Raw genomic sequence first — 138896 nt, 5'->3', positions numbered from 1 at the left:
TTTAAAAATACCTGAGATAACAAAAACTGTAAAAGAGCAACCAGGAACAATAATAGCAGACTACACTACGGAATAGAAAAAGTGGAAACTCCGAAGGTCGCTCAACACGACAAAAACGAAAATGTTGCAGGCTCGGTCTGATTGAGCCTGTTCATGGACGGTAGTGGAAATGCATGCTACCGTCCACGCCCTCTAGCCCCGGGTTAAGCAGAACTCAACATTTACACATGCTACAAGTACAAAAATAATTTAGAGACATCCGCAGACGTGTTCATACGGCGGTGCACATGGAACCTTCAATGATACACCATGCTGATCCAAACACCTCTTGGGACAGCCTGAAAGCCGAAATAAACAGGTTATCATCTATCCATATACCCAGTAGGTTATGCAAGTTACGTGCTGACCTTCCTTGGATATCACAGGACATTGTCAGGAACATTAGGAAAAGGGATAAACTTTATTCCAAACTCAAAAGGTCACCCTCCAAAGACCCCACTAAAGTCCAAAAGTTTAAAGTCCTCAGGTCTAGCATCCAAAAACAAATCAGAAGTGCTTACTGGTCATACCTCGAATCCGTAATTTTTACAGACAACTCTGGTGAAGGTCAAAAGAAAAAATTCTACTCTTTTATTAAGCACAACAAAACTGAAAACTTTGGTATAGCTCCACTTAGTAGCAATGGTCAGATACATCCAGACCCAGTCACCAAGGCCAACATACTCAACAGTCAGTTTGAATCTGTTTTTTCCCGTCCACAACCACTCAGCCTTAAGCAACTATCGAAAAGTGCAGCCTCCACTCCTACCCACCCGCCTATGTCTCCAATAAGTATAAGTGTCGAAGGTGTAGACAAACTACTTCTAGGTTTAAACCCGCATAAGGCATCAGGGCCAGATGAAATCTCACCCAGGTTACTTAAAGAACTACATAATGAAATTGCCCCTCTTCTAACAGTCATCTTCCAGCGGTCACTTGAAACTGGCATTATTCCGAACGACTGGAAACATGCGGTCATAGCACCAGTTTTCAAAAAAGGTCAGAAATCTAAACCCAGTAATTATAGGCCCATCTCCCTGACTTGTATAGTATCCAAATTATTAGAGCATATACTAGTCTCCAACATAATGTCATACTTCGACAAGAACAACGTCCTTAGCCCACAACAACATGGTTTCAGGTCAAAACATAGTTGTGAGACCCAACTCATAGGTTTTACCCAAGAAATAGCAGATAATCTTGAAAAAGGTCAACAAACTGATGTAATTATTATGGATTTTAGTAAAGCCTTCGACAAAGTAGATCATCATAAACTGATTCACAAAATCAAATACCTAGGTATTAATAATAAGGTCACCGCATGGGTTAAGTCATTTCTCAGTAACAGATCTCAGCAAGTCCTTGTTGAGGGTAAAGTCTCTGAAAGGTTACCTGTCCTATCAGGGGTCCCCCAAGGCTCAGTCCTTGGCCCCTGCCTATTTCTCGCCTACATAAATGACTTGCCCAATAGTATCAAAAGTCGAGCCCGTCTCTTTGCTGATGACACCATTGTCTACCTTACCATCAAATCTAAATCCTCTGCAGAAAGCTTACAGCAAGACCTCTACTGTTTAGAAAAATGGGAAAAAGAATGGTCAATGGAATTTAATCCCGATAAATGTGAAGTTCTTAGAATATATCGTAAAAGAAAGCCTGTTATATATCCTTACACCCTACATAATGTCCAACTTCAGTCCACTGACCATGCAAAATATCTTGGTGTTACCCTAAATAATAACTTGACCTGGTCAAATCACATAAATAACATAACATCCAAGGCCAGTAATACCCTTCGCTTCATCAAAAGGAATGTAAAGACTACCAACAGACAGGTTAAAGAAATGGCCTACAAAACCTATGTCCGCCCCCAGGTCGAGTACTGTTCCACGGTCTGGCACCCCTGGCAAAAATATCTAACTCATAAAGTAGAAAGGGTACAAAGATCTGCAGCCCGCTATGTTTTTAATGACTACCAGTATACCAGTAGCGTCTCAGATATGTTATCTGAACTTAATTGGAAGACCCTAGAACAAAGAAGAAATCATTCCTCCTTGGTTATTTTCTATAAGATAAGAAATGAATTAGTGGCTGTGGACCATCATCATCTCACACAGACACAAAATTTAAATTACTTAATTCCACAGTCCAAAACGTCGTACCATGCAAATTCCTTTTTCCCCAGGACTATCAGACTATGGAACAGTTTACCAATATATATCCAGTCCAGTCCCAATTTGCAGACATTTGTCAGCGGGCTGGACTCGCAGTCTCTCTAAATACTATAATCCGCTAATTTTAAACTGTATACTTTGGGTCTTTTATCTTTTTAATTTTGCACATAACATTTTTACTAAAACACTGTTTCCTGACAGCGCCTGCCAGTCATAATCGCTAGACGATTGTTCGGCAGTAGATAGTTGAAGTTGAAGTTGAAGTTGCATGTAGCCCAATAGTAAACATTTTGCAGGAACCTCGTATTACATTAATACTTTATTTATCAGTATGTGTAATATGCCATTTAAGTTGTATTAATACCAGAGATAGATGCTAAAATAGAATTTATGATAGTATTCAGTGTTTTCGTCAGGCTATTATCGTAAATCGGGCTTTGCGTTATACATTCGACATCCCTTACTATTTGTTGTTCGGTGTATAATATTATAAGAGGGTGATTAATACCTTTGATGTGCTGGACACTGTGGGCGAAGTCGTTTGTTGTAATCATTTCCTCCATTGCTTTTCCGCCTTTTATCATTATTTTTTATTCTTGTTAAAATAATCCCCAGCATGCATAATTTTATTTCTTTCTTCAGAAAAAAAGTCAATTCACGTGCACGGGTATGAAATTTGAAAGACATTTTTTCATTTCTATCTTCAGAAAAATTTGATACGTCAATTAAAAAAATAAATTATGTGACGAGTATGATATTGCATTGTGTCTTACGTGAGGATTATAAACCAATTAAAAATGTGTATATCATCTCGCCTCAGGACGGCTGTTTCTCAGGAATGTGAACGACACGAATATTTCATAACAAATGTGAAGAAATGCTTAGGGACAGACCAAGGTAAATACACATAAAACAATAGTTTATGCACGAAGCGGGACCTTTATCTTATCAATAACAGTATACACTACATTATTTTCACGTTCAAATGGTTGATATTCTTTTTATAACAGCCAATTAAACAACGTCATGTTGCGACTTCACTTCCAGTTTAAGCTAACAAAACCACAAATAGGTAACATTTGTGTAAGTAACATTGGTAACTATAAATTAGAAAAACCAATCTATAGCATATATACATGTATTGTCAATTAATTTCTGTATTTTCTTAGTCAATGGACAATACACTTTCAAATGATACCAAACTTACACCGAACCGCAAAATAAACGCAACGGTTTGGAAAACACATATAATTCGAAAATAAACAATTCAAATGATGAATAACAAGTTTATTTCATTTCATTGGTACCTTACCTGCATATTGTGTAAATTTCATTAAAATATATCAACAAATAACCCCGATTTCATTATGTCAAAGTTCATTACCCACAAGTTCAATTTTCACACATTGTCAATATCTCGTGTATCCTCCATTGGCCTGAATTCAAGCAATGCATCTACCTCTCATGGAGCCAATTACATTCGCCATATCATTCTGTGGAATATTGTTCCACTCTTTGATAAGAGCCTGACTTAACTGTTGAAGGTTGTTCGGTGGTGGTTGACGTGCATACACGTGTGTTTTGAGCTCTGCCCAGATGTTCTCTATCGGTGCCAGGTCTGGCAACAAGGATGGCCAGTCCAGGACATTAACATTATTGTTTCCTAGAAAGTTAGTTGTTAGGTTCGCCGAGTGAGGCCTTGCATTATCATGCTGGTATATGCCACCGCGTAGGTTCTGTCGCATATACGGGATCACTTCCGGTTGGAGAACGTCATTTACGTACCTATGGGCGTTGACGTTGCCACTGAGAATTACTAGATTAGTACGTCCAAATTGGGACATACCAGCCCAGATGTGCACGCTTCCACCACCCCACCGGTCATACCTCTGTACACACTGATCTGCTACTCGCTCACCATGTGCGCGCCATATACGTACACGTCCATCCAGCCGGTTGACGTTGACCTTGGATTCGTCCGAAAATAGCACTTGAACCCATTGCCTGCGGGTAAATCGTAGATGTCTCGTAGCCTAGTTTAAATGCCCCTGCCGATGTCTAGCAGAGAGAATCAATCCTTTCTTCGGGCGTCTAGCCTTGAAACCAATAGCATATAGCTGATGGCGTATCATATCATAGCTGACGTTACGTCTACAATGAACAAATATGCAATTAGTACAAGTACATGCACATTATGTTATTTGTATCATTGTATGAAGTAGTGCACCAAATCGCATATGAAATATTATTAATATGACTTCATTGCGTTATTTGTTTAATTGATACCAACAAGGTTGATACATATAACTGGTTATTTATTTAAAATAAAGAATGATTGCAATGTTAATGTTTTGTACATGTATATGAGAATCACCCATTAATCCCAATAGTATTCCTGGCGGTAGTTGTGGCTTTGAGGAATCTGTCCTGACGGTGGGCAGCTTGCACCTGTGCGTCTTGTGCCGGTGTTGTCACTTTGGGATGTCCTGTCCTTGTTCGATCCTGAACATTACCAGTTTGTAACAGACATTGATGGAGTCGTACAATCGTCGAAGCATGACAACCTAATGCTGCAGCTATACGTCTCGTGGACATTCCAGCATGTAGCATTCCGACAGCCTGATTTCGCAAATTATCCGGAAGTCGTGGCATTGCAAAAGACTATTTATGTCAGCTAAAAATCTTTTGAGATGTTTTTTTTTAATTATAAAATCGTAACAGGTCACCAAATTAGCGATTTTTTAAAAATAATTTACTTACTTTCAGCGTGCACAAAACATGCTTTTCGTATTGTTGTGCCAGTCAGTGTCACGGTACGATGATTTCAATAAATTTTAGTGGCAAGTAATATTTTACATGTATAAATAATATTGAAATACGTTTGGGTTAGTAAAATATATTTACGGTGGAAATATTCAAAGAAGAAATGTGTTGCGTTTATTGTGCGGTTCGGTGTATATGAGCTCACCAGGCACCGATCTTTGATATATTTTAACAGAACTGTTATAAAGAACTTGCTTATTTGTGGATTTTGAAACCTAACATGTAATAAATAGTAAGAATTGCAAGAACTACGGCCATTATTTAATGTCATAGTAATATTTAAATTACTTCATATCATTATTAAAGTTTTTGGTGGTGGTTTTTGATAACTGCTGTTCTGTTTGAAGCCGTGAAAAAAATGAATTTTCCGGTACACATTATTAAGAAAAAAACCACTTACTCTAGCTTATACATTAAGTTCATAATTAAATCAATAAACATGTGCGCTCTTCTTTCATGATGCCACCAATTAAAAGGGCGTGAAGTACTTACCAGAGGCGGGATTTAATCAGTTGGCATAGGTGTGATAATTCTGAGTATCCAGATATACACCTTAATCAGTTGGCAGCTTATATGAATTGGTCAATAAAAGGGTTATTAAAATTCGTTATAATGGGCGATATCGGTCAGTTAATTCCCCTGATAAAACAGGTGCGCGTATAGGTGGCGCTACATGCGAATAGGTCCCAGACTAAAGTTTGTAAACTTACATCGTTATACAGTCGTTGTCACTTCAAAATATTAGTAGAATTGGAAAGTATCCGAAAATGTCATCAAAGTTCAGCTTTTTATCACTTGAGCAGAATTTTGAGTGTTCAAAGAGCTTTATTCATATCTATTGATATTCTATGCTTTGAAAAATAACAGACAAGCTGTAAGGACTGTTTTAAAGTGCATTTTCTGTGTGTCAGTTTATTCATGGACTGTATGATTGTCATATTTGTTAATTGTGGCAATAAATGATTTATTTAGCTTTTAAGTAGTTTTCAATGCCCTCCTTGGAAAATCCTTTTATCATTTTGCAAGTATTCAGACTATATTCTTTAAATAAAGGATCAGTGTAGACGGTATATATTCCTATAGTTACAGTTTAATTGGAAAGATCTGCATACACAGGTGAGGTCTTGAAAAATATAGAAATTATAAGAATGTTTACTGTAAAACGTTAAATATATGCCCTTGTGATAAGATGTCCCTACAAATTTCCATCAGCCCAGTTAATTATTACATCTGTGTTTTTTCATATATTTTATGAAAATATCATCCTGAGGCATAAATGATCTCTATTGACAAATTAACACATCTTGTGTTAATTTTAATTTTATGGTGCTGCCTCTTTAATTTTCAGTCAATTCAAATTCACAGCAGCTTGCCCACATAAAGTGAAATACAAACTTCCAATAAAATGGCCATTGGTTCAATCTCAATTTTTTGTTGGGCCTAAAGCATCGCCTCTTGAGACCAACAATTAGTTAAAATGTTTTTAATCAACAACAAAAAAAAACCTGACACGTTTGTTTCTTAACTATAGATAACAAAGTAGAAATATCACAAGAATGTCAAAATATGAATTTTTACATATTATAAAACACCCGGAGGATTTTTAATATACAGACCACAAATTTGTAGAGCTTTGGAAATAAAAAATAACAACAAATGTGAGACCTATTAGACATTATGTCAAATCAGTGTTAAAGTATTAAGAAAACTTATTATAAACATTAACATCAGACTGTCAAATATGTAACACCCACGTGGGAGCAGGAAGTGTTAAGTCTGCTTCAATGACATTATTCTTTAACCCCCTAAGAGTTAACAGGACACATGGTATGCACATTTTTTATGATAACAATCAGTATGCAGCCAGTGGATAGGAAATTTTATGCAAACTTAATATATCCAGAGAAATCATTGTCTATGTGAAACAAAGTATCCATACAAGGGTAAATGTAGCAATATTTTTCAACTAGCTAAATTAGCTAACCCCGCTTTGCTCACAAATTAAATAGAAATGTGACTCGCTTAAAATAAATGCTAGGATATATATAACTGGCCAGTATTTTGAAGTGAGGCTATAAATTTCTTGTTAAAAACAGAAGAAACATGTAGCTATCTAAATAGATGATATTGATAAATTACATGATTGTATCTTTTTAAATAACTGAATCACTTTTTTAACACTATGATAAAAGCCGAGAGTACACCGCATGATAGGACCTATTCGCCCGTAGCGACACCTGTTAAATCATTTGGGAAGATAACTCGCCGAATGCTGCTATTACTGATATAATTATGATGTAGCTATCATTTTATTGCAATAGCATTTACCGAGAGTAAATAAGGTCAAACTATTTTAAACAATAGCTGGGAGTATCATTTTAAAAATTTACCAAATTATCGCTCCTGAAAAATAACTTTACTTATTTAGCTTATCGGGATGACTTATTTTATTATCTGATATTTTATAGTTGTCATCCCTCTAAACCTTAACCTTCAATACACAGCAGACTGCCGATTACACTAAATTGCAGAAACAAAACACAAAATATACATTCATAAAATGGCAGCAAGCCAAGTTTATGCTTTAAATAATGTTAACATAAATTCATTATTAGAGATGTAATTATTACAAATACTTTATACATGTACCAGAAAATGTTCCCAACGGATTTCATTGGGGATTTTCTAACAGAAATATGCAGAATAAGTTTGGACGTGACGAGACAGCGACAGTCAAAAGTTATCACGCTGTCTGGAAACGTCCTAGTTAGCAGGGTACAGCAGGGAAGATCGAAAATTTTGGGCACGGCAGGCTTACATGTACTGTAGCGAGTCGTAATATTGTACTTCCCTAATGAGCAGAATCAGGGTGGCCAATTTATAAATTGTGTGCATGTTTTGTGCTTTTAATTAATGACAAGATCAGGACTCTCATACAAGAATATAGAAAGTTATCAAAACGAAAGTTCTACACCATCCGTTAAAAATAACATACGAAAGTCCTCATTTTTGCACTTTTTTAACACGGGAAAATTCGAAGTGTACCATGCTACCTATTATTTGGACTACTAAAAAATTGAGTTCATTACGCAATTGACCTCCATTGCACGCCATTGACTTGGCACAAATACTGTCTGCTGTTTGTGCTTTACCCAATAATCGTTCCTAAAAAAATGAGTCCATTGCGCACTTTACCTCCATTGCGCACTTTTGGCCCAACGAAATTAATGCCATTCATACGGCACAGGGTAAAACGCAGACCACATACAGATAGAGTGACTGCAGACCACATACACAAAGAAGGGTTTTCCCTTATGCAGACCATATAGGTAAAGAAGGATATTGGAAAACGCAGACGACATAAAATATGAATAAAATAAAAATGAATGGGTTCGATTGCTAATTATGTTGCATTAATTATGCAAACAGTTAAAAGTTATAGCTTTTATCCTTAAATTTAATTAACTGGGTACCTTTGAAATTAATAAGTTTAATTGGTTCAATTAATTATAGAGATGAACTGTTTGAGTTTAATATGTTTTAAGGTAAGAATTGTTCGATCTTTTTATAATAATTAAAATGATCTTATGATAATAGTAAAAAAAAAATGTATACACAACTGTTAATTGATGAGCTAATTGGAGTATTTTAATATGTCTGAAGAGGCAAGATGTGTTTGATCTGTTTATGACATAAAACATAAAATAAATAGTAAAAAATAAATAAATGAACTCCATAATTAATTTGTTGTTGTTATTCACAGTAAATTTAATTTTTAAATAAAAAAAATGAAGTAGAGCAAGAAGATATCTTCTTAGTATTTTTAGGTAGTTCAAAATCTGTTATGACATTTGATCTATTATTTACATTGATATTTTCATTGCTTTTCGATTACGTGAATATTGCCTGCTGCAGTAAATGGGCCAATTTTTTAAAACAGCATGTAATGCCCTGTTTTTTTTTTAGATAAAATGTTTCTAGAACCATTTGTTTATTTTTACTTTTTTGACTTCATTACAAAGTAAATGTATCTGAAAGTGTTTTTTTTTTTTTTCAATTGGATCACCAGAAAAAAAATACAGCCAAATTAGTACATGAAAACACTCAGGTTTAGCTTAATGCGTTAGCATCTGTTTTTTTTTACTCCTTTTTCAAATTGAAAGTTCTATTTTCCAAGTGAACAAAAACATTTAATTTTTTACTGTTAAAAAGAGAATTTTATTACCTTTACATTGATATATATAATAATTTAAGACATATAGTGCAGTATTTTTTATTACTATAACTTTTTAAATAAAAAATGCTCTGCGTAATTCCCGCAATTTTTTAAAAATCATTAAGTATTAAATTTTTATCACATGAAAGAAATCTAAACATGAACTGAAAACTTTTCTGTCTCAATCAATCATACTATATGTAAACACCAAGTAATAACTGCTTTCTAAACATTTCTAATAAAATTTTGGTGAAAAATCTATTTGTAAAAGTTGTCTGTAACATCCACCCCGCTAAGCATGGCAGCCAATAAATTGTATCTCTACTTTATTTCAAAGGCTAAAAGAACTTTGTTTAACTTATATTTACAAAAACCAGGAGAAAATACATCAAAATGATAACTCTTTTTGTGGTCATAATGTCTCATTAAAAAAAAAATAGCAATTTAAAAACAAATTTAAAAAAAACTACATTTTTAGGGGGTGGGGGAGTTTTTTTTTTACTTAAATGATGAAAAAGGTGTAAAAAGATAGTATGATTTTGAATGGTATGTTCATGCAAATAATCAAGAAACAAAAAAGAAATTTAAACTACAATAAAATGTCTTCATTATATGCCTATGAAATAAGTGAACGGATGTTACAAAAAAACGGACAGATGTTACATTATTTTTATGTCGAAGTATTTTTCAATTAAATTTTTTATACTTAAATAGGTTAAAGCCATGCAAGTATTTCCTATGAATTTTAACATTTTAGTCAATAAATAAGGCAAAAAAAATTCAAATTTCTCGGGGCAGAAAATGTTTCAGATTAATAGGTGTTAAAAACACCTTATCAATTAGTTATAAAAACACTGAACTTCTGGGGCTTGAACTAATAAACAAGTTAATCCCCTCTCATAAAATTGAGGTCAAAGGACCTTTTTTATTACCTAATTGGAATCAAAATTAGTATCTTATCAATTAAAATAATTTTGTGTACATGCTGAAAAAAAGACTAAAAAAAAAAACAACAGCATTTCAATTAATAAAATGCAAAACACAGGAAATAACCAATTTACCTGTAGGCAATAAAATTTATGATTTTGTGACAGTAATTAGGCTACATGTCAAGTCTACAGGGGTTTTATGGACCCTTATCAGACTGGACCAGACAGGATCTTGTATATTGGGGATTAAAAAGTCTGGTATTGGGGGGGGGGGGGGGGGGGGGGGGGGGGGGCGGTCACTTATATAGGAGATTTTCTTTGCCTTTAAATGGACCTTGACCATGCTCCTGTAAAAACATTACAATATTAAAATCTTAACGAGCTTTGATTAGACAAATGGGTCATATCTCACCAAAGGAGGGGGGGGGGGAGCTACCTGTAAGAATATGCTAATTAGAAAAGTGACAAGTGCTTAATTAAATTCATATGTTTGAAAAAAAAAAACAGTATTGCTAAAAATCTCAAACATTGACCAACAAGCTAAAATCGAAAAAGAGAAAAAAGAGACGCCAGAAAGAAAAACTGAAATTAAATAAGATATTATATTGAAATTTGAAAATTAACTTAATTTAGTAATATTTGTAATTGAATATAATATCAGAAATATTTCTGTTTTATTTGTTAAGGAGAACCCATATAACAACAAAAATAAGAAATTGACGTCTTAACAGCAGAAAACCTCTTCAGAATATAACATTTAATATGTGTATGTAACATCTGTTCCCTTGCTCGACTGCCCGAGGAAAAACTAAAAAAAGAAAAGAAATAATAACTAAAAAGTTATCTTTTCTTTACTTGAATGGCAATATAGACATACTACGGCCTTAAAATATATCATCCCGCCGCTTTTCTATGCAGTCTTTAACTCTATTTCTTTTTTTTTTACGGCAATATGCCTTCTTCAAGGAAACCGATGTAACTAAAACAAATTTTGTGCAAATCATTTTTTTTTTCTCTGAATATCGCATATTGCTGAAAATTGTACGAAACAGAGTTAAAAATATATATCAAGTGATTTAATTTCCTCCGCGCAGGAGTCAAAAATATTTTTAAAGGTAGTCAATTCTGACATTTTCGAAATATTTACTTATTTAATTCATGAAAATAATTGAATACAATGAATCTGAATTAAAACCACAGTATTGAAATAAATGCGAATTGATCAAGTTATAGTGATGGATAGATTTTTTTAATATTGAAAAATTATACTTTTACAACTTCAAATGCATAAAAATAACGTATTAAAATTATTTAAATCAAAATAATTGGGAATATTATTTCTAATTCAAATGTTTTAATTAAGTGTCCTTTTTAAAAGAATGACATAGTGTCAGTTTTTCACACCTTAACACATTCTATGTTGTCTGCGTTTTCCAATACCCTTCTTTACCTATCTGGTCTGCATAAGAGAAAACCCTTCTTTGTGTATGTGGTCTGCAGTCACTCTATCTGTATGTGGTCTGCGTTTTACTCTGTCCCCATTCGGCTAGAACTTCGTGTAAGACCACACCAAATTTAAGCTTGCCCTATATACGTTTCATCCCCATCCCCAACTTAGTTTTGATGTTCATATATTTCAATGTATGTAAATATCTATAGTTAGTATATGAGATATTTTACAGTAGATATACTAATCACTGTTATAAATAGATCCACTTATGGAGTATTTCTGTATACCTTGCAATATAGGGTCCCCATGTCCCCAGGTCCCCAGATCTTATCATCTAAGTTAACTTTTAATTTCTTTTATTTAGTATCTAAAGTTAGTATATAATTTACTTTTTGATATATTAGGTACCTTTTAATTCACTCTATTACAAATACTTCAAGAATAAATTTTCTGTATACCTTGCAAATCAGGGTCCCCAGGTCCCCAGGTCCCCAGAAGCATGCTATTTATAACTCTCTCTGACTCTTTCTGACAGGTTTTCCTGTATTTCATGTAAATGGGGTCCCCATGTCCCCAGGTCCCCAGCAGCAGAAAACTATGAAGAACTGCAAGACTTTTAATTTTTCTTTAGTTCTCTGTGAAATAGCATACAATTATATTTCCTGATTTTTACAGTTTAGAATTTGTCAGATATATATATTCAATAAAGTGTATTAAATTTCATTGAAAGCATAATATAAGTTCAATAGTAAACTATACTGACTTGCAAATAATGTCCTGTCATTATTTTATCAACAATTATTTAATTTAGAATCTTTGAAAGTTTTGTCTATATATGCAATACTACAAATATATATGCACCAATGTATTCTCTGCAAGTATTGACCTAGCACTCATGAATACTCTGTATGTTTCGGTAAGTTAATTTTCGGTGCCTGAACCTATTAAATAAGATATATCTATCGAAAAACAATGCAAGATATACGTTTGTTAATTATGCTGTGTCCTAAATGTAAATTAATAAATAAATCATCACCCAGTCGCATGTGCATAGGCAAAAACGTTCATCTACCTATGTCTGGGTTGTGGGTTCGAGACCTTTATCTGACAGTGTACTCAAACTCATCTTATATGTTCTGAATAATTGTATACTTCTTTTATCTCTAGAATACAGTCTCAGTATTTAATATGACAATTAAGGGGATTTAATGTAAGTATGCATTCATAGAGTTTGATTCGTCTAGAAACCATCATATTTCTTTCTCTCCAGTACAACTCTGACAAAACACGGAAAAAATAGAAACAGTGGTGAGTGTTTAACAGGTCAAAAATGTGTTATATAAAAAATAATGACAGAACAGAACAACGTACATTTTTTTAAGCTTTCAAGTTCCTGGTTTGTAACAAATAAAATTGCCACAGATACAATTTCAAAGCAGCAAATAACTGAAAATTTTACTCTGATCAAAATGATAAAATTATGGTAAATAAGATTGTGTAATACATGTACCTATGTAAAATGTTTATAACATTCATTGCAACACGACTCCTTATATAAATCACTGGTCAATATTTTTTTATATTACAGTTTGACCGTCACAAATAAAACAAACTGTATGCATCAGATTAGTTTGACTGCTAACATGTTGATGGTGGCAACAGTTTAATTACTATCTATGAGTGATCAGGGTAATAACTCAGGGGTAATGTGTCAAAAACGGGGGAAATTAAACTACATAGGATATATTCCACTCCCGTCTCAATGGATCACCTGCCTGCTTAGCTCAATAGGGAAAACACGAGTTGCAGGGACATGAGTTCAATCTCAGGCGCGACGTATGTTCTCCGTGATGAAAAAAAAACATTGTGTCTCATTCATCCTTCACCTCTAATTCATGTGGGGAAGTTGACAGTTTAATACTTCCGGAGAAAGGTTTGTACTGGTACATAATCTAAAAACACTGGTTAGATTAACTGTCCGCCGTTACAAATCTGAAATACTGTTAAAAAAAACAGTGTTAAATCCAAACAACAACAAGAATGTCTCAACGGGACAGCATTAGAATAAACATTCTGTATTGAAAATTGCATATCTGGTCAGGCATCTGGCTTTCCAGCTTCTTTTCGAAACACGGGCCGCTCAAGTTTTTTTCATAAATATTGTCAATCTTTTACACGAAAAACACTAAACGTTTGTTTTTCTTGAAGATATTGTCAGACTTATTTCACAAAACGGAACCGTTCTGTTTTCTAGTTAATGCATATATATTCTTTTTTGTTTTAGTGATAATAAAGTTTTTTGTTTTTTGTTTTTATTTGTTAAACTAATTAATCAATGAGTGATATGATATGAATATCATTAGAAGTTACACTATGGTCCATTAATTATTAGTTAAAGTTTATTAAAATAAGACAAGATGAGTCTCATTTTTACTCTTGCATTATTTTCTTATAGAACTGATACTAGACCAGTCACTACAGACTGATAATAAACATATTTTTTGTCGAATTCAATTTCAACAGAGACAAAAGCCAGTCTATTTTAGATATTTTCACAGAGAACTGATTGTAATTATCAGACAATGATATTGGACATTGGATCTAGACTGGCTCAGTTCACTACATTCAATCATATAAAAGGATATATCATAGCTAGGAGCTAGTCTATAGTGATACTTGCATGCCAAACGCATTTTTTTGTATAATTATAATTATTGACATATAAACAGTTGTTCTTTTATTGAGTTACGTATTCTAGATTTATTTGTAACAAAAGTAACCTTGAACATACATTTTGTATTGTTTTAGAGTGCATACGCAGCATGGATGTTAGCATGCATTTTCTCTACCTGAACACTCAATCAAACCTACAAAGCCTGCAACATTTTCATTTTTGTTGTGTTGAGGGACCTGTGGAGTTTCCACTTTTAATATGCAAAGCTTGTTGTTTATTTTTATTTAGTTCCGGCTATAGTGGAAGTTGATTCCTGTTGGGAAATATCTGTTTACCACAGCTTTAGAAAAATATAACTTAATATATCTTCCATAAAATTTCTATAAATCATCAAAATAAATTAATGATCAAAGATCAACTTACGAAAAAAATATTTTGCCTACACTATCATGATTATAGATATTTTTTAACTGAAAAATACAAAACATCTCAACATTTATCTTCTTTCTGCATGTGACCTAGGTTAATTCAGTATACATTTTCCGTTACTATTGATGAATAATGATTATTGATTACAGTCTTACAGATCTGATACAAATATTGTAAATATTTAGTCATCTCCTATTTTACGTCTGGCTCTGACCCCTATTTCCAGAGTTATGGCCCCTAAAATAGTAAAAAATGCACATTTTCACCTCGTGACGTGCCTAGCTCAAAAACTATTTGAGACAGATTCATGAAACCTTGCACGAGTCTTTATCGTGATATGAACTTGCGCACCTCCTATTTTTCGTCTGGATCCCCCCTATTTCTAGAGTTTTGGCTCCTGAAATAATCAAAAATGCACATTTTCACCTTGTGATGCACCTAGCTCAAAAAGTGTTTGATATAAATTGATATAAAACTTGCATGAGTCTTTATCGTGATATAAACTTGTGCACCTTTTATGTTTTTGCTGGTTCCACCTACTATTTTTAAAGTTATGGCCCCTGAAATAGTCAAAAATGCACATTTTCACCTAATGACATGCTTAGCTCAAAAAGTATTTGATGTAAATTCATGAAACCTTGCATGAGTCTTTATCATGATGTGACCTTGCACACTTGGCATTCTTCTTATAAATCTTAGCGCTTATTACAGAGTGATGACCTTGAAATAGCCAAAATAGTGTTTTTTTTTGCCTGTGTTGCTCATGGCTCAAAATGTATATGGCCTAGAATAATGAATTCTTTTTATAAATGTTTGTTTAGGCTATAACCCCTTAAGACTACAAACATTTGAATTATTGCCCCTTATTTGTGCCAATTGTACCAGTTGGGGCACACCCTGTGTCCTACAGACACATTCTAGCTGTCAATTTTATTCATGTTTGATGGTTTAACATGTTCATAAAACATGATTAGCTAACATGATGTGGATCAATAAACATGTCTCAACATGTTTTAACATATTTAATCATTAATTCATGATCCATATTTCTCTATGGAAAGTGTCCACAGTCTGCCACAATGCATAACCTATAACACAAAATATCCATGGTTATTAATGCACTTAGACCAAACGTCATTTAATATGTATCGATAAAAACCCGCATATTGTCAGAAACATGCCAGTTTTGAAATATAATGAAGATGTAAATTAATAGTTTCAATGATTTCTTGCCATTTTGTTTCCAGTTCATTTTCATTCCATAAACAGTTGCTGGTAATACACTGACAATAGTGCACATGTTATATCAGTATTTCCAGTGTAGTCCATTCTGTAGCCAGTTGCTGGCAACACACTGACATTAGTGTCAGTGTATTTCCAGATCTCTAAATTCATGCCATTTTGTTTCCAGAGAATATCCATTCTATAAGCATTTGCTGACATCACACTGGAAATAGCACCAGTGTATTACGAGAATCCAATTTTTTGTAGTCAGCGTTTTTCCATATTGTTGCAGCTTATTGTCAGTATTGTATGTCATTCAAAATTAGTGTGTGTAATCAGTTTTTTGTCAGTGGGTTCCAGCATAATGTCAGAAAGGGCAGTGGCTGAGAAAAATAATTATGTAGATTTCAGGAAAATACATCACTTTTTAAGACAAGAGGGCCATGAAGGCCCTGTATTGCTCACCTGACCTATTGACCTAAAGATCATCAAGATAGTTTCATTAAGATATGGTCATAAATGTGGCCTCTAAAGTGTTAACTAACTTTTCCTTTGATTTGACCTGGTGACCTAGTTTCTGACCCTATATGACCCAGATTCAAACTTGACCTAAAGATCATCAAGATTAACATTCTGACTTAGTTTTCATGAAGATAGTCATAAATGTGGCCTCTAGAGTGTTAACAAGCTTTTCCTTTGATTGACTTGGTGACCTAGTTTTTGACCCCACATGACCCAGATTCGAACTTGACCTAAAGATCATCAAGATTAACATTCTAACTAAGTTTCATAAAGATACAGTCATAATGTGGCCTCTAGAATGTTAAACAAGCTTTTCCTTTGATTTGACCCGGTGGCCTCGTTTTTTGACCCACACCTGACCCATATTTGAACATGACCTATAGATCATCAAGGTTAACATTCTGACCAAGTTTCATTAAGATATGGTCATAAATGTGGCCTCTAGAGTGTTAATAGCTTTTCCTTGATTTGACCTGGTGACCTAGTTTTTTATCCTACATGACCCAGATTCAAACTGGACTTTGAAATTATCATGAGTAACATTCTGACCAAGTTTCATGAAGATACAGTCATAAATGTGGCCTTAAAGTGTTAACAAGCTTTTCCTTTGATTTGACCTGGTGACCTAGTTTTGACCCACATGACCAGATTCAAACTTGACCTAAAGATTATCAAGATTAACATTCTGGCTAAGATTCATAAAGATACAGTCATACATGTGGCTTCTAGAGTGTTAACAAGCTTTCCTTTGATTTGACCCAGTGACCTAGTTTTTAAACCCACCTAACACAGATTTAATCTTGACCTATAAATCATCAAGATCAACATTCTGACCAAGTTCATTAAGATATGGACATAAATTTGGCCTCTAGGGTGTTAACTAGCTTTTCCTTTGATTTGACCTGGTGACCTAGTTTCTAACTCTACATGACCCAGATTCAAACTGGACTTTGAGATCATCATGAGTAACATTCTGACCAAGTTTCATGAAGATACAGTTATAAATGTGGCCTCTATAATGTTAACAAGCTTTTCCTTTGATTTGACCTGGGACCTAGTTTTTGACCCTAGATAAACAATATCAACTTATCCAAGATTTATAAAGGGTAACTTTTGACCAAATTTCATTAAGATTGGGCCAAAATTGTGACTCTAGAGTGTTAACAAGCTTTCCTTTGATTTGAACCGGGTGACCTAGTTTTTGATCCCAGATGACCCAATATCAAACTCATCCAAGATTTTATTAAGGGTAACATTCCGACAAGTTTCATTAAGATTGGGCCAAAATTGTGACTCTAGAGGTTAACAGTCAAATTGTTGACACGGACGGACGACTGACGACGGACGACGATGGACGCCAGACACAGGGCGATCACAAAAGCTCCTTGAGCACTTCGTGCTCAGGTGAGCTAAAAAAAAAGAATTAAAAACAGAAAAAGCAAAAACAGATGACAGAGCAATTAATGAAAAGAAAAGCAAGAACGAATACATGCTTTAATTTGTTTGACTGTCATCATCTACAACACCATAATGTACGGTCGACCATGGTCATGGGACCTTGGTCAACCATGGTTGTCTTTAGTCCATAACCATGGTCTGATACCATGTGCTATAACCGTGGCACCAATTACCACAGCCATGGTCAACCATGGTCCCATGACCATGAACATATATTAAGTTTGAAATTAATTATGCTATAATATAAATGGCATACATGACTGAAGACCAAATAACGTATTTTTGAAATACATATTTTTTTTGCAATTTCTGTTTTTTGGTTTTAATATAGATCGTCTCTAGTGGTATCATGTATTTGTGCTTTCATATTTATCCTGGTAACTGAAAATGACCTGAATTTGATTTTATTATATACCTATATCAATTCTGTCAAAAATTACAATTTGCACGCCTCGTGAGATCTGATATGGTAAAATCAATCCAAGCCGAAAAACAGCATCCAAGATCATTAGCTACTATTATAATAACCTTATTATTAAATACCTATTTCTGCCTGTTTTTCATTCAAATTGCTAATTAGAAAATTATAAAACACAATTTAAAGTTCATAAAAACATATATTCAGAGAAATGAGAATTGAGCTGAAATTTTTAGTACTGTTCTTGTTTTTTTATCTTTACAAGTTTTGCAATGCTTATAATTATATTGTAACGGAATAGAAAAAAGGAAATTGTAGAAAAAAAATCAAGAGAAAGAATTACAATAAAAATAGCGGCTAAAGAAATCGTAGGGAAATTAATATATAAAAATTACATAAAATCATGCAAAAACAAGCAAATTCAGTGCATATATATCCTCCACCAAAAAGGATGTTTTGTGAATGAGAGGACTATATCTTGAAAGATGTTTAAAGCCATATTGTTTAAAATGTGGTTGACACTTTTTTTCCATTACGAACATAAAATTATCATTTTGTGTAAAATCCAATTTTTACCATAATTATTTTCTCTAAATTTGTCAAAGGTCTGAATACTGATGAGCAAACTAGAATGTTTTATTGAAATCTATTGGTTTTTATTACCTCCCTTTATGACACTAGCTGTGAAAGTTCATGTCCAGTATTGAAAGTAGTGCTTCTGATCATGTAATTATGCATAACATCTGTTGTACAGCTGTGTCATCTGTTTTCAACACAACTTTTTAAGTCTTATGGAACTTTAACTTCAAATATCATAACTGTTGTCTAGTCTTTCAAATATGTAAAAAAAGCTCTCTATTGCGTTAATCAAACAGTAGAAAGTATTTCATAAGATAGAAGTAAATACCAGTATTATATACTTCATATTATTATGAAGTATCAACATACATAATATTGATTGAAATGTTTCAATAGCTTACAGGGATTATTTTGAAAATATTTTGTCCTTGTGTTGTACATTATAAGGTATACCCTATTAATTCAAAGTGTCTTTGTATTTTTAAGGTCATTATAAAATATTAACAAACATTTAATTTATACTCCTATCTGTATTTTTATTGCTCAATACTTGGTAAATCAATCATGCTCCTACATCAGGCGCCCATTTACTTGAATACATCAATAGCACTGTTCATATCATCAATGTCATTATTAACCATTGTTATTATTATCATCAAATTCATCATCAACAGCAACATGTGTAGAGAGATATCCTCATGTGAGAAAAATGATGTGTACTGGATGATTAAGTTACATATATAATGTGGATATTTTTGGTTGAGTATATACCAGGTTTGCAGAAACACACTACAGTCATATTAATTTGACTGATAACTAATCATTAATTTTCTAAAATGTTTTTTTTTATTTATGTAAATTGTTAATGCAAATATAAACTATTTCTATCCAGTAACTAATATTTCAGAGGCAGAATAAATTTATTTCAGGTTTGATCAATGTAAAATACGGTATTAGAGAAAATGCTATTTAGTATAATGGCTATTGCTGTTTGTAATTTGTAAAACAACTAAATTATGCAGCTAAAAGGCACAGATAGTAATAAATGTACCTAGGATACAGTATGGGTCCATGAGCCATATACACTTAAATTTATTACAGTTATAATGTTTTCTGCGAAAAAAAATGACAAAAACAATTTGATTTTTGGTCTTGTGTTAGTTTGCATTTAGCCTGTTCTGAAGAGTTATAACGTTATTTTAAACTAGAAGGTGTTCTGGTGTGTTTTAGGGAGAAGACTTTGGTACTAAAAATGTGTGGGATTTATTCGGATAGAGAAAACACTACCGTTTTTACGCCGTTGCTCGCTCGCTGTGCGTAAACAGTTTGCAACTTGGCTTTGAAGTAAGATTTTTCTGAACGAGTATTCACTTGCCCAAAAGACGGCCAACATTTTTTAAAAATAAGTCTTTTGAAAAAAAAAACAGACCTGGAAGCAATGCACATGTCAAAATGTTCATATCTACCTTTCTCATTGCTCATTGTCATAGGGGCAAAATTTCAAAATGACTTTTTGGCATTTCTTTCCTTAGAAAAACATAACAATTGGTAAATATGTAAGTGTATATGGCTCATGGACCCATACTGTATCCTAGGTACGCTACTGCCACCTGTGCTAAAAGGTACTAAACCAAAATTTCACGTTTACCTACAGAGATGCATTTGAAGTGTTGCGTAATATAAAAAAATGGATGAAAAGTACTGGAGGATAATGCTCACAGTGTCCTGACCCAACCCTCTCCAGGCTCTACCTGGCTAACTGTCAGCATTTTAAAACGAAATAAGAATAATTTCTTTGTCACAACTTCAGCATATTTTAAAAATTGTACTTTCTACTATAAGACTATCCAATTCACAATGGGCAGGGGCGAATTTTAGTTTATACATTTTAGGTTGATTGTGAAGGAAGTTCTATACTATATATTAATCACTCTCGACACCTCATCCTGATGGAATCCATCGCCGCAAGGGTATGAGAGAAGAGGCCATTTCCCTTAAAGCTGAGCGCCTGAAGGAAAGAGAGCTACTGGCACATTTTTTCATGTCTATGGTATTATGCAGCCGGGGATCGAACCTACAACCTCCCGCACTCAAAGTGGACGCTCTACCAATTAAGGCTGTCGAGGCGAATTTTGATATGATCTGATTTGGGTTTTACTGCACACCAACACATTACAAGTTATATTGCGCCATAAAGGACTGGCTGAAAAATTTTGCTTCACATCTATTTACATCAAAATAAAATCAAGAGATATGGAATCAAAACTTTTATACCAATTTGAATCACAGAGTTATAGCAAAATCAAGTGTTCTGAACCTATTAGTCGCCTCTCATGATCAAGGTAATTCTTTTCATACACAGATCGTCCAAGAATGGCATGGGGCCCGCAAGGGTGTAGGTGAAGGTACAGAGCTTAGTAACTAAAAGTGTCTGTGTTTTATACCTGAATTTGTACATTTAAGTTTTATCTGATGGCTATCTATCACACTTTTTTGGTTATACATACACTTCAGTTTAAAATCATCTTTCAGTTGTTGCAATAATATTATTAGAACCATGCAGTTCTGTTCAATTAGTGTTTTTCTACACTATTCCCTAAACATATTGCAAGATGAATTTTCAGATTTGATAAATTTTCTTTTTCTGTTACTTTCTATAAAGAAGATGGATAGATAATAATCATGTATTCTGCTTTTTGAAAAATATAGAATAGCCAGAATATAAAAACATTTCTGTATATAACAGTACCACAAATGTGTGCTTACTGTATCTGTCAAGTTAAAACAGACCGTAAAGACACGTTGAAAGAAGGTTGGCAGTTCTTAAATTTTTCTATGAAATAACAAAAGCGTATAAGAAATGACTGCTATACATGACATTAAATGTAAATGTAGCTCTACCAAACACTCTTAGTTTATATATTTAGCATTTAATGAAGATTTTCTGCATTTTAAGGTGAACTATTACAGTGAGTAAAGTCAACTATTTCATAAGTAAAGGATATTTTTAAAACTAGCTCTAAAATATGGTAGAAACCCTTCATACGTAACACAAATGTATATTAAATCAAGTACAAGTAGGGTAGAGAGCAGAGCTATGATTCAAGGGGATGCATGTTTGGTTTGACTTCATTCTACACTGTTGATTGATTTTTGGAAGTTGTCAGTTACTTGTGGGGAGCAAAATTTAATAAGCAGTCGTACACATTCCAGGAACTGATAAAATGATAATTATAAGATAACAAAAGCTTAGTCATCAAACACACAAAACAAATTGTACACTAAAATTATGTTAAGAAAAAGGTGAATTATACTTTTCTACACACAATGTACATATTTACTGAAATGAATATGTTTTTACTTCTTTTGAATGTTTTCTTTAAATTTTCGTTTTTTAAGTGGACTAGAACTGATGACCATTTACAAAACCCCTACATATGAAAGAAAGATATCCTGCAAACTTATCCATGAGTCCTCCATCTTGAAAAGAAATTAGCAAATAATTGTAATGTACAACCCTATAGAGACTATTGGCTTAGTAATAAATCAGAATGTCAAAACAATTCTAGTTAAATGGACACTGCTGGCTGTTCTATAATTATTGTATAGTTTTAGGGCACCATTTTATTTATATCTTTATAGTTCAATCAACCTTACCACAATCTTCTGTATCTCATACATCTACCTATACAATAAAAAATAACTTTAAGAAAATAGTTTAGGTCATGTCAGAATGTGTTATATATATGTGTTTAAAACATTACTATTGAAATTATATCATTTTTAATGTGAAAGTTTTTACAAACAAAACTATTCTGTTTATTTTTCTATCTATCTATTTTTTCTATCTATTTTTTTTGTGTGTTGCTTTTAATATGTTTCAGTAAAATCTAGAACAGTTATTACTATTCTATTTCTAGAACAATTTGATCAAAAGATATAAAAACTGGTAATAATGCATGTTTTTTCTTTGCAGTGAAGTAAAACAAATATAATTATGTAATATGTTACATATACTTTATTATGATTTATAAATTTTCATTATATTAATATTTTTGTTGATATAAATTTTGATTTTGCTTATCTAACTACCGGTATCATTTTCCTTATAATAACCTTTGTAGTAAATGTTGAAGATATTCAAGTACATGACTATATATATATATATTCTTAAATAATACATTAATTTACATACAACAACATGTAATAACAAAGACAAGTCATAATGTCAAAGTATCAGTACTGGGGATCATACTATTGAATACAAATACCTGAGAGTGGTATATAGTGCAGCTGAGAAAACAGACAGAAACATTTTACTTTGATGGGGACATGGGGACCTGGGGACCTCAAATACAGAAACACAAGAACTGTTACTAAAAATAGAATTAAATATAAAGTTCACTCATGTTTAGCCTAAATTGAAGATCTGGGGACGTGGGGACCTGGGGACCTCAATCCAGGAGATACAAAGATATTCATGTAAAATACATATGTATAATACACCATATAAAAGGAATATATAAATATATTATTTAAGTCCAGATAATTTAAAGTATCTACATAGTGAAGTGGAGATGGGGATGAAACATATATAGGGTAAGCTTAAATTTGGTGTAGTCTTACACGAAGTTCTTGCCCCCCATTCATACTCCTTTGGGTTCATTTCCAGAAAAAAATACTCTTCAATGTTGTTTGCGAGGGACAGAGAATATCAATAAGTAAAAGGTTTTTGAATGGTTTGTTATGTTCCTGTTATATCTCTTTTTTTCTCTTATTCACTGATATAGACTAAAGTCATATGCTTCTTTCTTGTTAATTGCCATAGTAAATTGCTTGCCTGTGCTGATAGCAACTGTTTGGAATTATTTTTGGACATCCATCCATCGGACCAAAGTCAAAGAGCTGATAATTGTATTGTATTGGAACTTGTATTGGTCTTGTAGAATCTTCTTGTATTCTGGTACTTGTCTTCTAAGTCTATTAATGTAATTACCTAATTACTAGTGTAACAGTCTCAGGAAAAATGTGCAGCCTCGACCAGGACTCGAACCTCAGACCTTTGGCTTACCGTGCCAATGCTCTACCAAATTATTATTGAGCTACCGAGGCCACCCAATACGAGAACCGCTACACACCTTCCCTCTTACTGCTAGACAGTGGCAGTCCTGGCCAATGTCTGCCGCAGACTGTTAACCGAATTCAGATGCACGCCCCAGCCAAACTGCTTCGCCCTGCATGGGCTCCAATGGTGAGCATCCCGGACGAGCCCCCAAATGTAACAGTCTTTGGCTTACCGTGCCAACGCTGTACCAGTTGAGCTACCGAGGCCACCCGATACGAGAACCGCTACACTAGTATACTTCCGGTGTAAAATGGTTGCAAATCAGTAGAATGATGTTTGATTAATAAATGTTACTAATCTAGTATCACCATGATGTCTATCCAACAGTGTTTTGAATTGTAATACATTGGTAGCACTGATAATGTTGTCGGGCAAACTGTTCCACATATCAATTGTTCGAACACAGAATGAGCTTAGACAAAAAGCTTTTAAACATCTGGGTTTTATCAACTTTTTATTATGACCTCGGGTTTGGTTGTCCACAAATTCAAACATATATACCGTCCATCTGTATTGTCGCGGCACTTGACATTTGACGTAATGACATTAAACAAGAAACAACAAAACAGAGTATTTCTTGTCTTTACCACAATATTTCATGCCATATGCACTGTGTGAAAATGAATCAGATATCATTCAAGAAACATCCTTGTGTACTTCGAACAACAATAGTCGGCCATTGTCATCATGTGATGTCACATCACCAATTTCGCGGTATAGCAGGGGTGTAAAAAATTTTTTCACACCACTCGCCCTGCAGGACTAGTAGCCAGTAATATCTACTCGCCCTTAGTGAACAGCCACTCGCCCTAATAATTGACACTTTTAATACTGTCACTTTTATGAAAGGAGTATTATGTACAATAGTATTATTTCCCGAAAAATATTTATTTTGAAAAGTGTCTAAAAAATTTGGACACAATAATCATCGTCCACCCACCCGTGTTGAAAGAGATGAAAAAAAACGTTAAAGATTATCGGTAATTATTCAGTTGATAAACTAAGTAATTGACCTTGTTTTCATGATCAATTTACACCCCCTCAAAGAGCTAAAAGAAGTGTGTCAGTATCTTGACATCTGAAGTGGAGATCAAAGCGGTATTTTTGCTCGAGATTGTCATGGCATTACGTCATGTTTTCGCGCCATGTGACACATCACTGTCTGATCTTACCGCATCGGTTCTTAAAATTGCTGAGAAATAGAAACCAATAAAAAGTTTCTTCTTAATTTGTTATCAAAAGCGAATGTGCTATATCCCGTATAAAAGGTAAATGTCTCAAACGATAGTGACCTATTTGCCTTCAAGGAATTTACATTATTGTTTGACAAAAAAAAACTTTTAAATTGTTGGTCAAAAAATACATGTACAAAGATTCATTTAAAACTTATTAAAAACCGCAATGACATCACATTGCTTTATTTTAAAATCGCATTTGTATTTACGTTCACGAGGTCACGTAACCTATTCTGCCGCACTAACAGAAAATCTGTTTGCCAAAAATCGTTTTACTCCATGTATTGTAATTGCTGCCGCTTTTTCATTATTTAAGATATTTTTATTCTGTTTTTTGTTCTTTCTGGTCAAAAGTCTGAATTTTTTGCCCAGAGTATTCATCATTTATTTACTTTTAGAAAGAAATAAGTAACTAAGATCGCGCTGTTTGAATTTTTACAAATGATTATATGAAAATTCGACCGTTTTTATAGAATTTTGCCTATATTCCTGTCGATATCTTATTAAGATCATTATAGAATTCAAATAGTATTATTTCTCAAGAGGTGTTGAAAACTTGAAGTGAAAATGTTAAAAAAAAAATGCACTACGCACAGTTTTTGTGTACGTGTCGATGTAAATTAGATATTTAATACAATAGGTCGCACGTGATTGTGGAATGGAAAATTACCGGCATGACGTTTTGATATCTTTACGATTTGCGGGTAAATTCCAGTCAATCCAGGTAGTGACTGAACCATCTCAAAGTTTGTTGACGTTTTGGAGTGGTAATTTCTGAATTTTGGTAAAGTAAGGACGTAAAAAACCACTCGCCCGATCGGTCGAGTATACAGCGAGGTCCACTCGTCCTACTCAGACTTTAACTCGCCAATGCGAGCGGGCGAGTGGAATTTTACACCCCTGTATAGGTCAACAATTGTGGCAATCAAACTGTCATAGGTTAAAAAAAACACTAAATATATTATTCAGAACATTGAAAAGCTACTTAAGTCAAACTAACAGGACACTCAAAAGTCATTAAGCGCCAATTTAAATGTTTTATATTATCAGTTTACATTGGCACTATCGAAAATATTCTCCTCTGAGTAGTGGACACACCAGATATTTTGCAAGTAAACCACAAGGTCGACGAGGGCGTGGTCATTATGTATCCGAGCCTAAGACTGGTACTATTACTGAATATTTTCTATCTGATACAAATCTAACATGTTTCAATTCACTGCTTTGTATCATGGGTGTATTTTGAGGAGATGGTCACGGGGCCCCAATCCCCTCCTCCCCCTTAAAATCGGTCGAGTTAAGACGTTTTGATGTTTCGCCTGATACTGATATTTCATTCATTTTTGTGTAACTGGGGAATGTTACGAAAAATTTGGTGTCCTCTAACCTATAGACGGGGCTTAATTTGCATAAGTAATGAGGACAAATGCCGATCAGCTGGTAGACGAACTTGTAAACATTGCAAATGTTTGCTTAATTCATGGATTTTTTTTTTATTTTTGCAATAGATATGTAAAAAAATACGATTTTAATAAATATTGACAGATATTTAGCAATGTAACTGCAGATAAGAACATTTTTCGCTAGCATGCGTAAAATAGGTCACAAACTAAAACATGTAAACACCACGTATGCGGCGCAACTCAAATACCGCGAAATTAGTGATGACGCAAGATCATAGTGATGTCGAGTATACCATCCATAGGAATGTCATCAATATTTTCAATGATTTTAAAAACTGTAAAATCCATTAAATTTTAAATTTAAATCCATGCAGTTTCTTCTATGCAGCAATGTGGACAATTTCAATTCTTTTAACCTCTCAAATATTGTACAACTTGGGTAATATCTTGGTGATTCTTCACTGAACATTTTCAATCATCCTAATGTCCTTTTTCAGTGTCGAGTACCATATAATAATTTATCCAGAATAGGTATTACAAGTGCTTTGTACAGAATTGATAGAGTTTCCCTATTCAGATAAGAAAGTGGTCGTTTAATGAGACCTACAAGTCTGTTTGCATGATTAACTGTAAAGTAAATCCTGGGGGAGAAAATACCAAGGTCCCTACTGGGGCTTGAGACCCGGACCTCGAGATACTCAACCATGTCGCTAAAGGATTAACCTAACAGCAAGGCTGTTGGAAGTGGCCTATGGCCAATAAATTACTATCACTAAACTTCTCCCCCTTTACTTTTTAGAGCTTACCAGCTCTCCAGAATGACACTCCATGCCCACTGCATGAGTCTGTCAAACACTTCTGACACCATTAAAGTAAATCCTGGGGGAGAAAATACCAAGGTCCCTACTGGGGCTGCACGAACCCCGGACCCCGAGATTTGCAGGCGGACACTCGACCACGTTGCTAAAGGGTTAACCCAACAGCAAGGCTGTTGGAAGTGGCCTATAAACCTACTTCAGCTGTAAGGCTTATGTGCTTCTTAAACTTCAAATCATGTTCTATATGAATTCCCAGATTCTTTTCACTGTCAACAACTGTTAAATTTCTTATATGACCATTCTTGTCTGACATTTCTTAATCAAAACGGGTTTTCCTTCCCAATGTGCACGCTTTACATTTATCTATATTGAAGCCATTTAGATGTCCATTCACAAAGTTTATCGAGATCTTCTTGAATTGTCTCAAAATCCTGGAGATTGTGTAAATCCTTGTAGAGCTTGGCATCATCAGCAAGTAATTTACAGTAAGAGTTTACTTGATCTGGTTAGATGAAAATAAGGGAAATACTAGTTTTCTATGCCTCACCGGAATAAATAGATATGCAACTTGAAAGGCATGTAGAGCAAATCTTGCCAACATTACATGGGAACTGAATGAGATTTCCTTTTACAGTATATGAAACAGACAGCAGAAGGATAAAAATGAAAAACTTTCTATCAGATCATTTGTATAATGAGAATAGTGTTTTTTTAATGTTATTAGTATTTTCCACACGGGAATGAATGAATTTATGATTGTAAGTCTGAGAAATCAACAGTTGTTGTTTGATTCAGGCTGTAGCCAGTGTAATACTTTTATAAGTGTCTGTTGATTTGGTCACGATTGATCAAGTCGGCAAACGCTTGAATAAGATAACGAGTTTACGCCAGATTATCTCCTGTCACCATTTTGTGTATTTATAGAACTTTACCTCTTTGATCAGACATAGCTGGCAGTAGCTAAAATATTTCAGCTCAGAGTTGTTTATTAGTCCAACAAATTTGACGCGATCCTAGGAAATATTGAGATAATTTTCTCATATGGGCAATATCCCCACTCGCGTCAAACACTCGAAAGATCAAAATAACTTGGAAGCAATTTCCGATGAAATTTTCATCGCTGCTGACGCTTTAGTATTATGTGCTGTAGGTTTAAATGCCGATAATGTCACAAATTGGCCATAAATTCAAATAAAACTTGCATGTATCGAAAGTGGATTCGATTCCTCATTGATTTATGTAAAGATTATCAAATAATATCCAAAATTACGAATTTTCTGGTGATTTAAACCTATGTATGTACTGTACACGATTAATGTTTAGCGTGTCTACACGCCAATATACGCAAGCGATAATAGCTTAACATGTCTTTGTAGTATGTACTGTGATTTATCCTCCATTGTTTTGGTCCAACAAAGTTTTGACATTTAGAGTGCCTCGTCACAAATATAAAACAATCTGAAAGTCGAATTATTTTGACTAAGATGCTTAAATGCTGTTAGGGATCTCTGAGCTGAAATGAATCCTGTTCTGAAACCTACATGTAATAAGAAATCATGCCAGAAGTCTGTCATGCTATAATTTCATCAAATGAAGAGCAATGGACTCGCCTTTTACTTTAAAATATTTTTAATCCATTTTTCTTTTGATTTGGCATAAAATAATTCATGCAACATAATTCTAACACAAGTTTACACACAAGTTTCAAATTAGTACTGCTGTCCGCAATATTTTGTCCGCCACTGCAGTTGTCACCAGATCAGCGTTCTCTTCTTTTTGAAAACCAGTAGGCGGTATAGAATCATTTGTTGACCTTTTCTGAGAACTTAAACCTGCTAAGTTATGTTTTTTTATGAATTGTATCGAAAATGGTTATGTTTATGATTAAATCAAATTCATAAATAGGTAAAATTTTGATATTGATTTTCAAAAGTAACCACATGCTCTGAACTGTTGCATATCGTCATCAGTCTCTCGTGAGAGTCTACGCTAGATGTTGCAGTTTGATACTGCCACAACTAATACTGGTTTGTTAATCAAAATTAGGACTGGGACGATTACTCTGTTAATCAGATTCGATTACCAGGTGAAACCGGTTTCAATTTTGCAGAACTGCAGCCCTTTTTTTGTAAATTTGAGGAAGGGTACCAGGTCCCTTTTGGAGGGGAAATTTACGCCGCGAAATCATTGTTTGGAGGAATATATTTGCTGAAAAGTTGTTAAAATCAGGACTGAAAATCAAAACTAATTTCATTTTTTTTGCATGGGGAATTTTTGGCCAAGGTGGGGAAAAAAGTATACTTTTTAGATTGGGGAATGGGGCCGAATTTCGGCCCTAAAATCAGCATAAAAAAAGGCCTGAACTGCTAATCGCTCTCAAACAATAAACAACACAATTTGTACTTTATCTTTATACATTTCTTTGACCAGCACATAGCCCTGCGGTATATTTCCGCTAAAACACATTGAACATATTCAGTAATCGCGGATTTGCCTGTCGTGATAGGTGTAAAATAAAATACACCAAAATATGACATATTAATTAACACATTGTTTGCAAAGGATAAAGTTTATAAGTTCCAAATGTAATCAGCTGCTGTGAGTACCTTGATACCGTCATCAGGGAAGAAAACAGCATTTTCAATATGGTGGCCGATTGACCGGTTCGATTCGATTTCATACAAAAGATTAACCGGTTTCAAAATTTTGAAATTATCCCAGCCCTAATCAAAATTAATGGGGTTTCACAATAACTTAATGGATACGAAGAAAAAAAAAACAGCATCAGTAAAGATATGGTAGCCAGAACTAAGGTGGCAGTAACGAACTAGGTCTAGAGGATACAGTATGGGTCCTTGAGCCATATAAACTTACAGTTATAATATTTTTTGAGACAGTAATTTTGATTTTTTTCATCTGTGACAGTGAGCCATTAGAAAGGTTATCATGAGCATTTAGACATGTACATAGATTCCAGGTTCATAAATTCATAATTAAAAAAAAAAATATATTTCCATGTCAATGATTGGTCATCTTTTGGGCAAGTGAATAATCTTTCAGTTTCAGAAAAATTTTACTCCAAAGCCCAGTTCCAAACAGTTTATGCACACCGTACGAAATGGTAGTGTTTTCTCTTCCGGAATAAATATCACATATTTTTCACACCAAAGTCTCCCCCTAAAACACATGCCACTTAAAAATATCACTACATGTGGTCAAAACAAGCTAAATGCAACCTTGCAAGACTAAAAGTTTTGTTTACTCCTACTTACTGTCTTACAAGTGTGCAGATTAACCTTTTTGCTTTTGCAGTATCTTCAGTGCCATGATTTTTTATGACAAAACGGCAGATGTAAAGAACGTTTTCAATGGTGGAGACAATTGACGTATTTCATACATAGCGATTAAATCTGAATCGTACCTGAATATGAACAAACAGCTGTCACTGTGGCAGGCGATATTTACAAAAGCAAAATTTAATAGCAAACCTGTAAGTAACTAAGTAGAATTGAACTTGTAAGTTTGCATTTAGCCTGTTTTGACTGCTTGCAGGTTGTTTTTTTTTACCAGGAAGGTAAGGGGCTCGGGCCTGTGATTTGGTGATAACAAAAATCTCGGTTTTCGGCAAAGGAGTATAAAAAACTTATGTAAAGTCAATTTTTGGGGAAAACTTCATGATTTAAAAGAAATTTTCTGAGGGGAAGGGGCCTATAAATGGCCCAAGTTATAGAAGGAAAAAAAGTTGGGTTGTAGCATTATTTTTAATTGGCATGGTGTATTAAATATCTTTTAGGGGGGAGACTTTGGTAAGAAAAGTGTGTGAGATTAATTCGGGTAGAGAAAACACTACTGTTTCTTCCACCATTGCTCGCTCATTGTATTAAACAGTTTGGAACTGGGCTTTGAACGGTCAGGGTTGTTGTTTCAAGTTATCGCAGTTTATAACCCATTTGAGTTACTGCTTATACTTTCATAACTTGTTTCAGAAATCATAAAATATTACAAAGCCCTCCTGTGCCAATTCCTTATTTTGTTGTAACTCTGTGATTCCAGCAGGTACTGTGAAATCATTTTTATTCGCGAGGGACGAATTTTCGCGTATTTCACGCTAGGACCGATGCGAGAATTTAAGACCACACTATAATTATTATGCCCCCACTTTGGGGGAGGGTGCATATTGTTTTGCCCTTGTCCATCCTCCGTCCGTCTTCCATCCGTCCGTCCTTCCGAGAATGTTGTGTCGCGCGTAGCTCCAAAAGTATTTGACGTAGAGTCACAAAACTTTACAGGAATGTTGGTCAGCATGTGTAGTTGTGCACCTGGGGTTTCTCGTCCGGATTCATTCAGTCATGTAGGAGTTATGGCTTCTGACTTTGTAAAAATTTGTCATTTTAATATTGTGTCGCACCTAGCTCCAAAAGTATTTGACCTAGAGTCACAAAACTTTACAGGAATGTTGGTCAGCATGTGTAGTTGTGCACCTGGGGTTTTGCATCCGGATTCATTCAGTTTTGTAGTAGTTATGGCCCCTGACTTAGTAAAAAATTGGTCATTTTAATGTTTTGGCGCACGTAGCTCCAAAAGTATTTGACCTAGAGTCACCAAAGTTTACAGGAATGTTGGTCAGCATGTGCAGTTGTGCACCTTAGGTTTTGCGTCCGGATTCACTCAGACGTGTAGGAGTTATGGCCCCTTACTTAGTTAAAAATTGATCATTTTAATGTTGTGTCGCGTGTAGCTCCAAAAGTATTTGACCTAGAGTCACCAGAGTTTACAGGAAAGCTGGTCAGCATGTGCAGTTGTGCACCTGGGGTTTTGCGTCCGGATTCATTCAGTCATGTAGGAGTTATGGCCCCTGACTTAGTTAAAAATTGGTCATTTTAATGTTGTGTCGTGCGTAGCACCAAAAGTATTTGACCTAGAGTCACCAAAGTTTAAAGGAATGTTGGTCAGCATTTGCGGTTATGCACCTGGGGTTTCATGTCTGGATTAATTCAGTATTGTAGGAGTCTGTCCTTGGCCACTGACCTAGGAAAAAATTTGTGTCCTTTGTCATGTAGTGGGGGCATCTGTGTCCCATGGACACATTTCTAGTTTTTTAATTTAATTTTTCATTTCTAAAATTGAAAATGCGCAAAAATAAAGCCTGCGTGAAACAGTACTTTTTCATGTTTGTGTGAAATTTCATGCCAGCGAATTTAAATGATTTCACAGTATGCATATTTTGATTCCATACCTCATGTTTTCATTTTGATGTAAATGGGATGTGAAACCAAAATTTGTACTCCTATTTGGCGCCGTGTAACCTATATTGTGTTGGTGCGCTGTAAAACCCAAGTAAATAAATAAATAAATCATTTGAATGAGACTAATGCAATTATTTCCTGAATCCTTGAACTTTTATCTTTCCAGCTATGCAGTAAAATTTTATACGCAAGGCTGATAAAGTTTTACGCAAAAGTTTTAAAACTATAAAACTCTTAACATCCCATTATGCTGATCAGACTAAAAGAGAATTTGATTAATCTCAGTTTGCTACTAATTACACTTTAAAGGTCACTTTTTGAGAACAGCAAAAAGACTTCTTTTGAATAACTTACCTGAGTTAACTATATTTTTATAACTTATACACGTTATAAAATGCTTGAAAAAGTAACTGAAATAGGTTACATAACTTAAAACAGTTACACCCGTGACTGTTGAAGTAAGATTTTTCTGAAAGAACATACACTTGCCCAAAAGAGGAACAGTCATTGATATAGAAATATTGTACCATCAAACACTGTAGCCTTACTCATAATTCTCATTTTGGCTTATTGAGATGACTTACTTTATGATCTGTTATTTTACAGTTGTCATGCCTCTGAGCCTTACCTGTATCTGCATTTTACTGTTAGGAAAACGAAAACCTTAAGAAATTTGCTCCCATAAATTAAATTTTAGAGTCTACTATTCATATGACATACAGAAACTTTAAATGGGTTTTTTTAAATAAGAGACATCAGTCTTCGGCAATATGACATGAACAGGTTCGAGGAGATATTCACCCAGACAACGGTTTTAGTACACGGTGGATTGCCGGTTACATTCTAAATTGCAGAAACAAAACACAAAATATACATTAAAAAAATGCCAGCGAGGAGATTTTATGGTTTAATGTTCACATAAATTCATTATAGGATATTTAATCACTACAGATAATGAGATACATTGTACATGTACAGAAAACGTTCCCAACAGATTTCCTAACAGAAATATGCAGAATAAGTTTGGACATGACAGGACAGAGACAGTCAAAAGTTATCATGCTGTCCCAAACTGCAATGGTCCGAGTTGGATACCTGGGCGCGGCTAGTGTTCAGTGCTGGATGATTTACTTAAATTAATATTGTTTCCAACAGTATCAGCCTAGACTAGATGCTGGGGAGGTAAATATGGAGATTGCCGTGGGCTCGGCTGGAAATAAGTTGTTCTATTCATTCCAGGTGGGGTCTTGCATCGACTACCCAAGTTAAACAAGAAAATTTACAAAAAAAGACCTAATGAGCCTCATCATTGCCACCAAAGTGTCTGATGGATGGATGTCATCATGAGGCATAGTTACCACAGGCAGGACTCTTATTGGCTACTCCTTTCTCCCCCACCTTTTAAGATGTAACTCCACAAACTGGCAAAAATCTGCATGGGAGACTAATACGGATCAACTGTCTCACTCTGCATTCTTTCATTCTAGGGTTACAACAGAAATTGGGAGACGGATGGTAGATAGTTAGCCAGACTCGGGAAAGGCAGCATTCTGGCTTGAACTTTTCAATGAATCTGCTTTAGATTAATGCTTTACTTGGAAATTGGTAATTTAATTACATATTAATGTTAATCAACACTAACACTTAGATTTGATATTCTAATATAATGCTTTTCTCTGTTAAAACACTCTAACGCTAGAATGACGTCACGTTAACATGCAGTGACGTCAATTTGTTGCGACCAAGAAAAAGTGCTACTTTATTTTATCTACGTTTTAGAAAAAGGGCATATTAGAATCGAAAAAATTTATACTAAAGCCTTGTTTTAACACTATTTATATACTCAGCGGTAATACGTCTTACAAAAAATTTCACTCAAGCTGCGCCCTCGTGAAATTATTGCACCGGACGTATAACCGCCCATTGTGCATAAATAGTGTTAAAACACTCTTTTGCTATAAATTATTTCTTAAATGTATGCTAGCTGACACTAAGCTAGTGATTAATAATGTACACTTGTATTCAAGTGACGGTATTTCACACCTGTACACCATCACTTTAATAGGTAGCAGTACAGTATCTTTAGAAAACTTATTTTCACAACAATTACAATGACTTGTGTTTCGATGTTTTCAGGTTACCAATTTATCTATGAATTACATATTTTTCTGTGAAAATATTGTACTTTAGTTTAAAGAATAAGTTGCTAACCTTCATTTATAAAAAACACTTAAGTATAAAAAAGTACAACAGGTACATCTTGCTATGTTTATATGATAAAATAAATCAATTTATTGCACGGTCTCTAAATACTATATAGTTTTTAATCGAAATAATGTTTAGGATCTGAAAACAAGAATGTAGTTATGACAGGTTGAGCTTTTGTGATCGCCCATCGTCCGTCCGTTCATCCACAATTTCTTGTGAACACGAGAGAGACCACATTTTGGAAGCAATTTTAATCAAATTTGCACACAACTTGTATGGGCATAGTATCTCAGATCCCTTTGAAAACTGGCCAGTTCCCATCATTGGTTCCAGAGTTATGGTCCCTTAAAGGGCCAAAATTTGCCATTTTTGGCTTGTAATCACGATAGAGACCACATTTTGCAATCAGCTTTAATAAAATCTGTACAAAACCTGTATTGGCATAATACCTTGGATCCTTTTGAAAACTGGCCAGATCCCTTTATGGGTTTCATAGTTAAGGCCTTAAGGGTCAAAATTTGCCATTTTTGGCTTGTGAACACAATAGAGACCATAATTTTGCGTTCAGCTTCAACCAAACTTGCACACAACTTTTATTGGCATAATATTTCAATTCTTTTTCAAAACTAGCCAGATTCCATCATGGTTTCTAGAGTTATGGCCCCTTAAAGGGCCAAAATTTGCCATTTTTGGCTTGTGAACATATTAGAGACCACATTCTGCATTCAGTTTCATTCAAACTTGCACACAACTTGTCTTGTATTGGCATAATATCTCTATTCCTTTCAAAAACAGGCCAGTTCCCATCATGGGTTCTAGTGTTAAGAGTTATGTCCCCTTAAAAGGCCAGAATTTGCTACTTTGGTTGTGCAGTCATTTAGAGACTTCTTTTAGGGTTTGATTTGATACAGACTTGCACAGTATCTTCAGCAACAATTAATCTTGGATTTGTTGATAAATCTATCATATCAAATTATAGGTTCCGGAGTTATAGCCCCTGATTAACTCCTGAAAGAGCCAAAATTTGGTAATTGTTACCATGTGAACACAATGAAAGTGACATTTTATATTTGATTTTAACCACACTTACACACAACTTAAGTCACAATAAGGTCTTGGTTCCTTTTGAAAACTGACTAGATTCTATCATGAGTTCTAGAGTTACTGCTCCTGAAAGCATCAGAATTTTCTATATTGGCCCTTCCAGCCATAGAGAGGTTTTATTCAAGCTTTGATTTGATACAAACTCTCAAAAATGATTATCTTGATGATCTGTAGGCCTTGATCGAAACTGGGTCATGTCGGGTCAAAACTAGGTCATCAGGTCAAATCAAAGGAAAAGCTTGTTGAGACTTTTTGGAAATTATTTTGTGTCAAAAATGAATACAAATAAGGGGGTTTTGCCTTTAGAACATCAGTAAGTTGATTACTAACATCACTTACCATGTTTAAAACATAAAAAGTGCAGTTTTGCAACTTCCTGTTTAAAAGATGAAAAGATATTCTTCAAGGCAATAAAAACATTTGGGGTTGGGCCAAAAATTTAGGGTATGTCAGGATACCGGAAACAAACAATTTATTTTTATGCCTAATTCATGTCATACTGCTACATATTACTAGTTTGGGCCAATGGCTATCCGTGCGCATTGGCATGCTGGTCACATGAAGAATCGCTTCGAGTCAACAATGTTTTGCTGCAGTTTAGCAAAGACACAAAGTCAGATGTATTCTGAGTCATAGTTAGTAACCGAGCCATCAATGGTGGGTGCACAAAGTAATCCATTTAGGAGCAGTTGTCTTTCTGTAAGGACTATTTGAAACTGTTTGACCAAAAATATCACAATTTAGGGTACTACAGCCAAGACAGAGACAAATATTTAATATTTGACCAATATTACTTTCTGATAGGTAATGGGGCGGGGATTTGCTATTTAAAGCTTAAGAGTTTCTTAAATATTGCTAAGGAAGGACTTGCTTTGTTATCTTAGGACAACCAAGGACAACCATTGTTCCATTCACAAATGATAGATGGAATAAAAGGAATCTTTGTATAGTTGCGTACAACAACATAAGGGTCGCTGGACATATAATATTAACAATCTCATAATTTCCTGTTAAACTAATAAATCTGCATGTGCGAAAAATATTAAGCAATGATCCCAGTATGTTTTCGAATTGGTAAGTACTTTAAGTTCTACATGTGACCTCATTCCATCACTTGATTGAGATAAAAAAAAAAGAAAGTTAATCGATAGATTAATATCGGCATACCATTTCATACTTTCAATTTAATCTAGAAAACTGGTATTATGATGAAACCCTCATTTAATCACTGAGAAGCAGTGGAAAAGTATTCGGCCAGTTTCAATGTAATTGGTCATATATATGTCATTCTTTTTGAAAAACCTATACCATGCTGTTAAAAACAGTTACCTAATTTATATGACCCGCTTACTGAATGAAGTTCTAAGAATGTTTAATGCATTCTTTGATATGTAATTATATACATGCTAATTTGCAGACATTTTTGGCAATCATTTTATTTCTTATGATAAAAATCATCATGACGATAATGTAAACCTATAATTAGAAAACATAGTGCTAACTTTTTTCTTTTCTTTTTTCAGTGTTATAGTAACAGCCATTGTAGTAACAGCCATTCAAGAGGATATCACTTTATACAAGGTAGAATTGACATTTGGAAACAGCTGCAAAATGGGATGAATGATCTGTTCAACTGACAGTGAAGTTAGGAAAAATAGCAAATGTATAGATAGTGTGAAATATTTATAAGTTTCATATAGCCATATGATTTTGTAGAAGTTTTTAGTTATTATCTGTTTGAAGAGGCATATACTAGATGATGGACTTCTTCTGGATGAGTGACACAATTGGTGTCAAGCTTCAGTAGTCTACTCCTGTAAATAAAGTAAAATGGATGATTTTCACTCCTCATGATGTTGACCAAAAAGGTTATAACATTTGTCGCTCATGGTTTAAACAGAAATGCGGTAATGTTGGCATTTTAGCTGGGGACTAGAACTGTGTACATAAACATATAAGAAAAGTGTGTTTCTTAAACTGACTAGCACAGGGCAGGGCGACAGTTTGGAATTTACACAATTAGCTTGAAATAAAAATGGCAGAAGATTATCATTTGGAAAAATTTCCTCCAATTCGTCCAAAACCAGAAACCATCTCATCGGTTCAGATAGTAGCAAGTTTACCTGGTTCGTCTTTGGTCACTTCAGCTTCATTATGCGTAGCACCAACAACGGTCACTAGCAACACCATGTCTGTGGCATCCAGTGTATCCAGTGTTGTTACGGTCACTAGGGGTTCAGCAGCATTACCTTTATCCATGGTGCAATCGCAAGTTCCGATCATGGTGGTTAATCCAATGCAGCATAAGAAATCAAACGCTGTACCAATCACTATGACAACACAATATGTACAGGCATGTTCCTCATTGAATACAACAACAACCAGTATAACAAGTACAAACACAAACGCACCAGAAAATACTCCTGTACAAGACATTTCTCAGAATGCTAGTCTGGTGTTAGGAAATCCATTTCCTGTGCATTCATCATCTACAAATGTGATGCCTGTAAGCCTCTTACCAAACCAAGTTTTTCAAACAAACCAGTTTCCAAGTAATATGGTAATAGCTCCATTTGTGCAGAATGGTGTTTTACAAGGAAATATAATTCAAGGAAACTTTGCTCAGCAGAGTTTAGGAGTACCTGGTGGTATACTGCAGATTAGTCCTCACCAGTTTGGTTTTCAGAATTCACCACAGTATTCGTTAACATTACCAACCCAAAATCCTCAGGTTCCAATATCCAACACCAGTAACAGTTCAGGAAAATTGGGAAACGAAACACCAACATTTAGTGAAAAATCTGTTCGAGAGAAATCAGTGCCAAAAACAGCAACCTCATCTCCACCTTTCCAATTTGTTATTGAACCTGATCCTGAGTTTAATGAGAAAGTGAAGTGTGCAAGAATAGAGAAAAAGGGTCACATTGAAGACAAAAACGTCCCATCTACTAGTGACACTACTGTGAAAAGTAAATCAGAAGCCAGAAAGTCGAGTACTGAGAGTGGCGAGCAGGAGGAGATTACAGAAATAGAATTTCTTCCTAAAATTGAGTACTGCTACAGCATGAAAAAGCTCAGCCTTAGACAAATGATGGAGTTACTGGATAAAGGTCAAAATGTAATGTTGTTTGTTAAACCAGGAAGTAAAGATTACTATCGTGCAAAAGTATTGTGTGAAGCAGTAGTGAAATATAATGTTACTGGCATAAATACAAATATAAAAGATGACTTCTACACAAGTCTTATTTCACCATATATCTCACTGACCGAAGCAATGCTTCTGAAAAAGGATATAAAGACTTCTCTTAATACAATTGAGGAGGATTTAAAAACAAACACTGCAGAAAGCTCATGTGAAACCGAAGAAGTTGGTCAGAAGATGCAACTAAAAAATCCTACCGAACAAAATTCAGAAACTGGCAATGAAGCTGCATTAAGCATTTTGAAATGGAAAACTGAGAAACTGGAGTCTATCAATCCTAAAATGTATCAAAAGTACTGTGTTACAAACAAGGATGAAAGTCCAAGTCTAGTTTCCCCAGAAACCGACGGGAACAAAACGAGTGAAGATGTAGAGTTCATAAGAGAAGAACAAGCTAATAAAACAAAATCTGTTGCCATTAAGAGTAAGACAAAAGTTGATGATACTGTTGATAAATTAACTAAACTTGAAGAAAAAGAGAAGAAATTAGAATATGTTAAAGAAGCTTTAAAATCTCACCCAGAGATATTGAAAGAAACTTTGAGCAAGCAGGCTGTTGTTTTTCCTGAAAATTTGGATGAGTTGTTTAACAAGGTGATAAACAAGGTACATACCAGTATGGAAAAGAAAATTGAGGCAGGTAAAGCAGATATGATCAACAAAAAATCTTATGAACGCATTGAAAGTGAAGCTGAGATTGGGACTAGTGAACGAAAGCAAATAGATGTGGAAATTGCAGCCATTCCAAATAGGAATAGGAAAGGAACTTGTGAAGCTCAGCAGAGAGAAAGTGAAGCTGAATCAATAAGGAGAGAATACAATACTAAAGTAGCTAAACAGAATGAAAGTGAAACCAGATTATTAAGGGAAGACTACAGGAGGAAAGTAGCCAAACAAAGTGGAAGTGAAGCTGAATTATTAAGAAAAGAATACAGAAAGAAAACAGTTGAACAAAGAGCAAGTGAAGCTGAATTAATTAGAAATATGTATACAGCTCAAAACAACAACCCCAAACAAAGTAAAGACTTGGTATTGAAAAATTTAGTGAAAATAGCACCAAAACCCACAGAACCAGTGAATGAGGCCGAGTTAATCAGAAAAGCTTTTACACTTTCTAAATTTAATATTACTGAAAATGACATTTCATGCTCCAGTCCGAAAGACCAAGACAAAACTGTTATAAACATTGGAGCTGATGAAGATGTTATTGAAATTCTTGATGATGCAGTGGAAACAGATGAGCAGACTTTAGAAATTCGACTGCCTGATCGGTTTCACCTGAGTAAATGGAGATGGACCACTTTAGCTGGTACTCAAAAATTTTCAGTTGAAGAGTCGGATGAGATTCTCAAAATTTGCTACCTGTGTGGATTAGAATTTCTAGATGCCTCAACTACATGGAAGCATATTTTAAATGAGCATGCAAAAATCAGTGCAGGTACATTATTTCCTACTAGTTTCTTTTGTTCTCACTGCTATAAAACGAATACTAGCATGAAGATTAGCAGACAACATGAACTTGATATCCATCTCTGTGACTTTCCGTGCTACTTCTGTGGACTGTCCATTGACGATCGATGGGATATGCTGAGTCATATTGCATGTGTACACAGTCTTCTCTACACATGCACATGCTGTCAAGGCCAATTTCTAGGGAAATCAGAATTCCAGAAACACTGTAGCACTGAAAAGCATATGCAGGCAACAATAACTGATGAAAGTCAAATACATTTTGTAGTAAATTTCATGTGTCTATTTTGTAATGTAAAATTCTGCACGAAACAAAATCTGATCAGTCATTTAAATAGTTTACATATAGACACACCCATCCCGAATTCAGGTGAAAGTGTTTGCTCGTCTTGTAGACATTCCTTTCTAGATGCCCAGGCTTTGTTTTTCCACAGAAATCCAGATGCTAGAAAGCCTGAGAAACTGAGACAATTGAGTAGCTCCAGTCTCAATGCCTTAGCAGTACAAGGGACTATGCATAAAGAAAAGGCAGAGGCTTATAGAGATAAAAAGAAAAGAATGAAATGTTTTCAAAAGGGTGCACATAACACAAATAGTAATCGATTTTCAAAAGTTGAGGAGTGCATGAGAACAAACATGGATGTTGATGAATTTGGCTACAGGGAAATAAAAATTGGATCAAAACAGTACAAATATCCTCTTGAAGAACTCCTAGAGTATTGTGAGTTTGGCAAGAACTTTCCTAAAGAGTTTTCTACAGTTGTAATGGACGATCTGATAAAACTCCTGATAAAAGTATTTCCTACTTTGCAAGTAAATAGGGCAACATTGGACCTACAGGACTTACTAGTGGCATTAAGTCGATCTCAAAAGTTTACTGAAATTCTGCAGAAGTACCACTTAAAACCTTTACCTTGGAATGGAAAAATTCAAGCATGTGTTAAGATGTTTATTAATAAAGTCAGGGCGGGTTGTTACAGGTATCCTGATGTTGTTCCCATGAATGCATTATTGGTTTCCTTACAAAAAAGTCTGAATTACCTCGATCACAGACGAGATTCAGTTGTACAAAAGCTGCGCGCTAAAATACTTGGGACTGCAGGAAGCTCCAAACCTCAAATTGTTCAAGGTGGTCAGAGTATAAGAAATGTTACTACTGCTGTGAATCCAGTTGATACCTTTGTTCAAAGTACAATCAGCTTTCTCTCTACTGTGAATTCAAATGTACAAACTGTTCCAAAAACAACTGACAGTTTTCATGCTGTGAGTTCAAATGTACAAGTTGTTCCTATAACAATAAGCGATCTCCCAACTACGAATCCAAATGTACAAGTTGATCCAAAATCACTCAGTAATGTCCCTGATCCAAAAGCAGTCCCCAGTCTCCCTGCTGTTATTCCTAGTATAAAAGCAGGTCAGAGTTCTGTCAGCAATCTTCCTTCTGTAGATCCAAATGCAGAAGATGGCACAAGTGCAATCGGCAATCTTCCATCTATAGATCCAGATGCACAAGTTGTACACAATATGAAATTCAAATCCATATGGCAGGAATTTGATGCACAGGAGTCTGTTAAGGATCCCAAAAGCACATCTTCAAAGAAAACAAAAAGGTCCGAGCCAGTTCCAATTGCTCCAAAGGGATGTTTCAGTTTTGTACTGATCCAAAAGAAGGAAGAGGTTAAAGATAATAATAGATCAGCAAGAGCTTTAAGAGCAGTTAAGCTCAAGATTAAAAAGAAGGTAGAATTAATGAATCAAATGAAGAAGCAGTCCAATGTTGAAATTGCTGGCAAATGTAAACAACAAGCAATTAAAACTGTGAGAGAAATAATTGCTAAAAAGAGGGGTGAGGCATTTTGTGACGAAAAAGAAGCACTTACAGAATTACACCCCAAGAAGACACCAGAGGCTCAGAGTGAAAAGATAGAAATTACAAGGAAAAGGTCAAGAAAAAATGTTAAGCATGAAAATGCTTTCAATAAAAACTTAAGGAAAAGAACAGCTTCTGTGAAGTACACATTTGAAGATATTTTGGATGAGTCCGATGAAGAAACCACACCATTCCCATCTGACAATTCTGATACTGAAGATGAGTGGAAGCCTTCAAAAGTTGAATCTGAAGAGGAGTCTTCCGAGAGTGAATCCGATGGTAATGATAACTGTGCTGATGAAGACCTTGACAGTCAGTCTGATGATGAATTTGAAAATGAGTCTGTGACTGATAAAATAAAATTTACTGAAAATGAGAATGAAAAGACATGTTTTAGAAAAGTAGATAAAAGCTTATATATTAGTAACACAAATTCAGGCAGCCAGAAAAGCAGTCCAGTAATAGTCTTAGACAAAAACAACCTCAGTCAGAAAAGTGATAATCCTGGTGTGTCTTTAAGTAAAACAGAAAATTCTGACAAGTCCGTGGTCTCTAGGAAGCTTTCCGAAGATACTGAAGAAAATCTTGTAAATGTAGATATGAATACTGGTTCCAAAGAACAGCTTAAGGTATCAGATCCACCTAACATTACACAAAATTTACAGAAACGAAATGCCTCTGATCTAGTTAAAGAGTTTGTTCCAGCAAAAGTTGTGAGAATAGCACATTCTGCAGATAGTCTGCCTAGTTGTTTAAGAAGAATGCCATGGTTGAATAAACATGTGAAATGCTCTGTCGTGAAAATTGAAAGAAGTCACAAAGCAGATTGTCTTGGTTTGGAATTAATTGCTGCAAGGGAAGATTACACAAATAGAAAACTTACTAGAACTTTCGTGAAGCAGATATGCCAGGAAGAATCTATTGAAATTAAACATGTAGTCCATGACAGTGATAAAGATTTATTTAGCAATAAAGAGGAAATGATTGTAAAAAATGCTGAAAATACTTTTGGCAATGTGAATGCTGCATTACCACCAAAAAGAGGAAGAGGAAGACCAAAGAAGAATACTCATAAAGATCAGTTAGAAAGCATCGGAGAGGAAAAGGGAGATTCTTTACCTAAGAAAAGAGGAAGACCTAAGAAAAATGTAGATGAGACGAAAACAAATTTTCATAGTGGTATTGCTTTAAATGACAGTGACACAGGTGAGGAGATACCACCAAGAAAAAGAGGAAGACCTAGAAAAAATATAGGTGATAGTGTGACAGATTCTGATTGTTCGAATATTCTTGATGATGTTGATACTGTTGAAGATATAAGTGTTAATAATATTCCTGCACTTGAAAATCATTTACAAGGGGAAATAGGACAGCAAAGAACAAATGAAAAAGTAATGAGAGAAAGGCAGCCTGTGGCTGACATATACCAAAAAGAGGAGTGTAGTAAATCCCAGCTGAATGAAAAGAAAATCTGTGTTGGAGACTTTGTTATGAAAGAAGATACCCTTAATGAAACAACAAAGAAAGAAGATACTTCAGATAAAGCAGTTAATGGTTCCATAAATAGTAACAATATCTCTACCTTTATTGTAAGTGATCATAGTGAATCCAAAGTAGAAAATATAACACAGAGAAAACGAGGAAGGCCAAAAAAGGATGAAATATTGATGAAACAGAGACATAAAGTAGAATGTAGTTATTCACAGTTCAGAACTAAGGAACATGAAAACAATGGAGATCCAGCAGAAATTAAGAATGGTATGCAGGAGTTGAGAAATAGTCCCACTTATGAGAAAATAGATGAAGTTAATGTAGATACTAGTAATTCAGAATTAGTTGAAAGAAAAATGCTTAGACCAAGAAAGAATTGTAACTACATTGAACATGACTCCTCAAATGATAGTAGCAGTGAAGGTGAAGACAGCTCAGATCCTTTGAATTTTTGTGGTTTAGTAGACTCGAATGTTACACCGAAACCAGATCTCATAAATGTTACAAATAGCAAAGACATTTATCTACCTGTAGAATGTAATGACAACTCTGGTGAAATCAACAAAGCAGACTTTGTTTCTACAGAAACTAAGAGAATGCTGAGCAAAATGTTTATGGAATCTGGAAGCAGAGTGAAAGAAGAGAAAGTAGATGAAGAGCATCTTTACTCAGAAATCCAGGAAAAAGCAGGAGATGATGGAGTAGATATAAGTGCTGACAAAACTGATAGAGAAAATGAAATACCGATGGAAGTGATCAAACCATCAGTCAGAATCAAAGAAGAGAAGGAGGACCCAGAGTATTCTAAAGCTGAAGCTTGTGTAAATCAGACTGGACATATTTCTGAGGGAAACAGTATTTCAGAAGTCGTTAATTCTGCAAGTCAGTTGTTACAGACACCAAATCAGTCAAATCAGATATTGCGTCAGTTAGCTGATTTGGCAAAGAAAAATCAGAATGTAGACACTGCATCTGCCTCTGATCGGCTACCTACATTAATCCATATGTGGTCCCAGTTATCAACAGGCTTTCAACAGTCTGAAGCATTAGCTACCTCAGCCACATCAAGCTCTGTAACTTCTACATCAGCATCAACAGCAACACAGCTAATGAATCCGATTCCTGCAACTTTTGGCACTGAAAAGAAAGCAAAGAACACAGGTATATCAAATCCTGTTTCAGTTAAAGGAAGTATTAAGAAAGAGGTAACCCCACCCCCTTCAAAGCAGCAACAAAATGCACAAGTTATTAGACATCCAGTTTATTTTTATCCAGGATCAAATTCTGCTACACCATGTACCAGTCAAGGTCTTCAGTTGCCAGTAAGCCAGCAGAATTCTTCGTCATCATGTCTTACACTAGTTCCTGTCAGTGGTACAAATAAATTCATTCTAGTGAATGTACCAACACAGCAGTCATGTGGTATAATTCCAAATAGTCAGGCACAACAAACACAAGTAAGAAACCAGACCCAACAGATGCAACAGACACAGATGATGCAGCAACCTCAGATGATACAACGAACACAGGTGATACAACAAACACAAATGATACCACAACCACAAATGATACAACAAACACAGATGATACAACCACACATGATACAACAACCACAAATGGTACAACAAACACATATGATGCAACCACAAATGATACAACAGCCACAAATGGTACAACAAACACAAATGATACAACAGCCACAAATGATGCAACAACCACAAATGATTCAACATATACCACAGTTTGGACAGTTACAACTAACAAACACCCCGACCACAAAAGGTGGGCAGGAGCAAATTTCTAGAGCACTACAAAGTAACCAGCAACAAACAATGGTCTCTAATGCCAAAAGTGACCCACAAGGAGGAAAATCGCAATCAGATCAGATTGAAAATGTGACAATAAAGAAAGAAGTAAACACAGATGAACAGTCCACTTCAGAGGTTCAGAGTTCAGGTGATCTTAACCAAATTAAAGTCTCTGGCACACAGGCTGGTGTTCCTGTACAACAAAATCTAACTCAGAATTCCGTGATACAACAGGGTCCAGTGCCACTGATGCAACCTATGGGTCAGATGCAAGGATTGCTATCCAATCAGTTACAAGTTGTGCAGCCAGGCCAGGTTCAGTTCCCTGGAATTCAAACTGTGCCTGGATTACTCCCAAATCAATTTCAAGGTGCAAACCAGTCTAGCCAAATAATCCAGGGACTCCAGTTCTGTCAAACAGGGGTTCAGCAGTTGGGGCAGCTGCCGGTTGGAAATGTTGATCAGAATCAGACGCAGCAAACAGTTCCAGTGATTGGTTCTCAAGGTTCAACCCAGACTTTGATGGTAAATCAGCAGACTCCGTTAGCTCCTGGCCAGTTGATATATGTTCCAAGTTCTTCACAGACCGGGGCCAGTAGTGGTCAGACTGGACAATTTGTGAACGTAGGGCAAGCAGTTAATACATCATCACACACGGGGCAGTCTGGAAATAATTCGGAACGAACAGGAGTTAATATTGCCCCAAATGTTCTTAATGCAGAACAAGCCAGCATGGTGCTTCAAACTAGACATATTCTGAATGCAACAGGTAAGCATAGTACTAGATGATAGGAATAACAATTTAACTAGTCCATCCTGTGGTTTATTTTAACACTGTTCATAATCATGGCATTCTGCTCCAAGCCAAATTACTTTTCTCTGCAAAATATTAACTGATGCTGCAGTAAATCTTGAAGGATGCAATGATAGATTTTAAATTATGCATTGGTGATTTTTGAGTGATGCAATGATAAATTTTGAATGGTGCAACAATAAATTTTGATTTCTTGAGTGATTCAGCAGTAAATGTTTCCTGATGCAGCTGTTAATTTTAACTGGAAAAAAAAAGTCCGTTTTACTTTAGTTTTCAAATAAACAACAATATATATTAAAAGCAGTTTTCATTTAACATTTTTTCTCAGTGATGATCTCCCTTGCACTGCAAAGTTATAGGTTGAAGCATTAATGATACAAGTACTGTTACATACTTTTCTGAGGCAAGAGTTGTCATTCTTTGCGATCACAGGTATAACATAATGTCTGAAATTAATTTATTGAAGGAATCAAACTTGAACAAATTTCTAGTTTGTATAATCAATATTTAGTAATTTTAAGGGCTAAGAAATTGGTCTCTGAACATTTCGTATTTTTAGCTCACCTGAGCAAAAAGTGCTCATGGTGAACTATTGTGATCACGCTGTGTCCGTTGTGCATCCATCCGTCAAATCATTTGTTTGTCGTCAACATTTGTGTTAAAACGACATCGCCTCCAAAACCAGTGAAGGATTTTGATGAAACTTGGCCATTTTGTTCATTGGGTGGTCCTCTACCAAAGTTGTTCAAACGGTTCCGCTTGGTTGCACATAGGGGCTGCCAGAGCTAGAAATAGAAAAAACTTCAAACGACATCTTCTAAGCCTACGGTCCGATTTTGAAAAATTTCACAAAAATGGTCCTTATGTCACCCTCTACCAGGATTATTCAAATTATACCGATTTGTCAAAAAACATGGCTGCTAGAGGGCATGGTCACTTTTCCCTATATGTTTATGACCCTCTACCAAGATTGTTCAGATTACTTTGATTCGTCAAAAAATCATGGCCACCAGAGGGCGTGGTCACTTTTCCCTATATGTATATAGTGGAAACTTTAAAAGATCTTGTGTGAAACTGCTGGCCCGATTTAAGAATAATTTTACACAAATGGTCCTTGAGTGACCCTCTACAAAGATTTTTCAGATTATTTTGATTCGTCAAAAAACATAGCCACCAGAGGGCGTGGTCACTTTTCCCTATACGTATATAGTGGAAACTTTATAGATCATCTTGTGTGAAACTGCTGGCCTGATTTTAGAATAATTTTACACAAATGGTCCTTGTGTGACCCTCTTCCAAGATTGTTCAAATTATTTTGATTCGTCAAAAAAACATGGCTGCCCGGGAACTTGGGTCACTTTTCCCTATATGTATGTAGTGGAAACTTTAAGGATCTTCTTGTGTGAAACTGCAAGCCCAATTTTAGAATCATTTTACACAAACGGTCCTTGTGTGACCCTCTACAAAGATTGTTCAAATTATTTTGTTTTGTCAAAAAACATGGTCACCTGAGGGTATAGTCACTATTCCCTATATGTATATAGTGGAAACTTTAAAAATCTTCTTGTGTGAAACTGCTAACTTGATTTTAGAATAATTTTACACAAATGGTTATTGTGTGATTCTCTACCAAGATTGTTCAAATTATTTTGATTCGTCAAAAAAAAACATGGCCGCCAGAGGGTGTGGTTACTTTTCCCTATTTGTATATAGTGGAAACTTTAAAAATCTTCTTGTTTGAAACTGCAAGCCCGATATTAAAATAATTTTACACAAATGGTTTTTGTGTGACCCTCTGTTGTTTAAATTATTCCGATTCGTCAAAAAACATGGCTGCCAGGGGGCGTGGTCATTTTTCCTCTCTGAATGAATAATAGCTAGAGCCTTGATATTTGGCATGTGATATCAGATTTGTAATGTCTACCATAATTTTTCAAATTATTGCCCTAGGTTCAAAAGTGTGTGTGACATGTATATAATATAGACTTACGTAGAAAAAAACTAACTCTGTACTTATAAAAACAAACTTGAAGACTTGAACACAGGTGAGCGCTTTAGGGTCAATGACCCTCTTGTTAAACTTTTGAAACTTTAAATTACTGTCTTCACAACAGGAAACAATTCAGTACAGACTGGGTCGGTACAGATAGGCAGTAATGTGGTTCAGGGTTTGCAGGTTGTGAATCCAGTGCAAGGTATAAGTAATATGGTACAGACTTTACAGGGACAAGTTATGGTTCAGGCAGGACAAGCTGTCGGATCAACACCACAAAATCAGGTATATACAGCACTGTGGCTCAGTAACCCTGCTAAAGTTTTAGAATGGACTTGTTCATATTCAGTTTGGATAGTACAGTTGACTGTATAAAGGGGTGCTTAATAAAAAGATACTGACTGAATAGCTAACATTGTGTAGGTCTTGATCAGACTGCATGGATGTGCAGGCTGATCATGATGATCAACACTGATTGCAAAGACAGAATCAGTCTTGTCCTGCAAAAAATAAAGGCAAAAAGTCTCTATTAGTAAGTATTAAAGACTTGTGCTTGAAATTTCCAGGAAAGATTCTTGGAACTTTGTTAAACTTTTGTCTTAAAGCTTTTATTTTATTTAAAAATCTCAAGTAAATTATCAAATGGTTGAATGGAAAATGAGAGGAATAAGTATTTTTGGTGAAGACCGAATATTATTATTCTCCCCCGACGAAAGTCGGAGGGATATAGTTTTGGCGTTGTCCGTCCGAGCTCACATTTGCATACTTAGGTGGCTAGGTAACTGTACTTTTTCTTTGATGTCATTCATTCCGTAAGGCTTGTATGTGGCTATTTTTCTTTTAGGTGGCTAAAAGAACAATAGAGAGAACAAAAGATTAGCCACACAAGTATCCATATGTAGGAACGTCCGTCCGTCCATCCGGAGCCATATCTAGGAAATGGTTGGGAATATTTATATAAAACTTCATAGATTGCCCTTGTAACACCAGAGTTATGGCCTTGGAAGTTTCTAGTGTTAACTATATAGGGTACTATAAATATGGCAATTTCTGCATCAGAACTTTTGATATATTTGACCTAGAACTATGAAACTAAAACAGACTTTAGATCACCATAATGTGGTTGTGTACACACAATTTCGTTCAGATTTATTTTGTAAATTAAGAGTTATTGCCCTTTAATTGTATAAAAATCCACATATTTGAACATAACAAACTTTCCATTTGGTAGAATTTCATTAAATTTCTTTCATTCTTTTCCATGAACATTTATTGTAAACATGTGAAGTTGTGTACCCACACCTGGTCACCTCCTTACCTTGATCACACCCCTCCCGACCCTGCCACCCACCAAAAAAAAATAAATTATTCCTTATTTTAGATTTTTTTCATATACATGTTCACCACTATGAGGTTATGGGGTCCATCAAGTTTCAGTCAGATTGCCCAAGTAACACCAGAATATGGCAATTTCTGCATCATAACTTTTGATATATTTGACCCAGAACTATGAAACTTAAACAGAATTTAGAGCACTATAATGTGGTTGTGTGCACACAATTTCATACGGATTTCTTTTGTAACTACAGAGTTATTGCCCTTTAATTGTCTAAAAATCCACATACTTACCATTTGGCAGAATTTCATTAAATTTCTTTCATTTCTTTTCCCTGAACATTTATTATTAACATGTGAAGTTGTTCACCCACACCTGGTCACCCACTTGCCTTGGTCACATCCCCTCCCCCTCCCAACCCCTCTTCCCCCCTAAAAAAATTATTTTTTTCATGCCTTATTTAGATTTGTTTCAAACCTTCCATGAATATTTATCAACATGGAAGTTGTACCATTCCCCCACCTCGCATTTCAATTAACTGCATTTAATTTTAATACCTAAGCTTATTACAGTAAGCATATGCCATTCAAAATAAATTCTTCAGTCAGGATCAAAGTATCATACATTTATTATGTACTCTTTAATTAAACATTTGTTTTCTGTTAAATTGATTTTGACTAATGAAATTATTTGCTTCTTATTAACATCCTTAACTTTTTGCCGGATATATTTTTAGCTCACCTGAGCAATGCTCAGGTGAGTTTTTCTGATCGCTCGATGTCCGGCGTCCGTCGTCCGTCGTCTGTCGTTCGTCGTCTGTCAACATTTAGCTTGTGTATGCGATAGAGGCTGTTTTTTTCAATTAATCTTCATGAATATTGGTCAGAATGATAACCTTGATGAAATCTAGGCCAAGTTCGAAAATGGGTCATCTCGGGTCAAAAACTAGGTCACTAGGTCAAATCAAAGAAAAACCTTGTGTATGCGATAGAGGCTGTATTTTTCATTTAATCTTCATGAATATTGGTCAGAATGATAACTTTGATGAAATCTAGGCCGAGTTCGAAAATGGGTCATCTCGGGTCAAAAACTAGGTCACTAGGTCAAATCAAAGAAAAACCTTGTGTATGCGATAGAGGCGGTATTTTTCAATTAATCTTCATGAATATTGGTCAGAATGATAACCTTGATGAAATCTAAGCCGAGTTTGAAAATGGGTCATCTCGGATCAAAAACTAGGTCACTAGGTCATATCACCTAAAAACCTTGTGTATGCCATAGAGGCTGTATTTTTCAATTGATCTTCATGAATTTTGGTCAGAATGATTACCTTGATGAAATTTAGACCAAGTTCGAAAATAGGTCATCTTGGGTCAAAAACTAGGTCACTAGGTCAAATCAAAGAAAAACCTTGTGTATGCGATAGAGACTGTATTTTTCCAATTGATCTTCATGAATTTTGGTCAGAATGATTGCCTTGATGAAATCTAGGCCGAGTTCGAAAATGGGTCATCTCGGGTCAAAAACTAGGTCACTAGGTCAAATCAAAGAAAAACCTTGTGTATGTGATAGAGGCGGTATTTTTCAATTGATCTTCATGAATTTTGGTCAGAATGATATCCTTGATGAAATCTAGGCCGAGTTCTAAAATGGGTCATCTGGGGTCAAAAACTAGGTCACTAGGTCATATCACCTAAAAACCTTGTGTATGCCATAGAGGCTGTATTTTTCAATTGATCTTCATGAATTTTGGTCAGAATGATTACCTTGATGAAATTTAGACCAAGTTCGAAAATAGGTCATCTTGGGTCAAAAACTAGGTCACTAGGTCAAATCGAAGAAAAACATTGTGTATGCAATAGAGGATGTATTTTTCAATTGATCTGTATGAAATTTGGTCAGAATGATTGTCTTGATGAAATCTAGGTTGATTTTGAATATGGGTTATCTGAGGTCAAAAACTAGGTCACTAGGTCAAATTAAAGAAAAATATTGTGTATGCGATAGAGACTTTTTTTTTCCATTGATTTTTATGAAATTTGGTCAGGTTGATTGCCTTAATGAAATCTAGGTCGAATTTGAATATGGGTCATCTGAGGTCAAAAACTAGGTCACTTGGTCAAATCAAAGAAAAAACTTCTGTATGTGATAGAGGCTGTATTTTTCAGTTGATCTTCATGAATTTTGGTCAGAATGATTGCCTTGATAAAATCTAGGTCGAGTTTGAACATGGGTCATCTAGGGTCAAAAACTAGGTCATATCTAAGAAAATGCTTGTTTTATCGCAAGAGACCAATTTTTTGGTCCAATCTTAATGAAAATTGGTCAGAATATTTGTTTCCTTGAAATCACTAGGTCGTACATGTTTTACACTGTTATGGAGTGTTTCTTAGGTGAGCGACCTAGGGCCATCTTGGCCCTCTTGTTTTGCCATTCCTCACCACAAACCCTTTCGTGGGGGATACCAATTCATCGAATTGCTTGCTTTACTATGTGTTAGGTTTTAATTGTGAGCAAGGGCAGCTGAAGTACTACCTTAATTACTGAACATATTATACAAGGTTGATCATGTAGAACAAATTAATATACATGGTATATTTAATTAACTGATACATCCAATCATCACTATGTGTGACATTTGCATTTTCTGTAAGGATGGGGTTTGGTGTTTGGTGGGTAGATGAGGGGATGGGAAGGGGTTAGAGTTGGAGCAACCCAGTGTAAGTCGTAAGGTTGTGCTGGTAGAGAAAGAACCCAGATGCCCCTCCGTGCATTGTTTCAGGCATGGACGAGCACCTACTTCCTCACATGATGATATGAAACAAGATTGATGAGGACATTTGAATAGTTTACCAAACAGTACTATATGGTTACACTTATGTTTAATCATGATGCTTCAGTGCTATTTCTTTTTTTCCAAGGGGCCTCAGTGGTCTGGTGGTCAAGGTTGCCGACTTCAAATCACTTGCCCCTTATCGATGTGGGTTCAAGCCTCACTTGGGTCAATAAATTCTTTATGTTACGGAAGGTCAGTGGTTCTATCCGGGTCCCCGCTCGTGATGCTCGGGTGCCCGCCGGTGGTCGATAGATGACTCCTTTTGTTTTTAGGGTCAGTAGGTCAAATGTGAAGGTTACAGGGACCATGAGACTGAAAGTGGTTTCTGATCGATAACTGAAAAAAAAATTAATCTTTGGATGATTGTCTATGATCAGTAGATGTCTGATGGACTTTATTATTTTGAGGGTGAAAAATCAAGGTCCCAGTTACCTTGAGACTGAAAACAATAATTGAAGAATGCTGTGGCACATGAACCTCCTACTTAGCTGGCAGATGACTCCTATCAGTTTTGAGATTGGTGATCATGGTGACTTTGACCTGAAAATTGGTTTCCATCTATAACTGAAGAACACTAGTGTTTGTGTGTCAAAGCCTGTCTGTCTGTCTGTGGACCATGGGTTTCCTATTGATAACTAAAGAATGCTTTTGCCTACAGGCATCAAACTTTTTTAGGAGTGATTGCTTGTGATCAGTAGGTGACCCCCTCTGTTTATGGGGTCAGTAGGTCAAAGGTGAATCACAAGGACCTTAAAATTGAAAACTGTCTCTGATCGAAAACTGGAAAATGCTTTGGCCTACTTAGTGTTGATAGATAATCCCTATTGTTTTTGGGTCAGTTGGTCAAAGGACAAAGGTCATAATGATCATGAAAGGCCATGCATGTTTTACGAATATATCTTGTTTTTCCTTCCATTCAGATTAACAAAGAAACTGCTACACATAATACAAAACCAAACCAGGACAATGGCATGTCGGAGATGTTTGCGCTGGCAGATTCTTTATCTAAGAAAAGGTCAGTAAGTCCTGCAGAACAGTATAAATGTGGAGATTGCAACATCACCTATACAACACAAGATGATCTCAACAATCACAGAATTTCAAAGCTACATTTCAAAGCAGCTGTAAGTGTGTGGTTACGTAGTGTTTATTGCCAGTGTGTTAGGGGGATGTCCCATTTTTCAAAAGGGGGTTGTTTGTTAATGTCCTCAATTTTATTTTACCTTTTAAGCTCACCTGTACACAATGTGCTCAATTGAGCTGTTGTGATCACCCTGTGACCATCACAGTCCAGGTGCATCAACACTAAAAGTCACTGTTCTGGTCCAGTATTGGTGAAACTTGTTCAAAATGTTTCCCTCAATAAAGTCTGTGATACTAAAGAAATGTTCATTTCTGTGACCAAGTTTGTTTGATTGTTGAAAACAGGGGCACCAGAGGGGGTATTCTTTTTATGCCTCTGCCATAAAATTGGGGGAGAAGGGGTGCATATAGTGTTACCCCTGTCTGTGTGTGTGTCTGTGTCTTTGTTTGTTTGCTTTTGTGTGTGTTCGGGAAAGGGTGGTGTTTGTTTACAGGCCATAACTTTGACATGCACGGTCTGATTTCAGAATAATACAGTTGGTCGGTATGTCGGTCGGTCCATAGACCAATAGGTTTCCGGATGATAACTGAAGAACACTTGGGCCTCTGATCATGAAAGTTGATAGGGAGGTTAGTCATGACCAGCAGATGACCTTTATTGATTTTGTAAGTTGCCCAAAGGTCAAGGTCACAGTGACCCAGAACATTGAAATGGTTTCCAGATGATAACTCAAGAACCCTTTGACCTAGGATCATGAAAGTTGATAGGGAGGTTGATCATGACCAGTAGATGACCCTTATAGATTTTGAGGTCAGTTGCCTTAAGGTTAAGGTCACATTGACCTGGAACAGTAAACAGTTTCCGGATGATAAATCAAGAACACTTGGGCATAGAATCATGAAAATTGATAGGGAGGTTGATCAAGACCAGTAGATGACCCCTTTTGCTTTTGAGGTCAGTAGGTCAAAGGCCAAGGTAAATCATTAGTCCTCCACCTCTGATTCATGTGGGGAAGTTGGCAGTTACTTACGGGGAACAGGTTTGTACTGGTACAGAATCAAGGAACATTAGTTAGGTTAATTGCCCGCTGTTACATGACTGAAATACTGTTGAAAAACGGCGTTAAACCCAAAACAAGCAAACAAAACACTGATCCGAACAGTTAAACTTCCTGGACAATAATTTGAGAATGCTTGGGCCTAGGATCACAAAAATTAGTAAAATTGATCATGGTTAGTAGGCCAGAGGGCAAGGTCACACTGACACAGAACAGTTTAGCAGTTTATGGATGATAACTCAAGAGTGCATGGGCGGGCCTAGGATCATGAAAGTTGACAGGGAGGTTGGGCATGACCAGCAGATGACCCCTATTGATTTAGAGGTCAAAGGTCACGGTCACATTGACCTAGAACAACAGAACTTTTTACAGTGACCAGATAATTACTGTTGCTAGTGCAATTACTGAATGCATCAAAGAGAGGTTTTTGTGTTCTACGAGCTCTTGTATTATACAATTGTTTCGCTTCGAGTGCGGGAGGTCGTGGGTTCGATCCCAGGCCGCGTCATACCAAAGACGTAAAAAATGGTACTAGCAGGTTCCTCGCTTGGCGCTCAGCATTAAGGGGATAGTGCTAGGACTGGTCAGCCCGGTGTAAGTATAATGTGACTGGGTGGGGTATCATGCCACTTGTCTACGGTGTGATATTCCAGTGAGGCAGCACTATAAAGTTGGGCATTATGCTCACTGCTACAAGTAGACACCGTCGTTTATATGACTGAAAAAATGTTGAAAAAGACGTTAAACCCGAACACATACACATATAATATACAATTGTTTAGATTAAGGATTGTTTGGGGTTTTTTATGACTCCACCATAAAATGGGGGTTAGGGCATGTAGTGTTATCCCCGTCCGTGTGTGTTTGTGTGTGTGTTCGGGAACGTGTGGTGTTTGTGTCCGAGCCATTACTTTGACATACAAGGTCTGATTTCAAAATAATTTCATAGAGATGATAAGCATGGATAGACAATGTGTCATGCGCAAAACCAGGTCCCTAGGTCTAAGGTCAAGGTCACAGTCTTTGGTTGAACTTAGCCAATTTTCAATACATATATACTGGTAATGTTTTCTTTGTGGCTGGTCCATAACTTTGACATGCATGGTCTGATTTCAAAATAATTTGACTCAAATAAAAAGCATGGATAGACGATGTGTCTTATGTAAAAACCAGGTCCCTAGGTCTAAGGTCAAGGTCAAACTTAGAGGCAAAAGGTCACATACAAGAATGACTTTGTCCGGAGCATTTCTTCACCATGCATGGAGGGATTTTGATGTAAGTTGGTTAATTGTACACCATCATCAGACAGAATGTCATGCGCAAGAACCAGGTCCCTAGTTTAGAATTACTTCACTTTGTTGTTACTGTAAATAGCTTATATTGTAACTTTTTCATTACTGGTCATAGGGAGAATCAAGACCAATTTTCTGTAGTACAACATGCATGTTACATCCAATTTTGAGAAGTATTTTGACCTATCTCTACCTGGTAAGAATTTTTGTGTGGACTTAGAATAACGTCCCTTAGTTGTTACTATAACTTATGCCTGTGACCTTTCTCTTGTTGCGGGGGCATACGTCTTTGTTACACACTTCTAGTTTTGTTATATGCCCGAAGGGATGTTTTATGTTATATTTCTACCTGGTAAGGATTTTTGTGTGGACTTAGAATAACTTCCCTTAGTTGTTACTATAACTTATGCCTGTGACCTTTCTCTTGTTGCGGGGGCATCCGTGTCTGTTACACACTTCCAGTTTTGTTATACGCCCGAAGGGATGTTTAATGTTATACTCCCGCACCCCCCCCCCCCTTTCGTGTCTGCTCAGAAACTCGTGAACCCCTTGAAGGATTTCAAAGAAACTTGACACAAATGTTCACCACTCCGAGATGACGTGTTTTGGATGTCTCGCTTCATGGTCAAGGTCACACACTTAGGGGTCAAAGGTCATATCAGTTTGTTTTGTTTCCGCTCTTTAACTCTTGAACTGCTTGAATGATTTCAAATTTACTTGGCACAAATGTTCACCACACCGAGACGACATGCAGAGCGCATGTTTTGGATGACTCGCTTCAAGGTCAAGGTCACACTTAGGGGTCAAAGGTCATATATGACTTTGCTTTGTGTATGTTGCTATGCATTGCAGTGCTCTTGTTTTTAGCTTGACTTTTCAAAGAAAATGTAGAGCTATTGCACTCGCCTTGGCTTCGGCGTCGCTGTTGGTTAAAGTTTTTGATAAAGTCAGATATCTCTGTTGCTATCAAAGCTATTGACTTGAAACTTAAAACAGCTATTTACTATCAAAGTCTACACCAGGAGAAACAATCCCCATAACTCTGATTGAATTTTGGCAGAATTATGCTCCTTTTTAACATAGAATTTTGGTTACAGTTTTTGATAAAGTCAAATATCTCTGTTACTGTCAAAGCTATTGACTTGAAACTTAAAATACTGATTTATCATCAAAATCTACACCAGAAGAAACAATCCCCACAACTCTGATTGAATTTTGACAGAATTATGCCCCTTTTTAACTTAGAATATTTTGTTAAATTTTTTGATAAAGTCAAATATCTCTGTAACTATCAAAGCTTTTGACTTGAAACTTATCACATTTATTTACCATCAAAGTCTACACCAGAAGAAACAATCCCCATAATTCTGATTTGAATTTTGACAGAATTATGCCCCATTTTAACTTAGAATTTTTTGTTAAAATTTTTGATAAAGTCAAATATCTCTGTTACTATTAAAGCTTTTGACTTGAAACTCATAATATTTATTTACTATCAAAGTCTACACCAGGAGACACGATTCTCTTAACTCTGATTTGAATTTTTACAGAATTATGCCCCTTTTTAACTTAGAATTTTTTTTCTGGCAAAGCTCTAATTCAGAGTCAAGCACTGAGAAAAGTCGAGCGTGCTGTCTTACGGACAGCTCTTGTTATTTGGCAGATCCATATTTTGTTCACTTACAATTCATTTTTTAGCTCGACTATTCGAAGATTCGAAGAATAGTCTAGCTATTCTACTCACCCTGGCGTCGGCGTCGGCGTCACACCTTGGTGTTTTTGCGTGCAAGTACATACAGCTATCATTTAAAGGGATATAGCTTTGAAACTTATTTATTCTTTTTCTAGGTCAATTACCAACCTCACTGGGTCAAGTTCCATAACTCTAACAGCTATTTTGAGCAAATTATGCCCCCTTTTGGACTTAGAAAATCCTGGTTAAAGTTTTACATGCAAGTAACTATCTCCAAAACTAATGCAGATATTGAATTGAAACTTGACATGTGTCTTCGGGGTTATAAAACTAGTTGATAGCACCAAGTCCCATAACTCTGACCTTCATTTTGGTCAAATTATGCCCCTTTTTGGAATTCTGGTTAAAGTTTTGCGTGCAAGTACATACAGCTATTACTAAAAGGCATATAGATTTAAAACTTATTTATTCTTTTTCTTGATCAATTACCTACCTCACTGGGTCAAGTCCCATAACTCTGACATGTATTTTGGCCAAATTATGTTCCCTTTTGGACTTAGAAAATTCTGGTTAAAGTTTTACATGCAAGTTACTATCTCCAAAACTAATGCAGATATTGAATTGAAACTTCACATGTGTCTTCGGGGTTATAAAACTAGTTGATAGCACCAAGTCCCATAACTCTGACCTTTATTTTGGCCAAATTATGCCCCCTTTTTGACTTAGAAAATTCTGGTTAGTTTTGCGTGCAAGTACATACAGCTATTACTAAAAGGCATATAGATTTGAAACTTATTTTTTCTTTTTCTAGATCAATTACCTACCTCACTGGGTCAAGTCCCATAACTCTGACATGTATTTTAGCCAAATTATGCCCCCTTTTGGACTTAGAAAATTCTGGTTAAAGTTTTACATGCAAGTTACTATCCCCAAAACTAATGCAGATATTGAATTGAAACTTAACATGTTTCTTCGGGGTTATAAACTAGTTGATAGCACCAAGTCCCATAACTCTGATTTGTATTTTGGTCAAATTATGTCCACTTTCGAACTTAAAACTCTTTTGATATTTAACATTTTGGGTAATAATTTCCTGCTTCTGTGACAATATTTCGAAATGTCGAGCTTGGCTGTCTTACGGACAGCTCTTGTTTAAATTACTTCTCTTTTATGTTACTATAAATAGCTTATTTTGAAACTGCTTTATTTTTGGTCGTAGGGAAAAGCCGATACCACTTTCCTGTGGTACAACATGGATGGTACTTCCAATTTTTAGGTGTATTTGGACATACCTGTACCTGGTAAAGATTTTTTGGTGGACTTAGAACACCATTATCATACAGAATGTCATGCGCAAGAACTTGGTCCCTAGTTTAGAATTTCTTCTCTTTGTTGTTCCTGTCCTTTGGGCTTCAACAGTCAAGTTCTTTAAATTTTGTTCCCATCCTCTGATGTAACCCTTTGGACGTATATTGCCCCACTTTCCAGAGCTCTTGTTTATTTTGGGTTGTTAACACTGTTTTTCAACAGCATTGTAATTATACAACAGCGGGCAGTTAACCTGGCCAGCGCTCCTTGATTCTCTACCAGTACATTCTTAGCCTGTTTTTGGCAAGTAATTGTTAACTTACGCACATGAATCAGAGATGGAGGACGAATAATGTCAGACACAATGTCATTTATTAAATGGTCACAGAGAACATAAGCCCTGCCCGGGGACCCAATTTGCGACCCTGTGATCCATAAATATGTCTTTCTGTATTGAACTAAGTGGGCAGGCTTAAGTGAAAATATGGATGAAACTGAAGAGCTTTCAGGTTGTTTGCTTACAGCACAAAAAAGTCATGCCCTATGTAAAATTCACCACTCAAACTACTTTGTAACCATCTGTTCTAACAAAGCTGTGGCCAGTGTGAACACAACTCGTTAAAGATGAAAAAGGGACATTTTGTGGATAAAAATATGAATCCTTTCTAATAAGACAGTGTTGTTTTAAATATGTTACAGAGGACTTGCAATAGGTGTTCCCTATCTTTTGAAGACCTCCGAGCATTTACTGAGCACTACAAAATGCATGTTGAAGAATTGTTTGGACGCTTTAGATGTACCTGCGGGCAACAATTTGATGATAAATTTTCCTTGTATCTACATTTTACAAAATGGCATTGTAGAGGGTTTCGCTGCAAACTGTGTAACAAAAGCTACAGTCGCAAACAGACTGTGTTTAATCATATCATTGTAGATCATGGTTACGTGCCAGACAAAAAAGAGGAATACGTAGGAATTTACTATCATTGCAAAGTGTGTGAAAAGCCATTTTTAAATAAGAGAAGTTTAAAAAGTCATCTAATGCAGGAACATTTTGGCGGACATTTGTGCGAAATTTGTGGCTCAGCGTTTGGAAATGCTGTTAACATGGAAATGCATTATTTAAATAAACATCAAAAGCAGTGGGTTTGTAATATTTGTAAAATGGTGTGTAATTGTCCAAGAGATGTAGCGAGTCATATATCTAATGTACACAAGTGTTCGAGAGTAAATATGTATACAGTTTTGAACAAATGTGATGGATGTGATAAACACTTCAGAGCGGGAGATGAAATGGCTTTCTTTCATAGAAAATATGAACATGCAAATAGAACTGTTGTCTACAAAAAAAAGTCATTAGCCTGATGGCTTGGAAGCCAGATAGTGACTTGAGACAATTTTAGAAGAGGAAGAAAAAGGTTGTGTGTACATGTATTTTGTTTAGGAAATAATGTTTAGAAAAACATGATTTTGCTATACATTATTTCGATCAAAATGCTGTTCTTATATTAAAACAGTAGATTTCCTTGGGCTACAAAAAATATTGACATCGCATGTTAACGTGACATCATTTTAGCGTAAGCGTGTTTTAACAGAAACAAGTTTATTTTTTCATCAAATTTTTTTGTATTAGATTGTGTAATAAGAGAAATTTTGTGTGGAATTGTTAATGAAATCTGCTATTATTACATTTTTGTTTGGACCATAATTGAGAATAAGATAAGAAACTTAAGGGAAACTAGGGATGTAGATAAACAGTGAGTGGAAGGGATTTCTTTTGTTTTTGAAGTAAAAGGTCGAAGTTGCTAAGTAGAGATCTGAGAGCTCTTCATTAGAACTTTATTTGCTATAGGAAGAGTTGGGTGTTGGGTGGGTTTTTCAGACCACTGTAGTGGGGAGGGGGAGGATCTCAGCCCCCTGGCATAAAATGAAACCCGTAGGGTGGAGTGCACTGCATGAGAACTATATTTCTGTCTTATCTGTATCCCACTTAATCCCGTTTTGTACAAAATATTCCTGTTAAGTCTGAATTAATGATTCAAAAGGAATAAAACCTGTAAGATGCTATTAACATGACTTTAAAAAAGTACATGTAAAAATAAATAGTATAGTGAGCTCTCCTACTCTCCTTTCTTTATGTTCGCATCAGATTCACTTCACAACTGTTAGTACTAAATAGATTTCATTCAGACTAGAAATATTTTCTTGTTCATCATCATGCATATAATATTACACAAGGGCCATCTCTGCACCAATATTTCATGAATTTTATGTTTTGAGTTTGTTTCTTCATATCTGCGTTATTACTTACTGAATTTGATTTCTGTATCTTCTGACTTTATTGTATAATTTTAATGACTTCTTTTGTTTTGTTTCGGTTACATTATGCTTAAATGTTATATCTGATTTAAGCTTTTGTTTAAAAAAAATGTCATTAAATCCCCATAAAAAATCTCTGTATGTCATACTAAATCTTTTACTAATGATACATTGGCAATTTGTTGGCCTGTCCACATATAAACCGCTATATTACTCAAGGACGTAGTTACAGCTGTTTAGGTGAGCGATGTATGACCTCCATAATGCCATCTTGTGACCTACTTGTGTCACAAGTTCAAAATTATCATGAAGTTATTGAAGAAGGTAGCAGACCTTTTGTAGCTCAGTTTTTAGCTCACCTGAGCACAAAGTGCTCAAAGGTGAGCTTTTGTGATCACCCTGTGCGTCGTTCGTCCGTCACTCGTCAGTCGTCTGTCGTCAACAATTTGACTGTTAACACTCTAGAGGTCATAATTTTGGCCCAATCTTAATGAAACTTGGTCAGAATGTTACCCTTAATAAAATCTTTGACAGCTTCAATATTTGGTCATCTGGGATGAAAAACTAGGTCACCAGGTCAAATCAAAGGAAAAGCTTGTTAACACTCTAGAGGTCACAATTTTGGCCCAATCTTAATGAAACTTGTACAGAATGTTACTCTCAATTAAATCTTGGACGAGTTTGATATTGGATCATCTAGGGTAAAAAACTGGGTCAACAGGTCAAATCAAAGGAAAAGCTTGTTAACACTCTAGAGGTCACAATTTTGACCCAATCTTTATGAAACTCGATCCGAATGTTACCCTTAATAACATCTTGGATGAGTTCCATATTGCATCATCTGGGGTCAAAAACTAGGTCACCAGGTCAAATCAAAGGAAAAGCTTGTTAACACTCTAGAGGTCACAATTTTGGCCCAATCTTAATGAAACTTGATCAGAATATTACCCTCAATAAAATCTTGGATGAGTTTGATATCGGATCATCTGGGGTCAAAAACTAGGTCACCAGGTCAAATCAAAGGAAAAGCTTGTTAACACTGTAGAGGCCACATTTATGACTGTATCTTCATGAAACTTGGTCAGAATGTTGATCTTAGGATCTGTAGATCAAGTTCAAATCTTGGTCAGGTGAGGTCAAAAACTAGGTCACTAAGTCAAATCAAAGGAAAAGCTTGTTAACACTCTAGAGGCCACATTTATGACTGTATCTTCATGAAACATAGTCAGAATGTTAATGGTCAAGTTCGAATCTAGGTCATGTGGTATCAAAAACTAGGTCAACGGGTCAAATCGAAGGAAAAGCTAGTTAACACTGTAGAACCACATTTATGACCATATGTTAATGAAACTTGATGTTAATCTTGATGATCTTTAGGTCAATAGGTCAGGTGAGCGATACAGGGCCTTCATGGCCCTCTTGTTTGAAGAATAGGAGGAGCTATTAGACTCACCTGTGTGTTGTGTGATCATTTGTATCGGCTTCTTGATTTCGTTTAAGTTTTAAGCTCCTCTGATTTTTGAAAAAAATCTATGAGGTATTGTCGTAACTTGATCATCGGTGTAGGCGTCAGTGTTGGTTAAAATTTTTGTTTTTGTTTAGGTACATATTTTCTCAAAAACTGTAAGAGCTACAACTTTGAAACTTTGCACACTTGTTGTTCATCATTAGGTGACACGAAGTCAAGAAACATAGCATCAGTCAGATATGCATTTTGCCAAATTGTGGCCCTTTTTGTGCTTAGAAAATGTGAGTTTCTTGGTTGAAATTTTTGTTTAGATCCACCTTTTCTCAAAAACCTATTAGAGGTACATCTTTGAAACTTTATACACTTGTTCATCATCATTAGATGACTATGTATGCCAAGAACCATAACTCTAATCTACATTTTGTTAGAATTATTTTTGTACTTAGAAATTCTGACCTATAACTCTTTCTTACATACTGTCTGGACAGCACTTGCAACCTAGCGATGGACCTCGTAGGCGGTGCTCTTGTTGTTTGTAAGCTGGTATCTCCGTAACCACTTGTGGAACTGGATTGGAACTTCACAAACTTATTTACTGCAATAAACTGATTTACACTGCACATGTATATAATAACTGTATTTTGCCTTTTTACAAAATTATGCCCCATTTCGACTAAGCAAATTTTAGTTTAGTTTTTTTGTATGGAAGCTAGTATCTCAGGACCCACTAATGGGAATGGATTGAAACTTGATGATTAGACATGCAGTGCACAGGGTTCATAACTCATTCATTTTTACAAAGTTATGTCCCTTTTCGACCTAGTAATTTTTATGCCCCCGAAGGGAGGCATATAGTTTTTGAACCGTCTGTCGGTCCGTCGGTCTGTCAGTCTGTCGGTCTGTCAGTCTGTCCGCAATTTTTGTGTCCGGTCCATATCTTTGTCATCGATGGATGGATTTTCAAATAACTTGGCATGAATGTGTACCACAGTAAGACGACGTGTCGCGCGCAAGACCCAGGTCCGTAGCTCAAAGGTCAAGGTCACACTTAGACTTTAAAGGATAGTGCATTGATGGGCGTGTCCGGTCCATATCTTTGTCATCCATGGATGGATTTTCAAATAACTTGGCATGAATGTGTACCACAGTAAGACGACGTGTCGCGCCAAGACCCAGGTCCGTAGCTCAAAGGTCAAGGTCACACTTAGACTTTAAAGGATAGTGCATTGATGGGCGTGTCCGGTCCATATCTTTGTCATCCATGGATGGATTTTCAAATAACTTGGCATGAATGTGTACCACAGTAAGACGACGTGTCGCCCGCAAGACCCAGGTCCGTAGCTCAAAGGTCAAGGTCACACTTAGACGTTAAAGGATAGTGCATTGATGGGCGTGTCTGGTCCATATCTTTGTCATACATGGATGGATTTTCAAATAACTTGGCATGAATGTTTACCACAGTAAGACGACATGTCGTGCGCAAGACCAGGTCCTAGCTCAAAGGTTCAAGGTCACACTTAGACGTTAAAGGTCATTTTTCATGATAGTGCATTGATGGCGTATCCGGTCCATATCTTTGTCATTCATGCATGGATTTTAAAATAATACGCATGAATGTGTGACACAGTAAGACGACGTGTCGCGCGCAAGACCCAGCTCCGTAGGTCAAAGGTCCTAAACTCTAACATCGGCCATAACTATTCATTCAAAGTGCCATCGGGGGCATGTGTCATCCTATGGAGACAGCTCTTGTTGGTATAGCATTTGTATGTAAGCTGGTATCTCAGTACCCCAACTAATGGGAATGGATTGAAACTTACTTGTACTTACAGATACTTGTCCACAGTCATAAGCTAAGGTTCTTTAACTATGCATTTTTACAAAATTATGCCCCTTTTTCGACTTTTATATTCATTCAATTGACAAGCGTGTTGAATAGTTTAGCGTTGCTGTCCTCTTAGAGCTCTTGTTTAATAGAAACGTATGGAGTGATGATGCTTTTATGTAACCCTACTGTTTTGCGTGTATTACAGGACCAAATAAACGAGGGCAAAGGGACACAGACTTGTGCTACTTGTTCCCGCTCATTCGATGATACCAGAGCGTTTAATGATCACCATAAAATGCATATTGAGGGGAATTTCGTCTGCGCCATTTGTGCACAACAATTTAGCGATAAATTTACCTTATATCTACATGACGCAAAAACACATAATCACCGTTTTCGCTGCAGATTGTGTAACAATGGCTATAGTTTTGAACACAATTTATTAAAGCATATTGCTAAAAGTCACAAAGTCGGACCAGGCGATGAAAGGAAACATATGGAACTCTATTTTAATTGCAAAGTATGTGAGATGGCGTTTGCAAATGAACGTAGTTTAAAAGATCATCTTCTAAAGGAACATTTTGGTGGATATTTTTGTGAAGTTTGTGGTGAGGAGTTTGCGAGTGCAGAAAATATGGAAATGCATCATTTAGCGAAACATAGAAAAAATTTCGAATGCAATATTTGTAAAATAGTATGTTTTTGTCAAAGTGATATAGAAAAGCATTTGTCCTCAGTCCATGATTCTTCAGAGCAAAATCTTTATACAGTATTTTTCAAATGCGATCGATGTGACAAAAGGTTCAAAGCCGGAGAAGAAGATGTGGCTTTCTTTCATATTCAGTATGAACATACGTTCGAAAGTGTTGTTGAAGAAAAAGCTCCTGAATAAGATAGCATGTAAACCCCATAGTGCTGTTAGATGGTTATGTGGATAGTAGATTTTACCAATTACAAGTTAGTGCCGTCAGAACAGTATGTGAACAGTACATTTTATCAATAATACCGTCAGAACGTTATGCAGACAGTAGATTTTATCAGATTTATTACATCAGAAACCCCACAGTGCCATCGGACCATTATATTGACAGTATATTTTATCCGATTTGTTGTGCTGGAAACCCCATAGTGCCATCAGACCATTATGTAATTAGTAGTTTTTATCAGATTTATTGCAGCAGAAAAGCAGGGGGAAAAAATCTTGATAATGATCTTAAATTTTCAGGGGAGTATATAGTCACCGCCTTGTGCATTCGTCCCATCTTAACATGCTACTGGCTGGACTTCATAAACAGTTCACCGGAAGCTTCACTTCCAGGAGGGAAAGCACATTCGGCATTTCAGAACCATATGCCTTCTTTCAAAGTTATGCCCCTTTCTTCTTTCTTTCCTGTCCGGAGCATAACTCCTAAAAGTACTAAAGGGATTTCATTGGAATTCTAGTTAAGGTAAACCATAGGTAATGGAAGTATAGAGCGAAAATTCGTCCTACGCGAATAAAAAGGATTTCACAGTAATGGAAGTATAGAGCTCAAGTATTGACTATATTCAAAAGAAGTACAGAGCAAAAGAACTATACTTTTTGTCAATATTTTGCAACAGAATTAAATCCCAGTTGGTATATTTCTGAAACAACATACTCCACTCTTACGCACATATGGAGAAAATCCATTGCTTCCACCAACCTTGTTATTAAATGTCTCTTTACTAGTATATGAATGTTTTGTCCATGGTTTTAGCTGTATTGCATGGCTTATTTTCTACCCATATTTCCAGAGCTGAAGTCAAAATATAAAAAAAAAAACAAATCCGTTGAGTTCATTTCTGGTGTCATGTAATAAAAAACACGTATTGATAGGCTTGCATGTCAAAGTATGTATTAGGTTATCATTAATTATCTTTTCAAAAATATAATGACAGAAGACATTATGGTAAGCTTCACTCACAGCTGTATTGAAAAAAAATTAAAACAGACTTTTATAAATGTATAGCCAAAATTCATATCTCCCCTTCAGCTGTACTGTACAAAATATATAAATTATGGAGAGAGTAGAGTGAAGATTGGGGCATATTTATGACTTTAGTGATAGCTCTAGTTTACTCAGATATGCCCAATTTCGCAGTCCAGCATCCATATAGTCGAGCACGCTGTCCTCTCTGACAGTTCTTGTTGGCATTGAAGTCACCATAAACTGCAGACATTTTGCAAGACTTCAGACTGCAAGCAGTGACAAATTCTAATAAATTGCAGACTTTTTCTTCATACTATATTATACATAATTATAAGCTACCAACTGTGTTGAATTTATATGTAAAATACATGTAAGCAAACTCTATTTTTGTCATATAAAACTGCTCTAAATTGTATTTTAAAATGTCTGCAGTTTTGGGAAAACGTTTATAGTTTGAGGAAAAAAGAGTGCTGTTGGAGGAAAGTCTGCTGTTTAGAGAGAGTCTGCAGCTTAATGAAAACAAGGGCAATTTTGTAGTTTAGGGGAAAAGTCTACTGTTAAAATGTTCACAGCTTTGTAGAAAATCTGAAGTTTATCATATTCATAGAAAAAGTGTGTAGTTCAGAGAAAAAGCCTGCAATTCAAGTAAAGAGTTTGTAACTTTAAAGAATAAATCTGCAGTTTAGGGGAACACGATCAAACATTTAGAAATATCAAATGAAATGAAGTGAAAAACTGCATGAAACTTAATATTGAGTGCTGATTTTATATTTCTTTTCAAAGCATCTTACATATTTCATTCCTTTTGATTGTAAAAACAGGGTAATAAAGATGGTGTAAAATTATGTGGGACTGTTTCATTTTAACATGATTATACATATATTTTGATTGTTCATATTCTTAATTGATGAACTGCAAATACGGTTTCGGGGATATCAGGGGTTCAGATATTATCTTTTTTACATATTTATCATGGTTAAAAGAAAATGTTTTAAGATATGTTTGTCAATTATAGTTTTATTAAAGCTAATATTGAAGGCAAAGTTGTGTTAATGTAATTGAATTGTAATTTTTATTTGTACTTTTGTAATGCATCAACTTGCCAATGCATGTTAATTTGAAATTTTCTTATATTACACTTAACTGTCTTACTATTCATTGAGAAAAAAAAAGCAAAGCATTACAGCTAGGTCTATATTTTGAAAAAAATCAGTCAACACCAAGTCATACAAAGAAAGAGTTGTTTTGCATGAAAATTGAACAGCATATATACAAATCTATTGTCAGATTCCTGAGATATTCATTCATTTCTGGAAAAGGACTACATAAAGTGGCCACACTTTTGGACAGTTTAGAGCCTTCAAAAACTCGCCATTTTCAAAAAACTGTTGGTATACACATCTTTCTTTTGATGCGTTTGAAATAATGTCCCAGTTCTGAAAGTTTGCAAAACTAGGTTTAGATTGTTTACTTTTTACTTTCATTTACAAATGGCTTTCTTTTTTTAAGGGGGGACAACTTTTTCAGAATATTTTAAGTATCCAGTCCTATGGGACAGTACAGTTAAACATATATTGGACAGGTAGATTTATGGTAAAGATATTGTTTGTTTACTGAATATTTCTGTGGTTTGGTTATAAATTGTATAAGTGCTAAACCTCAAAATTCTAAACACAGTAGATTTTTAATTACCAATGCATGCTTGACAGAGGTATAAATTATATTATTTCAATATTGTTCGATAAAGATTTCATTTATATGCCTGTTATTTTGAAAGCATGTTTCAAAGAATGTGTTTGTTATAGTTTTATAAGAAACAAGTATATTATACATAATGTTCCATGTAATATATGGAAATGTCAAGTTATATATAAATGTTTATATTGGACTATGGTTATATGTGATAGTTTATATAGTATATGGAAATGCCAGGTAATATGTAATGGTCTATATTTGAAGTGTTGGGTTATTATATTGGTCAGTGATATATGAAAGGGCCAGGAACGGGTCACACTTGCTCAAAAGTAACATAATTAGAATCCTTCACATGTATATAGGGGCCTCTGTGGCCGAGTAGTTAAGGTCACTGACTTCAAATCACTTGCCCCTCATCAGTGTGGGTTTGAGCCTCACTTGGGGCATTAAATTCTTCATGTGAGGAAGCCATCCAGCTGGCTTACGGAAGGTCAGTGGTTCTACCCAGGTGCCCGCTCGTGATGAAATAATGCAAGGAGGGGCACCTGGGGTCTTCCTCCACCATTAAAGCTAGAAAGTCGCCATATGAACTATCATGTGTCGGTGCGACGTTAAATCCAACAAAAAAATTCACACGTATTTAAGTAAACAGCCTCTATTTAAGAAACATGAACTTTTTTGAACCATTTTATGAATTTGCAGTAATTGTTCTTTTGGCAAATGGCAGAGAATGACCCCAGTCCATTGTAAGTATGGAAGTGCCAGGAGATAGTCAATCATGGTTTATATTTAAACTGAAGACTTGTGTTATATGCAACAGTCTTTATCATGTATGGAAGTGTCCGGTGATATGTAATGGTTTATCATTGAAGTGTTGGGTTATATGTAATTGACTATTTTATTAATAGAAGTGTCAGGTGAAATGTAATGGTTTATCATTGAAGTGTTGGGATATATGTAATTGACTATTTTATTAATAGAAGTGTCAGGTGATATGTAATGGATACTTATTGATGTGTTGGGATGTATGTAATTGACTATTTTATTAATAGAAGTGTCAGGTGATATGTAATGGTTTATCATTGAAGTGTTGGGATATATGTAATTGACTATTTTATTAATAGAAGTGTCAGGTGATATGTAATGGTTTATCTTTGAAGTGTCAGCTTATATGTAACGGTTTATATTTTGTATCTATTTTAAGTGTAAGGTTATATGTAGTGGTTTATCTTTAAAGTGTCAGGTAATATGTAATGATCTGTATTACATATGAAAGCACCAGGTGATACGCAGAGGTTTATCTTTAAAGAGTCTGGTTAAATGTAATGGTCTGATTATAAAATGTTGGGTTATACATTACTGTTGTTTGAAATGTTGGGTTATACATTACATGTGCAGTCATTTGAAATGTTGGGTAATAATTAATTATTATGTTGTTATCTATGTGAGGAATGTTGGTTTATAATTTTTTTTATCTTTTAGCAAAAACATTTCGTGAAGCATAATACGGCACCTTAAAAAATGATCAGAATTATGCAATGAAGAATGATTGTTTAATATGATCAAATGTTCTTCTGTTTTAAGGTAGTGAACCCATAATCGTAATTGGCAATTTCAATTTGATTACATACCCTCAACATGTGACGGCTGGTACGGCAAGACGGGACAGTAATGACTTAAGAATACAGAAGCAGTATGCTGAGATTGCGTAATGGCATTTAAATTGCCAAATGTCATAATGGGTCCGCTCCCTTAACAGTATTGAAAGGGAAGCCCCCTCTCATTTTGATTTTACCTCATTTTATATCAAGTACAATTAAACCTGTCTGTAAAAACCCCTGTTGGAAATTGAAAAATGTAGTTTTTATACGCTTGAAAAACGGGACGTATTATGGGAACGCCCCTGGCGGGCGGGCGGCATCCACAGACTTTGTCCGGAGCATATCTTCTACATGCATGGAGGGATTTTGATGAAACTTGGCACAGTTGTTCACCATCATGAGACGGAGTGTCATGCGCAAGAACCAGGTCCCTAGGTCTAAGGTCAAGGTCAAATTCAAGAATGACTTTGTCCGGAGCATATCTTCTACATGCTTAGAGGGATTTTGATGAAACTTGGCACAGTTGTTCACCATCATGAGACGGAGTGTCATGCACTAGAACCAGATCCCTAGGTCTAAGGTAGGTCAAGGTCACACTTAGAGGTCAAAGGATACAAGAATGAAAACTTTGTCTGGAGCATTTCTTCTTCATGCATAGAGGGATTGTGATATAACTTTTCACAAATGTTCACCACCATGAGGCGAAGTGTCATGCGCAAGAACCAGGTCCCTAGGTCTAAGGTCAAGGTCACACTTACAGGTCAAAGGATACAAGAATGAAAACTTTGTCCGGAGCATTCTTTCTTCATGCATAGAGGGATTTTGATATAACTTGTCACAAATGTTCACCAACATGAGGCGGAGTGTCATGCGCAAGAACTAGGTCCCTAGGTCTAAGGTCAAGGTCACACTTAGAGGTCAAAGGATACAGGAATGAAAACCTTGTCCGGAGCATTTCTTCTTCATGCATAGAGGGATTTTGATATAACTTGGCACAAATGTTCACCACCACGAGACGTAGTGTTGTGTGCAAGACTATTCTCCATACGGGTTTCTGTCATAACTGGCACATTCCGATATAGGTGGTACATACGGTAACGTTTCAGCCAATCAGGTTCACAATTAGGACCAAAGGTCATGATCTCAGGAATACGACTTCTTTACCGAAATGCTATTTCTTCTTCTGCTCATGGAATGGGAATTTTGATGATAACTTATGGCACAACACCATAGTATTACAGCCACCACAGAACGAGGAATTAGTTCGTCATTATGCAAGACCAGGTCTCTAGGTCTAAGGTCAAGGTCACACTTAGAGGCCAAAGGTCAGATACCAGAATGACTTTGTCCGAAGCATTTCTTCTTCATGCATGGAGGGATTTTGATGTAACTTGGCACAATTATACACCATCATGAGAGGAAGTGTCATGCACAGTTCCTTTCTTTATAATTACTTCCCTTTGTTGTTATTATAAATAGCTTATATTGTAACTTCTTCATTACTAGTCGTAGGGAAAAATCAAGACCACTTTCCTGTAGTACAATATGCATGCTACATCCAATTTTGAGGTGTATTTTGACCAATCTATACCTGGTAAAGAATTTTGTGTGGACTTACAATTTTTTTTTGGATTTTTTTTTTTTAAGATTAACTTCCCTTAGTTGTTACTATAAATAACTTATATTGTAACTTTTTTATAATTGACCATAGGGAAAAACCAAGACCACTTTTCTGTGGTACAACATAGATGTTACTTTCAAATTTTAGGTGTATTTTAAGGTCTCTCTACCTGGTAAGGAATTTTTTTGTGGACTTAGGAAAACAAAAGACTTACAATGATTACTAAACAACCACAAAATTAAAATTCATTCGCAATACAGCAGCTAGAGTAAAGAAATTTGCTGTGACGGGCGTATATTGTGACATTCTGGTACTCTTGTTGTTGATAGACGGGCCCTCAACACAGGTAAATTTACACTATTGCCAATTGGGAAGAAAAAAAATGGCGGACTTTATGTGAAAGCTGTATTTTGAGTTGGTCTTAGCACAGGGTTGACTGTAATTTTTGTTACGTGTAGTTGTAAGAAATTGTAAATGTGTTCTTGTCTTTTATTTTCTGTATAATATGTGCTATGAAAAATCTTGATTAAGCAAGAACATTAGTTTGTTTTAAATTTCATTGAAATATAGTTCAGCTGCACTGTATGTATGTATGTATGTATGTATGTATGTATATATATATATATATATATATATCTAGTTTCTTAGAATGATAATAATGAAAGAGGATAAAAAATTGTGCTTGTGTTGTGAAAACACATTTTATTTTTATTTTTTATGTACATGTAATTACAATATTTGATATTGTATAATATGGCATTTTACCTTTATGAAGGAATAAAACAGAAGAAAACAGTGTTGTCAAGTATTTTATCTTTTATCTTTTACAGAAAGTCTTAAAAGTATGGTGGTGGATGAGGTCTCCGTAGCCGAGCAGTTAAGGCCACTGACTTCGAACCATTTACCCCTTGAGCTTCACTAATGGCATATAATTCTTCATACAAGAAAGTCATCCAGCTAGCTTTTAGCTCACCTGAGCAATGCTCAGGTGAGTTTTTGTGATTGCTCGATATCCGACGTCTGTCTGTTGTCTGTCAACATTTAGCTTGTGTATGTGATAGAGGCTGTATTTTTCAACTGATTTTCAGAATGATTACCTTGATTAAATCTAGGCCAAGTTCGAAAATGGGTCATCTTGGGTCAAAAACTAGGTCACCAGGTCAAATCTAAGAAAAAACCTGTATGCGATAGAGGCTGTATTTACAATTGATCTTCATGAATTTTAGTCAGAATGATTACCTTGATAAAAACTAGGCCAAGTACTAAATGGGTCATGTGGGGTCAAAAACTAAGTTAAATTAAATGAAAACCTTGTGTATGCGATAGATGCTGTATTTTTCAATTGATCTTCATGAATTTTGGTCAAAATAATAACCTTGATGAATCTAGGCTGAGTTCCAAAATTGGTCATCTTAGGTCAAAAACTAGGTCAAATCAAAGAAAAACCTAGTGTATGCGATAGAGGCTGTATTTTTCAACTGATCTTCATGAATTGTGGTCAAAATGATTGCCATGATGAAATCTAGGTCAGGTTCGAAATGAATCATCTGGGGTCAAAAACTAGGTCACAAGGTCAAATCAAAGAAAAGCCTTGTGTATGCGATAGAGGCTGTTTTTTTCAATTGATCTTCGTGAAATTTGGTCAGAACGATTACCTTGATAAAATCTAGGTCGAGTTTGAATGATGGTCATCTGGGTTCAGAAACTAGGTCACAAGGTCAAATCAAAGAAAAACGTGTATGCAACAGAGGCTGTTTTTTTTCAACTGATCTTTATGAATTGTTGTCAGAATTATTGCCATGATGAAATCTAGGTCATGTTCGAATATGGATCATCTGGGGTCAAAAAAACTAGGTCACTAGGTCAAATCAAAGAAAACACAATGTGTATACGATAGAGGCTGTATTTTTAGTTGCTCTTCATGGAATTTGGTGATAATGATTGCCTTGATGAAATCTAGGTCGAGTTCGAATATGAGTAATCTTTGGTCAAAAACTAGGTCACTGTCAAATCAAAGAAAATACTTGTTTAAACTTAAGAGACCACATTTTTGGTCCAATCCTAATGAAAATTGGCCAGAATATTTGTTTCCATGAAATAACGAGGTCAAACATATTTACACTGTTATGGTGTGTTTCTCAGGTGAGGGTCTTAGGGCCATCTTTGACCTCTTGTTCAACTGATCTTCATGAAATTTTGTCAGAATGATTACCTTGATGTAATCGAGGCCGATTGTGAAAATGGGTCATCTGGGATCAAAAACTAGGTCACGAGGTCAAATCAAAGAAAAACCTTTGTGCGATAGAGGCTGTATTTTTTAATTGATCTTCATGAAATTTTGTCAGAATGATTGCATTGATGAAATCTAGGTCGTGTTCGAATATGGGTAATTCAGAAGTAGGTCACTAGGTCAAATCAAAGAAAAAACTAGTGTATGTGATAGAGGCTGTATTTTTCAATTGATCTTCATGAAATTTGGTCAGAATGATTGCCTTGAAGAAGTCCAGGTCGAGTTCGAATATGGGTCATCTGGGGTCAAAAACTAGGTCACTAGGTCAAATCCGTAAAAAAAACTTGTGGATGCGATAGAGGCTGTATTTTTCAATTGAACTTCATGAAATTAGGTCAGAATGATTGCCTTGAGGAAATCCTGGTCGAGTTCGAATATGGGTCATCTGGGATCAAAAGCTACAATCAAGGAAAAACCTTGTGGATGCGATAGAAGCTGTAGTTTTAAACTGATCTTCATGAAATTAAGTCAGAATGATTGCCTTGATGAAATCTAGTTTGAGTTTGAATGTGGGTCATCTTGGTCTTAAAGTAGGTCACTAGGCCAAATCAAAGAAAAACATTGTGTATGAGATAGAAGCTGTATTTTTCAATTGAGCTTCATGAAATTTAGTCAGAATGATTGCCTTGATGAAATCCAGATCAAGTTCGAATATGGGTCTTTTAGGGTTAAAAAGTAGGTCACTAGGTCAAATCGAAGGAAAACTGCGATAGAGGCTGTATTTTTCAATTGATCTTCATGAATTATGGTCAAAATGAAATCTAGGTCAAGTTTGAATATGGGTTATCTGGGTCAAAAAGTAGGTCACTAGGTTATATTTAAGAAAACACTTGTTTAAACTCAAGAGATCACATTTTTGGTCCAATCCTAATGAAAATTGGCCAGAATATTTGTTTCCATTAAATCACTAGTTCAAACATGTTTACACTTATGAAGTGTTTCTCAGGTGTGCTACCTAGGGCCATCTTGGCCCTCTTGTTTGTTCTACCTAGTGATACAGGTAGGCATGCGGGAGCATTTTCGTAAGAAAGCCTTGCACAATTAATTTCCTGCGAGAAGTTATTTCTAAACCCGTTTTTATGGGGATGTGGTTTACAAACTTCGTAAGATCTTGGGTCATGGTAATTTTCCAAATGTATTTGGTAAAATTATAAAATATTTTATTAAAAGAGGTTACGACCCAACTGTTTTGAGACATACCGCATGTTTAGTGTTCAACCCGTTTACAGTTGGACACTACGCTTCCCTCTTTGATTGTGTCTGACGGAAGAGGGGGAGGACTCTTATGATAAGCAGTTTTTAAATCCTACCAGGACAACTGTTTTGATATTTGTCTTCTGGCCTGTTTCGTCGGGCCCTTAAGGGTGTTTCTCTTGTTGCTCTGTCTTCTGAAAAGGCATTGAGTACATACATTTTTGGTTCTTAAGGTTTGCTTTTTATATATTTATACACGAGCATTTTTGTGTTTTACATGCCATGCCTTTTTGTTTCCATTAGGTGTGTAAGAGATTCACCTGGAGGGGATTGTGTGTGTTTGTTTGTGTCTGTTTGTGGTGCACGCGTCTGCGTGCTGTGGGTTTCGTTTTGAGGAGGCTGCGCCTTTGGTGCGTGGCATTCCCTGTTTGATATTTGTCTTTGTTTTTAGCTCACCTGAGCACAAAGTGCTCAAAGGTGAGCTTTAGTGATCACTCTGTGTCTGTCTGTCCGTCCGTCGTCAACAATTTGACTGTTAACACTATAGAGGTCACATTTTTGGCCCAATCTTAATGAAACTTGGTCAGAATGTTACCCTCACTAAAATCTTGGACGAGTTCGATATTGGGTCATCTGGGGTCAAAAACTAGGTCACCAGGTCAAATCAAAGGAAAAGCTTGTTAACATTCTAGAGGTTACAATTTTGGCCCAATCTTAATGAAACTTGGTCAGAATGTTACCCTTAATAAAATCTTGGACGAATTTGATATTGGGTCATCTGGGGCAAAAAACTAGGTCACCAGGTCAAGTCAAAGGAAAAGCTTGTTAACACTCTAGAGGTCACAATTTTGGCCCAATCTTAATGAAACTTGGTCAGAATGTTACCCTCAATAAAATCTTGGACGAGTTTGATATTGGGTCATCTGGGGTCAAAAACTAGGTCACCAGGTCAAATCAAAGGAAAAGCTTGTTAACACTCTAGAGGTCACAATTTTTGCCCAATCTTTATGAAACTTGGTCAGAATGTTACCCGCCAAAAAATCTTGGACGATTTCGATATTGGGTCATCTGGGGTCAAAAACTAGGCAACCAGGTCAAATCAAAGGAAAAGCTTGTTAACACTAGATGTCACAATTTTGGCCCAATCTTAATGAAACTTGGTCAGAATGTTTCCCTCAATAAAATCTTGGACGAGTTCGATATCGGGTCATCTGGGGTCAAAAACTACATAGGTCATCAGGTACTAAAATCTAAGGTATTACAAGCTTCAATTTACCAAAACTACTCATAGCAGGTTCAACTATTTTGGCCCACCAACATTTCCCTTTAATGAAACTTGGTCAGAATGTTACCCTCAATAAAATCTGGATAGAATTTGATATTGGGTCATCTGGGGTCAAAAACTAGGTCACCAGGTCAAATCAAAGGAAACGCTTGTTAACACTGTAGAGGTCACATTTTTGGCCCAATCTTAATGAAACTTGGTCAGAATGTTACCCTCAATAAAGTCTTAGAAGAGTTCGATATTGGGTCATCTGGGATCAAAAAACTAGGTCACCAGGTCAAATCAAAGGAAAAGCTTGTTAACACTCTAGAGGTCACAATTTTGGCCCAATCTTAATGAAACTTGGTCAGAATGTTACCCTCCATAAAGTCTTGGACGAGTTCGATATTGGGTTATCTGTGGTCAAAAACTAGGTCACCAGGTCAAATCAAAGGGATGTGGTTTACAAACTTCGTAAGATCTTGGGTCATGGTAATTTTCCAAATGTATTTGGTAAAATTATAAAATGTTTTATTAAAAGAGGTTACGAATCAACTGTTTTGAGACATACCGCATGTTTAGTGTTCAACCCGTTTACAGTTGGACACTACGCTTCCTTCTTTGATTGTGTCTGACGGAAGAGGGGGAGGACTCTTATGATAAGCAGTTTTTAAATCCTACCAGGACAACTGTTTTGATATTTGTCTTCTGGCCTGTTTCGTCGGGCCCTTAAGGGTGTTTCTCTTGTTGCTCTGTCTTCTGAAAAGGCATTGAGTACATACATTTTTGGTTCTTAAGGTTTGCTTTTTATATATGTATACACGAGCATTTTTGTGTTTTACATGCCATGCCTTTTTGTTTCCATTAGGTGTGTAAGAGATTCACCTGGAGGGGATTGTGTGTTTGTGTGTGTGTGTGTGTGTGTGTTTGTGGTGCACGCGTCTGCGTGCTGTGGGTTTTGTTTTGAGGAGGCTGCGCCTTTGGTGCATGGCATTCCCTGTTTGATATTTGTCTTTGTTTTTAGCTCACCTGAGCACAAAGTGCTCAAAGGTGAGCTTTAGTGATCACTCTGTGTCTGTCTGTCCGTCCGTCGTCAACAATTTGACTGTTAACACTATAGAGGTCACATTTTTGGCCCAATCTTAATGAAACTTGGTCAGAATGTTACCCTCACTAAAATCTTGAACGAGTTCGATATTGGGTCATCTGGGGTCAAAAACTAGGTCACCAGGTCAAATCAAAGGAAAAGCTTGTTAACACTCTAGAGGTCACAATTTTGGCCCAATCTTAATGAAACTTGGTCAGAATGTTACCCTCCATAAAGTCTTGGACGAGTTCGATATTGGGTTATCTGTGGTCAAAAACTAGGTCACCAGGTCAAATCAAAGGAAAAGCTTGTTAACACTCTAGAGGTTACATTTTTGGCCCAGTCTTAATAAAATTTGGTCAGAATGTTACCCTCAATAAAATCTTGGACGAGTTTGATTTTGGGTCATCTGGGGTAAAAAACTAGGTCAGAGTGTTAATATTGATGATTTTAAGGTCCAGATTGAATCTGGGTCATGTAGGATCAAAAACTAGGTCACCCGGTCAAATCAAAGGAAAAGCTAGTTTACACTGTAGAGGCCACATTTATGACCATTTCTTAATGAAACTTGGTCAAAATGTTAATCTTGATGATCTATAGGTAAAGTTCAAATCTGGGTCAGGTGGGGTCAAAAACTAGGTCAAATCAAAGGAAAAGCTTGTTAACACCTAGAGGCCATATTTATGACTGTATCTTCATGAAACTTGGTCAGAATGTTACACTTGATGATCTTTGGGACAAATTTGTATCTGGGTCATGTCGGGTCAAAATCTAGGTCACCATGTCAAATCAAAGGAAAAGCTAGTTAACACTTAAAGAGGCCACATTTATGATCATATCTTAATGAAACTTAATTATGATGATCTTTAGGACAATAGGTCAGGTGAGCGATACAGGGCCTGCATGGCCCTCTTGTTTAACAGAAACAAACATATTAGAATTTTTATTGTCATCGACAAATTCTGAATACTTTTAAAGAAAGTTTGGGTTTCTTTGTGACTAGATCTATATATTTAACGAATCTCAAATAGGATACATATCAGTCAAATCAAAGTGGGTAGTCAATATTGCAGCTATGATGTCAAGACCCAGACTACCTATGCTTGTGTAAAGCATAATGGATCTTCATCCAACTGGATCTGTAGCATCCTTTTATGGTTCTCTCCAAAAGTTTTTATTTTGGTGTGCTCGGCTTCTAGTAGGGCCACCAGAGCTAAAAATAGAAATTACTTTAAAAGACGACTTGACATGAATCATTAGATGGATCCTAATCAAACTTGATCTTTAATAGCAACATTTTAACGTCCTCTCCGAAGTTTTTTTTTCCAAATGGTGGCACCATGGCAGGCCCCGTTTAGGGGCAAGAGCCTAAAACAGAAATACCATTAAACAACTTCAGGCTACTCATGAACAGCTTGACGGATTTTCAACAAACTTGGTCCGTAGCATCATTGTGGGGCTCTCTCCCAAACTTGTTCTAATGCGGGCCCTCGATCAGTCCCCTTTTAGTGTCCTCTAGATCTAAATACAGAAATACCTTTTAACTTAAGCCTGCACATTGACCTGTAGCATCATAAGGTTCTTTCGCAGTTTTATGCAAATACAGGCACTTGGTCCATTTTAGGGGCTGCTAGAGGTAAAAATAGAACCATTACAAAGAGACCTTCCAAAAAAATCCCCAGCCTGCTGCAAATATCACTTTGTTTATGTCCCCTTTTGAACTTAAAAACTTCTGGTTAAAGGTTTGCATGCAAGTTACTATCTCCAAAACTACCCTTAGGAAAAAGGAATGCATTTAAACTGCCGTTTTTCAGCATTATTTTTCAGGGCATTCGAAAGGCGGTATTTTAGCAGTCATTTGTCTTCAAATGGCTGCATTTTCATATTTAATAGAAAAGCAGTGAAAATTTAATGCAGTTAAATTGGCCGAAATATGTAAATGAGCTAAGAAGTATGATGATGTCACAAAAAGACTGCAACAAAACTGCAGGATCAGTTTTATGCAGTTAAATGACATCACAAAATACTACAAAGATACTATAATTCTTGTTTCAACCATTTAAATGATATCACAAAAAAATGCAGAAGAACTATTAAACATTTAAAATTTAACTTGCATCAGCTTGTCCAAGGGGAGTAATTCATTATTTACTTTCTTTTGAATATTAAACTGTTTGTGATGATTTAACCAGCCATAAAATATACAATGAGCTGATTTTCTATTTAAATACAAAACCTCGGATTCATTTATACAGGTTATGGACTGGTTTTGGCCTTTATCTTGTAAATCCTTTGAATTTTCACCAGTTTCACCAATTGACTATAAATCCAATCAGTCTGTGCATGATTTTCACACTTTAATCCTGTCTTATTAGTAAACTCCAGTTGTAATCAATTACTTAACTATTTGTACATCATTTTGTGTAAAACATTGTATTTGAGCAGTTATTATTCATTTTTACATCTTTACATGCTTTAGTTTTCACTGTGCGCGGCCATCTTTTGCACTGCATTATGGGATATCATGAGGCAGTATTTAGCAGTTTTTCTAATACTACTGTTCATAAAAGATGCTGAAAATACTGCTCTTAGAAAATAACTGCATTTAACTTCCCATGAAACTGCTTTTTTTGTGACAACATTTACAAACACTTCAAAATAACTGCAGAAAACTGGACACCACCAGTTTTTCAATCCTCTGCAGTTTCTAAAAAATGCTTTTTAATGGTCATTTCATGCTGGAAACAGTTTTAATTACTGGCAAAAAAGGCAGTTTTCAGAAAAACTGCTATTCAGTGCAAAAAGACTGCAAAATTGAGCAGTTTTATCCCCTAGGGGTAATGCTGATACTGAATTTGAACTCTACTGATATTTCAATATTTATGGTAATATAATATTCCTGCTTCTGGGACAGAAGTTTGAATATAGTCGAGCAGTGGCGGTCTTGTTAAATTTGTTTTGCATTTATTATTAATGACATTTATACGCAGATCCTTTGGAAGCATCATAGGATGCAACTAAGCCAAATAATTGTAAAATCTCTTTGATCAAGTGTGTCCTAGACGGGTAGTGAAAAGTGCAATATCCCTCATGCCCCTTGCAGCAGCTTAAGCGGAATTCTATTACATTTATATTGAAAAATGGACTCCATGATTCCAAAGGACGAGAAAATATAACAACACTGAATCCAAGTCAAACGACATCAGTATGGAAAGGTTAAGTTTATCAGAAATTTATACTTCATACCCATGCCTTCAAAATTAATGTTGAAATCTCCTATGTTTGGTGAATTTAAGCACACATAGAAACAAGCAAAAATATTTTTGGTATATATCTTTTTATCTCAGGTTTTACACAAAACATTTATGTAATGTACATAAACTTGTAAAAATTCTTGACAAAAATATTGCCGTAACAATATAACAAGAACATGTAATATGAAATACAAAAAGTAAGAAAAAGAACTTGATATGTTTATTAGAATTTTAGAGAACATACTGTAAAATCTATTTTACTTATGCATGACATTTGTCCCTACAAACAAGTAGGCAATAACAAATTTGAACAGAGTAAACAGATTAACCACAAAATTATATTTTCCATCTATGACAAGATATGCCAGTAAGGCAGCACTGTAAAGTTAGGCATTGTTCTACAAGTAAGCACGGTCATTTATATGACTAAAAAGTTGTCCGAATGTAAATAGTATTTTGTAACACTGATGTTATTTTTTAACTGCAAAATAAGTATGTTTAGCTAATTTGCATAAAATTAACCACTGCCACAACCAACGTCTCAGGAAACAAGATACCACTACAATTTAATAAAATGATATCATTAATTCTTATCACCAAAATAACAATATGTGACTCATATTAATTGTTTGGAAATATAGTTTAAAAACAAATTTGAAAAAGGAACGAATCAGTATGTAGCATACTTTACACATGTTACATTACCATTTCAATAACATTGTTTTACTGCAACAATTATTTAGAAAATATATATCAGACAGTTTTGATCTGATCTTAATGTCTCACAGTGTTTCCCAGAATAGTATTTTGTTACTCTGAAGGTAAGTAGTTTTTCTACATAATTTATTTTAGCTAATTTGCATAGAATGAAACTATGCTAAAACAGACATCGAGACTTAAAACTTAACAACATGATGAAATAACTGTGATCAACAAACTTTTGATTATTTAAGCTATATCATAAGAAAATATAATTTAAATACTTATTTGAAGGAGGAATCTGTTTGTAATATACTTTACACATGTTACTTTACCATGCCAATAATCTTGTTTTATTGTATCATTATTTCTCAGAAAATTGTATAGGAATATATATTTATCAAGTTATTAAATACTCTTACAAAATAGTATTGTTCCATACTTCTCAAGCAATGGGTTCTTTCCGTAACGGTGCTTTAAAATACGTTACCACTGCATTCTGCTGTATTTAGAAATATGTAGGAAGAAATTTGAACCATATTGTTATCAGTATTATGATATCATTGATTTGTTAAAACTATATAGTATCAATTCTAAAAAAATTCTAAAATCCTTTCGTTACTTTTGTCAACCAAGAAATCATCTGAAACATTCATTATACATTAAATGTTCCTTGTTCTTTCTTCATTTTTTTTTTTTTTTTTTTTTTTTTTTTTTTTTTTTGATGTGACGTGACAGCGACAATCAAAAGTTATCACGCTATCCCGAAATGTCCTATTATTTTGAGTAATAACTACTAAAAAAAATGAATGCCGATCAAAACGTACCTAAACCAAAATGTATCCACATGGTTAAGTCAAAATGTACCCAAGAAAGTCAAAAATGAAGAAAAAAAATGAGTTAATTGCTCAACTGATCTCCGTTGCGCGCCACCGTCTTTCATTTCTTTGCATTTGAACGACATTTCCATTAACTGTAACTGACAAAGTTTACCCAAAAATCGTTCCTAAAAGAAATTGAGTATACTTGCGCATTTTACCTCTATTGCACACTAAAAAGGCGTAACGAAATTACTTATGCCATTCATACTCCTTTGGGTTCATTTCATAAATACTCTTCAGTGTTGTTTGCGAGGGGACCAGCAATAAAAGAAAGGTTTTGAATCGTTTCTTTTGTTCCTGTGATATATTTTTTCTTATTCAGTGATACAGACTAAAGTCATATGCTTCTCTCTTGTTAAATGCCATATATAGCAAATTGCTTGTCTGTGCTGATAGCAACTGTTTGGAAATATCTGGACATCCATGATTCCATCCATCCAAAAAATATGACCAGACGTGCAGACTGATAAAAACCTTTGTTTTTTATTAAATGAGTCCAAAATTAAAAATAAGTAGTGAAATATGAGACCCCTTCAAAAGATACATATGTCTATTGAAGGCCGGAATCTCGAGATTGGAGCCTGCTAGCAATGGGTTCACTTCTAGGGCCATTGTGAAATAAACAGGTCTAGGAAAGTGGAGTATTTACAGATTATCTGTAAATTTACAGATAATCTACATATTAACAGATTTTTCAGTCTGTAAATTTACAGATCAAGTGTTTGAAAACTGCTAAAATTATATTTAGACACAAAATCGCAGCTTGAAATTAATTGATTTACTTATGGTATGTATAAATAAAGGGCAATTGTAACTTTCAGTCATTTCTGTTGACTTTGATTTTTCTTAAAATGCCAAAAACTCAAAGTCAACAAAAAATGGCTGAAACCCACAAATGACCTTAATTTATGCATGCTGTAAATAAACCAATTAATTCCAAGCTGCGGTTTTGAGGTTAAATGTAATTTCATCAGTTTTCATACACACAATCTGTAAATTTACGGATTGAAAAATCTGTAAATTTATAGATTATCTGTAAATTTACAGATAATCTGTAAATATTCCACTTTCCTAGACCTGATAAATTCTCAAGACAATTAAATAAACTTTTTCACATGTACATTTAGCTACAAAATGAGACCGACCCCAAGTCTGTAGTCCTTCCCGTCCATGAAATATCTATCAGGAAAGGAGTGCCTTCCTGCTGAAAGTCCCTGGTAGATAAAAATGCGGCACAACAAATCGGTACGTAAACATAAACACTGACAAACTAAGATATGATTGTCAACCGAGAATGGCTCAAATTCAATAAAAAAATACTAAAATATATGACTAAATACATAAACTAGGGCCACTCACAATCGTCAGTAGCATCTCAAACACGCGATATTGGCGTTTCAAATTTCTCTTTGGTCTTTCAATTGAATGTTAAGGACTGATTGTTTATTTACATGTTGCTAAAAATAAAATTTAAAAATGCCATAATACTGTGCAGTACTTATTATTAATGTGTGTTGTAACTGAATGGACTGTGAACAGACTATATACTAGATTTTGCATTTAAAAGTGAATATTTGTAAATAAATGTTTATCATGTACGGTAATGAAAAGAAATTAGATTTAAACATAAATCAGCTGTGCCAACTTCGCTGTCCTAGATTCCGACTAAGATAATGCCACCAAGAGATAACTGACGAGAACAATATGCATTCGAGTCATTAAATATGACATAGTATTAGTAAATGTGGTAGCTATTTCCTATGCACAGAATTTACTACCGCAAAAATTAATTCCTGCTTTTCTCGAAGGTCGCAGAAATAAAAAACACAGAAAAGGTTGGTCATGACCAGCACATGAGCCTTATTGATTTTGAGGTCAAAGGTCAAGGTCACAGTAACCCGGAACAGTTAAACGGGTTTCCGGATGATAACTCAAGAATGCTTGGGTCTAGGATCATGAAAGTTGATACTAGGGAGATTGATCATGACTAGCAGATGACCCCTATTGATTTTAAGGTAAGTAGGTGAAAGGTCAAGGTCAAAGTGACCCGGAACAGTTTAACTGTTTTCGGACAGTAACTTGAGATAGGGAGGACCAGCATATGACCCCTATTGATTTTGAGGTCAGTAGGTCAAAGGTCAAGGTCAGAGTGACCCAGAACAGTTAAACTGTTTCAGGACAAAAAGTTGAGAATGCTTGGGTTTAGGAACAGGAAACTTAATAGGGAGGTAGATCATGACCAGCAGATGACCCCCATTGATTTTGAAGTCAGTAGGTCAAAGGTCAAGGTCACATTGACCCAGAAACAGGGCCCACACTGGGCTGAAAAAAGTTGGAGCCACCTTTTTTCTCGGGAACGGTAGGGAGGGTGCTGGAGAGGTTTCCCTTCTCGCGGCGCGTTGAAAATTTTTGTTACTTCCATAAGCAAATGGTGTATTCTAGCTATATAGGGGGACTTTTGAATGAAAGTGGGTATACCTCTAAAGCAAGTTTTGTATTTTAAAATGTTGTTGGATGTTTGAAGCAACCTGTCTGAAATATTTTTCCATTACAGCTTCTTTTTGTTGTGGGCCTACTATGTAAATGCATGGCCCGGGGGCTGTGTTTTTGGTGCTCTGTGCTTCCGAGAAATCTACCCTGATACAGGATTATATATGTATACATTTCAAATCCATTCCTAACTTTTAAAGACATTCAAAAAACTTGGCAAACACCTTTACTAATTACTTACTAAGACCACAGACACGGGTCCAGTGTATTTTTTTTTAATATAAAAAAATAACCCTTTTTCACACAAATATGCTTTCTATGTTAGTCAAATGAAAAAAAAAAATGATGACAAAAATTCGGTGACAGTGTCGTGTATGATACTGTGACCGGATTTTTTGTCATCATTTTTTTTTTCATTTGACTAACATATAAAAACAGCCTTTTTTTTGTAAATTTGGGGAAGGGTAGAGGTCCCTTTTGGAGGGAATTTACGTCGAGAGATCATTGTTTGGAGGAATATATTTGCTGAAAAGTTGTTAAAATCAGGACTGAAAATCAAAACTAATTTCATTTTTTTTGCATGGGAATTTTGGCCAAGGTGGGGAAAAAGTATACTTTTTAGACTGGGGAATGGGCGAATTTCGGCCCTAAAATCAGCATAAAAAAGGCCTGAAAAAGTACATTTGTGTGAAAAAAAAAAAAGGATTTTTATATTAAACAAAAAATACACTGGACCGTGCTGTGACTAAGATACTGTTGATGGTGGCGACAACGTTAAAAAATTCATCAAACCATTCATTATTTTGCCGATTTATTTATTAATTATTTGATCCATGGAAATTAAAGGCATCAATCGTTTAATCTACGACAACAAAACAAAAAGATTATTACCCGGTAATCGGTTGCTAATCGATTGCAAATTGCATCTTCTCGCGTGTCAAGATGTTTATTACACATTGTTATATGTAAAGTAAACGCAGACTGGGTAGTACTATTCCGAAATAAGTTAATTTTATAAGGTAAAATTATCGGAACCAGTCAACTGTTTTTTTAACATAATTTCTCTGAGGTTACGATTTAGAACGTCTGAAACAAAATGGCGGTCCAAATTACGAACATTTTTTCATTTTCGCCACTCGCGATTTTTCTTCGCCACTTTCATCGCAGATTCGCCAAATGGCTCGAGTGGCGAACGACAGCGTGGGCCCTGCAGAAAGTAGAACTTTTGTGTACAGTGACTAAATAATTTCTGTTCCTTGTGCAATTACTGAATGCATCAAAGAGTGGGGGAGAGGGGCATTTCATGTTCTATGAGCTCTTGTTGCTATTGAATAATAGTGTCGGCAGAACTTACTGGACCACTGTGGAATATCTCCGGAAAATTGTTCACGGACATCCGTGGAATCACTCCGGAAAATTGTCCATGGAAAGTACTCTGGAGATCCCTGGACATTTTTCATCATTTTCGGCAGTATTCTATATCCAGCTCCGGAAAGTTTGTTTGAATACTCCGGTGTCTGGACTTCCATGGAATTTCACAGACATCCCACTGAAACCTCTTGAATTTTCTCAGCCGGACGGCAGTGACTCTAGAGGCCACAGTTGTCATCCAATATGAAACTTGGTCGGAATGTTTGTCTTGAAGATCTCTAAGCCAGCTTCAAAACTGGATCATGTTTGGTAAAAACTAGGTCATATCAAAGGAAAATCTTGTTAACTTCCTATATACCACAATTTTGTTTGAAACTCAAGAGAATTGGTCAGAATGTTGTCTTGATGACCTCTACATCAAGTTAAAATCTAGGTCATGTGGGGTCATAAACTAGATGACAAGGTCAAACCAAAGGAAAAGCTTGCGAACACACTAGAGGCCACAGTTTTAACTCAGTTTTTAGCTAGACTATACAAAGTATAAGGAGAGCTATCCTATTCACCCCGGCGTCAGCGTCTTTCCGTGTCCCCACCATGGTTAAAGTTTTTTTTACACTTTCTCTTTTTTCAACTTATCTCTGTAATTACTTGATGGATTTGATTCAGACTTGAAATACTTATTCCTCATCATCATCCACATCATCTGACATAAGGGCCATAACTCTGGCACCAATATATTATGAATTATCCCCCCTTTTCACTTAGATTTTCAGGTTAAAGTTTTGATGCACTTTCACTCTATCTCTGTTATTACTGAATGGATTTGATTCAAACTTAAAATAGTTGTTCAACATCATCACCCACATCATATGACACAAGGTGCATAACTCTGGCACCATTTTTTTCATGAATTATTCCCCCTTTTTACATAGAATTTCAGGTTAAAGTTTTGGTGCACTTTCACTCTACCTCTGTTATTACTGAATGGATGTGATTCAAACTTAAAATAGTTGTTCAGCATCATCACCCACATCATATGACACAAGCTGCATAACTCTGGCACAATTTTTCATTAATTATTCCCCTTTTTACTTAGAATTTCAGGTTAAAGTTTTATGCACTTTTACTCTATCTCTGTTATTACTGAATGGGTCTGATTCAAACTTAAACAATTGTTCAGCATCATTACCCTTATCATATGACACAAGATGCATAACTCTGGGACCAATTTTTCATGAATTTTTTCCCCTTTTTACTTAGAATTTTAGGTTAAAGTTTTGATGCACTTTCACTTTGTCTCTGTTATTACTGAATGGATTTGATTCAAACTTTAAATAGTTGTTCAACATCATCACCCACACCATATGATGCAAAGTGCATAACTCTGGCACCAATTTTTCATTAATTATTCCCCCTTAGAATTTTAGGTTAAAGTTTTGATGCACTTTCACTCTGTCTCTGTTATTACTGAATGGATTTGATTCAAACTTAAAATAGTTGTTCAACATCATCACCCACACCATATGATGCAAGGTGCATAACTCTGGCACAATTCTTCATTAATTATTCCCCCTTTTTACTTAGAATTTTAGGTTAAAGTTTTGATGCACTTTCACTCTGAGTCTGTCTCTGTTATTACTGAATGGATTTGATCAAAATTTAAAAGAGTTGTTCAACATCATAACCCACACTATATGACACAAGCTGCATAACTCTGGCACCAATATTTAATGAATTATGCCCCTTTTTGCTTAGGATATACTTATGTAGTGTTTTGATACATTTTATCTTTACCTCTCTTATTACTTTAAGTTGATATTTTTGACATAGGGGCCTCCATGGCCGAGTGGTCAAGGTCGCTGACTTCAAATCACTTGCCCCTCATGGATGTGGGTTCGAGCCTCACTCGGGTGTTGAATTCTTCATGTGAGGCAGCCATCTAGCTGGCTTACGGAAGGTAGGTGGTTCTACCCACGTGCCCGCTCGTGATGAAGTAATACACGGAGGGGCACCTGGAGTCTTCCTCCACCATCAAAGCTGGAAAGTCGCCATATGGCCTTAAACTGTGTCGGTGCGACGTTAAACCCAACAAAAAAAAAATTTGACATAGACTCGGGCTATTGTGCAATATCTTCATTCACATTGGAGTCATTAAACACTCCAGTGACAGCTCTAGTTTCCTCTGATGTGCCCAGTTTCATTATCCAGCATGGAAATAGTCGAGCGCGCTATCTCCTGTGACAGCTCTTGTTAAGGAACTTGGTCAGAATGTTTGTCTTAATGATCTCTAGGCAAAGTATGAATCTGGGTCAAGTTGGATCAAAAACCAGGTCACCCAGTCAGATCAAAGGAAAAGCATGTGAACAGGAGTGTGTGAAGAGGCCAATATTAGTTGTGACTCAATTTTCATGAAACTTGGTCAGAATGTTTGTCTTGATGATCTCTAGGTCACGTTCGAAACTGGGTCATGTCGGGTCAAAAACTGTCATCTGTTCAAATCGAAGGAAAAGCTTGTTAACACTCCAGAGGCCATGTTTATGATCATACCGTCATGAAACTTGGTCAAAATGGTGATCTAGATAATCTTTAGACCATGTTAGAATCTAGATCATCTGGGGTAAAAAACTAGGTCACCTGTTAAAATCAAAGAAAAATCTTGTGCATGCAATAGGGGCTGCATTTTTCATTTGATGTGAATTAATCTTTGTCTGCATAAAATCTGAAATAAATTTTTATTATGCCCCCGGCATCTGCTGATGCGGGAGGCATATAGTGATTGCCCTGGCCGTCCGTTTGTTCGTCCGTCCTTACGAGGTTAACCAAATGGGACCGTTTCATCTAGCATCAATACCCCTTACTAGAATGACTTGATACATCTGCAGATGTAACCTGTGACCATTCCTCATCTTCAGACATCACCTGACCTCAGTTTGACCTTGATTTCGTTTTGGACTTAGGTTATATCGACAAGGATGCCACCAGAGGCATCAAGCGTTTATTGAACGCAGCTTCTTGTTTGGGTCATGTTGGGTCAGTAACTAGGTTACCAGGTCAAATCAAAGAATAAGCTTGTTTACACCCAAGGGCGCATATTCTTATCCCCCCCCCCCCCCCCCCCCCCCCCTCGAAGAAGGAGGGGTATATTGTTTTGCAGATGTCGGTCGGAATGTAGACCAATCCGTTTCCGGATGGTAACTCAAGAACGCTTGGGCCTAGGATCATGAAAGTTGATAGGGAGGTTGGTCATCACCAGCAGATGACCCCTATTGATTTTGAGGTTTGTATGTCAAAGGTCAAGGTCACAGTGACCCTGAATAGTAAAACGGTTTCTGGATAATAACTCAAGAACACTTGGGCCTAGGATCATGAAAGTTGATAGGGAGGTTGGTAATGACCAGCAGATGACCCCTATTGATTTTGAGGTCAGTGTGTTAAAGTTCAAGGTCACAGTGACCCTGAACAGTAAAACGGTTTCCGGATGATAACTTGAGAACGCATAGGCCTAGGGTCACGAAAGTTGATAGGGAGATTGGTCATGACCCGCAGATGACCTCTATTGATTTTGAGGTAATTATGTCAAAGGTCAAGGTCACAGTGTCCAGGAACAGTAAAATGGTTTCCAGGCAATAACTCAAGAATGCTTAGGCCTAGTGTCAGGAAAATCGATAGTTAGGTTGGCCATGACCAGCAGATGACCCTTATTGATTTTGAGGTCATTAGGTCAAAGGTCAAGTTCACATTGGCCAGGAACAGTTAAACGGTTTCTGATCTTCTTGTCCAAAACCATAGGGCCTAGGGCTTCGATATTTGGTTTGTAGCAAAATCTAGTGGTCCTCTACCAAGATTTTTCAGATTATTTCCCTGGGGTCAAATATGGTCCCACCCCGGGGGTCACATGGTTTATATAGACTTACATAGGAAAAAACTTTGAAAAACCTCTTGTCCAAAACCACAGGGCCTAGGGCTTTGATATTTTGTATATGACATCATCTAATGGTCCTCTACTAAGATTGTTCAAATTATTGTACCCCCAGACAACAAAGTTGTAAGGAGGGGTATACTGGTTTCAGGTTGTCTGGCCGTCTGTCCGTAGACGCAATCTTGTGCGCACCATCTTTCCTTATCCCCTTGACAGAATTTAATGAAACTTCACACAAGTGATCAGTACCAACAGTAGTTGTGCATGGGGCATGTTAGGTTCTTTTAGAAAAAACATTTGCAGAGTTATGGGACTTTGTTTTTTTGTTACTATACTATATACATAGACACAGTCTTGTGCGCACCATCTCTCCTCATCCCCTTGACACAATTTAATGAAACCTCACACAAGTGATCAGTACCAACAGTAGTTGTGCATGGGGCATGTTAGGATATTTTAGAAAAAAAATTTGCAGAGTTATGGGACTTTTGTTTTTTTGTTACATTACTATATACATAGACACAATCTTGTGCGCACCATCTCTCCTCATCCCCTTGACACAATTTAATGAAACTTCATACAAGTGATCAGTAACAACAGTAGTTGTGCATGGGGCATGTTAGGTTCTTTCAGAAAAAAAATTTGCAGAGTTATGGGACTTTGTTTTTTTGTTACTATACTATATACATAGACACAATCTTGTGCGCACCATCTCTCCTCATCCCCGTGACACAATTTAATGAAACTTCACACAAGTGATCAGTAACAACAGTAGTTGTGCATGGGGCATGTTAGGTTCTTTCAGCGACAAAAATTGCAGAGTTATGGGACTTTGTTTCTTGTTAACATACTATTACAGTCTGCATATGCAATCTTGTGCGTGCCTAATCTACCAAACCCTTACACACAATTTAATGAAACTTCACACAAGTGATCAGTACCAACCCTAGTTGTGCATGTTACATTCTTTTAGATAAATATTCTGCATAGTTATGGCACTTTGTTTTTTGTTACTATACTGTATATATACATACAGTCTATATACATACAGTCCACATAATTATGCAATCTTGTGTGTGTCAAATTGCAATGTACTGTGTCAGTGCATGCGGGGGCTACATTCATCACCTTTAGTGATAGCTCTAGTTCCCCTAGGGCTAAATATGGCTCCGTCCTGGGGGGTCACATGGTTTACATAGTAAATTTTCATGTAATTTGGTCAGATTATGCCCTCTTTTGGACTTATAAATCTTGGTTATAGATTTCTGAAACTCATGCAGATTTAATCAGTTAAAACTTCATTTGTGTCTTTGGGGTAATAAAACTAGGTGATAGCATCAAGAGCCAAAACTCTGTCTGACATGCATTTTGGCCAAATTATGCCACTGTTTGACTTAGAAAATTCTGGATAAAGTTTTGCATGAAAGTACATATAGCTGTCAGTTGTAAAAGCATACAGTTTTGAAACTTATTTTTAGCTCACCTGAGCACGATGTGCTTAGTTTGAGATTTTCTGATTGCCCTGTGTCTGTCCTCTTCTGTCGTCAACAATATGACTGTAAACACTCTAGTGGTCACAATTTTGGCCCAATCTAAATGAAACAAAAGCATTGTCTCGTTTAAACTGTTTAATGCATTCTTTGATATGTAGGAGAATTAAGGTAGTTTTGCATGTTTGGATCGAAACTTTTTCTACAATGTAGAATTTGATTAAACTGTGATTTTTCAAAACTTCAGAATATACATAGAAAATCAAACAAACAAAAAAGGATCGTGTTCTTGATTTTTTGCTAGACTGATTTGAAAAATTTGGACCTCACATAATAGTTCATAATGGGAGTCAATTGGAAAACCATTACTTTTATAACATTTTCGCGAATAGAAATTTTTCTACAATGTAGATTTTGTTGAAACTTCTCACAGTTGTAAATAAACACACAGCCTATAATTTTGTGAAATAAAATGTATAGGTCCATGTGCTTACTTTTGAGATATTTGACCATGATTAAAGTTAATCAGACATTTCACGCTAATTTTAAGACATTATTTTGATTAGTTAAACGTGTCATATGTTTAAGTATCATATTTTGACTTTAGAAATATAGCAACAGTGCCATTGTAATAAATTTACTCACAGATTTCAATTCATTCATAAAATTATTTACATTTCCGTACGCCGGATCCAGGCTTTATTCTACGTTTTCCGGATAAATTACGTTACGCCATCACTTCCGGTTTATCAAACATGCAGAACTACCTTAAAGCAGACATTTTTGGCAATCATTCTTTTTTGCTTATGTGGACAAAAACCAACTCGAAGATAATATATAACTACACTTGGATGATGATGGTTTTGTTTTTCACTGAAATTGGTTCATATACATGTATAGTGCTGATTTCTTTTCTTTTTTCAGGGTAATAGAACCAGCCATTCAAGAGGGCATTCATTTATACAAGGTATATTGACATTTGGAAACAGCTACAAAATGGGATGAGATTGATCTGTACAACTGACAGTGAAGATATGGAAAATAGCAAATTTAGATAATGTGAAATGAAATGTTAGTAAGTTTCAGTTAGCCAGGTGGTTTTGCAGAAATTATTGAGCTATTATCTGTTGGAAGAGGTGTATTATATATGATAAACACCATATACTAGATGATAATCTTCTAGACGAGTTGATGTCAAGCTGCAATAGTCTACCTGTGTAATTAAAGAAAGATATTTAGGGAGTAAAAAATATCATGGATGAACTTTCCTCCTCATGGTGTTGACCAAAAAGGTTTTGACATTTGTTGGCAATGGTTAAAACAGAAATGTGGTGATGTTGACATTTTAGCTGGGGACTAGGACTGTGTACAGATACATATAAGAAAAGTTTGTTTCTTAATCGGACTCACACTCACACAGGACAGGGCGACTGTTTGGAAGTTTTCCTCCAGTTCGTCCAAGACCAGAAACCATCTCGTGTACTCAGATGGTAGCAGGTTTATCTGTTCCATCTTTTGTCTCGTCAGCTTCATTATAATTTATATGCTTAGCACCAACAACAGCCTCTAGTTACACCATGTCTGTGTCATCCAGTATATCCAGTGTTGTTACGGTCACTAGCGGTTCAGCAGCAGTACCTTTATCCATTGTGCAAGCGCAAGTTCCAGTCATGGTGGTTAACCCGATGCAGCATAAATCATGTGCTGCACCAGTCACTGTGACAACACGGTGTGTACAGGCATGTTCCTTATCGAATACAACAACAGCGAGTATAGTAAGTACAAACACAAACAAACCAGAAAATTCTCCTGTACAAAACATTACTCAGAATGGTAGTCTGGTGTTAGGAAATCCATTTCCTGTGCATTCATCATCTAAAAACATGATATCTGGAAGCTTTTTACCAAATCAAGTTTTTCAAACAAACCAGCCCCCCAGCAATGTGGTACTAGCTTCATTTGTACAGAATGGTGTTTTACAAGGAAATATATTCCAAGGAAGCTTTGCTCTCCAGAGTATAGGAGTACCTGGTGGTATACTGCAGTTAAATCCTCAGCAGTTTGGTTTTCAGAATACACCACAGTATTCATTAACAACCCACAATCCTCAGGTTCCAGTATCCACCGCCACTAGCAGTTCAGGGAATTTGGGAAGCAAAACACCATCAGTTAGTGAAAAATCAGCACAAAAAGCAACAACTTCATCTTCATCTTTCCAAGTTGTGATTGAACCTGATTCTGAATTTAATGAGAAAGTGAAGTGTGCAGGAATAGATAGAAAGGTTCAAGTTGACAACGAAAACATTCCATCTACTAGCAATGCCAGTGTGAAAAGTAAACCATCCGGAAAGTCGAGTATGGAGAGTGGCAAGCAAGAGGAGATTACAGAAGTAGAATTTCGTCCTAAAATTGAGTACTGCTACAGCATGAAAAAACTTAGCCTTAGACAGATGATGGAGTTACTGGATAATGGGCAGAATGTAATGTTGTTTGTAAAACCAGAAAGTAAAGATTACTACCGTGCAAAGGTATTCTGTGAAGCAGTAGTAAAGCATAATGTTACTGGCATAAATACAAATATAAAAGATAAGTTTTACGCAAGTCTTATTTCTCCATATATCTCACTGGAAGAAGCAATGCTTCTGAAAAAGGATATTGAAACTTCTCAGAATACAGTTGAGGAGGATATTAAAACAAACACTACAAAAAGTTCATGTGAAACGGAAGAAGTTGGTAAAAAGATGGAACAACTAAAAACTCCTACTGACCAAAATTCAGAAACTGGCAATGAAGCTGCACTAAGCATTTTTAAAGCTTTAACATCTCACCCAGATTTATTAAGAGAAACATTGAGAAAGAAGATTGTTGTTAACACGGTACATACCATCATGGAAAAGAAAGTTAAAGCAGGTAAAGCAGATATGATAAACAAAAAATCTTTTGAATGCATCAAAAGTAAAACTGAGATTGGGACTAGTGATCTAAAGCAAAAAGATTTGAAAATTGCATCCATTCAAAGTAGAAGTAGGAAAGGAACTTGTGAAGCTCAGCAGAAAGAAAGTGAAGCTGAATCAATAAGGAAAGAACACAATGCAGAAGTTGCTGAACAGAATGAAATTGAAAGTGAAGCCAGATTATTAAGGGAAAAGAACAGGAGGAATGTAGCCGGACAAAGTGAAAATGAAGTTGAATTAAGAAAAGAATACAGAAAGAAAACAGTTGAACAAAGTGCATGGGATGCTGAATTAATTAGAAATATAAACACAGTTCAAAACAAGAACTCCATGCAAAGTAAAGACTTAGCATTGAAAAACTTAGTGGACATGGCACTAAAACCAACAACGAATGAGGCAGAGTTGATCAAGAAAGCATTTACACTTTCTAAAGTCGATATTTCTGGAAAGGACATTTCATGCTCGAGTCCAAAAGACCAAAACAAGACGGTCACAAACATTGGAGCTTCAAGGTCAGTTGATGAAGGTGGAGATGTGTTTGAAATTATTGATGATACAGTTAAAACAAATGAGCAAACTTCAGAAATTCGACTGCCTGATTGGTTTCACCTCAGTAAATGGAGATCAACCACTTGTACTAAAAAAATTTCAGGTGAAAAGTCGGATGAGAGTCTCAAAATTTGCTACTTGTGTGGAATAGAATTTCTAGATGCCTCATGTACATGGAAGCATATTTTAAATGAACATGCAAAAATCAGTGCAGGTACAATGAATCCTACTAATCTCTTTTATTTTTGTTCTCACTGCTATAACATGTATAGCAGCATGGAGGCTGTCAGAGAACATGAACTTCTTGTCCATCTTTGTGACTTCCCATGCTACTTCTGTGGACTTTCCAGTGACAACCGATGGAACATGCTGAGTCATATTGCAGGTGTACACAGTCATCTCTACACATGCGCATATAAATGCTGTAAATGTCAGTTTTTAAAGGAATCAGAATTCCAGAAGCACTGTAGCATTGAAAATCATATACAGACGAGAAACATTGACGAAAGTCGAATAGCAACTTTCATCTGTCTATTTTGTAATATAAAATTCTGCACAAAACTAAACCTCATCAGTCATTTAAGTTTACATATAGACACACCCATCCCGAATTCAGGTGAAAGTGTTTGCTCGTCTTGTAGACATTCATTTCTAGATGCCCAGGCTTTGTTTTTCCACAGAAATCTAGATGCTAGAAAACCTGAGAAACTGAGACAGTTAAGTAGCTCCAGTCTAAATGCCTTAGCAGAACAAGGGATTTTGCATCAAGAAAAGACAGAAGCTTATAAAGATAAAAAGAGAAGGACGAAATGTTTTCAAAAGGATACTCGATTTTTAAAAGTTGAGGAGTACATGAGAACAAACTTGAATGTTGATTCATTTGGCTACAGGGAAATAGAAATTGGTTCAAAACAGTACAAATATCCTCTTGAAGAACTACTAGAGTATTGTGATTTTGGCAAGAACTTTCCAAAAGAGTTGACTACTGTTGTAATGGACGATCTGATAAAACTCATGATAGAAGTCTTTCCAACTTTACAGGTAGATAAGTCTACATTGGACTTACAAAACTTTCTTGTGTCATTAAGTCGATCTCAAAAGTTTACCGAAATTCTGCAAAAATATCACTTAAAACCTTTACCTTGGAATGGAAAAATCCAAGCATGTGTTAAGACGTTTATTTATAAAATCGGGGCGGGTTGTTACATGTATCCTGATGTTGTTCCCATGAACACATTGATTGTTTCCTTACAAAAAAGTCTGAACTACCTCGAGCACAGACGTGATTCTGTTCTGAATAACCACAATCACAAACGGGATTCTGTTGTAAAAAAGCTACGTGCAAAAATACTTAGAAATTCGAAGAGCTCCAATCCTCAAAGTGTTCAAAATGGTCAAAGAAGTATTAGATTTGTTACTGCTGCTGTGAATCCAGTTACAATACGCTTTGTTCCAAGTACAATCAACACTCTACCTACTGTGAATTCAAATGTACAAGTTGATTCAAAAACAATTGGCGGTATTCATGCTGTGAGTTCAAATGTACAAGTTGATTCAAAAACAATTGACGGTATTCATGCTGTGAGTTCAAATGTACAAGTTGATTCAAAAACAATTGACGGTATTCATGCTGTGAGTTCAAATGTACAAGTTGATTCAAAAACAATTGACGGTATTCATGCTGTGAGTTCAAATGTACAAGTTGATTCAAAAACAATTGACGGTATTCATGCTGTGTGTTCGAATGTACAAGCTGATTCAAAAACAATTGACAGTATTCATGCTGTGAGTTCAAATGTACAAGTTGTTCCTATAACGATTAGCAATCTCTGTACTGTGAAACCAAATGTAAAAGTTGATTCAGAAACAATTAGCAATCTCCCTACTGTGAATCCAGATATACAAGTTGATACAAAAACACTCAGTAATGTCACTGATCAAAAAACAGTATGCAGTCTCCCTTCTGTTATTCCAGGTAACACAAATTTAGACAGCCAGAAAGACATTCTAGTAAAAGACTTAAACAGAAACAACCTCAATCAGAATAGTGATAAGCCTAGTGTGTCGTTAAGTAAAACACAAAAATTTGTTGTCTCAAGGAAGCTTTCTGGAAATACTGAAGAAAATCTTGTAAATGTAGATATGAATAATGGTTTCAAAGAACAGCTTACGGTGTCAGATTCACCTAGAATTACAAAAAAAATACAAAAACGAAATGCCTCTGATGTAGTTAAAGATTTTGTTCCAGCAAAAGTTGTGAAAATAGCACGGTCTGCGGATAGTCTGCCTACTTGTTCCAGAAGAATGCCATGGTTAAATAAATATGTGAAATGCTCTGTTGTGAAAATTGAAAAAAGTCACAAAGCAGATTGTCTTGGTTTGGAATTAGTTACTGCTAAGGAACAATACACAAGTCAGAAACTTACCAGAACTGTCATGAAGCAAATGTGCCAGGAAGAATCTATTGAAATCAAGCCTGTTGTCTATGACAGTGATAAACCTTTATTCAGCAAGAAAGATGGAAAGATTGTGAAAGAAGATGAAAGTACTTTTTGCAACATGAATACTGAGTCACCACCAAAAAGGGGAATGAGAAGACCAAATAGGAAAAGTCAAAAAGATGAGTTAGAAAGCATTGGAGAGGAAAAGAGAGATTCTTTACCTAAGAAAAGAGGGCGGCCTAAGAAAAATGCAGATGATACTAAAACATATTCTCACAGTGGTATTGCTGTAAATGACAGTGACACAAGTGAGGAGATACCACCAAGAAAAAGAGAAAGACCTAGAAAAAATATAGGTGATAGTGTGACAGATTCTGAATGTTCGATTATTCTTGATGATGTTGATATTGATGAAGATGAAAGTGATGAAAATATTTCTGAACTTGAAAATTATTTACAAGGGAAAACAGGAAAGCAAAGAAAAGATGAAAAAGTAATAAGAGAAAGGCAGTCTGTGGGTGACATATGCCAAAAAGAGGATTCTAGCAAATCTGAGCTAAATAAAAAGAAAATCTGTGTTGGAGAATTTATGATGAAAGAAAGTACTTCAAATAAAAGAACTCTGAAAGAAGATAAATCAGATAAAGAAATTAAGGGTTCCATAAATGTTAACAACTTCACTGTCAATATTGCATGTGATTATAGTGAATCAAAAATTGAAAATATAACCAAGAGAAAACCAGGAAGGTCAAAAAAGGAACAGCAATTGATGGAACGGAGACATAAAGTAGAATGTAGAAATTCACAGTTCAGAAATACCGAACATGAAAAGAATGTAAATCCAGCAGTAATTAAAAACATTATGCAGGAGTTGAGAAATAGGCCCACTTATGAGAAAATAGATGATAAAGTAAATGTAAGTAATTCAGAATTAGTTGAAAGAAAGAAGCTTAGACCAAAAAAGAATTGTAACTACTATGAACAGGATTCTTCAAATGATAGTAGTAGTGAAGTTGAAGACAGCTTAGATCCTGTTAATTCTTGTGGTTTTGTAGGTTTGAATGTTACCCCAGAACCAGATCTGATAAATGGTACAAATAGGAAAGACATCGATCTACCTGTTGAAAGTATTGACAACTCTGGTGAAGTCAACAATGTAGACTGTGTTTCTACAGAAACTAAGAGAATGCTGAGCAAAATATTATTTGAATCCAGAAGCAGAGTCAAAAAGGAGAAAGTGGAAAAAATCTAGAAAAAAGCATGAGATGATGGAGTAGATACAAGTGCTGACAAAACTGATAGAGAAAATGAAATACTGATTGAAGTGATCAAACCATCAGTCAGAATCAAAGAGGTTAAGGAGGACCCAGAGTCCCAGAGTATTCTAAAGCTGAAGACTGGACATATTTCTGACGGAAACAGTGAATACTTTAGAAATCGTTATCTCTGCCAGTCACTTGTTACAGACAACATTTCTGTTAAATAAGTTATTTTACTTGACAAAAAAAATCAAAATGTAGACACAGCATTTGTCTCTGATTGGCAACCTACATTAGTCCATATGTAGTCCCAGTTATCAACAGGCTTTCCATAGTCTGAAGCATTAGTTACCTCAGCCACGTCAAGCTATGTAACTTCTACATCAGCATCAATAGCAACACCATGGATGAATCCATATCCTGTAATGTTTGGCAGTGAAAAGAAAGCACAGAAAAACAGTATTTCAAATCCTGTTTAAGTTAAAGGAAGTGATAAGAAAGAGTTAACCCCACCCCCTCCGAAGCAGCAAAATGCACAAGTTATTAGACTCGGTTTATTTTTATCCAAGAGCAAGTTCTGTTACATGATGTCAAGGTCTGTTGTTGCTAGTAAGTCAACAGAATTCGTCGTCATCATGTCTTACACATGTTCCTGTCAGTGGTTCCAAGAAATTCATTCTAGTGAGTGTACCAACACAACACATGTGGTATTCTTTTAAATGGCCAAGCACAACAAACAAAATAAGAAACCAGACCCAACAGATACAACAGACACAGGTGATACAACAAACACAAGTGGTACAACAACAAATGATAAACAACCACAAGTGGTACAACAAACACAAATGATGCAACCACAAATGATACAACAGCCACAAGTGATGCAACACCCACAAATGATTCAACATATGCAGCAGATCGGACAGTTACAACTTACAAACACCCCAACCACCTCAGGTGGGCAGGGGCAAATTTCTACATCTGCAAAGTAACCAGCAACAAACATCGGTCTCTTATGCAAAATGTGAGCAACAAGTAGGAAAAGTGCAATTAAATCAGTTTGAAAATGTATAACTAAAGCAGGAGGTAAATACAGATGAACAATCAGCCTCAGAATTTAAGAACTCGGTCAATCTAAACCAGATCAAAGTCTCTGGCACACAGACTGGTGCTCCCGTACAATGAAATCCAACTCAGAATGCGGTGATACAACAACTGCCTGAGCCACCGATGCAGCCACTGGGTAGGATGTAAGGATGGCTATCCAGTCAGTTATAAAAAGTGCATCCAGGCCAGGTTTAGTTCCCTGGAATTATGATTGTGCCTGGATTACTCCCGAATTAGTTTCAGTTTGCTTTCCAGTCTATACAAATAATCCATGGACTCCAGCTCTGTCAAACAGGGGTTCAGCAGTTTGGGCAGCCATTGGAATTTTGATCAGAACCAGATTTAACAAAAAGTTATAGTGATCAGTTCTCAAGGATCAACCCAGATTTTGATGGTAAATCGGCAGGCTCTATTAGCTTCTCGGCAATTAATATATTTCCCAAGTTCTTCACAAACAGGGGCCAGTTTTAGTCAGACTGGACAAATGGTGAATGTAGGGCAAGCAGTGAAAATACCATCACATACAGGGCAGTCTGGAAATAATTCAGAACAAGCAGGAATTGATATTGCATCTTCAGGAATTGCTCTTTAACCAGAACAAAGCAGTATAGTGTTTCAAACTGGGCATATGCTGAATGCAACAGGTAAGCATACTACTAGATTACAACTTAATTAATCCATTCTGTGGTGTATTTTAACACTGTTCATAATCATGGCATTCTGTTCTAAACCAGATTACTTTCTCTGCAGAATATTGAGTTAACATTAATTTTTTTTCTCAAAGTTTTCATTGGTTGTTCAGTAAACAAGTCAAGTAACATACATGTCTGTAAAGCAGTTGTACATCTTGCATGTTGCAATGGTGTATTACAGTATACTGATAAATCTTGAATGATTTAGCATTTCTCCCTGTAAATAAACTAAAGATCATATGTTTAAAAATAAAATCTATATGTTTAATCTTAAATAATGCAGTATTAAAGCTTGAATCGTGCATTGAATTGTATGTCTTGAATGATGCAATAGTAAATTTAAATGATGCAGCAGTAAATCTTTAATGGTCAAATCAAAGAAAAACTTTGTGTATGCGCTAGAGGCTGTATTTTTCAATTGATCTTCATGAAATTAAGTCAGAATGATTGCCTTGATGAAATATAGGTCAAGTTTGAATATGGGTGATCTTGGGTTAAAAGTAGGTCACTAGGTCAAATCAAAGAATACCTTGTATATGCGAAAGAGGCTGTATTTTTCAATTGATCTTCATGAAATTAAGTCAGATTATGATTGCTTTTATAAAATATAGGTTGAGTTTGAATATGGGTCATAGTGGGTCAAAAAGAAGGTCACTAGGTCAAATTAAAGACAAACCTTGTGTATGTGATAAAGGCTGTATTTGTCAATTGATCTTCATGAATTTTGGTCAGAAAGATTGCCTTGATGAAAGCGAGGCCATATTTGAATATAGGTCATCTTTGGTCAAAAACTAGGTCACTAGGTCATATCAAAGAAAATACTTGTATAAACTCAAGAGACCACATTTTTGGTTCAGTCCTTATGAAAATTTGCAAGAATATTTTGTTTCCATGAAATCACTAGGTCAAACATTTTTACGCTATTATGGTGTGTTTCTCAGGTGAGCGACCTAGGGCCATCTTGGCCCTCTTGTTTAACATTCTCTTTCTCAGTGACGATCTCCCTTGCATTGCAGAGAAATAGGTTGATGAATTATTGATACAAGTATTTGTTAGATTCTTTACTGAGGCAAGAGTGGTCGTTCTTAGTGATCACAGGTATAACATACATGTATATATAAAATTAATTGTTTGAAGAAACCAAACTATTCCAAATTTCTAGCTTGCATAACCAATATTTAGTAATTTTAAGGGCTAAGAAATTGACCTCGAACATTCTGTCTTTTTTTTAAACTTCTGAAACTTTCAGTTACTGTCTTCACAACAGGAAACTATTCAATACAGACCAGGTCGGTACAGATAGGCAGTAATGTGGTACAGGGTTTGCAGGTTGTGAATCCAGTCCAAGGTATAAGTAATATGGTACAGACTTTACAGGGACAAGTTATGGTTCTGGCAACACAAGCTGTTGATCAACATCACAAAATCAGGTACAGCACTGGGGATTAACCCTACCCTACTAAATTTCTAGAATGGACTTGTCCATCTTTTAATTTGAACAGTACTATTAACTGTTTAAAGGGGTGCCTACCAAACAGATATTGACTGAATTACAAACACTGTGTATATCTTGATCAGACTGCATGGATGTGCAGCCTGATTATGATGATTTACACTGGTTCAACCAGTAAATTTGCAGATTTCTAAAAAATCTCCTTACATCATACTAAAATTTACATTCTGATCCGATTCATTTTCCTATTAAACAAAGAAGGCTGAAAACAAAGAATTATTATACAACAGTTCACTGTTCTGAAGTCACAATTACTACGTCATAGCGTCAAACGGCATAGCAGTGCGCTGGAACAAAAAACAATTGAAAACGGGAAAATATTTAATGAATGCCTTCAAGGATGTACTTTTAAAGTCCTTGGTAATGTGTTAGAGTTGAAACGATATATCTCATTTACTGATTTGCTCTTGAATAAAATCATTGTTTATCGTTCAGATGCTTATCACAATGATTTTATTCAGCGACAAATCACTAAATGAGATATATTATTTCTTGACTAGTGCTACACTGGCAATTTGCTGGCTTGTCTATGTATAAATGGCTTACTTACTCAAGGACATAGTGCTTGTGTTAAGGTGAGCAGTGTATGACCTCCATAATACCATCTTGTGACATACTTGCATCATAAATTCAAAATTACCATGATGTTATTGAAGAATGTAGCAGACATCTTTTAGCTTAATTAGACAAAGAACCCATTATTGGACTCACCTGTGTGTTTAGTGATCTTTTGTGCTAGCTTCTTGATTTCGTTATAAGTTTTTAGCTTATCGGATTTTTCGCGTTACATACCATAAGCGGTATGGAGAGCTATCCTACTTGACCCGGCGTTGGCGTCCTTACGCGTCTCCTGGACTTTGGTTAAAGTTTTGATGCTCTTTAACTTTGTTATTACTTGATGGATTTACTTCAAACTTAAAATAGTTATTCATCATCACCCACATCATATGGCACAAGAGTCATAACTCTGGCACCAAAATTTTATGAATTATTTCCTATTTTACTTAGAATTTCAGGTTAAAGTTTTAGTGCACTTTCACTTTATCTCAGATATTACTACATGTATATGGACTTGATTTAAACTTAAAATAGTTGTTCAACATTATCACTCACATCATATGACACAAGGGCTATAACTCTAACACCAGTATTTCATGAATTATCCCCAGTTTTTACTTTGTATTTCAAGTTTAAAGTGTTGATGCATTTTCATTCTATCTCGGTTATTACTGAATAGATTTGATTCAAACTTTAAATAGGAAGTTCCACCTTTTTCACCCACATCATATGACACAAGGTTCATAACTCTGGCACCACTTTATAATGAATTATTCCCCCCTTTTAGCTTATCTTTAAGGTAGTGACAAAGTGAGTTTTTGTGACCACTTGACGTCCGTCTTCCGTCGTGTGTCAACAGTTTGTAAAAAAGTCTTCTTCCTCAGAACCACTTTGCAGATTTACACCAAACTTCCCAGGAATGATCCTTGGGTGACCCCTTTCAAAATTGTCCAAAGAATTTAATCCCATGCAGAACTCAAGAACTTAGAAAATCTTGTCAGAAACTGTTAGCCGGATTTCAAAAAAAAATTGTAGAAATGAACACTTAGGTGACTTTCTACAAAAATTGCCTAAGCCAGTCTGTTTCAGTAAAAAACATGGCCACCAGGGGTCGGGTTTTTATCTCCTATATGGCTATATTGTAAATTTCAGAACTTTTCTTCTTCAAAACCACTGAGAAAATTTACACTAAACTTCACAGAAATGATCCTTGGGTGCCCCCTATCAAAATTTCCCAATGAATTGAAATCCATGCAGAACTCTGGTTGCCATGGCAACTGAAAAGAAAAACTTTAAAAATCTTCTTGTCCAAAACCACAGTAGCTAGGGCTCTGATAGTTGATATGTGGCATCATGTAATAGTTCTCTAAGTTAGTTCATATTATCCTCCTAGGGTCAAATATGGCCCCACCCTGGGGGATCATATGGTTTACATATACTTATATAGGAAACACTTAGAAAATCTGCTTGTTCAAAACCACAGGGCTTAGGGCTTTGATATATTTTATGTAACATTATGTAACATCACCTAGTGGTCCTCCACCGAGATTGTACAAATTATCCACCTTGGGTTAAATATGGAAAAACTTCAAAAATGTACTCATGCAAAACCGCAGGGCCTAGGGCTTTGGTATGTAGCATCATCTATTGGTCCTTTACCAAATTTGTCCAATTTTTTCCCCTAGGGTCAAATATTGCCCAACCCAAGCCAGGGTCACACAGTTTAAATAGACTTGTATAGGAAAAAAACTTTAAAAATCATCTTGTCTGAAACCTAGGTCTTTGATGTTTTGTATGTAGCATTGCCTTATGGTCCTGTACCAAGGTTGTTCAAATTATTACCCTGCGTGAAAAGAGGCCCTTCCTTGGATGTCCATAGTTTTTCATTATATTTATATTTATTACATGAAATTGGAAGGCCTAGGCTTTTGATATTTGGTATGTTGCATTGCCTAGTGGTCCTCTATACCAAGATTATTCAAATTATGCCCCTTAGTTGAAGAGGCCCCACCCAGGGTGTCACACGTTTTACATAGACTTATAAAGGGAAAAAAATCTAGGCTGAAGGCCTTTGATATTTGGTATGTATCACTGCCTAGTTGATTTCAAACAAGATTGTTTGAATTATGCCCCGGGGGAAAAAAAGAGTCCCTGTCCCGACATTCTTTCTTGTTTTTAGCTCACCTGAGCACAAAGTGCTCAACTGGTGAGCTTTTGTGACTGCCCTGTGTCTGGCGTCCGGCGTCGTCCATCCGGCGTCATCGGCGTCGTCAACATTTTAACTGTTAACACTCTAGAGATCACAATTTTGCCCCAATCTTAATGAAACTTGGTCAGAATGTTACTCTCAATAAAATCTTGGACGAGTTTGATATTGGGTCATCTGGGGTCAAAAACTAGGTCACCAGGTCAAATCAAAGGAAAAGCTTGTTAACACTCTAGAGGTCACAATTTTGGCCCAATCTTAATGAAACTTGGCCAGAATGTTGCCCTCAATAAAATCTTGGATGAATTCGATATTGGGTCATCTGGGGTCGAAAACTAGGTCAAATCAAAGGAAAAGCTTGTTAACACTCTGGAGGTCACAATTTTGGCCCAATCCTTATGAAACTTGGCTAGAATGTTACCCTCAATAAAATCTTGGACGAGTTTGATATTGGGTCATCTGGGTCAAAAACTAGGTCACCAGGTCAAATCAAAGGAAAAGCTTGTTAACACTCTAGAGGTCACAATTTTAGCCCAATCTTAATGAAACTTGGTCAGAATGTTACCCTCAATAAAATCTTGGACAAATTGGATATTGGGTCTTCTGGGGTCAAAAACTAGGCCACCAGGTCCAATCAAAGGAAAGTCTTGTTAACACTGTAAAAGCCACATTTATGACTGTTTCTTCATGAAACATGGTCAGAATGTTAATCTTTAGGTCAAGTTTGAGTCTGGGTCATGTGGGGTCAAAAACTAGGTCACCAGTTCAAATCAAAGAAAAAGCTATTTAACACTTTAGAGGCTACATTTATGACCATATCTTAATGAAACTATCTTGATAATCTTCAGGTCAATAGGTCAGGTGAGCGATACATGGCCTTCATGGCCCTCTTGTTTAAGATACAGCCTTGAAAATTGGGTGATATACAGTTTTACACACTGATCTTAAAACTGACTTTCAGTGACCATGAATGTGACTACTGACCTACTTAATATTTTAGCATCAGTTTGACATTTGATATATGTAGTTCATATTACTCAGGTGAGCGATCCAGGGTCATAATGACCCTCTTGTACTTAAGATTTAAGGTTAATTTTGATGCATTTTCACTATATCTCAGTTTTTACAAAATGGATTTGATTCAAACTTAAAGTAGTTATTCTACATCATCAATCTTATCACATCACCCTAGGTGCATCACTCTTGCACCAATCAGTTATGCCCCCTTTTTGCTTAGAATTATACTTATTTGATGTTTTGATACACCTGATCTTTATCTCTCTTATTACTTAACACTTTTAACACAGACCCAAGCTATTATCTAATAGCTTCATCCACATTGGAGTCAACAAACACTCCACTGACAGCTCCAGCTTCATCAAAGGTGCCCAGTTTCACTATCCAGCATCAAAATAGTCGAGCGCGCTGTCTCCTTTGACAGCTCTTGTTTAAAAACATCTGTGAGGTATTGTCGTCATTTTACCATCAGTGTCAGCATTAGCATCAGTCAAAATTTTTCTTTTTGTTTAGGTCCATCTTTTCTCAAAATCTGTGAGAGCTACAGCTTTGAAACTTTGCACACTTGTTTGTCATCATTAGATGACTGTGTAGGAAAAGAAACCTAACATAACTCTGATATATTTTCTCAAAATTGTGGCCCTTTTTGTTCTTAGAAAATTTTAGTTTCTTTTCTCAAATTTTTTAGAGCTACACCTTTGAAACTTTTTACACATGTTAATCATCATTAGATGACTTTGTATGCCAAGAACTGTAACTCTAACCCATGTTTTGTTAGTATTATGGCCCTTTTTGTATTTGGAAATTCTGACCTATTACTCTTTTTTACATAATGTCCAGCACTTGCAGACTAGCGATGGCACTCACAGGTGGTGCTGTTGTTGTGTGTAAGCTGGTATCTCAGTAATCACTTGTGGAAATGGATTGAAACTTCACGTACTTATTCACTGTAATAAACTGACATACACTGCCCAGGTATCATGATAGTGTATTTTGCCATTTTACAAAATTATGCCCCCTTTTCGACTTACAAAATGTTTAGCTAACCTGAGCATGAAGTCAAAGAAAAATGTTTTGTATGCCATAGACACTGTATTTTTCAATTGAGTTTCATGAAATTTGGTCAGAATAATTCCCTTGGTCAAATCTAGGTCAAGTTAGAATGCAGATCATCTTGGCTCCAAAACTAGGTCACTAGGTCAAATTGAAGAAATCACTTGTTTACACTTAAGAGACCACATTTTTGGTTCAGTCTTAATGAGAATTGGTCAGAATATTTTTTTCATGAAATCACAAGGTCAAACATGTTTACTCTGTTATGGTGTGTTTCTCAGGTGAGCAACATCTTGGCCCTCTTGTTTATATAAGCTGGTCTCTCAGTACCCACTAATGGGAATGGATTAAAACTTCAGATATTTTGCCACTGTCGTCAGCTTACATGCATTGTACAGGTTCTATAACTATGCACTTTTACAAAATTATGCCCCTTTTTCGACTTTTGTATTCATTTAATTGACAAGCCTGTTGAAAAGTTTAGCGTTGCTATCCTCTTACAGCTCTTGTTTAAATAAAAACATATGTAGTGATGATGCTTTAACTTAACCCTGCTCTTTAACTTGTGTTGCAGGACCTCATTTGATGATACCAGAGTGTTTATTGACCACCATAAAATGCATATTGAGGGGAATTTCGTCGTCGCAATCTGTGCACAACATATGGAACTATATTTTCATAGCAAAGTATGTGAGATGCCATTTTCATTGACTGTAGTTTGAAAGATCATCTTCTAAAAGAGCAATCTGGATATATTTTTGTGAAGTTTGAAGTGAGGAGTTTGCGAGTGCAGAAAATACGGAAATGCATCATATAGCCAAACATAGAAAAAAAATTGAGGGCAATATTTGTAAAACAGCATGTTATTGTCAAAGTGATATAGAAAAGCATTTATATTTATCCCATATTTCTTTAGAACAAAATCTTTATACATCATTTTTATACCCTCTTCGAAGAAGGAGGGGTATATTGTTTTGCAGATGTCTGTCAGTCTGTTGGTTGGTATGTAGACCAATCTTTTTCCGGATAATAATTCAAGAATGCTTGGGCCTAGGGTCATGGAAGTTGGTAGGGAGGTTGGTCATCAGCAGAAGACCATTACTGATTTTTGAGATCTGTAAGTCAAAGGTCAAGGTCACAGTGACGTGGAACAGTTAGCTGGTTTCCAGATGATAACTAAACTTGGGCCTAGGATCATGAAAATTGATCGGGAAGTTGGCCATGTCCAGCAAATGACCCCTATCGATTGTGAGGTCATTAGGTCAAAGGTCAAGGTCACAGTGATCTGGAGCATTCCAGATGATAATTCAAGAACATTTGGGCCTGGTATCATGAATGTTGATAGGGAGATTGGTCATAACAACCAAATGACCCCTATTGATTTTGAGGTCAGTAGGTCAAAGGTCAAGGTCACAGTGACTCAGAACAGTAAAACAGTTTCTGGTTGATAACTCAAAAATGCTTGGAGCCTAGGATCATGAAAGTTGACAGGGAGGTTTATCATGACCCTTATTGATTTTGATGTCAGTAGGTCAAAGGGCAATGTCACATTGACCTGGAACAGTTAAATGTTTCCATGAAGGCTTGGGCCAAGGATCATGAAAGTTGATAGGGAGGATGATCATAACCAGCAGATGACCCTTACTGTTGATTTTTCGGTCAGTAGGATAAAGGTCAAGGTCAGATTGACCTGGAACAGTTAAACCATTTCCAGATGATATCTCGAGAACACTTGGGCCTAAGATCACAAAACTTAATAGGGAGGTTGATCATGACCAGCATATGACCTCTGTTGATTTTAAGGTCAAAGGTCAAGGTCACTTTGACCCAGAGCAGTAGAACTTTTTTGTACTGTAACCAAATCATTTCTGTTGCATATGCAAATACTGAATGCATCAAGAGGGGCATTTCATGTTCTATGAGCTCTTGTTCAAATGCGATCGATGCGACAAAAGGTTCAAAGCCGGAGAAGAAGTTGTGGCTTTCTTTCATATTCAGTATGAACATACATTCAGAAGTGTTGTTGAAGAAAAAGCTCCTGAATAAGATAGCCTGTTAATCCCATAGTGCCGTCAGACCATTATGTGGATAGTAGATTTTACCAATTAAATTGCCGTCGGACCATTATTTGAACAGTAGTTTTTATCAGATTTATTGCTTTAGATTGTGTGAAACAGAAAAGCAGGTAAAAATTCTTAATTATGATCTTAAAGGTCAAGGTCAAGGACAAAGATGTTATACTTAAGTTATTTTTAAGGTTAAAGTTTTTCGATGGGGCCTCCGTGGCCGAGTGGTTAAGGTCGCTGACTTCAAATCACTTGCCCCTCATCGCTTTGGGTATTGAGCCTCACTCGGGGCGTTAAATTCTTCATGTGAGGAAGCCATCCAGCTGGCTTACGAAAGGTCGGTGGTTCTACCCAGGTGCCCGCTCGTGATGAAATAATGCACGGAGGGGCACCTGGGGTCTTCCTCCACCATTAAAGCTGGAAAGTCGCCATATGACCTATCATGTGTCGATGAGACATTAAATAAAAAATAAAAATAAAAAAAAAGTTTTTCGGCAACCTTTGTTTTCTGTGTCACTATTGCTTATATCTGATTGTAAGTTCACATAAACATTGCCCAGCATACAAACAAAATATGTGCAGGAGCTGGGCCCATTATACCCAAGGTCAAGGTCACCAAGGTGTTGGATTATTTTCATGTTAATTTTTTTCGAAAGCTTTGTTTATAGACATATCTTTAGTACTTTAAAAGATAATGACTTGAAATTAAAACTATTTCTTTATAATCATCATACAATCCCCATAACTCTAATTGTATTTTTGAACAGAATTATGCCCCTTTCATACTTGAAGTGTTTTGGCAATCTTTGTTTTCTGAATATAACTTTAGTACAGTACATTGTATAAGATAATGACTTGAAACTTAAAAGTATTCTTATCATCATTTGCATGTGTGGTAACAATCCCCATAACTAATTTGTATTTTCGACCAAATTTTGCCCCTTTTATCCTTAAATTTTTTGACAAACGTCGTTTTCAGGACATAACTTTGGTACTATATAAGAAAATGACTTGAAACTCAAAATATAACTTTTCCATCATCATCATATCTTGGTGTATCTTCCTTTTAAAGTAGAGATCTCTTATTGAGACATAAATGCATGTTACTGTCAAATTGCCGAATAGTGGAGCGCCTTACGGACAGCTCTTGTTTTAGAGAAAAACAACTTTTTTAGAATATATAAGTATCCAGTCCTATGGGACAGTACAGTTAAACATATATTGGACAGGAAGATTTATGGTATAATTGTTTGTTTACCAGATATTTCTTTGGTTTTGTGATATGCTACTAAACATTAAAGTTCAAAGCACATTAGATTTTTAATTACCACCACATGTTTGATAGAGGTACAACTTATTTTATTTCAATATTATTGAATAGGGATTTGAATTATTTGCCTTTTGTTTTGAAAACAAAGAAAGTTTTTGTTCTATTTTTCTAGAAAATGAGTATATTATACATAATGGTCTGTGTAACATATATGGAAATGTAATGTTATATGTAATTGTTTATATTGGACTATGATTATACTAGTATGTGATCGTTTATGTAGTATATGGAAATGCCTGGTGATAATGTATTGGTCTATATTTGATGTGTTTGGTTATAATGTTGGTCTGAATTACATGAAAGTGCCAGGAAGGGGTCATTCTCGCTCAAAACTTCCCCGAGTCACTTTTAGTGCAGACGTCACATAATTAAAATACTCTATGTATTTTGAAACTAAATAGCCCCTTTGTGGGAAATGTTTGGTTATTTTAATCTTTTTAGGAAACAAAATTTTGTGAAGCATATATTATATGTATGTTACCTTAAAAATGACCAGAATTGTGCAATACTTTAATTATCTTTAATTAAAAATGATTGTTAAATATGAATATATTGTCTGTTGTAAGGTCGTATACCCATAATTGGCAATTATGTCCTCCCTTTGCAAATCAGCATTCCTGACTAGAACTGAAAGGCGTTGTAAACAGTAATGGCCAAAGAATAATGGAAGCAGGGTGTGGTATTGGGAAAGAAATTGCCAACTTTGAAGGGTCATTATGGGTCCGCTACCTTAATAGCATTGAAAGGGAAGCACCCTCAGATTTTGATTTTACCTCATATTATATCAGCTAGTTAAACCTGACTGTAAAAAGTGCTGTTTGAAAAGTTTATGCAAAATATGGCTTTTTGTTGATAGATGGTTACTCAACATGGGTAAATTTACACTAAAGTCAAATGAGAAGAAAGCATGGTGAGCTTTATGTTCAGGTTTATATCAGCGGTCTGTATCTGGAGGTGGTCTTTAGAACAGGGTTGACTGTTATTATTTTCTTAGTTACATTATTGCTGTAGAGTGAAAATGAAAGATATTGTAAATGACATAATTGTGTTTTTGTCTGTTGTTTTCTTCTGCGTATAATTTATTCTCTGTATTGCATGTTTTGAGAAAATTGTTGATTTAAGAAAGAAGAGCAAGAACATTTGTTTTAATTATGTTTTTAATTTCAGTTTACAATTGGTCAGTTGCACTGTATGTATATATCTAGTTTTCTTAAAATGATAATAATGAAAGAGGATAAAAAAAATTATGCTTGTGTTGTGAAAACAACTTTTAGTTATTAAGTTAAAAACAACATACTTTTTATGTAATGGTAATAACAATATTTGATATTGTATAATATGGCATTTAACCGTTATGGAGGAATAAAACGGAAGTAAACAGTGTTGTCAAGTAATTATCTGTGAAACAAAACCACTTACAGAAAGTTGCCAAAGAGATGTGATGGGGGTGGTCTCCTTGGCCTCACTTGGCATATAATTTTTAGCTCATCTGATTTTTTGAGAAAAAAAATAATGAGTTATTGTCATCACTTGATCAGTGTCGGCGTTTGCGTTGCCTGGTTAAGTTTTTATGTTTAGGTCAGCTTTTCTCCTAAACTATCAAAGCTATTGCTTTGAAACTTGGAGCACTTGTTAACCATCATAAGCTGACCCTGTACAGCAAGAAACATAACTCTATCCTGCTTTTTGCAAGATTTATGGCCTCTTTTGTACTTAGAAAATATCAGATTTCTTGGTTAAGTTTTATGTTTAAGTCAACTTTTTCTCTTAAACTATCAAAGCTATTGCTTTGACACTTGCATCACTTGTTCACCATCATAACCTGACCCTGTACAGCAAGAAACATAACTCCTTCCTGCTTTTTGCAATAATTATTGCCCATTTTGGACTTAGAAAATCAGTTTTCTTGGTTGAGTATAATGTTTAAGTCAGCTTTTCTCATAAATTATCAAAGCTATTGCTTTAAAACTTGCAGCATTTTTCACCATTATAAGCGGACGTTGTACATCAAGAAACATAACTCTATCCCGCTTTTTGCAAGAATGATGGCCCTTTTTAGACTTAGAAAATCATGGGTAGGACAATATTTCTATTATAAAAAAAAATCAGATGAGCATCAGCACCCGCAAGGCGATGCTCTTGTTCATACAAGGAAGCCATCCAGCAAGCTTTTTGAAGATCAGTTGTTCTACACAGTGATATTGATGTAGGAATGCATGAGCATTTTTAGCTCACCAGATAACAAAGTGCTCAAGGTGAGCTATTGTGACTGGTCATTGTCCGGCATGTGCGTCCATCAACATTTGCCTTGTGAACACTAGAGGCCACATTTGTGACCCAGTCTTTATGAAACTTGGTCAGAATGTTAGTCTTTATGATCACTAGTTTAAGTTTGAAACTGGTTCATGTTTGGTGAAAAACTAAGTCAGTAGGTCAGATCAAAGGAAAAGCTTGTGAACACTTTAGAGGCCACATTTGCAACTGGGTCATGTTGGGTCAAAAAGTAGGTCAGTAGGCCAGATCAAAGGAAAGGCTTGTGAACACTCTTAGAGGCAAAATGCATGTTGTACTACAGAAAAGTGGTCTAGACTTTTACGTATGACTAGTTATGAAAAAGTTAAAATATAAGCTATTTATAGTAACAACAAAGGGAAGTAATTCTAAAGAAGGGACCAGGGCTTGACACTCCATCTCATGATGGTGTACAATTGTGCCAAGTTACATCAAAATCTCTCCATGCATGAAGAAGATATGCTCCGGACAAAGTCATTCTTGAATTTGACTTTTGACCTCTAATTGTGACCTTGACCTCAGACCTAGGGACCTGATTCTTGCGCATGACAATCCATTTCATGATGATGAACAATTGAGCCAAGTTTCAGCAAAATCCCTCCATGCATGAAGAAGATGTGCTCTGGACAAAGTCTGTGGACGCCGCCTGCTTGCCTGCCAGTCCATAGTAAGTCCCGTTTTTTAAAAGGGCGTATAAAAATGTGGCCTCAGGTTGTAAACAAGATATTTCTTTGATTTGGCCTAGTGACCTGGTTTTGACCAAATCCGACTCAATTTTTTATCGAGTCTTCTTTAAACTTGGTGGGAACATTTATCTCCTTGGTCATGTAGGGTCAAAAATTAGGTCACCAGGTCAAATCAAAGAAATATTTTGTTTACACTCAAGAGGCCACATATTTTTGCTCCAGTCTTCATAAAACATGGTCAGAATGTTTATCTCCTTGAAAACTCTGACAAGTTTAAAACTTGGCCATGTGGTGTCAAAATCTGGGTCACTAGGTCAAGCATGTTTACACTGTTATGGTTTGTCTGTTTGAATAGCCGAGCATAGGCTGTGTTACCGACAGCTCTAGTTACATTTTTTTTGCATTTATTATCAATAAAATCTATAAGAAAATCCTTTGGTAGCATAGGAAGCAACCAATCCAAATACAGTCAACTCTCGATATCTCGACTTCGTGGGGACCAAGGAAAAAAGTTGAGATATCGAAAAAATCGAGATAACTGAAGTAAGGTCAACATAGGCCGGTAGGTGGGGTAAGGAAGTTTCCTGTTTACAAAATATGAAAAAATGTGTATTTGTACAAACACAATCATGTAATAGTAAAATCTCTTTAATCAAGTCTGTCCATGACAGGTAATGGAAAGTTAACAATGATATTTAAAAATGGACTCCATGATCCCAACGGACCAGAAAATATTAGAGCACTATTCAAGTCAAATGATATATCACTAAGGAAAGGTTAAGTTTGTCAGAAATTTATACTTCATACCCATGCCTTTGTTGAAATTTCCTATATTTGATGAGTTTAAGCATACACAATAACAAGCAAAAATATTTTTGGTCTACATCTTTTAATCTTGGGTTTTATATAAAAACGTTTCTGGAATGTACATAGAATTTGAAAAATTCTTTACAAAAATATTGCCTCAACAATACGACAAGAACATGTAATATAAAATACAAAAAAGTAACAAAAAAAAACTTGATATGTCTATAAGAATTTCAGAGAACATGCTGTAAAGCCTATTTTACTTATGAATGACATTTGTCCCTTCAAACAAGTAGGCAACAACAAACAAAGCAAGCAATCAGCAGTTTGACCACAAAATTATGTTTTCATTATATGGCGAGATATGCCGGTAAGGCAGCACTATAAAGTTGGGCATGAAAAGTTGCTCGAATGTTACACCAAAAAACAAGATATCGCTACAATCCAACTATCACTGTATTGTTATACAAAATATGCATCAAATAATACATTATCGCACACAAAGTTGACAATATAGCACCAAAAATACATGTAGCTGAATTAAAGAAATGCTTTTATGACCATTCCCGCAGATGAAACAAGTTTTTTTTTTTCATTCAATGAGTAAAAGAACAGGAAGTGCTTTCATTTCTGTAATTACCAGATATTCTCTAATTTATGCCATCTCCCCATTAATAAGCAAAACCCAAATAATTTACCTCACAAAGAAAATATGTTAATCTAGGTCATGATACTTAGTGAATTCCAGCATGGTAGTGCTATGCTTGTTAAGGTTCACCTCATTATAAGTTGAATCTATGGTTTATATTTACTAAAATAATCTGAATTTTTTAAAGCCCTTCTTCAAAACGTTAAGCCCCTAGGGGCCTGCAAGTTCTATGCAGTATATTTTCTTTTCTACACAAGTATAAATATGGTGTATGATAGCGGAAATTTAGCTGCACCCTATAGTATTACATCATATTCATAAAATAATGAATATTCATAAATAAGGATATTCATAAAATACTGAATACTCATATAATGAATATTCATATAATAATGCATTCATGAAATAATAATATTCATACAATACTGAATATTCACAAAATAATGTTCAACATGATTTATTATTATTAATATTCCACAGACGGAAATGTTTTGAAAATAACTGATTACCTGTAGACCAGACTCTTTGCTACATTCACAGAAACATGCATTTCTAAAGAAATGGTCATGTAACACCATCAGTACAATGAATCAAACAGATGTATGGCACAGTAGTGAAAACTTAATAACTTGGTTTCGGTTAAGTCACATACCTGGTACTTAAGACTTTTGTAAACATACTTTCCGATCATACAATACAGTAAATGTAGATGCAATATGCAATAGCCAGCGCCAATGTCCATGTTTAATTAGATGATAGTGTCAACCTACCACTGGCACTTGCTTATAAGACGCATCCCATAGACAGCATATCTGGCAGAAGCAAACCTGGCCTAAAACTTTCATATGTAAAACAATATTACATGCTGAATAACACGATTACAAATAAGTACATCCCCCGGCCTGGGAGTCACATGTTAATAATGTAAAATCAGATCAACATGGCAATAATTTTAACAATTTTCTCAGTCAGAAATTCAGCCAAAGACTGGAGAATGCAAAAACTTCTGTTTGGTGCTTTTTAACTAAAGAACAAAAATTACTCTCGAAGTTGGCACATACTAAAGATATCTAGACCATTATACTAATTTCTGTTAAACCCTTATCACGATGCTGGACATGACTGATTCTGCCTTTGCGAACAGTGTAGATCATGATCAGCCTGTACATCCATACAGTCTTATCATGATCTGCACACTGTTCGCTATTCAGTCAGTATCATTTTTATCTCTTTTAACAGTTAATAGTAGTGTCTAAATTTAGAGATGGACAAGTTCATTATATAAATTTAGCAGAGTAAGGGTTAATTGCAACAATGTATGTACATTGTACTCTCTAAACAAAGTAACAATAGAAAAGGAAAGCTTTATTTACGATATTTGAAGTCTAAATTTCTTACATAAATGATATAAATGTGCCCTGTGCAAAATATAAAAGTAGTTTTAACAGCTAGTGCTCTCATGTAAAATAAAATGGAATAGAACAATACAAACACACACTATCAAGATTCATTTTTACGCTTGCAATAATATAACAAATTTCTTAGAACTCTCCAGCATCTGTGGATTAGACATACAAAAGCACATATTTTCCTGTGTATATTTAAATAAATGCACAACTTTGGTATTAAAGCTGCTAAAAGAGATTCATAACAAAAGTCTTGTTCTTTGCATAAACAGATCTTTAGCATGTACATACAGCTGAATATCTAACTCGATATAACTCATCATATTGAGGAACTCGTCTTCCGATACATGTACTTCATCTATGTCATCATCTAGTCTTTCAAAATCTCTTTTGAATTTCATATTAAATGTTTTCTCAAATAACTTTTGCGTTTCCCTTTGATACCGAGTCAATCCGAAGAATGCCATTTGTTCTAAATTTTCTTGTGCACTTTTGAGTCTTAAGTTGTCTTTTTCAATTAATTTATTTTTCTTATAGCATTCACTTTTTGTGAGATCTGCTAACATGCGTGTTTGTCTGTTTGTAGCAAGGTTATCCTTACACTGCATAAATTCTCTTAGTGTAACCCCTTCCCATGTGTCCTGGAAACAAGGACGAACTTCAAACAAGTTAACACGTTTACCGCCACAATGTAGTTTGGCATCCTCCCAGTGTTCTCCTCGTTTCTGATGTTGCCACTCGCTCAGGTATCTAGACACCGGGTCTCGTAACAACGTAATGTAAAAATATCTGGAATATAGAAATTTTAATTCAGTTTCAATGTTTACATAAATCACAGTCCTTGAGCGGAAATCATAACAGATATAATCCTAAAATTCTGAAAATCTTTTCCTATTCTTTCAAGAAGACTGAGAATGCAGTTCTAACCAAAAGATGAATTTCTGCCCAATTACCAGAAGAACAAATTTGGGCATACAGGTACAGTACAACCTCTCCAGAGTGGCCCTCTCCTAAGCAAAAACCTCTCTATAACAACATTCCAAAATTTCCCTAAGCTGAAATACTATCAAATTTACCTCTCCAGAACAACAACCTCTACATAACAGTCAATATTTGTATCTCCTAAAGGGTGTTGCTCTATAAAGGTTGCACTGTAACAAAATTCCTTACCTTCTCTGTCTTTGCTTTCCCTCTAACTCATTCATGGCTTTGTCAATACACTCGTGTAACATAGTCCAGTCTGCATGCAGGCCACAAGGCCACCCCACAGTAAACCAACTAAACAACCATATATTACCCTGCTTGGTTTTGCAATAGCATGGATTGGTCAATACATCTGAAAAGATGAGAGTATTTATAATTATCTTTAATTTTGTATTGTACAACTGATTTTTATTAAAAATTTCTAAAGCTGTTATTTCTACTACATAAAGTCTGGACGTTTTCACAGTACATGTACCTTGTTCTATAAAGAACATATGACTGAACAAGCAGCCTAAAATTTACCGCTGAGGCACTACATAGATTTGTGAAATCATTAATATTCATGAGTATTTTTTGCGGATTTTGCTGTTGTGTTACTCTGTGAAACACATTTAATTCCGATACATTTTACCTTCTAAAATGGAAATCCACAAATCGCCACTGAATAGGAATTTTGGGCAAAACTGAAAAATTGTACACCTGTGAAATTAATGAATTACACAGCATCTATAAAAAGAATAATCCAAATACAAGTATTTCATCCCTGACAGGTTATAAGAGCTTGTAGATTACTGCATGACCAAAGCAACTATTGAGGCATTTTTCTGCCTCAATTAACTGAAATGCTAATTAATATGATGTCCACTGTATCTGCTAAGTGTGCAACAATAACAAGAGCTGTCACAAGAGACAGCACGCTCGACTATCTGGACTATATGCTGGATAGTGAAACCGGACACATCTAAGGAAACTGGAGCTGTCACTAGAGTGTTTAATGACTCCAATGGTGGATGAAGATATTGCACAATAGTTTGAGTCTGTGTCAAAACTATTAAGTAGTAAGAGAGATAAAGATAAAGTGTATCAAAACACTATATAAATATAATTCTAAGCAAAAAGGCGACATAATTTATACAATATTGGTGCAAGAGTTATGCACCTTGTGTCATATGATGTAAACAACTACTTCAAGTTTGAATCAAAAGCATTTCGTAATAACTGAGATATAGTGAAAATGCATCAAAATTAACCTTAAATTCTAAGTAAACGGGGGTATAATTCATGAAAAATTGCACCTTGTGTCATATGATGTGGGTGATAAGGTGTAGCAAATACTTTATGTTTGAATCAGATCCATTAAGTAATAAGTGAGATAGAGTGAAAGTATCAAAACTTTAACCTGAAATTCTAAGTAAAAAGCGGGGACAATTCATTAAATAAAATTGGTACAAGATTTATGGCTTTTCTGTCATATGATGTGAGTGATGCTGTTGTCTGCTGCGACCTTGATCTTTAATAGAGTTATCCAAAATTCAATAGGGGTCTGTCACCTACTCTGCATGGCCAATTGTCCTATGAAGTTTCAACATTCTGGGTCAAGTGGTTCTCAAGTTATTGATCGGAAATGGTTTTCCATGTTCAGGCCTCTGTGACCTTGAACTTTGATGAAATGACCCCAAAAACAAAAGTGGTCGTCTGCTTTATAAGCCATGCCATCCTATGAAGTTTGAAGGTTCTAGGTCAAATGGTTCTCCAGTTATTGATCGGAAATGAAGTGTGACGTACAGACGAAGGACAAACCCGGAAAAAAGAGAAAGTGTAACGAAGGTGGGGACGCAGAAAGATGCAGATTCCGGGGATGAGTAGGATAGCTCTCTATATACTTCGTATAGTTGAGCTAAAAGTTGAACGTAAGGTGGAATTCAGGTCAGCTATTCTAAATCTGGCTAGGATGTGTCCCTAAAATTTCCAACTGTGAAGGCAACCTCCTCACACACTTAACCCCTTGTGCATCAGAGCTTGAGCTATCCAAAGCCCAGACTTGCCTTGGTCAAATTTAACCTCTGCCTACGGCCCTATTACTAGCTCCACTTCTTTGTGTGTTAGGGCTTCATATAACAGTCTGTTTGTTTGTTTTAGGTTAATCATCCTGTTTCAAACAGTATTTCTATTTCAGTTATGCAACTGCAGCCAATCATCCTAACAATTCTTCCTGGATGCTGTACCAGTACAAACCTGTTCTTCATAAGTAACTGCCAAACTGCCAACTTCTCCATATGAATCAGTGGTGGAGGACAACTAATTTCAGACACAATAACACATACCTGAGGATCAAACTCGCAAGTTCACAACCAAGCGATCCATAGATAGGCACTCTTCTTACCGAGGTAAGCGGGTGGACCAGAATACTATAAGGATGAATGATACTTGTACATGTATATTTACCTTTTTCACAGTGACACGGGGTTTCAAGAATCAGATCATTGATAAGGTGACTGTTGAAGACTGTTCCGCCAACCTTCTGTATGTGAATATATACAAGAACATCGTTCTCCACATTAAATGAATCAAGAGCATCTGGTTGCTTAGCAACATTGTCTAAAGCATCTGAAAATTCATGCGGACGTAAATATTTCTGCATAGCAAGCCTTGTATCAGGATGACTGTATTTCAGGTGTAAAAAAGAATGAAATAATGTGTCGTTTTTGGTCACTTGTGTCAAATAATGCGAAAATGGATGTCTGACTTTCTTGTCATCAATCACCCTCTGTCTAGAAGTTTTTTTCCGAGGGAGCATCAAGTAATAAATGGTCAACACCACAAGGATGACGATGATCAAAATTTTCTGATTTCTTCTCATGGTGACCACTAAACTCTGCATGGCAGCATCTGAAATGAACCAGTATAACAACATAAGAATGCTGAATAAGCTTTGTAGAAAAAGGCAATTATTTGACGGACAATAATACATAAAAACCAACGAAAAAAAGCTACCCTTATTTGAAATGAATTGACTTGGAAGTTAAGTAATAATGAAAAATTCCAGTGGTGTCAGCTTTAGGAAGGTGTCAGATTTAGACAATCTTACTCATGGTCAATAATTATCTTCTTTTCATTCTCATGTTTCAACTTTTAGACTTTTTTCAATTATATACACAAGAGTGAAACATCGCTCACTTTAGCTTTCAAGGTTTGAGTACCTGTGCTAATTTCAGCAATTTGGATAATCTCCAGCAGTTTTCCTAAAATTTCATATGTTTAGATGATATTCAAACCCGGGAATAACTCCCCTTGCATTTCGTTCATCTCTTTGCTGTGTTTTATTGTATTGAATGTATTTAATGAAATATTACTTTAAAAATCTACAAAATTTAATCTCTGTGTTTTAGTTATAATGGCAATGAGATTAAACATTCAAATATAAAACTGCTGTTTGTGTCATTTCTGGGGGACAAGGTGTTTTAATACGTCAAGGAAAATGTGTGTTAACAGAGAGACTATTGTACAATTCTTCTCATATAATTATGTGCACCTCACGTGACAAAGCATAAACTCATTACAGTCCAAAAATGGATTTATAATTCAAAAGGAAAATGACATCAAAATGAAACAAGAGCACCGCCTTGCAGGTGCATACGTTTATCTGATTTTTTTTTTCTCTGTATAATAAAAATATTGTCCTACCCATGATTTTCTAAGTCCGAAAGGGGTCATAATTCTCGCAAAAAAGTAATGTAGAGTTATGGTACTTGCTGTGATGAGTCAGCTTTTAATGGTGAATAACCATTCCAAGTTTTAAAGCAATAGCTTTGATTGCTAAGGAGAAAAGGTGACTTAAACGCAAAACTAAACCATGAAATCTGATATTTTCCAAGTCTAAAAGGGGCCATAATTCTTGCAAAAAGCAGGATGGAGATAAATGTTTCTTGCTGTAGCAATAGCTAAATGATAGTTCAGGAAAAAAGTTGACCTAAACATAAAACTTTACCAAGATTGGCAAGAAATCTAATATTTTTTAAGTCCAAAAGGGGCCATAATTCTTGCAAAAAGCAAGTTTTAAAGCAATACTGTGAAATCATTAATATTCATGGGAGATTAATTTTCGTGGATTTCGTGGTTAAGTCAATCCATGAAATTTAATCCCAACGAACAAGTAAAATTCCCATTCATTTTATGTTCAAAAGTTTAAATCCATGAATTCCTATCTCCACGAAATTGCTGTTTTCACCAAAACCACGAAATTTCATGCCCATGAAATTAAATGATTTTACAGTAGCTTTGGAGAAAAGATGACTTAAACATAGAGGTTAACCAGGCAATGCTGACGCCGATTAAATGATGACAATAACTTGTCTTTTATTTCTCAAAAAGGATGTGGCTATTCATACAGTCCTGTAGGAATAGCCGTGCAGGCTATTCGTATGGCTCTATTTCGTACAAATAGTGAAAAGTCCACAGGTGGTTATTCTTACAGCAGTTTTGTGTTACACATTGTACTGAATTCATTTGACTGATATAATTTCACTCAACTAATTTACTTTTCCAGTAAGGAAATCCGGAGAAGACAAAAAACAAAGCCTCTTGAGTCCCACGTCTCTTAGTTACATTTCAGTGGTGGTCTAATCTTTTTTTGAATGTTTCAACTGTCTGAGCACTTACAACCCTTTCGGGCAATCCATTCCATGCATTTACTATTCTGATGGAGAAATTTTTTTTCCGAAGGAGTCCTTAGGTTAAGAGTTGGTTTATAGAGCTTGAGTGAACGTCCTCTGGTAGATGAAATATCTGATAACTTGAAAAACTTGTCAGGATAAGAACATTATTAATATTGAAAAACAAAAAAAAAATTGACCAAGTGTTTTCAATTAAACCAGTAAGAGAATTATAGGTCTCTGTTTCGTGTATTATAGGGGATGAAAATCCCTGCGACGGTAACGTCCGTATATAGTTATTCGTCTTTGTTGTCTGCATATACTGAGGCAATTTTTTCAATGTTTTCCGGTTCCGGTTTATATACACACTGCAGACTGGTTGTCTGCATGAACATCCGAGCACCCCGAATCAGTCATAGAAATTCGTAAACCGCGCTAACATGATTATTTTATATCTTTTTCGTAATGAAAACTGTGCATGCAACTGAAAAACACTTTTAAAACAGTAAGGAAGTGTAAAGGCCGTCAAGTTTCTGCGTGGAGTGCAAACAAACTAAAAAATCCTAAAGCCAGTGCGAGAACGCTGAATGACGTCACCGTCACGGCTTCCCGTAAATTTTGCAAAGTATGATATTCGCTGTAAGAGGTATGATGACACTAAATGTAAACTACAGTTTAGAGCGAAGTTTCACTTTCTTGAGCGTTGAATATTTCTTTCTAAGCAGATATATAAAAGATAAATCCCCATGCTAGGCGGTGCCTTAATTCATATTAGTACTATATACGTGCAAATTTTTCACAACAACTTACAAATCTCTTACCACTCTAAACTGAACAAGTTTATTGCCCTTTGACCAAATGTGATTACATGTCATTTCTGAAATCGGTTGAAAATATAGCAGTTAAATGACTTCAGTACAAGGTATTGTAATACAAAACTGCCGTATGAAGAGGAGAGCTCTATGAATAACCTGCAAGGCTATGCCTATAGGACCGTATGAATAGCCACTTCCTTTCCAAAATTCTGATAAGCTAAAAATAACGCAGACATTCCCACGCATTTCATGGAAATTTAAAGACATTGTGCACCAATTATTTGTTTATAAGTTTTTTTACAGGTTTTATTCTAGAATAGCATTAATGCATGTTAAGATATTTATGTCCTGTTTTGACTAGTCATTTACCCGAAACTGTGCATGTCCGAATTGCTATTTCCTATTCAATGTCACCTGTAAAACTCACAACAGCTAGCAAGACATTTCGACCCCAAGACATTTCAACCCCAAGAGACAATTCGACCCCAAGACATTTCAACCCCAACTCCTTGGACATTTCGACCCCATTCAATGATATGCCTGAAAACATCTAAGAATGCCGTCATTATTATAATTAAGCTTTAATCTATAGATAATTGAGCAATTTCAAAATGTAATAACGCTTAATTACCAATTTAATTTAAAATGTTAAAATACGGTTATTTTCGCGAAAATAAGATTTTTTTACAAAAATGAGCCATAGATCTATTTGTCTGAATTTCTTTATTTTCTAAAATTCTTTTTTTTTAATTTCTTAAAGTCTATATTAGTACATGCCTTCATATGAAAAAATGAGTGATTTTTATCTCACAATACCGAACAATACCGAAATAATCATCATTTATAAATTATTAAAATAACGGGATTTATGTATCAACCGCGTTTATTACGTAAATAATTTATGAACAAATCGTTCTGATTATCTATCTTAAAATAACCTTCATATAACATATTTTCATACTTGGTATTTATTTATATATTCAAATCATCTTAAAGACTATTTTAGTACACGACTATATTAAAAAAAAAGAGAGAAGATTTTTAAATCATGGGCCGATTTCGCCGATTTTAATTATGAAAATGACTTTAATAAAGTCACATCTTTAATACCTCTTTATTTATTTATTTATTTTTATTTGACTTTTTTTTTCGAAAGATATATGCATCTCATTTCTATGGGATTCAACCAAATATAAATAATTATAATGTAACTCAAAGAAGTTTAAGATGTCATCATCTTCATTATATTGATATTTAAAATCATAATCAGAAACACGTAATCTTTTGATTGGATTATCACACCTTGATTAATTGTTTGTTGATATACAGCAGGTGTGCATTTATCTGCAGTGCGCATTGCAATTAACAAGCGATTGTGGTGACATCGGATATTTATAAACATGTGTCAACATTATCTTTAATTTGGGCGAAAATGTAAAGAAAACAATAGGAAATTAAACAACATATTGCTTATTTTCGCATTTAATGTTATTTTCGTACGCGATTTTGACGCACACATAAAGTATTTGCTTTACAGAATATGATTTTCGTGTTTTACAAACTGCTCTTTTCTTTTCTATGTACGACATTCCTTCCAGTTGTAAAATATCAAACACGAAATCCCATTTTCTGCAAAATGTAAGAATATGTGAGTACTGTTCTGTTAAAAACGGGGAAAAACTTATCATATTTCATATCTGTAAAGAAAATGTGAATGGAAAATAAAATGCGTTCACGCAAAATGACTTTATACGAGACTGAAATTCGGCGACCGCGCGGGAAATTTCCATTACCGAAATACACCCTTTTTTTATTAATAAATGGTATTTTTGTAGGGTTTATTGCAGAAATCATTCGTGTATAATATAAATAATAAGTTTCAGAAGGATAAATAAAATTCTTTAAGCAAAACGATTTTATAAGAGATTGAAATTCGGCGACCACGCGGGAAATTGCCATAACTGAAATACACCCGTATTTCTTCAACAAATGGTATTTTTGAAGTGATTTATGACTGAATTCAAACATATAGATCATAAATTATTATTTTTCAAAAGGAAATTAAAATACTTTTGCGCGTTACGTCTTGTACATGATTGAAAATCGGCGTGCGCACTGGAAATTTGTACATTCGGAATTTCCATGTCCTAAAATATTCTAATGTACACAGGTATTTCTTTAATAAATCGTATTTTTAGGGTTTATGATAGAATTCAATCATATCTCAAATAAATAATAAATTTACAAAAGGAAAATAAAATGCACAAAACATTTTTATACGGAGTTGAAGATTTGTTGAGCGCACGGGAAATTTGCGCACTCGTGGATGAACCACAATCACCATAATTTTGTTAGCTTTTAAATTAAATAAAAGCTTATCATATTTAACTGCACTTACCTTGTTAGACATTGTTTGTCACATGTCATTTGTGTGTGCTTACAAATATACTGATTAATTGATATAATCAATAGGTGTGATAATCCAATCAAACTCTATCAGGACTAATCAAAGGACATTATTCGTGCTTTGGCAATAAATGCAGTAAACGTTTTTATATTCATATATAAACATGATATAATTCTTTTAAAAACTGTTTTTTCATAATATATTTTCTTCTTAGATTATCAAAATAACATGAAGAAATAACTCAATTAGTTCCAATAATAAACATACGGCCGATCTTTTCCGACCAGCGCGGTTTATTCACTGACATGTATTTAAAAATAGAATATTTATATAGATCTATATATTCATATTTTCTAAAATATGTAAAATGGAAGAAATATAAAATGAAAACATACAACTATTTCTGAGGGGTCGAAATGTCTTGGGGTCGAAATGTCTTTGGGGTCGAATTGTCCAAGAAAATTAAATTTTGGGGTTGAAATGTCTTGGGGTCGAAATGTCTTGGGGTCGAAACGTCCAAGATTCCTCACAACATATGTCAAGCATGCTTGCTTGAAAAAAACATGTCAAACATACATTTATACGATATTATATGGTCATTTAAAGCCAGCAATGCAATATCTACGTTATAAAAGTTAAAAACCTGACAATTATCGAGATACGGATATTTTTACCTGGACACCGCTTGCCAGGTTAAAACCTGTATTACCCCGTTAAGTACACAATAACGTGACCTAACTTCCAATGGTTAAGCATATAGATGTCTATATGCAAATTTCGTTATCAGGTATGATGTGTTGTTTAGGCGTAGACGCATGGGTTGGCAGCAAATGCTTCCGCATTTTGATCCCAAAACATATATTTCCACACACACTTACACACAAAGAATAAAGAAATAAACGTTGAACATCATTTATCTAGAAGTACTGGTAAAAATATGCTTTATAAAGTATATTGAAAGGGCTGCGCGATGAGTTTCCAATGATTTCTCCACATACAGCAGTGTCTCCCAAAAGGTAAATAAAACAGGGTGGCGTTTGCTTGAAGACAGAATATCTGGTGCCAGGCTACTGATCATGTTTCACAAATTTGTAAATGGTCTGGTTGTAGTGCCAATGCTCTCTTACGTCATATCCCCTGCTTGCTTCACTAGACACATGCATCCTTTGTCTTGCAAGCAGATTCTTACACCCTGTAACTATTATAAGTTCTCTTTCTTCCCAGCTACTATAGTTCTATGGAATTCTCTTCCAACCGAGGCTGTACAGGTCCCTACCCTGGAATAGCTATCAAAAGCTATACATAGCTTATGTTTATAATGTTATTTTATCTACCGACAATAAATGAATGTTGACTTGACTAGACTTGACTTGGAACAATTCAGACAGGGTGTGACCAAATGTGCAATCTGGTGTGAAAAATGCTGTTTTAATCTCTTTTAATTGTAAACTCTTCTTTTCAAAAACACTTCAAGTATCATCTTTGATTTCCAGTACTTCATGAATACATTAGTATTACTTTCAAACTCCTGTACATTTCTTCTTTTACATTTCTCGCACAGACACGCACCTGCACGTAATACTCGAATAAAGGGCGTGACAGTTTACATAGATAGATAAAATAGTAGTATAAGTCAATGGTAAGAAGGTTTGGCCTTTCTCCAGTCTGCCCTGATGTGTACGCATTGGCCGAGAGGGCTAAAACGCTTTCCTAAGGAGGTGAAGGCCATGCGACCGATTCCTGGCTTCTCCCATTGCGGTGTGTCCTTGGAGAAAGCACTTTTTCACGATTGCCTCAGTCGACGCAGCTGTAAATGTGTACAAACAAGTTGCTGATGGTAATTAAGGTATAATTTGTTTAATAGGGCCACTCAAAAGTTCTGCAGAGCTTATGTTTATTGTTTCACAAAGACACAGTAAATAAAATTTAATTTCACCTTTACTTTTCGCCCATTCATGGTGACCCCAACCCCATACACACTACTGTTTGTTGCAGTCCTGCATATATTTTACATAGTTTGAGCATGAGTATTTGATACAATATCATCTTTACGATTTGTATTTTTTTTCCCAAAAAGCAATAGGACCAATGATATACGTATGCTTCTAACGAAGAAGCAAAATGAGGGTAAACATTTATCAGCTGTACTGTACGTTTGTACAGGGTTAATATAGATTCATTTAACATTTCTTTAAGATTTTGAAATGAACTAATGGTTGCCGAGATTTATTAAGTAACTTGAAACATCACATAAAGCTGAAAGTACCTATAAATAAATATTTGTACTTATATGTGTATGTATGCTTGTTAAATTATCGACACAATGTTGGAAAAGTATAACCTGTTGCACTTACTTTGTAGTATGAGAATTAGAACGCTAAATGATTTTCTATAGTTTTGTTTATGTATGGCTTCACAACAGCGGGTGTTAGGTGCTGTGTGGCGGCCGTAAAAAGTCGCCCCGACTTCATCTCAGTGTTGTTATATTTCCTGGTCCTTCGGGATCATTGATTTCAACTCATTTAGATTTGAAGATTGAATACTGCTTAAGCCGGTGCTAGGGGGCGTGGGCAGTGTTGCATTTTCCATTACTGCTCATCAACAGACTCAATCAAACCGAGTCTGCAATTTTCACTGTTTGCCTTGTTTTCGGTGCTTCCGAGGGATCTACTTTTCAGATTTTATTAAAGGCGAAAAACAGGTTAATAACCATGACTTATAGCAAATATTTGCTGATTTTACTATGCATTTTAATAGCAAAGAGCAGTCAACTGGTAGTATTGTTCACCTTCAGTTTCAAAAGCGTAGTCTGTGTAGATACCTCTGCTGGCGTAAACATTATACCAAGTTGACAGCTTTCTCATAAGATTGCCGCCGCTACAGCAAGAATAGATAATGTTAACCTAAGATAGAAAATGTGGAAACTCCACAGGTCACTCAACACGACAAAAACGAACATTTTACAGATTCGGTTTGATTGGACCTGTTCACGGATGGTAGTAGAAATGCATGCTAAAGTCCACGTTCTCTAGCCCCGGGTTGAGCAGAACTAAACATTTACCCATGCTATAAGTACACATGGAACCTTTTATGGTACACTAGCTTGTAATTCCACGAAAAGCGGCGTATGGTCCCCAGTTGAAAATAATGGTTTTGCCCTAACCAAGAAAACAGTGGACAGATATAAATAAACTGGAATTAAGAAAGGGGATCTGGGGTTATGGAGCCTGCATATCACAGGAAATGCCAAAAAGACAAAATTTTAAAGCAGGTATTGATATCCAAGGGGTGATTATACAATACCTAAAGCTACATCTACATCTATCACCCAACTGTCGATTTCCGACTATCAAGTGGCGGCGCTGTCAGAGAAACAGTTGTTAAAGAAATGATAAATTACAAATGGTAAAGAATAAAAGATAAAAAAGACAGTATGCCACACTTAAAATAGGACAGAAGCAATGCAGTTACATATTGACCACCGCCAGCTTCTTTTTAAAGATACTGAGACTGGGGCTCGATTTGACATAAGTTGGTAAGGATTTCCAGAGTCGGATGGTCCTAAGGAAGTAGGAGTTAGAGAAGCACTGAGTGTGAGACATGGGAATTAAGTAATTTAGGTTTCTAGTTGGAATAAGATGAGATTGGTCGACTGAAACTGTCTGGTTCTTATTTTATAAAAGATTACTAATGAGTTGTATAACCTTCCGTGTTGGAGTGTATTTCATTCTAATGTTTTCAATATTTGTGTAACACTACTGGTGTAACTGTAGTCGTACATGACGTACCTAGCAGCTGACCTTTGAATATTTCCGACTTTGCTAGTAAGGTTTTTTTGCCATGGATGCCAGACGCTTGAACAGTCCTCCAGTTGTGGGCCGACATAAGTGTTGTAGGAAGCAAATTTGACCTTTTCATTGTCAGTTTTGACATTTCGTTGTATGAAGCGAAGAGTGGAAGATGCCTTGGAAGTAATATTATCAATGTGTTTTGACCAGTTTAAATCTTTGGACATGGTTATGCCCAGGTATTTAGCTACCTCACAAGTTTTTAACTCTATGTTGGCTTCTTTTTGTTGTGGGCCTACTATGCAAATGCGTGGCTCTGTGGCTGTTTTTGGTACTCTGTGCTTCCGAGAAATCTACCCTTACCTCTTATCTTTTGTAGGGATAGACCACTGAATTTTTCTTTTTAAAGATTCTAAGGATTTCACATATTTCCGGGTTGAACTCCATGGACCATGTCTTCTCCCAGGTTTCTAAGCTAATGAGGTCTTGTTGCAGAGATATACTATCTGAAATGGAGTTGATGGTAAGATATATTATGGTATCATCTGCAATCATTCTTGCATTACATTTGACTGAGTCTGGTAAGTCATTTATATATACCAGGAAGAGACAAGGTCCAAGAACAGATCCCTGGGAAACTCCAGGTAGAACAGGAAGTTCACTAGAAGAATGACCATCAACAGCGGCTTTCCGAGATCGGTTTGACAGGAAGGATTTGACCCATTTGGTAATTTGTGGGTTGACACCAAGGCATTGTAGCTTATAAATTAACCTAATGCAATCTACCTTGTCAAACGCCTTGGAAAAGTCCATGACAATAACATTTGTTTGTTGACCCTGTTCAGTGTTGTTGTAAAGTTCCTGAGTGAAAATAATGAGCTGAGTCTCACAACTGTGACCTGACCTAAAGCCGTGCTGGAACTGGCTAAGTAGATTAAGCTTGTCAAAATAGGTCATAAGATTGGAAACAACAATGTGTTCAAGGAGTTTGGAAGCAATGTAAGTTAAGGAAATTGGACAATAGTTACTAGGTTTAGACTTGAGACTTTTTTAAAATACAAGGGCTACGGTGGCTTTTTTCCAGTCACTGGGTACTAAGCCAGATTCAAGAGATAACCTGTATGGGCTAGTACAGGAGCAATTTCATGGTGGAGTTATTTTAGGTTGCGTGGGGATCGTTCATCAGGTCCTGAGGCTTCGTGTGGGGATAGGCCAGGTCCAGCAGTTTTATCACACCTTCAGTGGTGACCTGTATCTTACTCATCTTGGAGACTGGGGATGAGAAGACATTGGAACATATATGCTTCAGACTAAGGGGCTGAGGTGGGGAAAAGACAGATTCAAATTGTTTATTTAAGATATTAACCTTTTGGACGGGGTCTGTGTGGGTAAGACCATCTGATTTTAGACAGGGGAGTGGGGTGGGGGGGGGGGGGGGGGGGGGGGTGACAATGCCAACATTTTCTTTTTTGTTGTGCCTGATGAAGCTGTAAAACTTTTTGTTTTTACCGGGTTGTGAATTGTGGTCAAATATGATGATTTCCATGTATGACCAGTATTGGGCTGTAATTTGCTTCTGGATAGAAGGGAATTGAATCTGTGTCAGCGGGACGGGGAGGGAGATTTGTGCAGATTCTAGTATAGTTTATCGCGCTTGTGTATAAGCCTGATAATTCCAGGGGTTAACCACGGCAAGTCGGCACGGGGTTTTGACATTTTTGGTGGAATGTGTTTAGTCTGGGATTCATTAAGGCAGTCCTTGAATGAATTCGACGTTACTTCAGGGTCTGAATGGTTTTCGGCGAGAAAGCTAGCACCAAAAGCCTTCATATCAGATTCAGCTATGAAAACGGGATTATTTGAATCACCAAAGTCGAAATGTTCAAGCTGAGAAACTATAAACAGTATCAATAACACGACATTAAACCGTAGTGAAAGATCTGAGAAGTTCGAAATATAACAGCCCTTATTGACTGTAAGGGGAGACTCGAGTATTTAACGGAGTATGTAAATAATACAGACGCTAGTTTAGTTTAGTTTAATCATATTTTATTGTACATATATACAGAAACACAAACAACAATCACATACATCAAATATGTCATATATACAAATGGGTTGGGCCAAAAGTTATGACAACATTATCGAGGGCCCTTACAGACGCTAGTCGCATCCAATGGGTACCAGCAAATTTCTTGGAGTAAGGTATAATTGGTTTGAAATTTTTTTTAATAGGGTCGCTCAAAAGAGCTTATGTTCTTTGTTTTCACAAAGCGACGGAGTCTCACGTACTACACCTGTTTAACGAAATTCGCCATTATAGTGCAATGACCCGGAAACATCACGGCACGACATTAGATTTTATCCCACAACGAAAACGGAAGTGCACCGTCTAAGATGGTTGACAAGTTGACACAAATCTTCGTTTTTAAAATGTGTCAAAGTGTCTAAAGGGGATGAAAGTTGAAGTGCAGATGTGACTTGCGTGTGAGTTCATTCTGTTCCACATATATTTTCACAAAGCTACTGATAATGGCAATTCTGCCAAGCCATTCGCATTGGAGTAAAATTTACTGTATCCACAGGTCCCAGTTCTGGCTACCATATTCCATAATTGATGCTGTTTTCATTTTCTGATGTTCATGTCCATTAAGTTATGGCATAACCCAATTTGGTTAACTGTCCGCATCATCTCCCACACCTAGTCTAATGAAAGAGACATTGGGGTATCCAGATTGGAAGTGTGAAGCGGTTGCATCTGTACCTTCGTCTTCTAAATACTACACTCCCTCATAATAATGAAGATTATTTGATTAAATACCTGTAGAATCTGATTCTAGAGGTATGGATCCATACCTATAGACATGTCTGTAAGTGGTTTTCTAGACTAGAGGTATGGACCACCTTTTCTAAAATTTTAAGGTTAGTTATATAGTTTAAATCATGCTGAAAATGACATAACGAATAATACTTACAAATGTTCACTTAAAACTTGGATCAAAATGGTTTACCCGATTCAGATTCATGGTGTTCAGTATGTTGTAAAACTGATTTCTGTTTAAACAGTTTTTTTCTCTTTTACAAATTTTCAGGAGTATAGTTACTTCTACTAATTTTTTTTTACCATTTTACGTATTCACAACACAAGAATTATAATAAGTAAATACTTATAAGTCCAAAAAATTACCTGGATCCCTGAACGATGTTCAGTTCTTGAGTACAATGATTTGGACTACTTGCACAGCCCCTCGTGAGAAACTAAAGGCGTCATGCAAGGATCAGAGCACATCAGGATAAAAATTTTGAATATTTATAAGTTTAATTGGTTTATAAATATAGTCATTATCAACAAAATTCATGAAATGCATACCTTGGAAGGTTTAAGTTCACATAATTTAATTGGTACACATGCTATCCTTACTGGTTTGGCTTACGTGCATGGCTTAATTCACGATCTGATATTTTACAGTCACCATCCTGCTTAGCCTCACCCAAGTCCAACTTAATTGACGCTATCCTAGGAAATATTGAGTTATGGAAAAAATTTCCAATACAAATGTCATCACTACCAATACGGGTTTAAAATTTAATGCTGATTTTGTTGCAAATATGAGATAAATTCAAATAAAACTGATGTATGTATCAAAAGTGGATTCAATTCCCCATTGATTTATGTAAAAACTGACAAATAATTATAACAAAAGAAACTGAGCACAGAGAATGTTTTCACAATATCAGCATTTTTTTAGCTCCTGAATGGTGAGCCTTTTGTGACAGCTCAATGTGCGTCGTGTGTCAAGGCGTCTGCCACAGGATCTGAAGGTCGAAGGTTCGAGCCCCATGGGAATCTTTTGTTCTGGGAATGTTTGTCATTGGGCTCTTTCCGAAATGGCTGGTACATGAGTCACAAGCTAGTTGAATGAATGGTTACCAAGTTCTATACGCCTGGCATAGTGGTAGGAGTTGGGAGGTAATTGGTACACACTGTGAAGGTGTCTCATAAGCCAAATTGGCTGGTCCTTTCAATAATATTAATAATAGATTATAGTCAGTATCAATAGGGGTGACACTTTAATAAACAAGACCTTTACCTTATATATATTTTCCTTCTATTTCTCAGGATGGTCATCATGGAGATAGAGGTACAGAAATGCGGGGTGAAATTTGACCCGCCAGCAATTATGATTGTCTATAATGACAAGGGATCCCAGAAGCACAGACAGAGGACCATGCCACTACGGGATTTCACTAAAAATACAAACATAGAAAAAGCAGCTGAAGAATTACTTGCAAATCCTCGTCACGGGAAATACGTTTCTCAAATTCCAAAAGCTCAATTAGTCAGACTTGTGACAATTATCAGAGATAAACTGAATGGTATGTCCTTAGAGGCAAGCTTAGCAAGAAACGATGCCATGGATAAAATAGACCCGGAAGAAAACTTAAACACTGTGGATGAAGAGACTTTGAAACGTAAAAAGGCAGTTATGGATCGAACTTTTGAGAAGCATCAGCTCAAACCTGATGATCCAGATTTCAAATACGATATCGAAAAAGAGTTTGATGAGCAAGATGTGATAGAATCAGGCTGGGACTCGGGAGATGATGGATCCGATTTAGAATTTTAACTTAAGTTTGATTTGTTTGAAATGTCATTACGTTGATCTGAATTTGTAATACATTCCTAATGGAGAACAAGGATGTAGCTGCCCTAGTGCCTGTAGAATTTAGTACTGTAACCAGAGTTTTAATCAGAAACTGATAACAGGAGCAGAAAAGGAAATGGAAATCTCTTTTTCTCAATTTTTATCTCTCTCGTACTTTTTGTCCAGCTTTGCTTGGCATAACCTTAATACTGATAGTAATGCTACCTTTGTATATTCCAGAGAGGTACAGATTTTCTAAAATAGCATGATTAAGAAACGAAATTTTGAAGTAGATACACGCTTAAATATTTTTTTCCTTTTACGGTAGTTCTTCTTGTTTGTTAGACTGGAAGTCTTGGTGTATTATCATTTTAATGGTGCAGAGCTGCCTTAAATTATAATTGTTGTGTCTTTTTCCAAAGAATTATTTAGGATAAAAGCCATATAAAAAATATATAGGGCAGAGAATGTAATTTCATTGTAAAAAAATATGGATAGAAATTATCTGCTTAACACATGTACGAATTTAGACACCCTTTAATAAAGTGAGGTAGAGGTTGAATTAATGGATTGAACAGAAAATACAAACTACTCGTTATATACTCTTAAATGGTTCAGTTATTATATTAGGGACTATATGTTATAAAGATTTCAGATTTATAATATATGCTATCATGGAAGCAGCACTATTTTAAGATATTCTAATGCAGATGTCGTAAACCTGTTTACTTACACGAAAAGCTTTTTTTAAATGCTTTATAATTGGAATTGGTTTGAAAGGTAAAATAGTCACCATTTTTAATGGCCAAAATATAAGCTATAGTGCATTTTATTTGACCTGGCGGGGCATGGTTTCGCCACGGTCCACTACATTATTGTGCAGGGTATGTAATACATGTAACCAATCAAGCGGTGAAATTTAGTCCTTGGTTACCGAAGATTACAGATTAAACAGTTACATTGCCCAACCTATTTTGCTCGTTTTTTGAGACTACCATTATTTGCAGAAGTCGGAGATTAACTCCGCCCTGCCAGGTCGAACAAAACGGACTATAAATGTACTGTAAGGAAATAATCTATAGCAAAAATCAATGCCATATGAAAATTGCTTGTTTTATAATAAGTTTTACAATTTTTGCTGTTTAGTTCCTGTTTGAAAGAGCATTGTGCTTATTTAAATATTCGTCGCTTGGCTGTGTTTGAAGTAGAGTTTGACTTGCGGTATTTGATTTGATTTGAAGCATTTTTGTGATGATTTTTTTTGTCAGGGAAAATTTTAAATCCAGTTTCTTCCAGTGTTTTGAAAAAAAATGTCTCGTCAGCAGTTTGTCCTGTCGAAAAGTTACAATGTATTAGTTTGTCATAATCTAATTTATTATAAAAGAGAGTAAAAAAAACTGTGTGTTAAATTGTTAGAAATGGTCAATGGCCCCAAGGGAAGTTAATTAAACTTGTGTGGGTGTATATAAACCAGTAGATAGAATCTCGACATATAATCACTTTAATACCTTTTGCATAATATTACTATTATATTAAGGGACTTGTAACAGTAATGAGCCATTTTCATTCAATTTTTCATTCTATTTGAGATTTCAGCATTTCCTAGCAAGTACAGAAAACTGCAATAAGCGTGCACATGTATGTATTACATTAACAGTTGAAGTGTGCCAATTTCATGCTCGAGAATAGGTTTTCGCACGGAAATTGCGGACTATTATTTTGGGTGCGCAACCTTAAGGGCAGAGTTCATAGAAGTTATGATAAATATAATTATTTTGATATGTAGAATAAGATCTTTTTTATGCCCCCCTTCAAAGAAGGTGGGGTGGATTATTTTGCAGGTGTCGGTCTGGATGTAGACCAATCCGTTTCTAGATGATAACTTAAGAATGCTTTGGCCTAGGATCAGGAAAGTTGACAGAATGGTTGGTCATAACCAGCAGATGACCTCTATAAATTTTGAGATCAGAAGGTCAGGGGTCAAGGTCACAGTGACCCGGAAAAGTTAAATGGTTTCCCGATAATAAATCAAGAATGCTTGGGCCTAGGATCATGAAAGTTGATAGGGGGTTGGTCATGATAAGCAGATGACCCCTATTGATTTTGAGGTTAGTAGGTCAAGGTCAAAAAGACTAGGAACAGTTTTAACGGTTTCTGGATGATAACTCAAGAAGGCTTTGGACCATGAAAGTTTATAGGTAGGTTGATCATGACCAGCAGATTACCCAGATTAATTTTTAGGCCAGTAGGTTAAAGGTCAAAGACACAGTGATCTGGAACAGTAAAACCATTTCCTGATGATAACTTGAGAAAGCTTGGGTCTAGGATTACAAAACTTAATAGGGAGGTTAATCATGACCAGCAGATGACCCCAGTTGATTTTGAGGTTAGTAGGTTAGAGGTCAAGGTCACAGTGACCTGGAACAGTTAAAATGTGTCTGGATGTTAGAAATTTAATAGGGAGGATTACATGATCAGCAGAAAACCCCTATTGATTTTGAGGTCAATAGGTCAAAGGTCAAGGTCATTTTGACCAAGAACAGTAGAACTTTTGTGCACAGTGACCAAATAATTTCTGGTGCTTGTGCAATTACTGAATATATCAAGGGGGTCATTTCATGTTCTACAAGCTCTTGTTGCTAGAGATCTTGTAGACTTTGATGCTAGACTTACAGAAGATAGTTTTATGCAATTAGAGTTTTGGTGTTTTAAGCAGGTTTTTTTCAGAATAGTACAAGCAGCAAATATTAATCAGGGATTATTATATTTTGTTCAATTGTTGTATCGTTCATTTCTGTGATTTTGTTACACGTCTTACGATTTTTTTGTGTGAATTTTTTATCGTCTTGTTAATTGGTGCACATAGCTAGATAATTGTGACTAAATATAGTAGACAATCCACAGGGGTTTGTGATTTTGTCACAAAAGTTACAGTAATGTTTTTGGGCTAACATTCATCAATCTTCTTTTTGCTTGCTGTTAAACAGGTGTGTTACCAGTTTTAAGCTTGTCTGATTTTTAGCTCACCTGTCACATATTGACAGGGTGAGCTTTTGTGATCGCATTTTGTCCGTCGTCCCTTCACAATTTCTTGTGAACATGATAGAGACCACATTTTGCAATCAATTTTAATCAAACTTGCACACAACTTGTATTGGCATAATATCTCTGTTCCTTTTGAAAACTGGCAATATCCTGTCATGGGTTCCACAGTTATGGCCCCTTAAAGGGCCAAAATTTGCTATTTTTGGCTTGTGAACATGATAGAGACCACATTTTGCAATCAACTTTAAACAAACTTGCACATAACTTGTAGCAATTGGTATAATATCTCAGTTTCTTCCGAAAACTGGCCAGATTCCATCATGGGTTTCAGAGTTATGGCCCCTTAAAGGGTGAAAATTTGCTGTTTTGGCTTGTGAACACAATAGAGACCACATTTTGCAATCAGCTTTAATCAAACTTGCATACAACTTGTATTGGCGTAATATCTTGGCTCCTTTCGAAAACGGCCAGATCCCATCATGGGTTCTAGAGTTATGGCCCCTTAAAAGGGCCAAATTTGCTATTTTGGCTTTTGCAGCCATATAGAGACTTCATTTATGGTTTGATTTGATACAAACTTGCAAAATGTCTTTAACAACAATAACTCTTGGATTCCAACAATAACTCTTGGATTCCATGATGAATCTGTCTGTCAGATTCATTCATAGGTTCTGGAGTTACTGCCCCTGACTGACCCCTGAAAGAGCCAAAACTTGTTAATTTTTACCTTGAGAACATGATAGAAGTGACATTTTATATTTGATTTTAACCAAAATTACACACAACTTAAGTCACAAAAAGATCTGGGTTCCTTCTGAAAACCGGCTAGATTCCATCACCAGTTCTAGAGCTACTGCCCTTGAAGGGGGCAAAATTTTCTATTTTGGCCCTTCCAGCCATATAGAGGTTTCATTTATGCTTTGATTTAATGCAAACTTACACAGAATGATTATCTTGATGATCTCTAGTCCTGGATTGAAACTGGGTCATGTCGGATGAAAAACTAGGTCATTAGGTCAAATCAAAGGAAAAGCTTGTTAACAACCTAGAGGGAACATTTATGACCCTATCTTCATGAAACTTAGTCAGAATGTGTATCTTGATAATTTCTAGTCAATGATAAAAAATGGGTCATTTGGGGTAAAAAACTAGGTCACCCGCTCAAATCAAAGGAAAAGCTTGCTAACACTTGAGGCCACATTTATGACCCTATCTTCATGCATCTTTGTCAGAATGTATATTTTGATGATTCCTAGGCCAAGCCGAAACTGGGTTATATGGGATCTGAAACCAGGTCACCCGGTCAAATCAAAGGAAAAGCTTGTTAACAATCTTGTTCATTTGATGTGCATGAAACTTGGTCAGAATATTTCTGTGCATGAAATATCGAATGAATTTTTACCTGGATCATGTGGGGTCAAAAACTAGGTCACCAGGTCAAATCAAAGAATAAGCTTGTTTACACCCTAGGGGGGCACATTTTTGATTCTGTCTTCATAAAACTTGGTTAGAATACTTGTTATCATGAAATCTTGGATGATTTTAAATCTGGATCACATGGGGTCAAAAATTAGGTCACTAGGTCAAATCAAAGGAAAAGCTTGTATACACTCCAGAGGCCACGTTTTTGCTCCAGTCTTCATGAAACTTTGTCAGAATGTTTGTTTTCATTAAATTTTGGACAATTCTGAATCTGGGTCATATAGAGTAAAAAACTAGGTCACTAAGTCAAATCAAAGAAAATGCTTGAACACACTCGATAGGCCACATTGTTTGGTCCAAATGTAATGAAAATTGGTCAGAATATTTGTCTCCATAAAATCACTAGGTAAACATGTTTTCACTGTTATGGTGTGTTGCTCAGGTGAGCGACTTAGGGCCATCTTGGCACTCTTGTCGATTATCAGCATTGATTAAAATTTTTGTTTAGGTCCACCTTTTCTGAAACCATAAGAGCTACAGCTTCGAAACTTTGCTCACTTGTTTGTCATCATTAGGTGACTCAGTAGGCCAAGAGCCATAACTCTGATATGCATTTTGTCAAATTATGGCCCGTTTTGTACTAAGAAATGGTTAAAGTTTTTGTTTAGGTCTGCCTTTTCTCAAAACTGTTAACAGCTACAGCTTTGAAACTTTGTACACTTGTTTATCATCATTGGGTGACTGTGTATGCCAAGAACCATATCAATAACTCTTATATGCATTTTGTTAGAATAATTGCCCTTT

General features: G+C 35.7%; 4 protein-coding genes across 9 annotated transcripts in view; 3 read left to right on the top strand and 1 right to left on the bottom strand.

Annotated features, from left to right (window-relative positions):
* The first annotated feature begins 23615 nt into the window (after positions 1-23615).
* On the top strand, positions 23616-111871 carry LOC123555013 (uncharacterized). Of its 4 annotated transcripts, none has more exons than XM_053547497.1 (6): positions 23616-23671; positions 34247-34364; positions 37595-46681; positions 48841-49004; positions 53812-54015; positions 65146-71217. In XM_053547497.1, exons 3-6 carry the CDS (start codon positions 38107-38109, stop codon positions 65830-65832), a joined length of 9630 nt encoding a protein of 3209 aa, XP_053403472.1. In that variant the 5' UTR covers positions 23616-23671; positions 34247-34364; positions 37595-38106; the 3' UTR covers positions 65833-71217. The 4 variants fall into 4 exon arrangements, 3 of the variants coding, with proteins under 3 accessions (XP_053403472.1, XP_053403473.1, XP_053403474.1); XM_053547498.1 differs by lacking the exon at positions 65146-71217 and adding an exon at positions 60025-64574; XM_053547499.1 differs by lacking the exons at positions 53812-54015; positions 65146-71217 and adding an exon at positions 107672-111871.
* LOC123555012 (uncharacterized) lies at positions 82723-99694 on the top strand. Its single transcript, XM_053547500.1, has 2 exons — positions 82723-82752; positions 92673-99694. Exon 2 carries the CDS (start codon positions 93326-93328, stop codon positions 98942-98944), a length of 5619 nt encoding a protein of 1872 aa, XP_053403475.1. The 5' UTR covers positions 82723-82752; positions 92673-93325; the 3' UTR covers positions 98945-99694.
* Positions 111872-114340: 2469 nt separating the features above from the next.
* LOC123555011 (heparan-sulfate 6-O-sulfotransferase 1-A-like) lies at positions 114341-125878 on the bottom strand. 3 transcript variants are annotated; one of them, XM_045345518.2, is made up of 4 exons: positions 125768-125878; positions 119763-120206; positions 117504-117669; positions 114341-117122 (listed from the first exon to the last, which is right to left on the bottom strand). In XM_045345518.2, exons 2-4 carry the CDS (start codon positions 120196-120198, stop codon positions 116573-116575), a joined length of 1152 nt encoding a protein of 383 aa, XP_045201453.2. In that variant the 5' UTR covers positions 120199-120206; positions 125768-125878; the 3' UTR covers positions 114341-116572. The 3 variants fall into 3 exon arrangements, with proteins under 3 accessions (XP_045201453.2, XP_053403471.1, XP_045201454.2); XM_053547496.1 differs by having other exon boundaries at positions 125835-125877; XM_045345519.2 differs by lacking the exon at positions 125768-125878 and adding an exon at positions 123154-123199.
* Positions 125879-131351: 5473 nt separating this feature from the next.
* Positions 131352-138896, top strand: part of LOC123555010 (centrosomal protein of 19 kDa-like) — an 8505-nt gene continuing 960 nt past the window's right edge. Inside the window, exons 1-2 of the mRNA XM_045345517.2 lie at positions 131352-131466; positions 133100-138896. The exon at positions 133100-138896 is cut by the window's right edge and continues 960 nt beyond it. Of these exons, the coding sequence (XP_045201452.2) occupies positions 133101-133607 (507 nt within the window). The 5' untranslated portion in view covers positions 131352-131466; position 133100 and the 3' untranslated portion in view covers positions 133608-138896. The remainder of the gene's footprint in view (positions 131467-133099) is intronic.

The sequence above is a fragment of the Mercenaria mercenaria genome, chromosome 7, assembly GCF_021730395.1.
Source record: "Mercenaria mercenaria strain notata chromosome 7, MADL_Memer_1, whole genome shotgun sequence".
Classification (NCBI taxonomy): Eukaryota; Metazoa; Mollusca; class Bivalvia; order Venerida; family Veneridae; genus Mercenaria; species Mercenaria mercenaria.
The sequence above is the reverse complement of the archived record's forward strand: the minus strand, read 5'-3'. Positions and strand labels throughout refer to the sequence as shown.

Bases quoted from the DNA above. Each gene is read 5' to 3' on its own strand.
- LOC123555013 (XM_053547497.1), top strand. From the start codon at position 38,107: ATGGCAGAAGATTATCATTTGGAAAAATTTCCTCCAATTCGTCCAAAA. The intron at 46,682-48,840 runs GTAAGCATAGTA...TCTTCACAACAG, and splicing joins ACATATTCTGAATGCAACAG to GAAACAATTCAGTACAGACT. The intron at 49,005-53,811 runs GTATATACAGCA...CCTTCCATTCAG, and splicing joins GATCAACACCACAAAATCAG to ATTAACAAAGAAACTGCTAC.
- LOC123555012 (XM_053547500.1), top strand. From the start codon at position 93,326: ATGTCTGTGTCATCCAGTATATCCAGTGTTGTTACGGTCACTAGCGGT.
- LOC123555011 (XM_045345518.2), bottom strand. From the start codon at position 120,198: ATGCAGAGTTTAGTGGTCACCATGAGAAGAAATCAGAAAATTTTGATC. The intron at 117,670-119,762 runs GTAAATATACAT...TCATCTTTTCAG, and splicing joins CCCGTGTCACTGTGAAAAAG to ATGTATTGACCAATCCATGC. The intron at 117,123-117,503 runs GTAAGGAATTTT...TCTATATTCCAG, and splicing joins GGAAAGCAAAGACAGAGAAG to ATATTTTTACATTACGTTGT.